The sequence below is a fragment of the Salvelinus fontinalis genome, chromosome 1 (genome assembly GCF_029448725.1).
Source record: "Salvelinus fontinalis isolate EN_2023a chromosome 1, ASM2944872v1, whole genome shotgun sequence".
NCBI lineage: Eukaryota > Metazoa > Chordata > Actinopteri > Salmoniformes > Salmonidae > Salvelinus > Salvelinus fontinalis.
The window spans coordinates 63,547,265-63,691,443 of NC_074665.1; the positions used below are offsets into that span (position 1 = coordinate 63,547,265).

The 144,179-nt window shown below is 42.8% G+C and overlaps 1 protein-coding gene across 1 annotated transcript; it reads left to right on the forward strand.

The window, feature by feature from the left end:
• The first annotated feature begins 37,105 nt into the window (after positions 1–37,105).
• crtac1b (cartilage acidic protein 1b) lies at positions 37,106–98,777 on the forward strand. The gene is made up of 15 exons (XM_055929618.1): positions 37,106–37,254; positions 46,281–46,471; positions 54,630–54,826; positions 55,310–55,446; positions 70,682–70,838; positions 85,304–85,438; positions 85,567–85,712; positions 90,717–90,853; positions 94,059–94,141; positions 94,513–94,613; positions 94,740–94,908; positions 95,464–95,609; positions 96,625–96,667; positions 96,849–96,992; positions 97,331–98,777. The coding sequence occupies exons 2-15, from the start codon at positions 46,284–46,286 to the stop codon at positions 97,456–97,458; spliced, it is 1,911 nt and encodes a 636-aa protein (XP_055785593.1). The 5' UTR covers positions 37,106–37,254; positions 46,281–46,283; the 3' UTR covers positions 97,459–98,777.
• The last annotated feature ends 45,402 nt before the right edge of the window (positions 98,778–144,179 follow it).

Here is a 144,179-nt window from a genome sequence, read left to right on the forward strand (position 1 = left end):
TTTTAGATTTGGTTCATTAAGAAATGCTAGTGGCCATGAAAGTTGGTTTCGGTGTGTGGTTTGATGTGGGTGTTTCTTGTGTGTGTTCGCAGGTGGGAAGAGTTAGACACATTTTTTTGCCAATTAGCTTCAGCTGGCTGGTGTGCAACTGTGGCAAAGTTGTTTTGACTTAGGATAGCCTATCTCCGGGTCTAGTTAAAGACGTCCATAAATGACACATGGTAAATGAGACAATATTTTTATGTTGCACACCTAATTTTCTCATTAAATGCTTTTAATATTTGTTGGCCTATTTGAATTTGTACAATGTATAGTTTGTTTGAAGTTTTTAAGTCATTTACATTTTGTGCTAATGCAATTTGTATATATTGTTACCAATTGTCCCTAACTATCTCCATAGGGATATCCAAAGTCAATTCAAATTGACCACAGCCATTACGACCGGGTCGCGTGCAGCTGCACTGTGCTGCCAGCGCTGGACATGTGGGCAGGATTGAAACAAACCCAACCTTCATTTATGTTGTGATGCAGTCACAACCACAAGTCTCAGAAAATTCTGTTTTGGACAAGACTAACTTTATGCCTGTCTTTAGCCTCTTCTTCCACATGACTGTTAAAATAGATACCTTATCATGCTTCTCTACTTCAATTTCCATACTCAATAATGACCAGTAACATAAAATGTATTATGAAATTATTGAATAAAACATAAATTGCTCTGCAAGCTAGCATGGCAGCAGTAACTCTGCTCTGCTAATCGTCATAATTACATCAACTACAGTAGCCTTTTCTAATTACTGTGACCTAGCGGGTCCAATCCTTTAAACACCAGCTTAAACAAACAGATTTCAGCTGCGTTGGGAAAATAAAAAGTAATTTATGGTTATTGAAGTGAGATCAATTAGATGATTGTGGTGGTGGTGATTTGGTTTGTGTGTGTGTGCGGGCGTGTGTGTAAGCGCATGCATGTGTGTGTGTGTGTGTGTGTGTGTGTGTGTGTGTGTGTGTGTGTGTGTGTGTGTGTGTGTGTGTGTGTGTGTGTGTGTGTGTGTGTGTGTGTGTGTGTGTGTGTGTGTGTGTGTGTGTACAATTTGGAAGTCACTCTGGATAAGAGCGTCTGCTAAATGACTTAAATGTAAATGTAAATGTGTGTGTGTGTGTGTGTGTGTGTGTGTGTGTGTGTGTGTGTGTGTGTGTGTGTGTGTGTGTGTGTGTGTGTGTGTGTGTGTGTGTGTGTGTGTGTGTGTGCATGTGCGTGCGTACAGTAATTAATACAGAGAACTGTAAGAGATGGAACTGGGCTCTCCCTCCCTCCCTCCATCCAGCTCTCCTGTTATTTATCACTCCTGTCATAGTGTTGTTGTGATTATGGATGTCATACAGCCATAAAGCGCCTTTCGATCAATAACCCTGAAATTAAACAAAAAAATGCATTTCCGCAGTGACTGAGCGCCGACCGGCTCCGGCGGCACGGCCACACTCACACACAAACTCCAGAGGGAATTACCTGGTTGGAACATTTCTGATGAGACAGAGATGGAGAGACAGACTGAGGTGGGCTGAGGGATTGGGATGGTGTTCAGGTAATTTGTTGTGATAATTTAATGAAGCCTACCTGTATGACTGTTGGCGTTAGGTTGTGTCCTAAATGGTATCATATTCCCTATATAGTGCACTACTTTTGACCAAGGCCCATTGGGAATACTCCACAGCAGACAGGAATTACCTGGTTGCAACTTGTAACACAGCTGAGCTGATTATCCCGCTGAAGAAAAAGAGATGGAGTGATAGGCTGGGGGACAGAGGTGGGGTGAATGTGGGGAATGTGGTGTGGTAGACACCTACCTAGTCCTGTGTGGCTCAGTTTATAGAGCATGGCACTTGCAAAGCTAGGGTCATAAGTTTGATACTCACTGGGGCCACTCATAAATTCACCTGCTAAATGCATTTACATTTTAGTTATTTAGCAGAAAGGCAAGAGTGTTATTTTTTATTTTTTTATTTAACTGGCATGCATACAATATACATTGGGGGTCTGAAATTATTGACACCCTTGATAAAGATGAGAAAATAATTACTGTATATAGTAAATAATTCAAATACTGAGCTCCAAAAAGTATTATACTTAAACATTTGCTCAGAGCAAGATATTTTGTTTAACAAGTAATAAATGTTTTACTCAAAAATGTAGGGGTCACAATTCATGACACCCCTTTTTCAAAAAAGTTCAATACCTCACCGTGCAAGATAACGGCATTGAGCCTATTTCTAAAATGTTTTATGAGTTGGAGAACACATTGAGAGGGATCTTCTTCCTAGTAGCCTACTTAATCATTGCTGTTTGAACTGTCAGATTGCTCAGTACTTGTGACTATTGCTGTGGACTTAGTTTCAGGCCTATTTGTGTAAACGTCTTGCTAATTCGTAGGTGTGTTGTGTTGCAGGTGGTGTTCTCTTCACCTCTGCCAGGCAATCCACAATTTGTGTTGGGAGGTGTGTCTTTCCCCTCTGCTAGGTAATCAGCAATTACTTTTAGGACTTCAGTCTCCCCTGTTTATTCAGCGGCAGCTGTAAGCGCCAAAATGGAGACTGTAGCCGAAACAAAGACATTCTGCGGAGTTGTTCGAGGAAAACTTCAGACCACTCTCTCACTTGAGTATCTTATCTTCTGATGATCTCATTTTGCTCCTTTGTAGCTTTGTCAAGTAAATGTATTCCTATCCCTGTTTGCTCTTTTCGCTGAAGGTTTAACAGAAGCTCCCCACACCTTTGCTGCAACCGTTCTATTTTAGTGTACCCTGCTCGCACAACCCATGTTGAATTTCTAGTCTCCGGCAGCATTCAGAACTGCCAATCAGTCCTTGCACTTTATGGCCCTGACAGAGACATGGATTACCCCTGTTAACACTGCTACTGCAGCTGCTTTCTCATCATCTGACTATATGTTCTCTCATAATACAAGAGTATCCGGCTGTTGCGGTGGTGGCACAGGGCTACTTATTTCTTCTAAGTGAAGATTTTTCTCTGTTCCCCTTCTTATTTGAATGACACACTGTCACTCATCCACTCAAGCTTAACATTGTTGTTATCTATTGCTCACCAGGTGTCCTTGGAGAGTTTCTCAATGAGCTTGACTCCATGATAAGCTCATTTCCCAGTGATGGTTCACCATTCATTGTACTGGGTGACTTCAACCCCCGGACACCGATTAATTTCTTTCCACCTCTTTCTTTCCACTCCTTTTCTCTTTTGACCTCATCCTTCCCAGTCCCCTCTCACTCACAAGGCAGGTAATATACTTGACCTCGTCTTTACTAGAGGCTGTTCCCCTACTAATCTTACTGCAACTGCCCTTCATGTCTCTGATCACTGCTTTGCTTCTTTTTTCTCCATCTCTCCTCCAAACCTACCCACTCAGCCCCTACCCAGATGGTCATGCACCATCGCAATCTCCGCTCTCTCTCTCACACTACTCTCGCCTCTTTAATCCTATAATCTCTCCCTTTTGCTAAATCCACCTCTCTTCTGTCTCTTGACTCTGCCTCTTCGACACTACTAACCTCCCTTTTCACATCCTTTGACTCTCACTGTCCCCTTTCCTCCAGGACAGCTCGGCCCTCCCCACCCGCTCCATGACTCACTGTGTTGTGTTGTGTTCAGCACTGATTGTTTAGTATAGCATCCATGATTTGTATCATCGATTGTGCGGTCTGTTTTGTTGATATGTTTTTATCGGAAATCACTAGGTGATTTGGTTTTTCTATTTCCGTTGTATGTGAGATGCTACTTGTTTAGATAAACGTCAGCCTCAACTGAGAACGTGTTTGTTTGGTTCTTTTCAAATATAACACTGTAACGATACTCTAAATCCTCCTCCTCCTCAGACGAGGAGAGGAGAGAGGGATCTGAAGACCAATATGCAGCGAGGTATGATGACATGATTTATTGATTTAAACAAGACACGACATAGACAGAAAACGAACTATACTTGAATAACTACAAAACAACAAACGACGTAGACGCACCTGAACATAAGAACTTACGTATAACGAAGAACGCATGAAAACAGGAACAGACTACATAAACCGAACAAACAAAACCGAAACAGTCCCATGTGGCGTAACATCACACAGACACAGGAGACAACCACCCACAAACAAACAGTGTGAAAACACCTACCTTAATATGGCTCTCAATCAGAGGAAATGAAAACCACCTGCCTCTAATTGAGAGCCATATCAGGTCACCCTTAAACCAACATAGAAACAGAAAACATAGACTGCCCACCCAAACTCACGTCCTGACCAGCTAACGCATACACAAACTAACAGAAAACAGGTCAGGAACGTGACATAACCCCCCCCTCAAGGTGCGTACTCCGAACGCACCACCAAAAGTCTAGGGGAGGGTCTGGGTGGGCATCTGACCACGGTGGTGGCTCCGGCTCCGGACGCTGTCCCAATCCCACCATAATAAATCCCCGCTTCTGTGTCTTCCTCAAGGTGGCGACCCTCGCCACCGACCTTGGACTGGGAACCCTAGACATGGGTCCCGCTGGATTTAGGGGCCGCCCCGGACTGAGGGACGGCAGCTCCGGACTGAGGGACAACACCGGGACAAGGGGCAACACCGGGACAAGGGGCAGGTCCCGGCTGATAAACTCTGGCAGATCCTGGCTGGCTGGCTCTGGCGGATCCTGGCTGGACGGCTCTGAAGGCTGGTCCTGGCTGGACGGCTCTGAAGGCTGGTCCTGGCTGGACGGCTCTGAAGGCTGGTCCCGTCTGACGGAAGGCTCTGGCTGATCCGGTCTGGCGGAAGGCTCTGGCGGCTCCGGTCTGGCGGAAGGCTCTGTAGGCTCTTGGCAGACGGGCGGCTCTGTAGGCTCTTGGCAGACGGGCGGCTTTGCAGGCTCATGGCAGACGGGCAGCTTTGCAGGCTCATGGCAGACGGGCAGCTTTGCAGGCTCATGGCAGACGGGCAGTTCAGGCGCCATTTGGCAGACGGGCAGTTCAGGCGCCGCTGGGCAGACGGGCAGTTCAGGCGCCGCTGGGCAGACGGGCAGTTCAGGCGCCGCTGGGCAGACGGGCAGTTCAGGCGCCGCTGGGCAGACGGGCAGTTCAGGCGCCGCTGGGCAGACGGGCACACCTGTAGGGAGGAGACGGAGAGACAGCCTGGTGCGTGGGGCTGCCACAGGACCCACCAGGCTGGAGAGACCTACAGGAGGCTTGATGTTAAAAGGCACCTGAAGGACCGGGCTGTGGAGGAGCACTGGAGCTCTGGTGCGCAGCCTTGGCACCACTCCCCCAGGCTGGCATACTACTACAGCCCTTACCCTCCAGAGTGCAGGCACAGGTTGAACCGGGCTGTGGATGAGCACTGGAGATCTAGTGCCTACTACGCGCACCTCTCCCTTAGGCTCCACTCCCACATTTGCCCGGTACGAGCGGAGCGTAGGCATAGGACGCACTGCACCCTCCCAGCGCCCCGGAGACACAGCACGCAGAGCCGGCGCAGGATACCCTGGACCGAAACTGCGTACCGGAGACCAGACGCGCTGAGCAGGCACAATACGCCCCGGCTGGATGCCCACACTCACTTGACACTTTCGGGGGGCTGCCCTATAGCGCACCAGGCTATGGGCACGCACTGGCGACACCGTGCGCTTAACCGCATAACACGGTGCCTGACCAGTGACGCGTTGCTTATAATAAGCACGAGGAGTGCGCTCAGGTCTGCTACCTGGCTTAGCCACACTCCTCTCTAGCCCCCCCCCAAAAAAATTCTGGGGTTGCCTCTCGTACCTGTCCCGCTGCCGTGCTGCCTCCTCATATCGCCGCCGCTCAGCTTTCGCTTCCTCCAGCTCAGCTTTGGGGCGGCGATACTCCCCAGCCTGTGCCCAGGGTCCTTCTCCATTCCACTCTTCCTCCCAAGTCCACAAGTCCTGGGATTTCTGTGGTTGCTTTCGCTGCCCTTTTCCCCGCTGCTTGGTTCTGGTAATTTGGTGGGTGGTTCTGTAACGATACTCTAAATCCTCCTCCTCCTCAGACGAGGAGAGGAGAGAGGGATCTGAAGACCAATATGCAGCGAGGTATGATGACATGATTTATTGATTTAAACAAGACACGACATAGACAGAAAACGAACTATACTTGAATAACTACAAAACAACAAACGACGTAGACGCACCTGAACATAAGAACTTACGTATAACGAAGAACGCATGAAAACAGGAACAGACTACATAAACCGAACAAACAAAACCGAAACAGTCCCATGTGGCGTAACATCACACAGACACAGGAGACAACCACCCACAAACAAACAGTGTGAAAACACCTACCTTAATATGGCTCTCAATCAGAGGAAATGAAAACCACCTGCCTCTAATTGAGAGCCATATCAGGTCACCCTTAAACCAACATAGAAACAGAAAACATAGACTGCCCACCCAAACTCACGTCCTGACCAGCTAACGCATACACAAACTAACAGAAAACAGGTCAGGAACGTGACAAACACTGCGTACTCACAGAACAGGGCTGGCGGGCAGCTGTGCGGAAATGGAGGAAACCAACATTTCTATCTGGAGACCTTCTCCCATTCATCACTTCCCTCATCAACTCCTCCCTAACTACTGGCTGACCAGTATCCTTTCTTTTTTTTCTTTCCTTAACATTTGAGCGTGCTGTCTATGACCAACTCTCTCATTATCTCTCAGAACAATCTTGTTGACCCTAACCAGTCGGGTTTCAACCAGCTCACTCAACTGAGACCGCTCTCCTCTGTGTCACAGAGGCTTTCAGCTCTGCCAAAGTTGACTCTCTCCTCTGTTCCTCCTAGATCGATCTTCTGCCTTCGACACCATGAATCATTAGATCCTCCTCTCTACCCTCTCAGGGCTGTGTGTCTCAGGCTCTGCACACTTCTGGATTACATCCTACCTGACAGATCACTCCTGCCAGGTGGTATGGAGAGGATGTGTGTCTGCACCAGGTGTTTGGAGCTAATTTCAGTTCAAAAGAATTGGCCCAAAATTAAAAAAATGATGCAAATAAAATATTTTAAGGAAAAGTGAAGTAATGCATGTTGAAACATGTAAAGAAAAAATGATGTAAACTACAAATATTGAATTGTATGAACAATTCAAACATATTGAACATTATTTTCAAAGCATTCAGTTGATGTTTGCATCCAATCTTAGTTTCGTTGGTCAAATAACTCATTTTCACTCTTGGGTCTTGTCCTTGACAATTTCTTTCCACCTTTTTCATGTCATCTTTTCTCTCCACCAAGTTTTGGTACTCTATTGAGGTGGAGGCGGGGTTAGGGGGATCCACGAAGGAGAGCAAAACCAATAGGTTACTTACAAGCGCCATAAAACAACTAACTGGTAAGAAAGGTCATGGCAATCTGCTTCCAGCGAACTACTTCCTGTTTTTAACCGTTGGTCACCTGTACTAGCTTGCAATTTTTCTCTGGTCCTTCTCATACTGGTACAGTGTGTATAAACTGTATACACTGAGTGTACAAAACTGACCAAGTGAGTCCAGGTGTAAGCTATGATCCCTTATTGATGACACCTGTTAAATCCATTTCAATCAGTGGAGATGAAGGGGAGGAGACAGGTTAGAGAAGGATTTTTCAGGCTTGAGACAATTGACACATGGATTGTGTATGTGTGCCATTCAGAGGGTGAATGGGCAAACAAAATATTTAAGTGCCTTTGAACAGGGCATGGTAGTAAGTGCCAGGCACACTGGTTTGTGTCAAGAACTGCAACGCTGCTGAGTTTTTCACACTCAACAGTTTACCATGTGTATCAAGAATTGCCCACCACCCAAAGGACATTGAGCCAGCTTGACATAACTGTGGGAAGCATTGGAGTCAACATGGGCCAGCATCCCTGTGGAAAGCTTTCGACACCTTGTAGAGTCCTTGCCCCCTGACAAAATGAGAATGTTCTGAGGGCAAAAGGAAGGGGGGTGTTGTTGCTTTTGTTTACAGAGACAAGCGTTGCAGCCAGTGGATGAACTATTCCTCTTCCTTACATATCTACCTCTGGGGTTGAAGGACATAGGATCATCATCATGTGGGCCAACTTCCTGTAAACACTGCTCAGAGAAGGGACCATATTGATGTTACAAGAGGAAGTGAAGGCCAACTTGCTGGAGGAATTTAAAAGCTTTCCCCTGACACGCAGGTCATTGTTGACTGCACCGAGTTTGTGTCATACACCATCCTCACTTCTGCTGCAGAATGAGATGTTCTTCAACTACAAATCCCACTGCACAATGAAGGAATTAGTGGGAATAGCTCCTCATGGACCATGACCTTTGTGTCCTCGCTGTACACAGGCTCCATCAGTGATAAAGACATTTCAGTCAGGCATCCAACACCTTCTCACAGAGGACATGGTAGTAATGTTCGACAAGGGGTTCCTCGTCGATGACCTTGTACCAAAGAAGGTTTACCATCCCCCATTTCACTCAAAACAGAGCCAAATGCTAACAGCAGAAATTCATCAGGCACAAGAGACCCCGTGGAGCGTGTGATTCAGAGGGTGAAGGAGAATAAGTTGTTTGACACCAATATTCCCCTAGCTACTGCAGGAAGCATCCACCAGCTTTTCACTGTGGCATGCCTGCTCTTGTCAAGAAATGGGCCAAGGAGGTGTGAGAAGCACACCACGAATGGTGTGAAGATACCGTTTTCTTCAGCGTAGAGGGAGATCTGACTACTCATAATTTATATTGATTCATTTATATGTGATATTTGTATTTACATGCCAATTTGATACTTGAATAATTTGTGATACTGACATTGACATGCTATTTTAAACCTTGATTATCAGTTGATTACCATTTACCAGTTGTGATCAAATATGCCGCCTTAAGTTTTTCTATTTTAAAAGTTTGCTTCCAGTCTCATTAATCATCCTAGAGCAAACCAATCCTGATTAAGAGTATCCTAGCCCAGTATTTTAGTAATTTTATATTTTGTGTTCTCTACACATTGAAGTGACATTTCTATTCTAAACACACACACACACACACACACACACACACACACACACACACACACACACACACACACACACACACACACACACACACACACACACACACACACACACACACACACACACACACACACACACACACACACACATTCATACAGTCAAAAGACTGTATGGGCTCTAGCCAGCCATTCCCATTAGGCCTCTGCACTCCATGACTGTTATACATGGTGGTAACCAGCGGTTTGTCTAGATGTGGAAATCCCTGTAGGTCTCTTCCACCTTCAGCACAGAGAGATCCAGCAACAGTCCAACCATTCCTTTGTAGAGTGTACTTCCATATGAATTATGAGATCTTAAACAATAAAATACAGTAACTTTATAGCTTACCTCACTTTCCTTCTGCCATATGGTTTGGTGTAGGCTTGGATATAAACATCTTGCTGATGGGCCCAGGTTTCACGCCCTGTAAGACAGTGGTTCCCAACTCATGGTCCTCGAGTACTCGCAACAGTACACATTTTTATTGTAGCCCCGGACAAGCACACCTGATTCAACTTGTCAACGAATCATCAGGCCCTCAATGAGTTGAATCAGGAATGGTTGTCCTGGGCTACCACAAAGATGTGTGCTTTTGGGTGTACTCGAGGACTGGAGTCTGGACCCACTGCTGTAAGACAAATACAGAACTATGTTTGCAACCTCTGAGCAGGAGAACCAATCATAGATTAGGAAAGTACTGTTTTTGTAAACACCGAATGTGGACCACTAACAGTAAACACTAATCAATGAATGTGAGTGTTAAGCTCCTGTGGGTAAATCTAGACATTGTAAATGCACCTAAAATGTATTGTTAAAACACTTAGTTGTTCTAGGTTTGTGCCATCGTTGTTTTGCCTCTGTACAGCTCTGAACAGGAGGCACAACTGGCAAACTGAGCTGGCCTTCTGGAAGAGCAGTAAAACTGCATGGTTGCAGAAAGCAGTGCCTGCTACCCAAGCAATTGTGATGGGTGACGATGACAGGGTCAGAATCCCAAAGCACAATCTATTCTAAACAGATCCCAGAACAAAAAAGTATGGGTAGCACTTTGTAATAACTTCACGCAATAAAGCATTTATAATGGATTAGTAAATAATTTATTCACTATTTATTAATCATTACTCTCACATTTGTTAATGTTAGTAATCTAGTTTTTCACACATTTATTAACAACATTTAAAGTGTTTAGCATTTATGAGCGCACCAACTGTTCCGGACGCTCTCCAATGTGAGTAAGACCTTTAAACAGGTCAACATTCACAAGGTCAACTGGCAAATGTATTCACTGACATTTTCAACCTCTCCCTGACCGAGTCTGTAATACCTACATGTTTCAATCAGACCACTATAGTCCCTGTGCCCAAGAAAGCGAAGGTAACCTGTCTAAATGACTACCGCCCCGAAGCACTCATCTCGGTAGCCATGAAGTGCATTGAAAGGCTGGTCATGGCTAACATCAACACCATCATCCGGGAAACACTAGACCCACTCCAATTAGCATACCGTCCCAACAGATCCACAGATGACGCAATCTCAACCGCACTCCACACTGCCCTTTCCCACCTGGACAAAAGGAACAGCTATGTGAGAATGCTGTTCATTGACTACAGCTCAGTGTTCAACATTATAGTGCCACAAAGCTCAACACTAAGCTAAGGACCCTGGGACTAAACACTGCAACTGGATCCTGGACTTCCTGACAGGCCGCCTCCAGGTGGTCAGGGTAGGCAACAACACATCTGCTACTGTGATCCTCAACATCAGGGGTGCGTGCTTAGTCCCAGAGACAACAACCTCTCCCTCAATGTGAGCAAGACAAAGGAGATTATTATGGACTACAGGAATAGGAGGACCGAACACGCCCCCATTCACATCAACGGGGCTGTAGTAGAGCGGTTCAAGAGTTTCAAATTCCTTGGTGTCCACATCACCAAGAAACTATCATTGTCCAAACATACCAAGAAAGTTGTGAAGAGGGCACTACAATGCCTTTTCCCCCTCATGAGACTGAAAAGATTTGGCACGGGTGCCCATATTCTCAAAAATGTCTACAGCTGCACCATCGAGAGCATCCTGACCGGTTGCATCACCGCCTGGTATGGAAACTGCTTGGCATCCCACTGTAAGGCACTACAGAGGGTGGTGCGTACAGCCCAGTACATCACTGGGGCCAAGCTTTCTGCCATCCAAGACTTACAGTGGCAAGAAAAAGTATGTGAACCCTTTGTACTTATCTGGATTTATGCCTAAATTGGTCATACAATTTGATCTGATCTTCATCTAAGTCACAACAATAGACAAACATAGTGTGCTTCAACTAATAACACACAAACAACTATATGTTTTCATGTCTTTATTGAACAAACCGTGTAAACATTCACAATGCAGGGTGGAAAAAGTATGTGAACCTTTGGATTTAATAACTGGTTGACCGTCCTTTGGCATCAAATTAAAATATTGTAATTTGGTCAGATGTGTGACTAAGTTCTAGGTCCACGTGTTAGAAATTGGAATTTCTGGTTTGCGAAATCTGCAACTTCGCAAAATATACTCTCAGCCGAAGTTAAGCACTGCCTTCGCCCAATCCTGGTAAGTCCAAATATTCAGCGGTGAAAACCCAAACACTGGAACTACTGCTGCTAGTTATCTTACACATTCTATTCTGCCGCGACAGATTCTTTGGTTTATGCTGAGAGATTAAGAGCAGTCCGTAGACTGCTTACAACAAATTATTGTAACAAATTATGTTGCTAAACTATCCCATTACTTACAACAAATTATTGTTGAATTATTTGCTTACAACAAATTATTGAAACAAATTATGTTGCTAAACTATCCCATTACGTTTAGAGTTACTACCTTTAGAGGCCCAGTAAAAGTTAAAATAGTCTGCGATTAAAAGACTGAAGCACTGGAAGCATTTAAAGGTTATACATGTAAAGAAATGTACCTGCAAATCGTACAGTGATTTCAGAAAGTATTCACACCCCTTTACTTTTTCCACATTTTGTTGTGTTACAATGTGTGATTAAAATTGATTTAATTGTTATTTTTTGTCAACATTTAAGTCATTTAGCAGACGCTCTTATCCAGAGCGACTTACAAATTGGTGCATTCACCTAATGACATCCAGTGGAACAGCCACTTTACAACAGTGCATCTACATCTTTTAAGGGGGGGGGGGGGGGGGGCAGAAGGATTGCTTTATCCTATCCTAGGTATTCCTTGAAGAGGTGGGGTTTCAGGTGTCTCCGGAAGGTGGTGATTGACTCCGCTGTCCTGGCGTCGTGAGGGAGTTTGTTCCACCATTGGGGTGCCAGAGCAGCGAACAGTTTTGACTGGGCTGAGCGGGAACTGTACTTCCTCAGTGGTAGGGAGGCGAGCAGGCCAGAGGTGGATGAACGCAGTGCCCTTGTTTGGGTGTAGGGCCTGATCAGAGCCTGAAGGTACTGAGGTGCCGTTCCCCTCACAGCTCCGTAGGCAAGCACCATGGTCTTGTAGCGGATGCGAGCTTCAACTGGAAGCCAGTGGAGAGAGCGGAGGAGCGGGGTGACGTGAGAGAACTTGGGAAGGTTGAACACCAGACGGGCTGCGGCGTTCTGGATGAGTTGTAGGGGTTTGATGGCACAGGCAGGGAGCCCAGCCAACAGCGAGTTGCAGTAATCCAGACGGGAGATGACAAGTGCCTGGATTAGGACCTGTGCCGCTTCCTGTGTGAGGCAGGGTCGTACTCTGCGGATGTTGTAGAGCATGAACCTACAGGAACGGGCCACCGCCTTGATGTTAGTTGAGAACGACAGGGTGTTGTCCAGGATCACGCCAAGGTTCTTAGCGCTCTGGGAGGAGGACACAATGGAGTTGTCAACCGTGATGGCGAGATCATGGAACGGGCAGTCCTTCCCCGGGAGGAAGAGCAGCTCCGTCTTGCCGAGGTTCAGCTTGAGGTGGTGATCCGTCATCCACACTGATATGTCTGCCAGACATGCAGAGATGCGATTCGCCACCTGGTCATCAGAAGGGGGAAAGGAGAAGATTAGTTGTGTGTCGTCTGCATAGCAATGATAGGAGAGACCATGTGAGGTTATGACAGAGCCAAGTGACTTGGTGTATAGCGAGAATAGGAGAGGGCCTAGAACAGAGCCCTGGGGGACACCAGTGGTGAGAGCGCGTGGTGAGGAGACAGATTCTCGCCACGCCACCTGGTAGGAGCGACCTGTCAGGTAGGACGCAATCCAAGCGTGGGCCGCGCCGGAGATGCCCAGCTCGGAGAGGGTGGAGAGGAGGATCTGATGGTTCACAGTATCGAAGGCAGCCGATAGGTCTAGAAGGATGAGAGCAGAGGAAAGAGAGTTAGCTTTAGCAGTGCGGAGCGCCTCCGTGATACAGAGAAGAGCAGTCTCAGTTGAGTGACTAGTCTTGAAACCTGACTGATTTGGATCAAGAAGGTCATTCTGAGAGAGATAGCAGGAGAGCTGGCCAAGGACGGCACGTTCAAGAGTTTTGGAGAGAAAAGAAAGAAGGGATACTGGTCTGTAGTTGTTGACATCGGAGGGATCGAGTGTAGGTTTTTTCAGAAGGGGTGCAACTCTCGCTCTCTTGAAGACGGAAGGGACGTAGCCAGCGGTCAGGGATGAGTTGATGAGCGAGGTGAGGTAAGGGAGAAGGTCTCCGGAAATGGTCTGGAGAAGAGAGGAGGGGATAGGGTCAAGCGGGCAGGTTGTTGGGCGGCCGGCCGTCACAAGACGCGAGATTTCATCTGGAGAGAGGGGAGAGAAAGAGGTCAAAGCACAGGGTAGGGCAGTGTGAGCAGAACCAGCGGTGTCGTTTGACTTAGCAAACGAGGATCGGATGTCGTCGACCTTCTTTTCAAAATGGTTGACGAAGTCGTCTGCAGAGAGGGAGGAGGGGGGGGGGAGGGGGAGGAGGATTCAGGAGGGAGGAGAAGGTGGCAAAGAGCTTCCTAGGGTTAGAGGCAGATGCTTGGAATTTAGAGTGGTAGAAAGTGGCTTTAGCAGCAGAGACAGAAGAGGAAAATGTAGAGAGGAGGGAGTGAAAGGATGCCAGGTCCGCAGGGAGGCGAGTTTTCCTCCATTTCCGCTCGGCTGCCCGGAGCCCTGTTCTGTGAGCTCGCAATGAGTCGTCGAGCCACGGAGCGGGAGGGGAGGACCGAGCCGGCCTGGAGGATAGGGGACATAGAGAGTCAAAGGATGCAGAAAGGGAGGAGAGGAGGGTTGAGGAGGCAGAATCAGGAGATAGGTTGGAGAAGGTTTGGGCAGAGGGAAGAGATGATAGGATGGAAGAGGAGAGAGTAGCGGGGGAGAGAGAGCGAAGGTTGGGACGGCGCGATACCATCCGAGTAGGGGCAGTGTGGGAAGTGTTGGACGAGAGCGAGAGGGAAAAGGATACAAGGTAGTGGTCGGAGACTTGGAGGGGAGTTGCAATGAGGTTAGTGGAAGAACAGCATCTAGTAAAGATGAGGTCAAGCGTATTGCCTGCCTTGTGAGTAGGGGGGGAAGGTGAGAGGGTGAGGTCAAAAGAGGAGAGGAGTGGAAAGAAGGAGGCAGAGAGGAATGAGTCAAAGGTAGACATGGGGAGGTTAAAGTCACCCAGAACTGTGAGAGGTGAGCCGTCCTCAGGAAAGGAGCTTATCAAGGCATCAAGCTCATTGATGAACTCTCCAAGGGAACCTGGAGGGCGATAAATGATAAGGATGTTAAGCTTGAAAGGGCTGGTAACTGTGACAGCATGGAATTCAAAGGAGGCGATAGACAGATGGGTAAGGGGAGAAAGAGAGAATGACCACTTGGGAGAGATGAGGATCCCGGTGCCACCACCCCGCTGACCAGAAGCTCTCGGGGTGTGCGAGAACACGTGGGCAGACGAAGAGAGAGCAGTAGGAGTAGCAGTGTTATCTGTGGTGAGCCATGTTTCCGTCAGTGCCAAGAAGTCGAGGGACTGGAGGGACGCATAGGCTGAGATGAGCTCTGCCTTGTTGGCCGCGGATCGGCAGTTCCAGAGGCTACCGGAGACCTGGAACTCCACGTGGGTCGTGCGGGCTGGGACCACCAGGTTAGGGTGGGCGCGGCCACGCGGTGTGAGGCGTTTGTATGGTCTGTGCAGAGAGGAGAGAACAGGGATAGACAGACACATATTTGACAGGCTACAGAAGAGGCTACGCTAAAGCAAAGGAGATTAGAATGACAAGTGGGCTACACGTCTCGAATGTTCAGAAAGTTAAGCTTACGTAGCAAAAAATCAATAAAATTACAAATCTTATTGACTAAAATGATATAGTACTGCTGGCTGGTGAAGTAGCCTGGCTAGCAGTAGCTGCGTTGTTGAAAGTGAAGCTGGCAACGATCTACACAAAACACTTTGTAATGTCAAAATTCTAACATTTGTAAAAAAATATATATATATGAAAAAGGAAACACTAATATATCTTGATTCAACTGTTTGAGTCAACAGCTCTATTCCGTTTATTTTTATCCTAACAAATCTCCCTTGCCGATGAGAAGCATACCCATAACATGATGCAGCCACCACCATGCTTGAAAATACAAAGAGTGGTACTCAGTGATGTGTTGTGTTAGATTTGCCCCAAACATTACATTTTGTATTCAGGACATAAAGTTTTGCTGTTTTACTTTAGTGCCTTATTGCAAACAGAATGCATGTTTTAGAATATGTTTTTACGCTGTATGGGCTTCCTTCTTTTCATGCAATCATTTAGGTTAGTATTACAATGATTTTGATCCATCTTCAGTTTTGTCCTATCAAAGCCATACAATTCTGTAACTGTTTTAAAGTCACTATTTACATCATGGTGAAATCCCTGAGTGGTTTCATTCCTCTCCGGCAACTGACTTAGGAAGAACGCCTGTAATTTGTAGTGACTGGGTGTAATTAATAACTTCACCATAGTCAAAGGTATATCCAATGTCTGCTTTTTTTTAACGATCTACCAATAGGTGCCCTTCATTGCAATGCACTGGAAAACCTCCCTGGTCTTTGGGGTTGAATCTGTGTTTGAAATTCACTGCTCGACTGAGGGACTGTACAGATAATTGTATGTGTGGGGTACAGAGATGAGGTAGTCATTCCAAAATCATGTTAAACACTAGTGATGCACACAAATAAGATGCCGTACTGCAAACCACTGTGGTACTGATCCGTTATTTGCCTGTTTGTAGCCCACCTGTTAGCTTGCATGATTCATGGCATTCTCCTTCAACCTCTCAGCAAGTAGCTGTTTTCACTGACTGGATGTTTTTTGTTTGTCTCACCATTCTCGGTAAAATGCGTACACTGTGCGTGAATAGCCCAGGAGGCTGACCATTTCCTAAATACTGGCACCAGCATGCTTGGCACTGACAGTCATACCACGCTCAAAGTCACTTAGGTCACTCATTTTGCCCGTTCTAATGTTACAGTAACTGAATGCCTCGGTGCCTGTCTGCCTGCTTTATATAGCAAGCCACGGCCATGTGACTCACTGTCTGTAGGAGCGAACCATGTTCGGTAACTGGCCACGGAGTGTACAGTCGTGGCCAAAAGTTTTGAGAATGACACAAATAAAAAAAAATTGCTGCCTCAGTGTCTTTAGATATTTTTGTCAGATGTTACTATGAAATAGGAAAGTATAAAAAGTTTCAAAGACTTGTTGACAATTACATGAAGTTGATGCAAAGAGTCAATATTTGCAGTGTTGACCCTTCTTTTTCAAGACCTCTGCAATCCGCCCTGGCATGCTGTCAATTAACTTCTGGGCCACATCCTGACTGATGGCAGCCCATTCTTGCATAATCAATGCTTGGAGTTTGTCTGAATTTGTGGGTTTTTGTTTGTCCACCCACCTCTTGAGAATTGACCACAAGTTCTCAATGGGATGAAGGTCTGGGGAGTTTCCTGGCCATGGACCCAAAATATCGATGTTTTGTTCTCCGAGCCACTTAGTTATCACGTTTGCCTTATGGCAAGGTGCTCCATCATGTTGGAAAAGGCATTGTTCGTCACCAAACTGTCCCTGGATGGTTGGGAGAAGTTGCTCTCGGAGGATGTGTTGGTACCATTCTTTATTCATGGCAGTGTTCTTAGGCAAAATTGTGAGTGAGCCCACTCCCTTGGCTGAGAAGCAACCCCACACATGAATGGTCTCAGGATGCTTTGCTATTGGCATGACACAGGACTGATGGTAGCGCTCACCGTGTCTTCTCCAGGCAAGCTTTTTTCCGAATGCCCCAAAAAAATCGGAAAGGGAATTCATCAGAGAAAATTACTTTACCCCAGTCCTCAGCAGTCCAATCCCTGTACTTTTTGCAGAGTATCAGACTGTCCCTGATGTTTTTCCTGGAGAGAAGTGGCTTCTTTGCTGCCCTTCTTAACACCAGGCCATCCTCCAAAAGTTTTCGCCTCACTGTGCTTGCAGATGCACTCACACCTGCCTGCTGCTATTCCTTAGCAAGCTCTGTACTGGTGGTGCCCCGATCTCGCAGCTGAATCAACTTTAGGAGATGGTCCTGGCGCTTGCTGGACTTTCTTGGGTGCCTGAAGCCTTGAAGTTCTTGATGATCCGATAAATGGTTGATTTAGGTGCAATCTTACTGGCAGCAATATCCTTGCCTGTGAAGCCATTTTTGTGCAAAGCAATGATGACGTCACGTGTTTCTTTGCAGGTAACCATGAATGACAGAGGAAGAACAATGATTCCAAGCACCACCCTCCCTTTGAAGCTTCCAGTCTGTTATTCAAACTCAATCAGCATGACAGAGTGATCTCCAGCCTTGTCCTCGTCAACACTCATACCTGTGTTAACAAGAGAATCACTGACATGATGTCAGCTGGTCCTTTTGTGGCAGGGCTGAAATGCAGTGGAAATGTTTTTGGGGGATTCAGTTCATTTGCATGGCAAAGAGGGACTTTGCAATTAATTGCAATTCATCTGATCACTCTTCATAACATTCTGGAGTATATGCAAATTGCCATCATGAAAATTAATATTTGTGTCATTCTCAAACTTTTGGCCACGACTGTATTTCCTGTAACATACTTTGTTGTTTCCTTATTCTTTTACCATTGATATGTTCTACGTCAGGGATCATCAACTAGATTCAGCCATGTGATGATTTTTTAAAAATGTTTTTATTTTATTTTACATTTTATCCCCAATTTTCGTGGTATCCAATCGCTAGTAATTACTATCTTGTCTCATCGCTACAACTCCCGTACGGGCTCGGGAGAGACGAAGGTCGAAAGCCATGCGTCCTCCGAAGCACAACCAAACCAAGCCGCAATGCTTCTTTAACACAGCGCACCTCCAACCCGGAAGCCAGCAGCACCAATGTGTCGGAGGAAACACCGTGTACCTGGCCTCCTTGGCTAGCGCGCACTGCGCCCGGCCCGCCACAGGAGTCGCTGGAGCGCGATGAGACAAGGATATCCCTACCGGCCAAACCCTCCCTAACCCGGACGTCGCTATGCCATTTGTGCGTCGCCCCACGGACCTCCCGGTCGCGGCCGGCTGCGACAGAGCCTGGGCGCGAACCCAGAGACTCTGGTGGCGCAGCTAGCACTGCGATGCAGTGCTCTAGACCACTGCGCCACCCGGGGGGCCCCAGCCATGTGATGATTTTTTTGTGAGTGAACGGTCGGGGTTCCGGAACATAATTACAAATCATTTATAACACTGCAATTTGACCGCAAGAAATCCAAACAGATATATTTGACAAAAACATGATAATTTCAAACCTTGCTTACATTTGTATATACAATCACGTGTCTCTCTGTTATGCGTAGGATTATTTTGGAACAGATTTCCTAAATTAAAATAACTGGTGTTTTTACAGTCTTTTATATGAAACAATAAAAATTCAACAAACATTTATTTACAAAATATATTTGCTCAGAAAACTGTGTGTGGGGGGTGGGGGAGCAACTAAAACCACCAGCGCTCTAGTTTATTTTGAGACCTTAAGGTGGTCACACCATGGATCATTTTGCCTTTACTACTGTAGCCCATAGAAATGCATTGATAGTGAGGTCTCTTCAGAATCTCGAAGTCCAGAACAGACTGGGAGGAGCACAGTACTACATAGAGCCATGGCTACATGGAACTCTAATCAACATCAGGTAACTGATGCAAGCAGTAAAATCAGATTTAAAAAACAGATAAAAATACACCTTATAACAGCGTGGACTGTGAAGAGACACACACACAGGCACAGACACACACTTACACATACAAATGATAAACTCGCACTCTACACACACGTACACATGGATTTTGTATTGTAGACACGGGGTAATAGAGTAGTGGCAGACACTTAATGTGTTGTGAAAAGTGTTATGAAATTTAATGTAATGTAATATTTTAATTTGCATATAACTGCCTTAATGTTGCTGGACACCAGGAAGAGAAGCTGCTGCATTGGCAGCAATTAATGGGTATCCTTAATTAATACAAATACAAATTGAAAACACATTCATAGTTGGCAAAAAAAGGTCAAAAAATAAATCATAAAGAATCAGGTTATGAAGTGTCTATCCTATATATAGGAGATATAAGAAGGTTCAGGATTTTGTTGTTGTTGGGGGGACACATATCTAACTCTTTAACAACTTTTAGTTGGCACCAAACTATCTCCATACTTCCATTATGTGTACGGGCTACATTCAGACGAGTTCCGTGACACTTGTGGGGGCAATATGGATAATACCTTTGTCTTCATGCGAGTCTCCCCTTTCCACAGTGGGTTCATATTATACTGAACAAAAATATAAATGCAACATTTAAAGTGTTGGTCCCATGTTTCATGAGTTAAAATAAAAAATCCCAAATGTTGTCCATACGCACAAAATTCTAATTTCTCAATTTTTTTTGCACAAGTTTGTTTACATCCCTGTTAGCGAGCATTTCTCCATTGCCAAGATAATCCACCCACCTGACAGGTGTGGCATACCAAGAAACTGATTGAACAGCATGATCATTACACAGGTGCAAGTTGTGCTGGGGACAATAAAACAGCACTCTAAAATGTGCAGTTTTGTCACACAACACAATGCCACAGATGTCTCCCTGGAAGCTGAAAATGTCCCAGTTCTTCCATGGCCTACATGCTCACCAGATACGTCACCCATTGAGCATGTTTGGGATGCTCTGAATCGATACCGTGTTCCAGTTCCCGGCAATATCCAGTAACCTCTCACAGCCATTGAAGAGAAGTGGGACAACATTCCACAGACCACAATCAACAGCCTGAACAACTCTATGAGAAAGGAGATATGTCACACAGCACTATGATGTCAATTAATAAATGGTAATCAAAATAATAAGAAAGCTCCTATTTGTGCATGTGACTTGATGGTGAGAGCCCAGTAATAGATTAACATGCAATCCCTTTAATTATAGGCTATTGTAACTTGGTGTCTCTAAGATCACGATCACATTTACATTTACATTCATTTACATTACATTTACATTCGTCATTTAGCAGGCTATACATACAATATTCTGCCCATATGAACAAATATATTTTTGGCCCAAAAACATCTGTACATGATTTAAAGCTGTAATATGTAAATTTTTGGGTGACCCGACCAATTTTAGGAACCAGGAAATGGCGGAGTGATTTCTGCATAGTGCATAGTTAATGAAAAGCAGCGAACATACAGTGCATTCGGAAAGTATTCAGACCCCTTAACTTTTTCCACATTTTGTTATGTTACAGCCTTATTCTAAAATGGATTAAATAAATATAAAGTCCTCACCAATCTACACAGAATACCCCATAATAACAAAGCGAAAACAGGATTTTTGAAATTTCTGCAAATGTATTACATATAAAAACATAAAATACCTTATTTACATAAGTGTTCAGGTCCTTTGCTATGAGACGAAGTGATGAATCACGCTTCACTGGTAGTCTGACAGATTCATCTGGGTTTGGAGAATGCCAGGAGAACACTACCTGCCCGAATGCATTGTACAAACTGTAACGTTTGGTGGAGGAGGAATTATTGTCTGGGGCTGTTTTTCTTTGTTCAGGTTAGGCCCCTTAGCTCCAGTGAAGGGAAATCTTAATACTACATCATACAATGACATTCTGGACAATTCTGTGCTTCCAACTTTGTGGCAACAGTTTGGGGAAGGCCCTTTCCTGTTTCAGCATGACACCCGTGGACAAAGCGAGATCCATGCAGAAATGATTTGTCGATTTTGTTGTGGAAGAAAAAAACTGGCCTGCACAGAGCCCTAACCTCAACCCCATCAGACATCTTTGGGATAAATTGGAATGCTGACTGCGAGCCAGGCCTAATTGCCCAACATCAGTGCCCGACTTCACTAATGCTCTTGTGGCTGAATGTAAGCAAGTCCCTGCAGCAATGTTCTAACATCTAGTGGAAAGCCTTCCCAGCAGAGTGGAGGCTGTTATAGCAGCAAATGGGGGACCAACTCCATCTTAATGCCCATGATTTTGGAATGAGATGTATATACTGCATACTGTTTGCAAGATACAAATAGGAGAAGATATGTAACTTCAAAATACAGAAATCATAATATCTATATTTTGAAAGTTAAATATCTTGAAAACTTAAGTGTTGACAAGAAAAACTATTTGGGACTATGTTAACAATGGACTAATGAAACAAATACCAAAATATAGTTTTTGGTGGAGTTTTCCTTTAAATTCAGATGTTTAAGTTCAAGTGTCAAGATTAAATGCTGGAAGTGTTTGGCATAGGGTTACAAAATCTGTATATCCACTGCCTAAAATATTTGGTATGCTGTGCTCCTAATTTTCTTATACTAACTAACACACAGACCTAAATATATTTGGCATTTGGTTTAGTAGGATATAATTATTTCACACTGTCATCAATGTTTTTACTAATATCTCTAATCACATACTTTGGTAGCACTTTACAATAAGTCCACGTAATAAAGCATTTATAATGGATCCGTAAATAGTTTATTCATCATTTATTAATCATTACTCCATAGATAATATGTTTAATATAGGTCCTTATGAACCATTTACTAATCATTAGTTTCTTTTTTTTGGAAGGCCTCATTTAAAGTGTGAGCTATTTATACTTTATAAATACTTAATACATTTTTTGAATGACCAGCAAAATTTCTCACAAAATAATAGACATGCCATTGGTAGACATTCCAGCAGTACTGTCACATTTTTCATAAGGAGTAGACCAAGACGAAGCATGGTATGTTTCCATCCTTTATTTTGGAATAGAAAACTTCAAAGAACAAAACAACAAAACGAACAAACGAAACGTGAAGCTAGAATAATGCTCACAGGCAACTATACATAGACAAGATCTCACAAAGCACAAAGGAGAAATGGCTGCCTAAATATAATCCCCAATCAGAGACAACGATAAACAGCTGCCTCTGATTGGGAATCATACCAGGCCAACATAGATATATAATTAACTAGATGACCCACCTTAGTCACACCCCAACCTAACCAACATAGAGAATAACAGGCTCTCTATGGTCAGGGCGTGACAGGTACCTAATTCTCCTTAACTTCTTGACGCTAGGGGTCAGATTATTTAAATTTTTTAAAATAACGTTCCCAAGGTAAACGGACTATTTCTCAGGTCCAGATCGTAGAATATGCATATAATTTACAGATTAGGATAGAAAACACTCCAAAGTTTCCAAAACCGTCAAAATATTGTCTGTGAGTATAACAAAACTGATTCTGCAGGCGAAAACCTGAGAAAATCTAACCCGGAAGTGATATATATTTTTTCAATCTGTGTTTCCTGGCCAGTCTTTCTTCCATTTAAAACATTTCCATATGTTAGCTTAGTTTCCCAGTTCCATTGAATGTTTAAAATCATAGTGTAAGAACACTTTTAAAGCCTCAAAGGATAAGATGATCCAACTTTCAAAACAAGTCATTTTTAGCTAGCCAAGGCAGTCAACTAGTTGTTTAGCTTTCTAGCACATTCACCCATTTGCTGGTAAACAACTAACAAACAAGTTAATTGGCTATTATATATTCTTGTCAAACTGTCAACAGAGTAGTTAGCAAGAAACAAGACATTGATTTATTTTATTTAACTAGGCAAGTCTGTTAAGAACACATTCTTACTTACAATGATGCCCTAGGAACAACAGATGTTTACCTTGTCAGCTCAGGGATTTGATCTAGCAACCTTTCAGTTACTGGCCCAACACTATAGGCTACCTGCCGCCAACTGGGAAACTAAGCTAACATATGGAATTGTTTTAAGGTGGTCATACCGTGGATGATTTAACTATTTGATAAGGAATTTAAGGACCTCTTTAGGTATAAAAAAATATATACAAAATTATTTGACAAAATATGGAATTTAGCCTTTACTACTGTAGCCCATAGAAACGCATTGATAGTGAGGTCTCTTCACAATCTCAAAGTCCAGAACAGGCTCAATATGCCAAATAATAGTCTAAAAACCACTTGAGGGCAAACAAATAAGATTTGAAGTTTCAGACACATGGCCAGGAATCCAATTTGTATCTGACTACAAACCATCTAAAGTGGTTTGAAATGTGGCTTAAAAAAATCTGCTTCCATGTGCTTCTTGGCTGTTCAGACTGCAGGAAAAATATGAGATTCGAATTGTATATGCAAAAAAAATGGATTTCACTCACTTCAAACTGCCAATGTGTACACGGCTCAATTGAACCGGTGATGGCCCATCAGGTGTTGATTAGGACTCTTAAATTATTCAGATGATTGATTAGAAATTAATCTTTCAGAACCTTCACACCTAGCCTACCGGTCAATCAGCACACAGTTATCTGGACATTTTCCTACCCTTGCAGGTCAGTTACATTCTGTCTTTTTTTAATATCGAAAAAAAAATCAATGTAGCCTATCTACAGTCAGACTGTACATATTGGTGCCAATCACCTGCGGGTGGTTTTATTTGCACCCCCCCATGTTTTCTGATCCAAAATCTGTTAAAACACTTATTTATTTTATTTTATGTTCATTGTTGGACATCAAAGACTGTGAAAACACCATTTATTTTAATATTGGAAATCTATTCCCAAGTATTCCCAGGCATAATAGAGAGAAACGTGATTGTACACAAATGTAAGCAAGGTTTGAAATGATCATGTTTTTGTCAAATATTATATTATAATAAAATTCGTCCCGTGGCTGAATCTAGTTGATGATTGCTGCTCTAGTGGATCGGCTAGAACAAGCCGCTGTGCAGAATCTCTGATAAAGGCAATTCCTATCCAACATATGCTGTTTGATTCTACTTTTCAAGAAAATATAGTATGCCTAGTTGTCCCCCACGATGAAATCGGGGAGGGGACTGCAGGATCGGTCTCCATCCGTCCGTCCATTCGTATGTTAGTCACATGTGATATCTCAGAAAGCACTGGCCCAATTTTGACGAAACTTGGGGGAATGATTAATCTTGCCGTAAAGATCCGGAATTTACAAAATGTCACTGATAGGCCCAAGGTATAGTTATTAACTGAAATGTGTGAGTCACACCAGAGATGAAGAGGCAAAGCAAGAGGCATAACTGGGCCTTCTCCAGCAGGTGGTGTATTTCTTTGGCAAATGACATGGAGTAGGCCTACAGGGGGTGGATTATCTATAGAGACTGGTACCCAGGATAACTGCCTACCATTTTTAACACATTTATTTTCATTGTTAGAGTGGCCACTTGAGTATGTCGACAATATAATGGATAATCTGTGGTCACAAACGATAACTGAAATCTGTACGTCATACGATATCTCAATTGGCCCAAGGGGGCCGATGCATCATTTGTGGGGGACGACATGTTTACTGTTGCCTTGTTTTATTATTAATAAATTGAAAGAAAATAAATTATAACCAGGTCAAAATCACTTTTATGGGTGGCGCAGTGGTCTAGGGCACTGCATCGCAGTGCTAACTGCGCCACCAGAGTCTCTGGGTTCGTGCCCAGGCTCTGTCGCAGCCGGCCGCGACCGGGAGGTCCGTGGGGCGACGCACAATTGGGCTAGCGTCGTCCGGGTTAGGGAGGGTTTGGCCGGTAGGGATTTCCTTGTCTCATCGTGCTCCAGCGACTCCTGTGGCGGGCTGGGCGCAGTGCGCGCTAACCAAGTGGGCCAGGTGCACGGTGTTTCCTCCGACACATTGGTGCAGCTGGCTTCCGGGTTGGAGGCGCGCTGTGTTAAAAGAAGCAGTGTGGCTTGGTTGGGTCGTGCCTCGGAGGACGCATGGCTTTCGACCTTCGTCTCTCCCGAGCCCGTACGGGAGTTGTAGCGATGAGACAAGATAGTAATTACTAGCGATTGGATACCACGAAAATTGGGGAGAAAAGGGGGATAAAAATAAAAAAATATATATATATATATAAAAAAAAAAAAACTTTTATTTCAGTTTCTTTGTTTCTTCTAGGCTATTGAATAGGTCTATGTGAATATTTTGACAATATATTAATACATGTATTTGTAGGGTTACGGATTAGGCTAGTACATTTTTAAGTAATCCACCCAACCCTGTTTTATTCTGTCTACAAGGAAGGCACAAAAGGAGAGCATGCTTCCTGTGACTTGTACAGGCGCATGCAGCTCAGATTATTTGTTTTTATAGACAAAGATATAGCATAGTCTGTTTTCAGACAGGTTTAAACAGCCAGCTGTGTGTGTGGGCGGACGTAAGAGTCGCCTATGAAGGAGTTCACGTTTTCTGCAGCATTCGCTGTAAAATATAATGCTCTGCTGCGGTGCTTCGATCATGTGCATACTTATATTATGGTATATAAGGAATGGTACATTGCAGTCTGTCACGTTCCTGACCGGTTTTCTGTTATTTTGTATGTGTTTGACGGTCAGGGCGTGAGTTTGGGTGGGTAGTCTATGTTATGTGTTTCTATGTTGGTAATAGTGTGACCTGATATGGCTCTCAATTAGAGGCAGGTGGTTTTCATTTCCTCTGATTGAGAGCCATATTAAGGTAGGTGTTTTCACACTGTTTGTTTGTGGGTGGTTGTCTCCTGTGTCAGTCTCTGTGTATGTTATGCCACACGGGACTGTTTCGGTTTCGGTTTGTTTGTTCGTTCGGTTTTTGTGTAGTCTGTTTTTCCTGTTCGTGCGTTCTTCGTTTCATGTAAGTTCTTACGTTCAGGGCAGTCTACGTCGTTTGTTGTTTTTGTATCTATTCAAGTGTTCTTCGTGTTTTCGGTTTTGTTTAATAAATATTATGTCATATAACCACGCTGCGCTTTGGTCGAATCCCTACTCCCACTCTTCGGATGAAGAGGAGGAGGAAATACATTACACAGTCATTTAGCAGACAGTCTCATAAAAGCCTTTTACAGTCCACAAATGTGGCCTTGGCTGAACCAGCATTACACCAAATCACCCAAAATGACGAGTCCAGATTCAAACCCATTACCTCTATATTTCTGTGCCCTTGCCTGGCAGACAGTATAGAAAATCCCACAGTATCTGAGCAGTGTTAGCCTTGTGTATCTCAGCCCTAGAATGGCAGGTGTACATAGTATAGATAACCCCACAGTAACTGAGTGTTACTAGACCGGTGTATCTCTCAGCCCTAGCCGACCCCCGGCTGATGATATTGACAGCTAATGTTAACGCTTCTCGCCTGATAGAGTGGCGGAGACTAGCGTGAGATTGCCAAGATCCGTCAACGTCTGTGAAACGCACACCTCCCTGCATCCCCACCTCAACCCCCCAGCCCCTCCCCCCTCAGCATCCCCCTCAGCCTCCGGCCTCCAGCCTCCACATCTTCCTGCCTTAGTCTTAACATCCGGATTGTGTCACCGTTTGATCTGACCCACGTCCACCACACCTCCCTTCACCGGAGATGGACACATCCCTTCATTTTCTTCTCGTTTCCCATTCTCTCGTATTCAGGATCGATCGACTGTTAATGTGGTAGCGGCACAGAGGGAGGGTGGGAGGGTGGAGGAGGGAGGGTGGCAGGGGGGAGAGGTAGCTACAGCAGCGACAGTAGGGTGACAGCCTGCTCTGTCTTAGGGAAATGGGGATGGGAAGTTCTGTTTGTTTTTGCCAGGGGCGTGAGCATTCTTTGAGAGACATGACGAGTAATTGTCCTGATTTATTGTGTGTTCCCCTCCCTACTTTTAGGTGTGTTTGTGTGTGTGTGTGTGTGTGTGTGTGTGTGTGTGTGTGTGTGTGTGTGTGTGTGTGTATGTGTGTGCGTGTGTGCGTGTGCATGTGCTTGTGAGTGTCTGTAAGTGTGTAGATACGTGTGTGTAGAAGGAAGACTGATCTAAGGTCAGTTTTGCACTTTCCCCCCAAATGATTACAACACTTGAATAGGGAGAATAAACTGATCCTACAGCTGTACCTAAGGCCACTTCTAAGTGCTGTGTGGAAAGGAGCAGTGAAATATGAAATGTAGGCCTTGTGCCTTACACACAAGGGCAATTTTAAATCATTGTTACATAAGCTAATGCAATTAATATTCCCTGTTTTATCTATTCCGGATAATTTCAGGTCAACACATTAACTAAAGACTATCACTTGTAGTTCTCAGGGTTTCCTTATTTCATTTATTTAACATGACACACCACAGTACATCTCAAAGAAAGCTCTCTTAACTTTTCTCTTCTCTAACTAACTGACTGTCAAGAGAACTTTCATTTGTTACAATTCTTCTGAAAAGCACAGACACTGAGCAAAAACAATGGCTAGATTTTCTCATTGATTTGACAAATCCACCGGGAATAGAAATAACTCTGAGAATAAGAATCTGAGCGATCTGATTTGTACTTGATTTAGGCCTTGGGTTGGAGACCGTGTATGTGTTTGTGTGTGTTTGTGTGTGTGTGTGGGCACGCCTATGGGTCCAAATTGGACACGGTGTGTCCTTAAGCATACAATAATACACTGAGCTGTCAATCAAATGTTATAATCAAATGTTCTTCAAACGCAAAAATATATAGGAGCATATCAGGCCAAAAATGTAGGTCAGTCCAGTCCTCATAGCACTGGCAGAAAATTCTAGATGCCATCTCTTGCTATTGTGCCCTTGAGCAAGGCACTTAACATACACAATCTGCTCTAGGGGTGCTGAGCCATGGCTCACCCTGGCTTCGCACCCCTCGAGCTGTTGCTCATGTCTTGTCCTATAGCAGTGTGCATCAGCAAAGTGCTCAATCACTGAACAGACTACATCCTCCATACAATACACTCTCTCTCTCTCTCTCTCTCTCTCTCTCTCTCTCTCTCTCTCTCTCTCTCTCTCTCGCTTTCTCTCTCTTTCCCTTCCTCCCTCTCCTTGCCTTGTTGCATATCTGTCCTCCCTCTCTGTCTCCCTCCCTCCATACTACTGATCATCATTGTGAGTGAGCTCAATCTGAACTATTTATTTGCTTTATTTGCCGGGATCAGCGATAAACAACAAACACTATTAAGACGGTCAATCAATACAGGAACATCAGCGCTCTCCACACAATAGATTTATACTATCTGCCCCAGCTACATAAATCACATATTCATACATTAAATTAAAAACCTGATTGATAGAGGTGCAAGAGAGAGTGTGTACAAAAACGCATGATGTAAAAAATATTAAATATTATTTTGAGGGGACATTTTGTTCAGAGAGACAGAATGGCAAACAAATATTTTTTCTTCGATAGGATATATGTCCTGGTTCTTGTACTTTTCCTTGTTGGTCGGATGTTTAGAAGTTGTTGTCTATATACACTGAGTGTACAAAACGTTAGGAACACCTGCTCTTTCCATGATATAGACTGACCAGGTGAATACAAATGAAAGCTATGATCCCTTATTGATGTCACTTGTTAAATCCACTTCAATCAGTGTAGATGGAGGAAACAGATTAAAGAAGGATTTTTAAGGCATAAGACAATGGAGACATGGATTGTGTATGTGTGCCATTCAATGGGCAAGACAACATTTTTAAGTGCCTTTGAATGGGGCATGTTATAAGGCAGGCCTGGGCAATTATTTTCCATGGAGGGCCACATTAGAATATATTTTTGCCATAGCAGGCCAGAATCATATTACAGGATTGTACATCATGTGTATGACTGTGTTGACAGATATATCTACTGTAAATCACGTCCAGAAATGCTACTTATTTTACTTTTTTAACATGCACAGAAATAAACCACATCCATGTTCTCCTTTTGGTAGGTATTTTCATTATTAAACATGCAATGAACTACACAGAGGGAAAAGTACACTGTGCATTTAGCAACACAGACAGAACTCTTGTTAACGGTTATGCACAAAAACACAAGAGAGAGAGAGCTCAACATTACATGTAAACTACTCAATTCAACATTCTTTAATGAATTCGACCTCAACGAATGGCTTGCTATGTTTAGCAATGTTGTGGGACAGTACACAGCTAGGTCTCGCAATTCTGTTGTTTGCTGAATGCAGTTTTGTGAAAAGTCCTTAGTGCTTATGCAACTGAGAAAGAAACTCTTTTGATGAACTTGCCCTCTGCTCACAAGAAATATTCCTATATGTCTCTGCATGCTTAGTCTGGAAGTGTCGGGACAAGTTGCAGTCTTTCAAGACAGCGAAGCTCTCTTTGCACACTAAGCACACAGCTTTCCCTGATAGTTCAATATAGAAATATGTTAATGTCCACTCTTGCTGGAACACCCTACATTCATTGTCTACTTTCCTTTTCTTTGAAAATCTTTGAAAAAAAATTTTTGCGCAATTTCTAGCTAGCTACTATTTGTAACTGTGACGTGTGTTTCAGCTTGTCAGTCACTGTCTGTCCTTGTGCAGTTGTTATTTATACGTGCCTTCAAAATAAATGTCCCACAAGCAGTGGGAGTTAAATCATTACACAAAGGCGAGAATTCATTGGGCTTTTAATTTGAACAACAAATACGTTTTTCAGAACTTTACTATCGCAAATACTTTATGTGATCTGTATTGGGGCAGTATTGAATCAGGTCGCTGGCCGCATACGGCCCCTTGGCCGGCCATTGCCCAGGCCTGGTGTAATGTGACATCGCACCGGTTTGAGTGTGCCAAGAACGTTTCAAATCACTTAAAATGTTATTTGACACATGCGCCGAATAAAACAGGTGTAGACCTTACCGTGAAATGCTTACTTATAAGCCCTTAACCAACAATGCAGTTTTAAGGAAATACAGAGAAGAAAGTATGAGATAAGAATAAGAAATAATTAAAGAGCAGCAGTAAATAACAAAAGCGGGGCTATATACAGGGGGTACCGGTACAACTCCAGCGCTGCTGTGTTTTTCACACTCAACAGTTTCCTGTGTGTATCAAGAATGGTCCACCACCCAAAGGACATCCAGCCAACATGACACAACTGTGGGAAGCACTGATGTCAACATGGGCCAGCATCCCTGTGGAATGCTTTCGACACCTTGTAGAGTCCATGCCCCTACAAATTGAGGCTGCTCTGAGGGCAAAAGGGGGTGCAACTCAATATTAGGAAGGTGCATCTACACCTACAGTATTCCAAATTGTTGTATTACTTTACTGATAAGAATATAGGCATTGCACAGGAGGAATTTCAAGGATAAAGAGAGAGAGCGAGAGAGAGCGAGAGAGAGAGGTATAAAGGGGTGAAAAGAGAGTGCAGAAAGAGTGTGAGAGAGAAAGAGAGAAATATGGCAGCATCCAGACTGGGCCGGATGGAGGGAAGAAAGGATGGAGGGAGGGAAGAGGTGAATGGAGGGAGAGAGGGTGGGGGAGGGGGGGTCTGCCAAGGACATTTAAGAGAGCTGTCAGAGAAAGGTGATCTACTGAGCTCCCTGTCGGTAGCTAAACCTACACACCAAGCAAGCAGCATGTCTCTGTCCCAAACGGCAGCCTAATACCCTACAGTACGTAGCCTTATGGGTCCTGCACAAAAGTAATAAACTATAAAGGGAATATGCATGGTGTTATTTGGAAGGCAGCCCATGCGTATGAAGCGTGATCTCAGCACTCAGCCCAGGGCTCTAGAACCCTGGTTCACAAACGTGCGAGCATGTAAACACACACGCACACGCACATGCACACATGCATTCCACACAAACACACACGCTCACACACCCACGTACAGTGCCAGTCAAAAGTTTGGACACACCTACTCATTCAACGGTTTTAATACATTTTTACTATTTTCTACATGGTAGAATAATAGTGAATATATCAACAATATGAAATAACACATATGGAATCATGTAGTAACCAAAAAGGTGTTAAACAAATCAAAATATTTTTTATATTTGAGATTCTTCAAAGTAGCCACCATTTGCCTTAATGACAGCTTTACAAACTCTTGGCATTCTCTCAACCAGCTTCACCTGGAATGCTTTTCCAACAGTCCCACATAAGGACTTTCCACATATGCTGAGCACTTGTTGGCTGCTTTTCCTTCATCCTGTGGTCCAACTCATCCCACACTATATCAATTGGGTTGAGGTTGGGGGATTGTGGAGGCCAGGTCATCTGATGCAGCACTGCATCGCTCTCCTTCTTGGTCAAATAGCCCTTACACAGCCTGGAGGTATGTTGGGTCATTGTCCTGTTGAATACCAAATGATAGTCCCACTAAGCGCAAACCAGATGGGTTGGCGTATCGCTGCAGAATGCTGTGGTAGCCATGAAGGTTAAGTGTGCCTTGAATTCTAAATAAATCACTGACAGTGTCATCAGCAAAGCACCCCAACACCATAACACCTCTACCTCCATGCTTCATGGTGGGAACCATTCATGCGGAAATCATCCGTTCACCTACTCTGCGTCTCACAAAGACACTGCAGTTGGAACCAGAAATCTCAAATTTGGACTCATCAGACCAAAGGACAGATTTCCACTGGTCTAATATCCATTGCTCTTGTTTCTTGGCCCAAACAAGTCTCTTCTTATTATTGGTGTCCTATAGTAGTGGTTTCTTTGCAGCAATTTGACCATGAAGGCCTGGTTCATTCAGTTTCTTCAGAACTGTTGATGTTGAGATGTGTCTTTTACTTGAACTCTGTAAAGCATTTATTTGGGTTGCAATTTCTGAGATTGGTAACTCTAATGAACTTATCCTCTGCAGCAGAGGTAACTCTGGGTCTTCCTTTCCTGTGGCGGTCCTCATGAAAGCCAGTTTCATCATAGCTCTTGATGGTTTTTGCGACTGCACTTGAAGAAACTATCAATGTTCTTAAAATGTTCAGAATTGACTGACCTTCATGTCGTAAAGTAATGATAGACTGTCGTTTCTCTTTGCTTATTTGAGCTGTTATTCCCATAATATGGACTTGGTCTTTTACCAAATAGGGCTATCTTCTGTATACCACCACTACCTTAACACAACACAACTGATTGTCTCAATCGCGTTAAGAAGGAAATAAATTCCACAAATGAACTTTTAACAAGGCACACAATCAATTGAAATGCATTCCAGGTGATTACCTCATGAAGCTGGTTGAGAGAATGCCAAGAGTGTGCAAAGCTGTCATCAAGGCAAATGGTGGCTACATTGAAGAATCGCAAATATAAAATATATTTAGATTTCTTTAACAAATGTAAAAATAGTAAAAATAATGAAAAACCCTTGAATGAGTAGCTGTTTCCAAACTTTTGACCGGTACTGTATGCACATACTGATCTAAAAATACATACACACGAGGTGACAATTTAGTTGTCTTGTGGCGCAACAGCGTGGGAATATGTATGAATGTATGCACTCATCCAGAGCAGTTTGCAGGGCAAGAACGTCTTAGAATTCAGCCTGGTGAACTGCACTGTGCTTCCAGTAAATAGTGTGCAGTTAATAGTCAATTGTATGACCATTTATGTCCCTTCCGACCTAGCCATCTAGTGCCTGCACTCTCCATCCCTCCCCAGCCCATAGCAGGCTAGTTAGCCAGCAGAGTGAGAGTCACCGTGCCAGAGGGTTCACTGCATGGGGACCATTACTAAAGCTTAATGATATGAGAAGTGTTCTCCCTTTCACCGCCCTGCACAGAGGAGATTCATCACAGCATGAGCACAGTGTGTGTGTCTAGATGGGGGTTGTGTGTGTGTGTGTCTCTTTGTGTTTGCAGTCATACAGTCGTTGATAACAGAGCTCAGAAGAGATTAATCAAAATGCTGTAGCACTAGACAGCCTACCACTATGAGATGGACATTTCTTCTCACCGTAGTAAAGCTCCTGAAAAAGGACTTCTGCTATTTTAAGATCAGGATAATTCCAACAGGGGAAGGGGCATGCACGGTCTTAGAACGGTGTCTATGAGTGTGGGTGATAGATGCAGGGGTTTATTAGCTGAGTAAGGGGAAGATCGGGAATTGATGGAGAGGAAGTGGAATTTACGACACACACACACACACACGTTTCCCATGACTCAACTCACGCAGGACCCTGATTCTGCGACAGAGTCAGGAAGTCCTACTATCATTGAGCGATAGATTTAGAATGGCGTGTGTGTGGGCAATACATTGTTTCCAGGGTTTTTTCAGTCTGACGTTTGTCACTATGTCTCCCTGAGGAAAAGTCACTCTCTAACTGAAAGACGCCTCAATCACTCAACCATAGATATACAGTACCTTCAGAAAGTATTCATACCCCTTGACTTATTCCACCTTTGTTATAATACAGCCTGAATTAAAAATAATAATAGCAACAACAATTATCACACATATACACACACAATACCCCGTAATGACAAAGGGAAAACATGTTTTTAGATTTTTTTTCAAATATATTTAAAATGAAATACATAAATATATATTTACATAAGTATTCACACCATTTTGCTACGACACTCCAAATTGAGCTCAGGTGTATCTAATTTCCTTTGATCATCCTTGAGATGTCACTACAACATGAATGGAGTCCACCTGTGGCAAATGAAATTGTTTTGTCATGATTTAGAAAGAACCCCACCTGTCTATATAAGTCCCACAGTTGACAGTGCATGTCAGAGCAGAAACTATACTATGAAGTCCAAGGAACTGTCCGTAGATCGCTGAGATAGAATTGTGATGAGTCATATCTGGGGAAGGGTAAAAACTTTTTCTAGAGTGTTGAATGTTTCCAAGAGCACAGTGGTCTCCATCATTAGGAATTGGGAAAAATATGGAACTTCCCAGACTCTGCCTAGAGCTGGCCGCCCGACCAAACTGACCAACCGGGCAAGAAGGACCTTGGTCAGGGAGGTGACCATGAACCTGATGACCACTCTGACAGATCTACAGAGTTCCTTGGCTGAGATGGGAGAACCTGACAGAACAACAACAGTCTCTACAGCACTTCACCAATCTGGGCTTTATGGGTGAGTGGCCAGAGAGAAACCACTCCAGAGAAAAAGGCAATTGACAGCACTCCTGGTGTTTGCAAAAAGACATGTGAAAGACTTTGAGATCATAAAATCATAAGATTTTGTGGTTTGATGAGACAAATGTAACTATTTGGCTTGGATGCAAAGTGCTATGTCTGGAGAAAACCAGGCACAGCTCATCACCAATCTAATACCATCCCCAACAATCCTAGACTGGGGGTGAAGATTTACATTCCAACAGGGCAATGACCCCAAGCATACACCTAAAGCAACACTGGAATGGTTTCAGAACAAGAATGTGAAAGTCCTTGAATGGCCCAGCCAAAGCCCAGACCTGAATCCCATTGAAAATCTGTGGAAACACTTGAAGATTGCTGTTCACTGCCACCCCCCATTTATCAAAATGTGGAATAAGTCAACGTGTATGAGTACTTTCTGAAAGCACTGTATCCCAGTGTCCCACATAAATAACATTGTAACCAGCCACATGGGAATAGCACACAGAGTAAACCTAAACTGCAGGTAAGTTCCAACACATTTTGCTTACATTCTTTAATGTCGGCTTGTACTTCTACCCTACAAGGTATTTTGAACTTTGCTGTGCAGATAAAAACAATATGAATGAACTTCCATCTGGAGATGTTATATTTTTTGCTTACATAATTTTACAGGAATTTCCTGTTTTCAAATGATAAATTAAACTACTTTTAAAAGTCTGTAAGAATAATGTGGAAAGATCAAAATTCTCTATATATCATTTATGTTCCAAATCATTTTGTTTATTTGATGGTTAATTGACAAGACATAGGGATTTACACGGTATGTTAAAGACAATAACAGTACACACACATACACAGACACACACACAGTGTATAACAGTATATTACAGAGGTACACTGCATGACCAAAAGTATTTGGACACCTGCTCGTCAAACGTCTCATTCCAAAATCACGGGAATTAATATGGAGTTGGTCCCCCATTTGCTGCTATAACATCTTCCACTCTTCTGGGAAAGCGTTCCACTAGATGTTGGTGTTGGGGATCTTACACTTGTGTGCGGCTGCTCAGCCATGGAAACCAATTTCATGAAGCTCCTGACGAACAGTTCTTGTGCTGACGTTGCTTCCAGAGGCAGTTTGGAACTCAGTAGTGAGTGTTGCAACTGAGGACAGACGATATTTACGCTTCAGCACTTGGTGGTCCCGTTCTGTGAGATTGTGTGGCCTACCGCTTTGCGGCCGAGCCGTTGATGCTCCTAGACGTTTCCACTTCACAATAACAGCACTTACGGCAGCTCTAGCAGGGTAGAAATTTGACAAACTGACTTGTTGGAAAGTCCCATCCTATGACGGTGTCACGTTGAAAGTCACTGAGCTCTTCAGTAAGGCCATTCTACTGCCAATGTTTGTCTATGGAGATTGCATGGCTGGGTACCCGATTTTATACACCAGTCAGCAATGGGTGTGGCTGAAATAGCCAAATCCACGAATTTGAATGGGTGTCCATATACTTTTGTATACAGTATATAGTGTATATAGGTTTACTAAGTTTATGACCTCAGTAGTTTGTGTGTTTTAAGCATCCCAACCTCACTGGCATTAAATTATGGTGGGAGACGTCCTTGAAGAAGTGAACGTCTCATTTCAGCGGGGAGTGCATACAAACACAAGCGCGCGAACACACACACACACACACACACACACACACACACACACACACACACACACACACACACACACACACACACACACACACACACACACACACACACACACACACACACACACACACACACACACACACACACACACACACACACACACACAGAGAGAGAGACACACACACCACACATCTCATTTCGCTGGGGGTCGCAGGGAGGCTAGGTCATCAGAGCATGACCAGGGAATTATACAACTGGAGACCAGCAGCAACACACACACGTGTGCGTGTTAGTCTGATCAGTGTCTGAGCAGCACCAACTCAATTCCAATCTCCTCACTTAGCTCTCTGTAGATAAATTGTGACTGCAGAGAGAGCAGGATTGCTCAGTGTTATAACACTGTTTGATGTAACATTACTTAGTTCACTGGAGGGTACTGCCATTCTGAAGTACAAGCCTATGCCTTGTGCAAATGTTGTGTTTCTATTATTCTACCCACAGTCTGTGATATGTTCCTTGCAAATTGAGAGCAGAGAGATTCTCTTATCTATAAAAATGACCCTGCGGTAGGATTGCTACTGCATGTAACATATCATAAAATGCTACCATAATTTAAATAGTGGCAAACTAGACAGACCAATAGCACCTGAGCTGCAAAAAGTTAAGCCAATTTTTGAGTGGAATTCATTTTCACATGGATGTGTTTTTTTCTGCGTTTGGATTATTGCCATTACATGTGAGGGGCAGACAACATGCTTTGATTGGTGAAAACGGTTATTCTACAGCCTATATTTGGATATATAAGATGTAAAGAGTATAAAAGTTTCACAGATTCTGTACGCAAGTATGAATCATGATGAGGATGAAATGTAAAGGCATTGAAGCATCCTCTTAGCCGAATAACCATCACATCTCCCAGTCCCCGGTCCCCGCTGCAACTCACTTCATATTTTAATGAGCACCTGAGAAAATATACACTCCACCCGCCCACGTCTCCCTTTCCGCACTATCCATTGGCTGCCTCCTAAAACCTCACGCACGTGTCTGCCGATTGGTTTAAATCTGACACAAATGATATCATAAAGCTTTTATTTTCTAACTAGTGTAAATGGTTGAAGAAGTCTGGTACCCAAGAGACGTGAAGTGGCTTGTCTCTACAGAATTCGCTGACTCGTCCCCTCTTACTCTTTCTGGCGCTGGAGGAATAGTTGCGTCGGTGTGCCCATGTGATTGCGAGTGAGTACCCTGGGTCTTTTGATAGTTCTGCGGCGGTAGGCTACTTAACTGGACGGCGCGCGGATAGGATGCTCTGAGCGCGTCTGTGGAAAGTTTAGCTCGTCATCATTCAACACAGTGATATTATGTTATATTTTATCATACGAGCGCATGGCCAATGATGTGTTGATATGGGTTCTATTCTAAGCTTGTACAATATGTTTGTGGTAGGTAGGTAGGTAGGTAGGCAACTAGACTACAGTATAAAGTTGATACCCAAGTCAAAGGTTTGCGGGATTGGGTAGCCTATATACAATATGCTGTAATGTTCAGTGATGCTGAATAGTCGCTGCAAAACTTTTAATTTGTGTGTTATATATATTTGATATATGATAATAGTTGTTCCAAAGCTATTTGCAAGATAATATATTATGGATTTGAAAGTAATGTCTGTGCAGGCTAAGTCATTTGTATCTAGGCTAGAATGGATTTATTTATTGTAATAATTACATTAATTCATTAATGAATTAATGGTTGATGAAAATAACATATTATAACCCCTATCCTAACCCTCAAGTTAACCCTTACCCTTGTCCTAGCCCAAACCTTAACCTTTACTCTAACCCTCATTCCAAACCTAACCCTAACATTAGCAAACAGTTGCATATCAACAGATGTTATGACCATCTGTAGAGCATCTACAATGGACTATCCAAATAAAGTGTGACTCCTTATTATTATTTATTTTTTTCTGAGCTAATCAGTTATTAATTATTTTTCAGAGCTAATCAGATGTGATTGAATTGCAGTGAAATATTTAAGTACATTCGTAGTTTGTACTGAGTGTCAAGTTGGACCTATTTGAGAGCAGTAAGTGTTGTAATTGGCCATTAGTATGATTGTATAAGTGCCTTGGCTCTGATTTGAAGATGGTGTGTGTTTGTGTGTGTGATGAGGGCTCTTGCTGCTTTTCACTTTTTCGGGAAAATCTCCTGATGAAGTAGCATTCCTCTAAACTGTTGATTGGTCAGAATGATTATGACTAAGCTCAACTCAGTGTGTCTGGAACAGTTTTAATTCACTGATGGTGGTTCTTTCTCTGTGTGTGTGTGCGTGCGTTCCCGATAAGTGTGTGTGTTTGAGGGGTGCAGTGATGGTGTCCTTCACAGAGAGGAGCCTCCATACAGCGTGTTGTGAAAGTGAAGATGCTGGTGCTGCATGGTGCTCTTTGTCGCAGTCTTATCAAGATTTGAGCACGGCGTGAACACTTGCTGATGTTTGCATACTGTACTGTAATGGCCTCTTTATGGCCCCATAAATAAAGTCCAAAACATCTCACCATTTCAAACGACAGTGTTCCAATCTGTCAAATCGTTTTATTTTGTAATTGAGAGTGATATTCTATTGTATTGAAGGAGAGCATTTGGTTATTTTCCATAAAGAAAGCAGGTTTTGGACTATATTTCTGTATTGTTCACTGATGTACGAGTTGTTGGTTGTGTGAGAGTGGGGTTTGATTTAGTTGGCATATCAGTAACTGAGTTTACTCACAGCTCAAATACAACTAGATATATCATATATGACAAACATATTTCACATGAGTCATAGCTACATACTTCTGAACTTCCTAAACTCTTGTAGGGAGGGGTGTGAAGAGCAATGTGATAAGGGACGTCCCAGAGAGTGTAATGTGTTTTACTGCAGTGCGAGGTAGTTGAGAAACAGGCAGGAGCCGCTCAGATCTGTCCTTGAGGTAAAGTAGTACCGTAGAAGCCTAATGTACTAGCAGGGTTCCGTCCTGTCCTCTCTGCTCCTCTCCTGTTGTGAAAGAGCTGGACTGGTGAAAGCAAAAATACTTGGTAGACGTTTTGTTGTCCGATCAGTGCAGAGGAAGGAGAAATGAGAAGAAAGATACTTTTTTAGACTATTGAGATTAACACAGTTCCAACTCTTGGATAAGTGCACATGAAGAAAGGAGGGGAAGAGAGGATGCCACGTTAGACTATTGAGATGCAGCTGCTGTCTCATTGCAGCAGTAGAGCTTGTGTAATACCTCAGTCTTGGTTTGGCACCAAGCTAGCTTAACAAAGGATCTAATAATAAATCAAATCAAATTTTATTGTTCACATACACATGGTTAGCGGATGTCATTGCGAGTGTAGCGAAATGCTTGTGCTTCTAGTTCCGACAGTACAGCAATATCTGACAAGTAATATCTAACAATTCCACAACAAATACCTAATACACACAAATCTAAGTAAAGGAATGGAATACGAATATATAAATATACAAATATATGGATCAGCAATGACAGAGCGGCATAGGCTAAGATGCAATAGATAGTATAGAATACAGTATATACATATGAGATGAGTAATGCAAGATATGTAAACATTATTAAAGTGGAAATATTAAAGTGACTACTGTTCCATTTATTAAAGTGGACAATGATTTCAAGTCTGTATGTAGGCAGCAGCCTCTCTGTGCTAGTGATGGCTGTTTAACAGTCTGATGTCCTTGAGATAGAAGCGGTTTTTCAGTCTTTCGGTCCCAGCTTTGATGCACCTGTATTGACCTCGCCTTCTGGATGGTAGCGGGGTGAACAGGCAGTGGCTCGCGTGGTTTTGTCCTTGATTATCTTTTTGGCCTTCCTGTGACATTGTGTGCTGTAGGTGTCCTGGAGTGCAGGTAGTTTTCCCCCGGTGATGCGTTGTGCAGACCACACCACCCTCTGGAGAGCCCTGTGGTTGTGGGAGGTTCAGTTGCCATACCAGGCGGTGATACAGCTCACAGGATGCTCATAATTGTACATCTGTAAAAGTTTGTGAGGGTTTTAGGTGACAAGCTACATTTCTTCATCCTCCTGAGGTTGAAGAGGCGCTGTTGCGCCTTCTTCGCCACACTGTCTGTGTGGGTGGACCATTTCAGTTTGTCCATTTCAGTTTGTCCCTCACCTCCTCCCTGTAGGCTGTCTCGTCATTGTTGGTAATCAAGCCTGCTACTGTTGTGTCGTCTGCAATCTTGATGATTGAGTTGGAGGCGTGCATGGCCACGCAGTCATGGGTGAACAGGGAGTACAGGAGGGGCCTGAGCACACACCCTTGTGGGGCCCCAGTTTTGAGGTTCAGCTAAGTGGAGATGTTTCCTACTATTCACCACCTGGGGGCGGCCCGTCAGGAAGTTCAGGACCCAATTGCACAGGGCGGGGTTGAGACCTAGGGCCTCAAGTTAATGATGAGCTTGGAGGGTACTAGGGTGTTGAATGCTGAGCTATAGTCAATGAATATCATTCTTACAGAGCTATTCCTCTTGTCCAGATGGGATAGGACAGTGTGCGGTGTGATGGCGATTGCATCATCTGTTGACCTATTTGGGCGGTAAGCAAATTGAAGTGGGTCTAGGGTGACAGTTAAGATGAAGGTGATATGATCCTTGACTAGTCCCTCAAAGCACTTCATGTTGACAGAAGTGAGTGATACGGGGCGATAGTCATTAAGTTCAGTCACCTTTGCATTCTTGGGTACAGGAACAATGGTGGCCATCTTGAAGCATGTGGGGACAGCAGACAGGGATAGGGAGAGATTGAATATGTCTATAAACACACCAGCCAGCGGGTCTGCGCATGCTCTGTGGAACGCGGCTAGGGATCCTTGCGAGGGTTAACGCGTTTAAATGTCTTGCTCAATTCAGCCACGGGGAAGGATAACCCACTGTCCTTGGTGCGTGCCGCATTGGTGGCACTGTATTATCCTCAAAGTGGGCAAAAAAAGGTGTTTTAGTTTGTCTGCTCAGACACGAGACATATATGGCAGGGTCTACAGACGATCTTGGACTTCAAAAAGAAAACCAGCCATGTCACGGACACCACCGGAGGGAAAAACTACACTGTTTGTATTCGGCCATATTCTCAGTCACCTTTCCATGGTTAAATGTGGTGTTTCACACTTTCAGTTTTGCCCAAATGCCACCATCTATCCATGGTTTCTGGTTAGGGTAGGTTTTAATAGTCACAGTGGGTACAACATCCCATATACACTTCCTTAAAAAACTCACTCAACAAATCAGCGCATACGTTGATATTATTCTCTGAGGCCACCCGGAACATATCCCAGTCCGCGTGATCAAAACAATCTTGAAGCGTGGATTCCGATTTGTCAGACCAGCGTTGAATAGTCCTTTGCATGGGTACTTCATGTTTGAGTTTCTGCCTATAGGAAGGGAGGAGCAAAATGGAGTCGTGGTCAGATTTGCCGAAAGGAGGGCGCGGGAGGGAATTGTATGCGTCACGGAAGTTATGGTAACAGTGGTCCTGTGTTTTTCCAGCGTGATTGTTGCAATCAATATGCTGATAGAATTTAGGTGGCCTTGTTCTCAAATATGCTTTGTTAAAATCCCCAGCTACAATAAATGCACCCTCAGTATATATAGTTTCCAGTTTGTATAAAGTCCAGTGAGGTTCCTTGAGGCCCGTCGTGGTATCGTCTTGAGGGGGGATATACACGGCTGTGACAATAATCGATGAGAATTCTCTTGGGAGATAATACGGTCGCATTTGATTGTGAGGAATTCTAGATCAGGTGAACAAAAGGACGTGAGGTCTGGTATGTTGTTACAATTACACCATGAGTCGTTAATCATGAAACACACACCCCAGCCCTTCTTCCTGGAGATGTTTATTCCTGTCAGCGCAACTCACTGAGAATCCAGGTGGCTGTACCGACTCAGACAGCATATCCTGAGAGAGCCATGTTTCTGTGAAACAGAGTATGTTACAATCCCTGATGTCTCTCTGGAAAGCAACCCTTGCCCTGATTTCATCGACCTTGTTATCTAGGGACTGGACATTAGCGAGTAATATACTTGGAAGCGGTGGGTGGTATGCGCGCCGCTGCCTCTCCCTCTTCTACGGCGGCGTGGTATTGGGTAGGCCTCTGGAATCAGTTAAAATGTCCTGGGTGGGAAAGTCGTATTCCTGGTCATTGTGCTGGTAAGTAGACGTCGCTCTGATATCCAGTAATTCTTCCCGGCTGTATGTATTAAAACTTAAGATTTTCTGGGCTAACAATATAAGAAATAATACATAAAAAAACTAAATACTGCAAAGTTTCTTAAGGACTAGAAGCGAGACAGCCCTCTGTCGGTGCCATCTTGCCACGGATCCCCCCGGTACTGCTGCTCATTCCGTTCACCAGCTCCGGAGGTCTACGTCACTGGCCTTCTAGGCGTCACTGAATTGGATTCATTACCACCGTACTGTCTTGTCTCATTACGCACACCTGGTTCCCTGCCTCCTATCATTATACAACGTGACACATCTTTAATCTTTGTAGTAGGGTAGGAGTGTGCAGCGTCGGTAATTATTAATTGATCAATACATGTATTTTGTTAGTTTGTTTCTATTTAAGTGGTATACCCTTAAACTTTCTCACCAACCACTGGCCAACATTGCACCTTTAAAACATAACACATTTTCCTTCATATTTTGTGAAGTTATAGTTTCAGTCAAAGTTCCATTACTCATCTATCCCTTCCTGTCCTCCCCTTTTATAATGTATGTCCTGCCCTCTTATCTATTACAGAGCATTAGCAGGCCTGTAAAACGGCCTGTATTTCCCAGACTCATCAGTCATTATACTCGCTTCTAATGGGTAGAAACGGCCACATCTCTTCCCTTCTCTACCATTCATTAACCCAGAGGCGATGAACGCAAGACTGCCCTTGCTGAACGCTACCCTCTTATCACTGTGCTGCCCACACACACACACACACACACACAAAAGAGGCTGGTGGGAGGAGCTATAGGAGGATGGGCTCATTGTAATGGCTGGAATGGAATGAATGGAACTGTATCAAACATATGGAAAGCTCATGTTTGACTCCGTTCCATTTATTTAATTCCAGCCATTACAATGAGCCCGTCCACTTATAGCCCCTCCTACCAGCCTCCTCTGACACACGGATGTACACATGGACGTGCACACACACACAGACATACACATAGATGCAAGCACAAACTTACACATGCATGCCGCACGCACGCACGCACACACAAACACACACACACACAAACACACACACACAGCTTGCTATTACCCTACCCCGATTACTGGGACAATGATGCCGTTTTATCTCAAATTGAATTGTTGAGGAGGATGTTAAAGAGTCATATATCACCCAGACAGAGGCAAAGCAGAACGGTGTGTGTAAGCACTAAGCAGTGAGTGAATCCACAGCACTAGGGAGCTGAGATGAGAATGGTTCTGTTGTATTACATTAGAACTGAGGGACTGTGATGATGGCTTATGGTGTTTATACAGTCACTTGGTAAATCAAGTTGTCAGCTTTTATAAGGCCATCAGGTTCAGTGTGTGTATGTGTGTGTGTGCTTGACAGTTACAATGGGAATGACCTTCCCCAGCGGTCAAAACTGGTTGCCATTTCCTCATTATGACGTCATGATCAGGTTGTATACTGGTTGTAGAAGACTGTTTTGTTATTGTTTTTTTTAGTGGTCAGAATGATTTTTTTATGAAGACATGACGAGAGCCTTGCAACCAACGGGCATAATGTAGTACTGTGCTACGCATTACAGCCCACAAGAATAAACTAGCCGATCTGTGTCAAGTGATTATGATACCAGGCAGCTGCTTCTAGGTTCTCTACTCCCACCCGCAATGAAATATCGAGCATCAGGAGCATCAAAAACCGTAAGGCTGTAAAAGATATTTGAGTATAAGAATATAGAAGGAGGCCTATATTTCATTCAAAAGTTTCATCTTAAATGGCAAAATAATACTGTATAATATATGCCAATTGAAATAACTTTATTAGCCTAAATGTTATTTTGACAAAAATAAATAAAATGAATCACGAAATTTAGTTCCACATTCCAAATATGGACAGTCCAGAAATATTTTAATCCAGATCTTTATAAGAAATGGCCATACCAGACAATTTAAAAAAAGACAGTGGTATTTAATGGACTGCATGGATTGGAAACTGATCAAATAGTAAGAGTAGGGTAACATAAGTTTTCCATGCATACAAAAATTGCCACAGTAGAGATTATTTCAGTTGTACGGAATGATTGTTAAATAGTCTGGTCAAAATGTAGGACTAAGTTTTTCTGATGATAATACCCACCAGAGGGCGAATATACAGTACCAGTCAAAAAGTTTGGACACACCTACTCATTCAAGGGCTTTTCTTTATTTTCACTATTTTCTACATAGTAGAATAATGAAAATATATTTTAGATTTTAGATTCTTCAAAGTAGCCACCCTTTCCCTTGATGACAGCTTTGCACACTCTTGGCATTCTCTCAACCAGCTTCATGAGGTAGTCACCTGGAATGCATTTCAATTAACAGGTGTGCCATGCTAAAAGTACATTTTGAAAATGTCTTTACTTCTTAATGCATTTGAGCCAATCAGTTGTGTTGTGGCAAGGTAGGATAGGTATACATAAGATAGTCCTATTTGGTAAAAGACCAAGTCCATATTATGGCAAGAACAGCTCAAATAAGCAAAGAGAAATGACAGTCCAGCATTACTTTAAGGCATGAAGGTCAGTCAATTCGGAAAATTTTCAAGACTTTTGAAAATTTCTTTAAGTGCAGTCACAAAAACCATGAAGTGATATGATGAAACTGACTCTCATGAGGACTGCCACAGGAAAAAGACGCAGAGTTACCTCTGTTGCAGAGGATAAGTTCATTAGAGTTACCAGCCTCAGAAATTGCAGCCCAAGTAAATGCTTCACAGAGTTCAAGAAACAGACACATCTCAACATCCACTGTTCAGAGGAGACTGCGTGAATCAGGCCTTCGTGGTCGATTGATTGACTCCGTTTCATTTATTTCATTCCACTACTAAAGGACATCAATAATAAGAAGAGACTTGCTTGGGCCAAGAAACACGAGCAATAGACATTAGACCAGTGGAAATCTGTCCATTGGTCTGATGAGTCCAAATTGGAGTTTTTTAGTGAGACGCGAAGTAGGTGAACGGATGATCTCCGCGTGTGTGGTTCCCAACCCTGATGCATGGAGGAGGAGGTGTGATGGTGTGGGGGTGCTTTGCTGGTGACACTGTCTGTGATTTATTTTGAATTCAAGGCACACTTAATCATCATGGCTACCACAGCATTCTGCAGCGATACGCCATCCAGTTTTTCAACAGGACAATGACCCAAACACACCTCCAGGCTGTGTAAGGACTATTTGACCAAGAAGGAGAGTGATGTTGTGTTGCATCAGATGACCTGGCCTCCACAGTCACCCGACCTCAACCCAATTGAGATGGTTTGGGATGAGTTGGACCACAGAGTGAAGGAAAAGCAGCCAGCAAGTGCTCAGACTGTTGGAAAAGGCACACCTGTTAATTGAAATGCATTCCAGGTGATTTCTTCATGAAGCTGGTTGTGTTATTTCATAGTTTTGATGTCTTCACTATTATTCTACAATGTAGAAAATAATAAAAATAAAGAAAAACCCTTGAATGAGTAGGTGTTTCCAAACTTTTGACTGGTACTGTATATTCAAAGACTTTGGTAGCAAGCAGGACTAAGGTGTCATCGACATCAGCTTTTAGGGTGCGGTTATGAGGTGACCAATAATGGTTGCAAATGAGATCAGCTGTGTTGGTGAATTTAGCACTTATTGATGGTTTAATGCGAGATCAACTGGTGATAATCTGGTGGCCATCGACGGTTACAATATGCCCGACACCTTTTCCATTACATTTTGTTATGAAAAAACAAGTATTTACCTGGTTGTAATAGTGACTATTGGGTTTGGTTCTGGTTATAATCTTCTCAACCAGAAAGACAGTTTTCATCCAGAATATGATGTCAATGTGATGTCATATTTTCACCTCCACTGCCCAACATATCAAGGATATCCAGAAATCCTGCTTAGGAGATTTCCTGAAACGGAAGGGAATATGCAGAAAATGTAGAATTTTTCAACCAGGATTTCCAGAAAACTTTGGAATTTTGGGAAAGATGCTCAAATTTTGCATCCCTAAGGTTGTGATTCTGTCTACAGGTGATGATGTCCCTGTGGGTGTGTATATTCCTCCCTGTCCTCTCTGCGGCCCAACGGTCAGAGCCCATGTTCTCAGCGGTCACAGAGACCATGCTTCCTCCGGACTATGACAACAATCCCACCCAGCTCAACTACGGAGTGGCTGTCACCGACGTAGACAACGATGGAGACCTTGAGATGTTTGTAGCCGGGTGAGTGAGTGACAAGGTCATTATAACTAATCAGAACTAGTCAGAATTGGTCAGAACCAGTCAGAATGTGTCAGATCCAGAATATGTTAGACATAGGAAGCAGTGGATGATCTGGAGATGTTCATAGCCAGGTGAGTAAGTTAGAAGGTCTCAGAACCAGTCAAAAGAACTTAGAAGAACCTGTCAAAACCAGTCAGTGGAATATAATACATTAGATCTAGTAAAAGATAATACAAACAAAAAACATGCTTTTTCCAAAAACATGTTTGTTCCATCATTTTTGAAATGCAAGAGAAAGGCCATAATATAATATTGCAGTTTAGGCGCAATTTAGATTTTGGCCACTAGATGGCATCAGTGTGTGTGCCAAGTTTCAGATTAATCCAGTGGATAATTGCAATACTGCATAGTATTTGTATCAAGTCTGCCCAAATGTGCCGAATTGGTCAATTGATACATGTTCAAGTACATAGCTATAGAGAACATACAACAATGATATGGTAATACAATATTTAACTTTACACATGCCCAGGAATGTCTTACATGATGTATCATTAGCTTGTACACTTTCACACATGTAGATGGCCAGGTGGGGTGGGTGTGGAGCCAGAGACAGCAGGGGTTCAAACTGTAGAACCCAGTTCCTACATTTGAATATAACAATTGATTTTATCAAACAAAACTATGCTACATTTTATCTCTGGGACCCTCAGGATGACAAATCAGAGCAAGATTACTGAATGTAAGTACATTATTTACCTTCAAAGGTGAATGTAGCAAACCAGTTGCCGTGATAAAGGTTTTTTGGTTGTTGTACAATCTCCTCAAACAATAGCATGGCATTTTTTCACTGTAATAGCTACTGTAAATTGGACAGTGCAGTTAGATTAACACAAATGTAAGATTTCTGCCCATATAAGACATGTCTATGTCCAGGAAAGTTTGCTGTTACTTACAACGTAATGCTAATCACATTAGCGCACTTTAGCTCAACAGTCCCGGTATAGGGACACCGATCCCGTAGAGCACAGGTGTCAAACTCATTCCACGGGGGGCCGAGTGTCTGCGGGTTTTCGCTCCTCCCTTATACTTGATTGATGAATTAACATCACTAATTAGTTAGGAACTCCCCACACCTGGTTGTCTAGGGCTTTATTGAAAGGAAAAAACAAAAACCTGCAGACACTAGGCCCTCCGTGGAATGAGTTTGACACCCCTGCCATAGAGGTTTGTGTTTCCAAGTCTATACTGTTGTTGTGTAAACAAATTGCATATGTGCTTTCACTGGACATCTTCATTGGTTTTGAAAACTATTATAAATAAATTAACAGCACAACGCGGAAGCGTCAATTATTGAGAAAGTGGCACGTATTTTTGCTCATTTATAAAAATAAAAAACTGAAATATCACATTTACGTAAGTATTCAGACCCAAAACTCAGTACTTTGTTAAAGCACCTTTGGCTGCGATAACAGCCTTGAGGCTTCTTGGGAATGACACTACAAGCTTGGCACACCTGTATTTGGGGAGTTTCTCCCATTCTTCTCTGCAGATCCTCTCAAGCTCTGTCAGGTTGGAAAGGGAGCGTTGCTGCAAAGCTATATTCAGGTCTATCCAGAGATGTTTGATCCGGTTCAAGTCGGGGCTCTGGCTGGGCCACTCAAGGACATTCAGAAACTTTTCCCGAAGTCACCCTTGCGTGGTTTTGGCTGTGTGCTTAGGGTCGTTGTTCTGTTGGAAGGTGAACCTTCACCCCAGTCTGAGGTCCTGAGCACCCTGGAGCAGGTTTTCATCAAGGATGTCTCTGTACTTTGCTTCGTTCATCTTTGCCTCGCGCCTGGCTAGTCTCCCAGTCCCTGCCATTGAAAAACATCCCCACAACATTATGCTGCCACCACCATGCTTCACCGTAGGGATGGTACCAGGTTTTCTCCAGACGTCATGAGAGTTCCCTTAGTTCAATCTTGGTTTCATCATACCAGAGAATCTTGTTACTTGAGGTCTGAGAGTCTTTAGGTGCCTTTTGACAAACTCCAAGCAGGCTGTCATATGCCTTTTACTGAGGAGTGGCTTCCGTCTGGCCACTCTACCATAAAGGCCTGATTGGTAGAGTGCTGCAGAGATGGTTGTCCTTCTGGAAGCTTCTCCCATATCCACAGAGGAACTCTAGAGCTCTGTCAGAGTGACCATTGGCTTCTTGGTCACCTCCCTGACCAAGGCCCTTCTCCTCCGATTGCTCAGTTTGGCCGGGCGGCCAGCTCTAGGAAAAGTCTTTGTGGTTTCTAACTTCTTCCATTTAAGAATGCCACTGTGCTCGTGGAGACCTTCGATGCTGCAGAAATGTTTTGGTACCCTTCCCTAGATCTGTGCCTCGACACAATCCTGTCTCGGATCTCGGAGCTCTACGGACAATTCCTTTGACCTTATGGCTTGGTTTTTGCTCTAACATGCTCTGTCAACTGTGGGTTCTTATATAGATAGGTGTGTGCCTTTCCAAGTCATGTCCAATCAATTGAATTTACCACAGGTCGACTCCAATCAAGTTGTAGGAACATCTCAAGGACGATCAATGGAAACAGAATGCACCTGAGCTCAATTTTGAGTCTCATAGCAAAGGATCTGAATACATATGTAAATAAGGAATATTCTTTTTTTTATCAATTTGCAACATTTCTAAAAACCTGTTTTCGCTTTGTCTTTATGGGGTATTGTGTGTAGATTGCTGAGGATTTGTTTTTATTTAGTCCATTTTAGAATAAGGCTGTAACATAATGTGGAAAAAGTCAAGGGGTCTGAATACTTTACGAAGGCACTGTATATGACTGGTCAAAACTGTTATAAAACAGCCTATTCAATATACTCTCAATTATGTTTGACCTTGTTACATTTATTCCTGCTTCAAGAAAATCCACAAGGGCATGTTTTATAGAAAATTCACAGGGTGGCCAAAATGACATCAACCTTAATGTAACATTACAGAAACAAACCTAAAACAACCTCTATCCTGTTTAAATTCACTACTGCCTCAAGAAAATCCACCATGACATGCTTCAACAGTAAGTGAAATACAAGGTGGTACTATCACAAATTATGTCTATTACAGATAATTACATAACAAAATGTCTTCTCTATTTTATACAATGTGGAATCCCATTCTGTTTCAAGAGGAAAATTGATTTGTTCTCACAGTAACAGGAGAATCAGGGAGTTTCTAGCAGTGAAACGCTTTCTTCCATTTATGGACCTAAGAGACAATTACAGCGATTCCAAGACAAGATAGTGATCTCTCCAAAAACCCCAACAAGGTGGGAAAAATGGAAAGTGATCTATTGTTTGCTTAACTAAAGTTTAAATAGGTCCTTAGCTCTTGCTCTTATGTTAAGGTATCTTTACTTCACTGAACTAAACATAGATGAAGAGGGGGAAAGGGATCTGTCATTTCTCACCAAGAGGACAAGATTGAGGGTAGGAAGTGTTCTGTCACTCACTTAGCTAAATGTACAAGAAAAGGGGGGAAGAGATCGGTCATTTTCTGAGCTAATGGAAGAGAGAGAAGGGCTGAACAAGGATGACAAAGAAAGTGCTTTACAGGATGAAAGTGTATAAGGGTGTCCTGAGGCTTCGACAAGTGGTGCTCATGGGAATGGATAATGCTCGATGGCGCTACACTGATAGAGGTTTGGCAAGACTGCAGTATACAGGAGAGTGGAGGTAGAGGCAGAGACAGGGATGGTGAAATTAAGCACTGTCATCCCATGATTATGATATAGTTTAGTGAAGTGTGGCATCTAGTTGAAGTTAAGTGATTGGAAGTTCAATAAGAAGTGGCCCTTTATTCTTAAAAACAAGATGTTTTGGCATCAAACCTTTCATCAGAGCAGGCTGGTAACCTTCACATTGTCTGAAGATCCCCTTTTCTTCTCCTTTATTCATTATTCATGACAAATGGCCAGATTTGAACCAGGTGGTAATATTTTCTAAAGGGAACATTGAGGACAAAGATTAAATAATGGTGAGATACATAATTTTTTTTATTGTAAATTAACATAGTTTAATGTTTTAGCTTTTATTTTTTGGTGTTTTAACCTCGCTGAAAAAACCTGGCCCTTTGGAAGTAAATCTGTCGCTCAGACATAAAATACTGGGGCATAGCCTACTGAATACATGTATATCTTTGAGCAGCATTATTATTCCATAGACATATATTTTGACATAGTTCAGTCTCAAACTCTCTCCCCAGAACCAAATCTCACGCGATATTTGGTTCTGGGTTGCCGAGATGGGACACAGTTTAATGTATGTCTATGTTCCATAGAACACATCTGTAGTCAAAGTATGAGACAAGTTTTCAATGAATTCCTGAGGTCAGATAAGGGTATGTGCTATCTGGGACGTCCCTACCCAATTGAGGTTGACATTTTAAAATGGTTAAAGTAAGGGTCATGTTTATGGTTAAATGTAAGGGGAGGGGTTAAATTTAAGGTTTAAGTTTTAGGGTTGGGACGTCCCAAGGATGATGGATAGCACTGATCGTCAGATAAGTGTCCATAAATGAAAGGTTTACTGTTTGACCTCCCATCATCTCTCTGCTCCATCTATGGCCTATAGCATCCAGCCTTTGACATCTACAGCCTATAACAAACAGCCTATACCATCTACGGCATATAACATCCAGCCTATGTGTACCGGTGTGTGTATAGCACTTTGTGACATCTGATGTAAAAAGGGCTTTATAAATAGATTCGATTGATTGAATCTAAGTAACATAAAGAATCCATCGGTTTAACTTTTACTTCATACCCAATCCCGGATCCGGGAGCACCCCCATCAGTAAAAAAGCTGACTAGCATAGCCTAGCATAGCGTCACAAGTAAATACTAGCATCTAAATATCATTAAATCACAAGTCCAAGACACCAGATGAAAGATACACATCTTGTGAATCCAGCCATCATTTCTGATTTTTAAAATGTTTTACAGGGAAGACACAATATGTAAATCTATTAGCTAACCACGATAGCAAAAGACACAACTTTTTTTCCCACCATTTTTTTCCTGCATAGGTAGCTATCAAAATTTCGACCAAATAAAGATATAAATAGCCACTAACCAAGAAACAACTTCATCAGATGACAGTCTGATAACATATTTATTGTATAGCATATGTTTTGTTAGAAAAATGTGCATATTTCAGGTATAAATCATAGTTTACCATTGCAGCCACCATCACAACTCTCACCAAGCAACTAGAATAACTACAGAGACCATTGTGTATTACCTAAATACTCATCATAAAACATTTCTGAAAAATACACAGCGTACAGCAAATGAAAGACAAAGATCTTGTGAATCCAGCCAATATTTCTGATTTTTTTAAGTGTTTTACAGCGAAAACACAATATAGCATTATATTAGCTTACTACAATAGCCAACCACACAACAGCATTGATTCAGGCCAACAATAGCGATAACGAATAAACCAGCAAAATATATTAATTTTTTCACTAACCTTCTCAAACTTCTTCAGATGACAGTCCTATAACATCATATTACACAATACATATAGAGTTTGTTCGAAAATGTGCATATTTAGCGGCACAAATCGTGGTTATACAATGAGAATAGTAGCCAAGCTGCCAACAATATGCCGGGAGAAATCTTGGGAGAGGCACCTAATCTAATCATTAACTAAAGATACATTAGTTCTTAATGCAATCGCTGTGTTAGATTTTTAAAATTAACGTTACTACGACATACAGCGTGCGTTAAAGCGAGACCGCACCGAGATTAATGGCGGAATATGAGTTTAACATTTTTCAACAGAACAACGAATTAACATCATAAATAGTTCTTACTTTTTGATGAACTCCCATCAGAATCTTGGGCAAGTTGTCCTTTTTCCAAAAGAATCGTTGCTCGGTTGTAGATTGTCGTCTTCAACGTTGGAATTAGCAGTAAACATTAGCCATGTGGCAAAGACGTGCCCAACTCACTAAAATGCAGCACTAATAAATATCCGAAAATCGCAATATACTGAGATAAACTGATATAACTCGGTTTAAAATAACAACATTATGATGTCTTTAACACCTATATTGAATAAAAACAGAGCCGGATATATCTAAGGGCTATAACGGGAGCTTTCTAGAACGACATCCAGAGGTCCTTTTTGCGTCATGGTGAAGAGAAGAAAGGACGGACCCCACGTTGCCAGCCCATTTATAAGCTCTCAGATCTGCCTAGCAACACCATTTCAATTCTCACTATTCGCTGACATCCAGGGGAAGGCGTATGCAGTGCATCTCAACCAATAGAAGACAGGCAAATTTATAAAGGGACCTCAGAACAACAGGCAGATTTCAGCATTCTCACATCCTCATAGGAAAATTGCTTTAACTCCAGTTCTGTTTTACTCACAGATATAATTCAAACGGTTTTAGAAACTAGAGAGTGTTTTCTATCCAATAGTAATAATAATATGCATATTGTACGAGCAAGAATTGAGTACGAGGCAGTTGAATTTGGGAATGAAATTATTACAAAGTGCCAACAGCACCCCCTATTGAGAAAAGGTTTTAAGCTAGAGATATCCGTGTTTTTGCATGGGCTAAGTCTCAATTCTTCACATCTGCCTATGTTTCACTGCTGCATCTGCGATGGAAAGTGTCAGAGCTACAGCACTGTTTCAGACCAACAGACATCCGGAAAATCCGTCTTCTCACAAAAACACCTGTAGCATCTGAACGGTTTGGCCTACAAACTAATACCATTCTATAGAAAGGGGAGACTCTCACAAACATGATGGTGTTTTCTGTTTTGATCTACGACCCCCACAAGCCTCACGGGACTCGTCTGAAATCAGTAACGCTAATTTGCCAACTTTTGTCTGTAGTGTCCGAACCGTTTGGGCTACAAACTAATATGACCTCAGGGGAGACTTTCACGAACACAATGGTGTCATGGGCCTATAAAAATAAGGGGTTAAATGTGTCAAAAATTTCCAAAGCTTTCTTATATTTCCTAGAAAGACACGTCAGAAACGTAATATTATAAATAATTGTTTTAATATTTCTGGGGGATACCTAAAATTCAAAATCAAATAGTTAAATGATCCATGGTGTGACCTTCCTAAAACAATTCCATATATCAGCTTAGAACCCCCCCCCAAACGGCATAGACTTTTATGAAATAACATCGAAGGCCTATAACATCCAGCCTTTAACGTCTGCGGCATATAACATCCAGCCTTGAACATCTACGACCTTTAACATCCAGCCTATAACGTCCAGCCTGTAACATCTACAGGCTATAACATCCAGCCTATAACTACTGTAGTAACTACACGGTTTTAGAAACTGACTTTTCTAAGGGAACTCTCATGAACCTTACCTGGGGCTTGAACATTTTTACATTATTCTAAATACCTGAAGGTATGAGACATAAACTGGTGTTTGCTAATACCTAAACTTTAGCTCAGAGGGTTAACACGATCTTGAGGCGATTAAATACAAGAAGGCAATTACTCCCTGATTGCTGATTTTAGGTGCAGCCCAATGGGCGACATTTAACTCTTCTTAAAACCGATACTATTTGCCCTAACAATACCTCACAAATCTTCAAGTGGGATCTCTCAAAACTTCCGATAGAATAATGTCCATGAAAAGGCAACGAATATTTATGCAAATATTAAAGTTAACACTGGAACTCTGTGCCCTGTAACTCTGTTGTTGCTATTGCCTAGCTCAAAGGGTTTACATGATGTGCAGCCTGTAACTCTGTTGTTGCTATTGCCTAGCTCAAAGGGTTTACATGATGTGCAGCCTGTAACTCTGTTGTTGCTATTGCCTAGCTCAAAGGGTTTACATAATGTGCAGCCTGTAACTCTGTTGTTGCTATTGCCTAGCTCAAAGGGTTTACATGATGTGCAGCCTGTAACTCTGTTGTTGCTATTGCCTAGCTCAAAGGGTTTACATGATGTGCAGCCTGTAACTCTGTTGTTGCTATTGCCTAGCTCAAAGGGTTTACATGATGTGCAGCCTGTAACTCTCTCGCTCAAAGGGTTTACATGATGTGCAGCCTGTAACTCTGTTGTTGCTATTGCCTAGCTCAAAGGGTTTACATGATGTGCAGCCTTTAACTCTGTTGTTGGTCTCTTACAGGTACAATGGTCCCAACCTGGTTCTGAAGTACGACAAGCAGAAGAAGAGACTGGTCAACATTGCTGTCGACAACCGTAGCTCCCCTTTCTATGCTCTGAGAGATCGCCAAGGCAATGCCATCGGAGTGACAGCCTGCGACATTGATGGAGACGGAAGAGAAGAGATCTATGTGCTCAATACCAACAATGCCTTCTCAGGTAGACACACACACACACACACACACATATACACACACACACACAGAGAGATGCATGCACACGTTTAAGCATACATACATACACTCGCACATGCACTAAAACGCACACACGATTACACACACACATACACACGGATCACGTCCTCTCATCTCTCTGCAGACACAAACACAGAAGGGAGGATCAATATAGCAGAGATAAACATTTCTAATCACAGACTTCATCAGGTAACAGATAAGGACTTTGTGTCGCTATTAATCTTCTGAGAGTTTATAGGACTGACTGCCAAAACTACAATATCACAGCTTTATCATTTTCTCTTTACTTTATTTACCCCCAAAATGGTTGTATAGGATTCTAGATGTTTTATCTTCATTTAAATCTAAAATATTCTCTGTTCTTTTCTCTTTTCTTCTCCCCTCCCCTCTTCTTTCCTCTCCTCTCCTCTCCTCTCCTCTCCTCTCCTATACTCCTCCTCTCCTGAAGGTCGTGCCACCTACTCTGATAAGCTCTTTAAGTTCCGTAATGGCCGGTTTGAAGATCTGTTAAACGACGACATTAACGAACACCGTGATGTAGCCAACCGCTTGGCTGGACGATCTGTAGCCTGCGTAGACCGAAAGGTACAAGAGCTACACACACACACACACACACACACACACACACACACACACACACACACACACACACACACACACACACACACACACACACACACACACACACACACACACACACGCACACTGACAGACTGGGAAACAGACGCACGCACACGCACAGACTGAGAAACACACTTACACTGCAGAACTCACTATACACAGCTCTCTCTAAACAGATCTGTCTTTCTATGTCAGTTTCTGTCCTTTACACCCCATTACTAACCTCTTATCTCATTTGAGCATATCAACAATAACTCAGGCTTTCTGTTTAGTGTCTCTTCTCCCAGCCCATATTATGATGTGGGTTTTATGTTTGTGTGTCTGTGTGTGTGTGTTTGTGTGACTGTAGGTGCGTAGTCATAATTCATGCTTGCTGTGTTTCCCGCCCTCCTCAGTGTGTGTTATGACAGTTCATTAGAAGAGAGATGTGGTGTTCCGTCTCTTCTTTTTCTCAGTGCACCGCTGTAATTACAAAACAATGGGCTCGTTCATTCTACAGACAGACATACAAGGGGAGAAATTATGTCTACACACATTTATACACACAGACATGCATACACACAAAATACAAAGACACAAACACACACATTTAAACAAACTTGCATGCACACACACACACACACACACACACACACACACACACACACACACACACACACACACACACACACACACACACACACACACACACACACACACACACACACACACACACACACACACACACACACACAGTAAAATAATGTGGCAATGGTTGTCCAGTGTATGGGCCAAATGGAGATAGGCAGAACAGCATATTTCTGTAACCATGACTGCAGTCCTCTCTACCCCACCCCAGGTTGAGGGATAAAGCTGTTACCCAGTGAGGTACAGTACGGACGGTATTAGAATCGATTTTCTGACTGCAGTCTCATCTGACTGGGCATGGGAGAGGAGCCAAGCCCATAGGAAAGAGATCTCCTTTTAATATGACAATACCTTTAGAATGGTCCAAATTCTTAGTCTCCTTGAGTGTGTGGTCTCCTTGAGTGTGTGTATTGTGTGTGTGTACTGTGTGTGTGTTTGCGCACGGGCATGTTCCTGCGTGTGTGTGTGTGTGTTAATTTCATGAGATGGATGAGAGAATAAAGCATTTTCCTTTAGCTGTAAAAATCTACCTCTCCTATATTTTCTGAGAGGACCTTCTTATTCTCCCATCCACAGTTGGAGTTAAGTTTACAGCAGTCATTGATGAGCAGGGTGTGATCCCGCCTCGTGTAATGGAGATTTCTCATCATTGTACTGTAATATGATATATAATATATAAATTATAGCCCCATTGGGCAGCATCACAAGGTTATAAAAGCCACTGGTTTGACCAGTTTGAGCAGTTTCTCACAGCAGGAAAATATTCCTGCATTATAATTAATGTACATTTTTGTGTCACGTTCCTGACCTTTGTTTTGTCTTTGTTTAGTTGGTCAGGACGTGAGCTGGGTGGGCATTCTATGTTATGTGTTTCTATGTTGGGTTCATTTTCAATTAGCCTGATATGGTTCTCAATCAGGGGCAGGTGTTTTACGTTTCCTCGGATTGAGAACCATATTAAGGTAGGCTGTTCTCACTGTTTGTTGGTGGGTGATTGTTCCTGTGTCAGTGTTTGTGCCACACGGGACTGTTTCGTTCGTTCGTTCGTTAGTGTGTTCCTTCCTGTTCTTGTTTTATGTTCTCAAGTACAGGTCTGTTCACGTTATTTTGTATTTTGTTCTTCGTGTTCTTCGTGTTCGTCTTTCACAAATAAATATACTATGGATACATACCACGCTGCATATTGGTCCGATCCTTGCTCATCCTCAGACGAGGAGGAGGACGAGCGTTACATTTTGTAAGGGTTGATACATTTTTTGTTAGGGCAAATCAAGTCTGACATTTTTTTTGGTGTAAATTACAAACTTTAGAAGCCTTTTTAAACCTTGAATACACTACATGTTTGCATTTCCTGCTGCACAGGAAAATTCCATTCGACAACACAGATCAAATTAAGATATAGCACATTTGTATTTGTGCTAGGAAATTCAACTGATCAATCAACTTCAATTTTGTATCACTCACGTCCCTAACACACTTTATAGTGAAAGACAGTGTGAAAAAAGGGGGAAAAGACAGAGAAAAATCTTAAGGCCTAAGATGTGAACCACTCTGTCTTGTTCCCCCTTTCAAGGGACCACCAAATCAGTCAAAACCTCTTGAAGACCACAATTCCCAGAGTCGCAGAGATTTTTTAACATAAAATATGTTGCCAGTCAAATGTACAGTATGTATGCATATGTATATAGAGTACCAGTCAAAAGTTTGGAAACACCTAGTCATTCAAGCGTTTTTCTTTTCTTTTACTATTTTCTATATTGTAGAATAATAGTGAAGGCATGAAACTATGAAATAACACATATGGAATCATGTAGTAACTAATAAAGTGTTAAATAAATCAACATATATTTTAGATTCTTCAAGGTAGCCACTCTTTGCCTTGACAGCTTTGCACACTCTTGGCATTCTCTCAACCAGCTTCACCTGGAATGCTTTTCCAACAGTCTTGAAGGTGTTTCCACATATGCTGACCACTTGTTGGCTGCTTTTCCTACACTCTGCGGTCCAACTCATCCCAAACCATCTCAATTGGATTGAGGTCGGGTGATTGTGGAGGCTAGGTCATCTGATGCAATACTCCATCACTCTTCTTGGTTAAATAGCCCTTACACAGCCAGGAGGTGTGTTTTGGGTCATTGTCCTGTTGAAAAACAAATGATAGTCCCACAAAGCGCAAACCAGATGGGATGGCGAATCGCTGCAGAATGCTGTGGTAGCCATGCTGGTTAATTGTGCCTTGAATTCTAAATAAAACCCAGACAGTGTCACCAGCAAAGCACACCCACACCATCACAACTCCTCCTCCATGCTTCTTGGTGGGAACCACACATGTGGAGATCATCCGTTCACCTACTCTGCGTCTCACAAAGACACGGCGGCTGGAACCAAAAATCTCACATTTGGACTCACATCACAAAAAGGCCACTGAAAGTGTGGGGGAAAAGAGAAAAAAAGGTAGAAAAACGAATGTGTCTGGTGTTATTTACTTCTAAATAGACTTCTATCACTCACTCAGAGATATAATTACTCATCTAGACCACTGCATCTTTCTTAGTCTCCAGCGTGTGTGTGTATTTCGCATACGTGCCTCCGTATATGTGTGTGTGTGCATGCCTCCATATGTGTGTTTTTTAGTCTCCTTGGGAGGGAAGTGCCATCATTTGTCTTTTCCAAACTGATGAAGGGAAGCTATTGATTTGAGACATGCGAAAGTGATAGATGACACTGAAACAGGACCACTTTCAGACAAAGACTAGTGACCGAAAGTGAGCTTTGGGGTAAAGAGCTATCTGGAAACGATTTACACTTTTAGCTCCAATTGTGAATATTTGGTCCTAACCGAATGTCAAAGTTGATTTGTTGACTGTAATAGCCTCCCTAACCTAAGTCAAACAACGTCACAATGCGAAAGGCCTTCAAAACACGCACACACACATGCCCACACAGCCATTCATGCATGCATGCATGCATGCACACACACACAACCACACACAATATGTATAGTCTCCTGATCTGTAATAACTGGTTACAGAAATGAGCGTGAGTGAAGCATCATTACTGAAAACCACTGACTTTTAACACCAGTAACCAATTTTCAATGGCCTTGGAGCCTGCAGCACTAAATCATACTTGTGTGTGTGTGTTTGTTTCTATTACCTGAGATGGATGTGCTGAGAGAGTGAGCTGTGACGATCTGATGCTGATGGTGACATTTACGTTCCTTAACAGTCATTTTCCTTTTAGTCCCACAGTGGAAATTAGATTAGATTGGATTTAGTCACATGCACAGGGTCACAGATGTAGTTGCAGTGTACAGTGAAATTGTTAAGCTCCGAGCTGATTGTCTGGGGGTAGAAGCTATTGCCCAGTCTCTTAGTTTTAGCCATGATGCTCCTGTACTGCGTGCGTCAAAGTGATGGATGCGAGGAGAACAGGCCGTGGCTCAGGTGGCTGATGTCCCTGATGATCTTCTTGACCTTCCTGTGACATTTGGTGTTGTAGGTGTCTTGGAGGGCAGGCAGTGTGCACCCAATGCTGCGTTTGGCTGAGCATACCACCCTCTGTAGTGCCTAGCGGTCTGCGGCGGTGGAGATTCCATACCAGGCTGTGATGCAGTCCGACAGTATTCTCTCGATGGTGCTCCTGTAGAACACTATGAGCACCCTCTGGGACAGGCACATTTCAGCCGAATTTCTTCAGCCTCCTGAGGTTGAAGAGTCGCTGTCGTGCTTTCTTCACCATGGTGTCTGTGTCGTTTGACAATTTCAGCTCCTCCGAGATGTGTACGCAGTGGAACTTAAAGTTTTTGACTGTCTCCACGGCGGCCGCTTTGATGAGGATGGGGGCGTGCCCAGCCTGGTTCCTCCTAAAGTTGACAATCAGCTTCTTTGTTTTGCTGATGTTGAGGGAGAGGTTGTTAACCTGGCAACACACCATCAGAGGGCCTATCTCCTCCCTGTAGGCCATCTTGTCGTTGTTGGTAATCAGGCCTACTACTGTCGTGTTGTCAGCGAACTTGATGATGGAGTTGGTACTGTGTAAGGCCACCATCGTGGGTATACAGGGAGTACAGGAGGGGACTGAGGATGCATCCTTGTGGGACCAGCTCTAGTCGATGAACAGCATCCTCACATACCGTATGAATTCCTCTTCTCCAGGTGGGTGAGGGCAGTGTGTGAAGTGCAATGACGATTGTCTCGTCCGTGGATCTGTCGGGTGGTAGGTGAATTGGAGACGGTCGAGTGTGTTGGAGATTGAGGAGGTGATATGGTCTTTGACTAGCCTCTCGGAGCACTTCATGATGATGGAAGTGAGTGCTACAAGTCGGTAGTAATTCAGTTCTGTTACTTTCCCTTTCTTGGGCATGGGATGTTAATTGACATCTTGAAGCAGGTGGGGATAATGACCTGCACTACAGAGAGATTTAAAATGTCGAAAACACAACAGTTGGCTGGTCTGCACATGAGGGTGCGGCTAGGGATGCCGTCTGGGTCGGCAGCCTTGTGAGGGTTAACACGCTTGAATGACTTACATGCGTCCTCCGTTGTCCTCAGGGGCTCTCCTCGGCAGTTCAGAGTCGTTATGCTCGAAGCGTGAGAAAAGGTGTTTATCTCATCCGTTAGGGCGGCGTTGGTGTCCGCGACATGACTGTCTTTCTTTTTGTAGTCTGTGATCAGCAGTCTCAACGTCAACAGTGAAGAGGCGACTCCGGGATGCTGGCCTTCTAGGCAGAGTTTCTCTGTCCAGTGTCTGTTCTTTTGCCCATCTTAATCTTTTCTTTTTATTGGCCAGTCTGAGATATGGCTTTTTCTTTGCAACTCTGCCTAGAAGGCCAGCATCCCGGAGTCGCCTCTTCACTGTTGACGTTGAGTCTGGTGTTTTGCGGGTACTATTTAATGAGGCTGACAGTTGAGGACTTGTGAGGCGTCTGTTTCTAACACTAGACACTCTAATGTACTTGTCCTCTTGCTCAGTTGTGCACCGTGGCCTCCTACTCCTCTTTCTATTCTGGTTAGAGCCAGTTTGCGCTATTCTATGAAGGTAGTAGTACACAGCGTTGTATGAGAACTTCAGTTTCTTGGCAATTCCTTGCATGGAATAGCCTTCATTTCTCAGAACAAGAATAGACTGACGAGTTTCAGAAGAAAGTCCCTTGTTTTTTGACATTTTGAGCCTGTAATCTAACCCACAAATGCTGATGCACCAGATACTCAACTAGTCTAAAGAAGGCCAGTTTTATTGCTTCTTTAATCAGCACAACCGTTTCCATCTGTACTAATGTAATTGAAAAAGGGTTTTCTAATGATCAATTAGCCTTTTAAAATGATAAACTTGGATTAGCTAACACAACGTGCCATTGGAACACAGGAGTGATTGTTGCTGATAATGGGCCACTGTACGCCTATGTAGATATTCCATTAAAAATCAGTTGTTTCCAGCAACAATAGTCATTTACAACAATAACAATGTCTACACTGTATTTCTGATCAATATCATGCTATTTTAATGGACCAAAAATGTGCCTTTCTTTCAAAAACAAGGACATTTAAGTGGCCCCTAACTTTTGAACAGTAGTGTATATCTATGCAGGGATGTTTAACTTACAATTTCAATCTAATAGTATATTAGTAAATGACTGACCCGGTCTCTCCAGATCTCGTAACAGTACTATTTCTAGGGTCAATTTTAGATCAATGTTATGCATTTTCAACCATTCCTGAAACATGGAGACCAGAAACAGGCTACCTGAGGGCAATACCAAAATAAATGGAAAATTGATTCTGTATCCTCACAACAAAATCTGCAGAGTTTCGATGATTTTATGCCCCAAATATTCAAAATTTTGTTGGTGGTAAGAATTCTAATTCATCATTTTAGCTGAAAAGCACAAAGTAATGAATCTTGCTTCGTTTTATATATCAGCTCGTATCTTGGAATCGGTTCATCAAAAATCTCTTCCCATCTATTTTGCAATCTGTATGGCACAGTTGTCAACATACTGGTATACTTTCCTATTTATGCTATTTTTATTCCTCCGCCAGTTTTAATCCATTATATTGGGCAGACAGACCCGTTCCTTACCTCCTCCCGCTACCACCTGCCTTCTCCATTTTTGGGGTAATGCTGTAATCAATTGGTTGTATTCTTGGATTGAGCAGACTTTCCTGTACAATTCTGATAACTCCACGAAAGACAAAATTCTACCATTGCAATTTACAATATAATTTATGAACAAAATACCCTTTTCAAACATCTTCACATAAATACAGGTATTTTATCAACCAGCACATTTGAGTTCAGCCATAATATTTGTTGTAATATTAGTTCTATCTTTTCAGGGGGATGAAATTGAAATTGTAGCCAGCTCTTCAATGCTTGTTTGAGAGAAAGAGATACTTTGAAATAAGTATCCTTTTCAATTAATCAAAAATGAGACATGTAAATCTGCACAAAGGCAAAAGGAAATTTTTAAATAATGGATGAGCTTTTCTTAGTAATCTACTTGAGAACCATTTAGGGTTCAAGTAAAACTTTTGAGTAAGTGAAGCTTTAATAGAGAGGTTTAGTGCTTTTATATTTAATAATCTCAACCCACCCAGTTCATATTCATTATATAGATAGGCATGCTTTATTTTCTCTGGTTTAGCTTCCCAGATAAAGCAAAATATTTTTTGCTCATATGATTTGAAAAATGAATAATCAGGAGTAGGCATCGCCATAAGTATGTGAGTAAACTGAGATATGACTAAGAAGTTAATCAGGGAAAATGTTCCATAAATAGACAGGCATTTACCTCTCCATGGTTGCAGGATCTGGTCTATTTTTACAAGTTTTCTATTGAAATTCATTGTGGAGAGTTTATTTATATATTTTGTGATATGAATAGGTAAACTGCAGTGTAATGTAAAAGTTGTATTTTTTAAAGATCCAATACATAATATTGTACACTTATCATAATTAGGTTTTAGTCCAGAGAGTCCAGAGAGTCCAGAAAAGTTAGCTAGATCTTCATTGAGACATTGCATGGATCTAGCTTGCGGACTTAATTTAAAACTTGAGTCATCGACATACATGGACACCTTTGTTTTTAAGCCTTAGATTTCTAATCCTCTAAAATGTTGTTATTGGATCTGATTTTAATAGCTAGCAGTTCGATGGCCATAACGAATAGATATGGTGACAGTGGACACCCTTGTTTAACTCCTCTTGACAATTCAAAACTCTCTGAGAAGTAGCTGTTATTTACGATTTTACACCTGGGGTTGCTATACATTTATTTTACCCATTTTATAAGAGAATCACCGAAATTGAAAATAAATTGTAAATAAAATCCAGTTTTACTTTATAAAATGCCTTTTCAAAATCTGCTGTAAATCTCAGACCTGGCTTCTTAGATGTTTCATGATGTTCTGTTATTTCTAGTAGTTGTCGTATATTATCTCCAATGTATCGCCCATGTAATACACCTGTCGGATCAGGATGAACAATACCTGGTAAAACCCTTTTTATTCTGAGTGCTACGCTAGTATTTTTGCATCACAACATTGAAATGTAAGGCACCTCCAGTTTTTTAGATAGAATGGATCTTTATATTTGCCATCTGGGTCTTGTGTTAATAATAGTGAAATCAGACCTTCCTGCTGAGTACCTGACAGACCATGTCTATAGGAGTAGTTAAAACAATCTAACAATGGCACTTTTAGCATATCAAAAAAGGCTTGATTAGACCTCTACCGGTATGCAATCAAGCCCTGGAGTTTTTCCAGACTGAAAGGATTCAATAGCCTCAAAGTTGTTCCTCTGTAATTTGGCCTTCACACTGATCTTACTGTACATTTGTTAATTTTTCAATTTTTTGTTTTATTTAGAAATAATTCTTTACTGTAATGTTCATTCAGTGGGAGAGGATGAGACGGAGAAGAGAACATCTGCTTAAAATATTTAGCTTCCTCTTTTAAAATATAATTAGGAGAATCATAGATGACTCCGTCTTCAGTAACGAGTTTCTGCAAATTATTTTTTTAGCGTTCATGTGTTGGAGATTCAGGATGAATTATGTAAATGTTTCTTCATATTCCAGCCATGTTGCATTATTTTTGTAATAGATTTCATTTGATCGTTCTTGAATAAGTTCCTCAAGTTCTTTTTGTTTTTCCTCTAACTTATTTTGTATCTCTGTAGTATTGTTTTTATTGCTATCTACCTGTACTATTAGTTCATGTATTTCCCTTGTTAGTCTTGTTTCTTTAGCCAGAAACTGCTTTTATATTATTGATGATCATTGAATTGAATGACCTCTGAAGGTACATTTTAAAGGTATCCCAAACAATAAGTGGATTTGCTGTTCTTATATTATACTTTAAAAATTCAGTTATAAATTATTTTGTCTTAGTTAAACATAAGTTGTCCTCCAGTAAACTTTGATTAAATTTCCAATATCCCTGTCCACGTGGAAATTCTATAAGGGTTATGTGAAGGCCAATTAGATGATGATCCGATCGCATTCTGTCTCCTATTAAAACTTTTGTCACCTTTGATGCAAGAGAGAAAGAGTCAAGAAAGTAGTCATGACAGCTAGCTTGATTAAGTCTCCTCCATGTATATCTCACTAGGTCTGGGTTTTTTAGTCTACAGATATCCACTATTTCTAATGTGTCATAATTTTTGTGATTTCCTTAATGGCACGGTGAAGATAGTTTGTAGAGTGATTTCATTTACAGTCCATTTGTCACGCCCTGACCGTAGAGATCCTTTTATGTCTCTATTTTGGTTGGTCAGGGCATGAGTTTGGGTGGGCATTCTATGTCTGGTGTTCTATGTTGTCCTTGTTTTGTATTTCTATGTATTTGGCCTGGTATGGTTCTCAATCAGAGGCAGCTGTCTATCGTTGTCTCTGATTGAGAATCATACTTAGGTAGCCTGTTCCCACCTATGTTTGTGGGTGGTTGTTTCCTGTTTAGTGTTTGTTTCACCTTTCAGGACTGTTCGTTTGTCGTGTTTGTTGTTTTGTCTAGTGTTTCATATTTTAATTAAATAGTATGAACACTTACCACGCTGCACCTTGGTCCTCTTCTCCTTCTCCCGACGACGTGCGTTATAGAACCACCCATCAACAACGGCCCAAGCAGCGTGGTAAAAAGGAGGAATGGACATGGGAGGACATTCTGTACGGGAAGAGATCTTACACATGGGAGGAGATTCTGGCTGGAAGGGATCGCCTTCCATGGGAACAGGTGACGGCAGCCAGGAGAGCGGAGGCAGCAGGAGAAAGGAACCGGCGGTATGAGGGAACATGGTTGGCAAGGAAACCCGAGAGGCAGCCCCAGAATTATTTTGGGGGGGCACACGGGGAGATTGGCGGAGTCAGGTAGGAGACCTGAGCTAACTCCCCGCGCTTACCGTGGCGAGCGTCGTACTGGTCAGGCACCGTGCTATGCGGTGGAGCGCACGGTGTCTCCAGTACGTGCTCATAGCCCGGTACGTTACATCGCAGCTCCTCGCATCTGCCGGGCGAGAGTGGGCATCGAGCCAGGAAGGAGTGTGCCAGCCCTGCTCTCCAGGTCTCTAGTGCGTCTCTTCGGCCCGGGTTATCCTGCGCCAGCTCTGCACACTGTGTCTCCAGTACGTCTGCACAGCCCAGTGCGTCCTGTGCCTGCGCCCCGCACGTGCAGGGCCAAAGTCACCATACAGCCAGGACGGGTTGTGCAGGCTCTTTGCTCGAGACCTCCAGTGTGCCTCCACGGCCCAGTGTACGGCCCAGTGGCAAGAAGCCTCCAGTGATGATCCATGGCACGAAGCCTCCAGTAATAATCCATGGCACGAAGCCTCCAGTGATGATCCATGGCATGAAGCCTCCAGTGATAATCCATGGCACGAAGCCTCCAGGGATGATACATGGCACGAAGCCTCCAGTGATAATCCATGGCAAGAAGCCTCCAGTGATGATCCATGGCAAGAAGCCTCCAGTGATGATCCATGGCACGAAGCCTCCAGTGATGATCCATGGCACGAAGCCTCCAGTGATAATCCATGGCACGAAGCCTCCAGTGATGATCCATGGCACGAAGCCTCCAGTGATAATCCATGGCACGAAGTCTCCAGTGAGGATCCATGGCAAGAAGTTTCCAGTGATGATCCATGGCACGAAGCCTCCAGTGATGATCCATGGCAAGAAGCCTCCAGTGATGATCCATGGCACGAAGCCTCCTGTGATGATCCATGGCACGAAGCCTCCAGTGATGATCCATGGCACGAAGCCTCCTGTGATGATCCATGGCACGAAGCCTCCAGTGATGATCCATGGCCAGAAGCCTCCAGTGATGATCCATGGCAAGAAGCCTCCAGTGATGATCCATGGCATGAAGCCTCCAGTGAGGATCCATGGCTCGAAGCCTCTAGTGAGGATCCATGGCACGAAACCTCCAGTGAGGAGTTATGGCACGAGGCCTCCAACGAAGGACTCTAGTCCGGAGCCTCCAGCGACGCCCTCTAGTCCGGAGCCTCCAGCGACGCCCTCTAGTCCGGAGCCTCCAGCGTCACCCTCTAGTCCGGAGCCTCCAGCGTCGCCCTCTAGTCCAGAGCCTCCAGCGACGCCCTCTAGTCCAGAGCCTCCAGCGACGCCCTCTAGTCCGGAGCCTCCAGCGATGCCCTCTAGTACGGAGCCTCCAGCAACGCCCGCTAGTCCGGAGCCTCCAGCGACGGGCCTCAGTCCGGAGCAGCCAGAGTCCCCCTCCTGTCCGGAGCAGCAAGAGTCCCCCTCCTGTCCGGAGCAGCCAGAGTCCCCCTCCTGTCCGGAGCAGCCAGAGTCCCCCTCCTGTCCGGAGCAGCCAGAGTCCCCCTCCTGTCCGGGGCCCGCTGCGAGGGTCCCTGGTCCGGGGTCGGCGGTAAGGGTCCCTGCTCCAGAGGCACCACTTAAGTGGGCCAAGACTAAGGTCTTGGCCCACCCCGCACCAGAGCCGCCACCTCCCCTATAGGTTCAGGTCTCCTTCTCCCGACGACGTGCGTTACACCATTGAGGTATTTAACACTGTGTTATAGTCTCCTACCAGAATGATTTGATCATTTGTTGGCTGTAAGTTCAATAAATAGGTATAAATATTTTCAAACAAGTATGGATCATCCTGATTTGGACTAATGAGCCAAATGTCTTTTTCGTCCACTTTCATATTCATAAAGATCCACCTTCCTTGCATATTATTCCTAACTAGTTGCACATTCAGATCGACATTTTTGTAAATTAATATCATCACACCTTTTGAGTTACTGTGTCCATGAAAGAAAATTATTTCAACACCCCATTCCTTTTTTCCACGCAACTTCATCTAAGGATGTAGAGTGAGTTTCCTGTAAACAGTATATGTTATATTCCTTTTCTTTTAGCCACATAAAGACTGATCTTTTTTTTAATTATCTGCTAAACCGTTAGAATTATAACTGGCTATACTTATTTCACCCCTTACCATAACTAGATACTATTCTCAGTCTAAATTGACCATAATTAGTGCTTGTAAAGTTACTGCTATCAGAGGTATTATGACGGTCAAAACTAGAGCTTTCAAATGTCTGATATTTAGACCAGAGAATCTTGTTTCTCATGGTCTTAGAGTCTTTAGGTGCCTTTAGGTGCCTTTTGGCAAATTCCACCTGGGCTGTCTCATGCATTTTACTGAGGAGTGGCTTCCGTCTGGCCACTCTACCATAAAGGCCTTTTTGGTGGAGTGCTGCAGAGATGGTTGTCCTTCTGGAAGGTTCTATCATCTCCACAGAGGAATTCTGGAGCTCTGTCAGAGTGACCATTTGGTTCTGAGTCACCTCCCTGACCAAGGCCACTCTCCCCCGATTTCTCAGTTTGGCCGGCGGCCAGCTCTAGGAAGAGTCTTGGTGGTTCCAAACTTATTCCATTTAAGAATGATGGAGTCTACTGTGTTCTTGGGGACCTTCAATGCTGTAGATTTTTTTTGGTACCCTTTCCAGATCTGTGCCTTGACACAATCATGTCTCAGAGTTCTACGGACAATTCCTTCGACCTCATGGCTTGGTTTTTGCTCTGACACTGTCAACTAGGGGACCTTATTTAGACAGGTGTGCCTTTTCATATCATGTTCAATCAATTGAAATTACCACAGGTAGACTCCAATCAAGTTGTAGAAACATCTAAAGGATGATTAGTGGAAACAGGATGCACCTGAGCTAAATTTTGAGTATCATTGCAAGGGCTCTGAATACTTACCGTTGAAGTCGGAAGTTTACGTACACTTACGTTGGAGTCATTAAAACTTGTTTTTCAACCACTCCACAAATTTCTTGTTAACAAACTATAGTTTTGGCAAGTCGGTTAGGACATCAACAAGTACTTTTTCCGACAATTATTTACAGACAGATTATTTCTGTTATAATTCACTGTATCACAATTCCAGTGGGTCAGAAGTTTACATACACTAAATTGACACTAAATTGACTTTAAACAGCTTGGATAATTCCATAAAATAATGTCATAGCTTTAGAAGCTTCTGATAGGCTAATTGACATCATTTGAGTCAATTTGAGGTGTACCTGTGGATGTATTTCAAGTTCTACCTTCAAACTCAGTGCCTCTTTGCTTGACCAAAGGGGAAAGTTAAAAAAAATCAGCCAAGACCTCAGAAAAGAAATGTGGCTCTCCACAAGTCTGGTTCATCCTTGGGAGCAATTTCCAAACACCTGAAGGTACTACATTCATCTGTTCAAACAATAGTATGCAAGTATAAACACCATGGGACCACGCAGCCGTCATACCGCTTAGGAAGGAGACGTGTTCTGTTTCCTGGAGATGAACGTACTTTGGTGCAAAAAGTGCAAATTAATCCCAGAACAAGGACCTTGTGAAGATGCTGGGGGAAACCAGTACAAAAGTATCTATATCCACAGTAAAACAAGTCCTATATCGACATAACCTGAAAGGCCGCTCAGCAAGGAAGAAGCCACTGCTCCAAAACCGCCATAAAAAAGTCAGACTACAGTTTGCAACTGCACATGGGGACAAAGATTATACTTTTTGGAGGAATGTCCTCTGGTTTGATGAAACAAAAATAGAACTGTTTGGCCATTATGACCATCGTTATGTTTGGAGGAAAAAGGGGGAGGCTTGCAAGCCGAAGAACACCGCCCCAACCGTGAAGCACGGGGGTGGCAGCATCATGTTGTGGGGGTGCTTTGCTGCAAGAGGGACTTGTGCACTTCACAAAATTTTATGTTTATATATTGAAGCAACATCTCAAGACATCAGTCAGGAAGTTAAAGCTTGGTTGCAAATGGGTCTTCCAAATGGACAATGACCCCAAGCATACTTCCAAAGTTGTGGAAAAATGGCATAAACAGTCAATGTATTGGAGTGGCCATCACAAAGCCCTGACCATCACAACGCTTGTGGAAGGCTACCTGAAACATTTGACCCAAGTTAAACAATCTAAAAGCAATGCTACCAAATACCAATTGAGTGTATGTAAACTACTGGCCCACGGGGAATGTGATGAAAGAAATAAAAGCTGAAATAAATAATTCTCTCTACTATTATTCTGACATTTCACATTCTTAAAATAAAGTGGTGATCCTAACTGACCTAATACAGGGAATTTTTACTAGAATTAAATGTCAGGAATGTGAACAACGGAGTTTAAATTCATTTAGTTAAGGTGTATGTAAACTTCCGACTTCAACTGAATATATTCTTAATTTCTTAATTTTTACTTTTTGGATTACGTGCGCTTTGTTTTGTTTTCTAGGTATTATTACTGCGCTGTTCGATCTATAAACAGAAATATTACGCTGCACCTGCCGTAACATCTGCAAATCTGTGTACGCGACCAATAAACTTTGATTTGATGTGTGTTGTGTTGTGTGTGTGCGTGTGTGTGTAAGGGCCAGTGGGTAAGTTAGCTCATTGTAATGGTAGTGTGTAATCTATTAGTGTGGTTCCGTCTGTGCCTTTGTGTCTGCAGGGACCCTCACTGATAATGGAGTGTGAAATTAACCTCCAAAGGGATGAAGAGAAAGATGGAAGGCGGAGAGTGAGAGAAGGAGGGAGGAGAGAGAGGAGGGAATGAGATGGAGGGCTGGAGAGAAGAGAGGGAAGGAAAGAAAGATGGAGTAAGAAGACAGAAAGAGGGAGAGAGAAAGATTATAGGATGAAAGAAAGAGAGAGAAGGGAGACGTGTAGAGAGTGGAAGAGAAAATTGTATGTATGTGGGGAACTGAGTAGGGAATTAGGGAACAAGGATAAGGGTTGAGTTAGATGAGTGAAAGATAAGGGTCTAGAGTTCCAACCTTTTTGTGCAGTCAGTGGTTCCAACTTTTCATGTCTCTCCTTCCTTATGGAACTGGGTGTGATGCCATGGACAATGTTTGTTCACATTGCTTACTAAAGTCTCTTATCCAAATAATGTCTTCTCCTTTCATATGGTACATATCGTTATGCCATCTAATAACTGTTACAAACTTCACCTATGTTCTTCTCTTCATACATGGTTGTTTTAATAACCAAATTTACCAGCGGTAACTTAAATCTAACTCAAAGTCCATGTCTTCTTGTCTCTAGGGTACAGGTCGTTATGCCATCTACATAGCTAACTATGCCAGTGGTAACGTGGCTCCCCATGCCCTGATAGAAATGGATGAAGCTGCCAGTGACCTCTCCCGAGGCATCATCGCCCTGTCCAACGTCGCAGAGCAGGCTGGAGTCAACAAGTTCACAGGTAGATCTGTGTGTGTGTGCTTGTGTACTTATGCAGAGTTAGAGAGAGAGTAAAAGTGAGAGTACTAGAATGAGAGCGAGAAAGACAATTTGAGAAACACGGAGGAGTGATAGAGGGAAAGGGAGGAGGAGACCATAATCCATTGCGTGCCTACTTGTCCGGTCTGTTTCTTTTACACCTAAGTAAAATACAGAAGAATGCGCTATCGAGAAAGACAGAGCAGTTGCTTTGCGAGGTCTCTCTACCTGAAAATACATGATCTAAGTGATTGATAGCTGGTATTCAGCAGTCATAAAAACATTTTTTTTAAACATTTTATTTAACCAAAAGTAGGCCTTATTTACTTTGCAGAAATACTAAAATTGTGATTTTGTAAGACAGCATAGGCAGCAGCTCTATAGAGATGAGAATGAAGTAATAAAGTAATCAAATGAAACAAATGTAATGCAACAACTGAAATCAAAGTAAAGTATTGTGATGATTAATAAGGGATACATAGTATTGGGCCGTCACTACCATCAAGGGACATGTATTCATTGTTTTATTCTGTGTTACAGGATTCAACCCACATAATGCATACTGCATTTTCATGTTTCAAAAAATAATCAAACAGTGATTTTTTAAATAATCAAATCGAAACCGAACCGACCTCAAAAATAACTAATTGCTTAACACTAGTTTAGAATAGTTCAAACATTTGCTAATAAAAATGTATGCCTATTCCTGCACACTAAGAGTTATTTGGGAAAGGTGATGGTTTTATGGGGAACCATAGTGAATCGAAGAACCCTTCAGTGGTTCAATCGAATATTTAGGGGCGTGGTTTGCTCACAGCTCTTATTGTGCAACTGTGAGTGAGAGTCATTCCAGTTGATCTAATCTGTTGTGTTATGCCATTTAATAGAGTCACGTATGGTCTTGTGTCAATTGAGAACGGTCGACTAAGTCAGTGGTTAACAATTCTCTCCTCAGGGACCCCCAGCTGTTCCAAAGCTAGCACACCTGATTCAACTTGTCAATTAACACAATAATAACGCCTATGGAATTTTTACAATATAAAATACAGAACCCTGTATTGTTCTTCAAAAGGATCTACAAACAACCTTTGAGATTGAGAAAGTTTCTATATAGCCCCCAAAAGGGTTGTAACCATAGCGGAACCCTTTTCTGGTGCTATTATAGAACCTTTTTTTAAATGATCCTTAAGTTACCTTAGGAAAGGGTTATTTATAGCACCATACAGGTTCCATTTAGAACCTTATTAGCATGGTTCTTTATAAAACCTTTAAAAAAGGTTATATGTAGCACCAACAAGGGATCCGCTATGGTTGCAACCCAGCCAGATGAGGACTGGCCACCCCTCAGAGCCTGGTTCCTCTCTAGGTTTCTTCCTTGGTTCTTGCCTTTCTGAGTTTTTCCTAGCCACCGTGCTTCTACATCTGCATTGCTTGCTGTTTGGGGTTTTAGGCTGAGTTTCTGTATAGCGCTTTGTGACATCGGCTGACACTTGCTAGCCGCGAGCCTAATAGATTTAATAGGCGCTCACGTTGCCCCTAGTGGACGGTATTGAAGCATCCCCCGACATCCTGCAGTGGATCTGGTGTGACCTGGCTGGTGTGTGTGTGTGTGTGTGTGTGTGTGTGTGTGTGTGTGTGTGTGTGTGTGTGTGTGTGTGTGTGTGTGTGTGTGTGTGTGTGTGTGTGTGTGTGTGTGTGTGTGTGTGACTAGCCATGTTCTTTGTCCCGAGCCTGATTTACAGAGCGACCAAGTCCCACTGAAATATAGACATTTTTACTACAGACACACCTCTAATAGAGAGAGGAAGAAAGAGAGAGAGAGCGAGAGAGAGCGAGAGAGAGCGAGAGAGAGCGAGAGAGAGAGAGCGAGAGAGCGAGAGAGAGAGAGAGAGAGAGAGAGAGAGAGAGAGAGAGGAGAGAGAGAGAGAGAGAGAGAGAGAGAGAGAGAGAGGAGAGAGAGGAGGAGAGAGAGAGAGGAGAGAGAGAGAGAGAGAGAGAGAGAGAGAGAGAGAGAGAGAGAGAGAGAGAGAGAGAGAGAGAGAGAGAGAGAGAGAGAGAGAGAGAGAGAGAGAGAGAGAGAGAGAGAGAAAGATACAGGGGGACGGAGAGAGAGAGAGAGAGAGAGAGAGAGAGAGAGAGAGAGAGAGAGAGATACGGGGGACGGAGAGAGAGAGAGAGAGAGAGAGAGAGAGAGAGAGAGAGAGAGAGAGAGAGAGAGAGAGAGAGAGAGAGAGAGAGAGAGAGAGAGAGAGAGGAGAGAGAGAGAGAGAGAGAGAGAGAGAGAGAGAGGAGAGAGAGAGAGAGAGGAGAGGAGAGAGAGAGAGAGAGAGAGAGAGGGGAGAAATACAGGGGGACGGGGAGAGAGAGAGAGAGAGAGAGAGAGAGATAGGGGAGAAATACAGGGGGACGGGGAGAGAGAGAGAGAGAGAGAGAGAGATAGGGGAGAAATACAGGGGGACGGGGAGAGAGAGAGAGAGATGGTGGGGAGAGGAAAGAGACAGGAAGAGAAAGGCGAGAGAGAGAGAGAAAAGGGGTGGACAAATTAAGAGAAGAGAGACAGAAAAAGACAGCTCTATACACACTGGTCCGGTAAGCAGTTTTCTAAATGATTTCATGAGAGCAGTAGAATGAAAGACAATTTGAGAAAAACAGAGGAGTGATAGAGGGATAGGAAGAGAAAGAAACGAGACATAAATGTGATATAAGAGAGGAGAGATAGAGAGAGACAGAGACTGCCTTGTCAGCTGTTTACTCCAGTCAAAGTCATGAAGTGAGGGAGTGTACAGTAGGAGAGGAGAAGAGAAGGGCGACACGCACATACATCACCCGGGACTGGCTCAATGACATTACTCACTGCTTAGTAGAGCTGTGTTCGTGCGTTTGTGTGACAGGGAGTAGAACGGACAAACCCTGAATCCCAAATGTACTCATTGTCCCCCTTAGGTCTAGATCTAAGAAGATTGGATAAGTGTAAGCAATATCATTGGTAGCTCCATATATTCCTCTGATAGGCAAGATATACCTATCCAATCCTCTTAGATCTACACAATTGGGGCTAGGGGTTGATTTGGTCTAGGTAAGCAGCTAAATTGCTAAACCAGGTTTTGTGGTCCTGGGATTGCACACAGGTATGGTGACCACTGCTGTAGGAAGGCATCCAAACCACTAGGGGGCAGAGTGTTCAGAGTGGGTAGATTAACAGTCTACCATCACGGTTTCATAGTGATCTAGATGCCTTCATTCTACGCTCATCAATCACACTGGAGGAGGGACAGACAGTGAGGTTGTATTTTTTATCGTAACATCGTCCTGGGGGGGGGGGGGGTAGTTCATATTTTATGACCTAAAGGAGACAGTTGTGTTGTCAGAACTGATAGAGAGAGATAGTCGATCAACAGATAAAAATCTGATACCAGGGTGACTCTGCAGATTGTAAGACTGAGTCCCGACTCGCCCACTCCCCCTGGCCCCTCGCTCTTCTTCCTTCAATCTGTGTTGTCCTGATATAGGGGGGACAGATATTATACAGGGAGTATTTTGGATGTGCAAGATTAAAAGCAAAGTGATTTGAGCAATTAATACAAAAGGGCTTTTGGCTTCAATAAATGAATTGTATGGTACAGGGTGTGCACGTGTTTGTATCTGTGTTAACAAGATCTCACGGTTTTATCAATTTGACTTCAGATTCTAACGTTTATCCACGTTTTTACTAACGTCAAATTTAGAAGTATCTCCAAATGTCAAATTCGACCCATTTCAGGAAATTAGGCTTATGTCGCGGGTCTCTACTTTACAGCAGAGCCGTTTGAATGTAATTTTATTTTAAATCGAAATGCGTTTTTTTGGCAGAAATGCCTTCTCGAACATATACACTTTTATGTGCCTTAATAACACACTTGTATTCCATCTGTAAATACAATTGTTAAATAACGAGCCTAGTTGGTTTAGCCACAAAGTCAGAAACCTTCCCGTTATTTATGATTGACTGAGATAATGAGTGGGCTGGACAGGCCGAGAGATGAGTTTGGATTGGTCTGCCATATAGCACGCTTCTGTATATTTGAGCTGGTCAGTATAGCTAAGTAATCCTGTCTAAGGCGGCTTTACATTTTTTTTTATTGCGTCGTAAAACTGCATAACTTTTGGTCTCCACCTTCTTGTGGACCGAGTTTTGAAATCAGTGGAATTAGAGTATGATAGCTAAGGAGATGGAGAAAACACCTGTCTCCAGATTACATCTTCAAACTAAGGGCAGCCATAGCATCCGACAGGAGACGCGTCCATCCATGATGTATACGGGTAGATAGTCTAGCTAGCTACATTTTCAGATATTACACGTTTCTAATTTTGACAGAAAGTGGTTTCATTTCAAGTTAAAGTGTACTGTTAGCTAGCTAGCTAATGTTAGCTGGCTGGCTCGCTAGCTAATGTTACGTGTATTCTTGGCTAGTTATAGCCTAATGTTAGCTAGCTAACATTGAACCTGGTTGCAGATTCATGCAGGGTAGTAACGTCATGAGTTGGGATTATGGTTCATTGTTTAGCTAGCTAGCTACATGTTTTAACAAAAGACTCCACTATGCAAGTAACCATTTCGGGTGTGTTCGTAAATTCAATATGGCCATCTACTCCGATTTCAGGGCACTCTCGTCTGAGTGTGCCAGAGTGCAGAATATCTGATGAATTTATGAATGCTCAACACCCGTTGAATATGGCCAGTGTCAGTAAACATCGACAAAAAAGCGTAATTCAATTGTTGCCAGCAGGACAGTTACAGTCACCAACGCTCTGGATAATATGAAAACACCCTAACCAGCTCTGCTAGGGCGAGTAAAATGGGTGGGGGCTAAAACTTAAGAGGGTGTAAACGATGCTGAATGGGTGTGGACAAAAAGAGCTCTTCAGTACGTACCAAAACATTCAAAGGCCTCTCCAGTAGGTTCCAAAACATTGCCCATTGTTCCTCAAATGCAGTGTATGATATACCATTTTGTAGCTCTGTGTCTCTGCTTTTATCCATTGTAAATAAAAATGTACTTGTTTTTTACACCATGGGTTGCTCCTCCTACTCCGCATCATTCTGTTTCTCCAAACGCTACATTTCAAATTTAAGGATTAAGGTTTTGAAAAGGGTTAAAACATTAAGTTTAGGAATTCATTCTGAATGGATAAGGGTTACGTTTTGAGATAAGGTTAAAAAAACTACAAAAAATGAGTGTCTACCATTGGGATTGAATTTACTACTTTCGGATCAAGAGATTACGCCTATCTGCCACCGCTGTCCACAACACCTTAGCAAAACCCAAGCCTACTTGATGTTAATAGTGCTCACTGTTGCCCCTAGTGGCCGGTTTTGTGAAGTCATTTCCGAATGTCCTCTGGACATGGACAGGCGTTACATTTCTAAGTCAATCTTGAGTGATCTGGCTGATCTGTGGGTACTGTATGTGTGAGCGTGCGTTTTTGCATGCATGTATCTTTGTGTGTGTGTGTGCGTGTGCGTGCATGTTCATGTGGTCATGCTCCCTGTGATGTGTTGGCAGTTGGTGTGCTTTCTCTCTGTGAGGTCTGTGTCAGCAGAATGCCCTATGCCCCGTTCAGGGGAAATGGCCTGGAAAGACTGTAATGATCTCTCTGATCGCTTTTCTGATGGAGCCTGCTCTCGCCTTCTTTCCTCTCTCACTCACTCTCACTCTCTAGCTCCATCTCTCTCACTGTCTCTCCTTTCTGTTCTCTTTTGATGTCTCCCTGTCCCGCGCTATCCCCCAGGGGTTGTAACCAAAATTTGTGCCTTCAGAAAGTTTTCACACCCCTTGACTTTTTCCACATTTAGTTGTGTCACAAAGTTGGATTAACATTTATTTAATTGTCATTTTTTGTCAACGATCTGCACAAAATATTCTAATGTCAAAGTGGAAGAAAAATTCTAACATTTAAAAAAAATATATGACAATTAAACACTTGATATTGAACCATCTGAGTCAATACATCTTAGAATCACAGTTGGCAGCGATTACAGCTGTGAATTGTTATGGGTAAATCTCTAAGAGGTTTCCACACCTGGATTGTACAACATTTGCCCATTATTCTATTCAAAATTCTTCGAGCGCTGTCAAATTTGTTGTTGATCATTGCTGGACAACCATTTTCAGGTCTTGCCATAGATTTTCAAGCAGATTTAAGTCAAGAACAGGAACATTCACTGTCTTCTTGGTAAGCAGCTCCAGTGTTTGGCCTTGTGTTTTAGGTTATTGTCCTGCTGAAAGGTGAATTAATTTCCCAGTGTCTGCTGGAAGTAAGACTGAACCACATTTTCCTCTAGGATTTTGCCTGTGCTTAGCTCCATTGCATTCATTTTTTATCTTGAAACACTCTCCAGTCCTTACCGATTACAAGCATACCCATAACATGATGTAGCCACCACTATGCTTGAAAATATGGAGAATGTTACTCAGTAATGTGTTGTATTGGATTTGCCCCAAACATAACACTTTGTATTCAGGATTAAAAGTGAATTGCTTAGCCATATTTTTTGCACTATTACTTTAGTCAAAACATTTTTACGTTAAATGACTCCACCAATCAGTGCAGCTAGAGCAGCTTGCTATGGAGCGAGTAAGCGCTTTAATCTGTATAGTAAAGTTGTTAAGAGCAAATTGTATTTTGCTGTAATGCACTGTTAAAAAGGGTTTTGTAACACTTAAACTAGTGGCAACTGAGCTGCCACCATTGTTAGGGAGACAAAACCTTAACTTTGCTGGAGTTTACACCAATCAGGCCCCTGAGGACTTTAATTGCCCAGGCCTGGTATATGGGGTTATGAGACAGATTTAAGGTGTACTGAAACCAGTGGCAATTTTAGTATGTAAATCTTGGTTGGGAAAACTTAATTTTTTTAGGCGGGGGATTACATGCCAGCAAAGCCACAACACTAAACAATACATGAATTGCACTATAACGGTGACAAACGGTGCCCGCAAACTGTTAGGGTCTACATAAAGCTGTCCCAACAGCAGAGCTGTCTTTTCAGCACCATTGAGTGAATCCTTACCACCACTACACCTGGCTATCAGTGGAGCCTTGTCTGGCAGCGACACAGTTAATTCAGCCTCATTCACTACCGTTTTTAAAAACATATCTGATATGGCTGACTCACTTAAACAAATGTGGTTTTTACTGACAATTGAGATGTACAAAATATGGCATAAGGGAACGATGAGCGGATAAGATGTAATCCATCATTTTGATTAAGACATTAATGAGCGAGCTAAGACGAACGTAGTCAATAAGACGGATGTAGTCAAAACTATTTGTTCAGCACTTCTAAAATGTACAACGACAGAATTCAGAACATGGGCCATTTTTACAGTAATCTCCCAGTACACCAAGTCAGAGCCGTCGGATAAATAAAGGGGGAATATTAGCAGACAATGAAAGCTCTTATTGCTCTTACAATATTCGATGATAACATTTCTCTAAAACAGGTTATAGGCTACATGTGCACCACCAAGTCAGAACAGTAGGCTACGTTATGAGGGCTAAAGGGACCAAGTTATTAGGATGTGGCACATGGGCTACTAACAGCTTACTACACAGCATACATTTAGTATTACTTTCTAAGCTACAGTATACATATCTCCATGGCATTTTACATAATTTATTCAGCAGCATACAAGACATTTTTGTAGTCACCATTGTGCTGTGCTCACTTGAACAGGAAGGTGGCGCACGGTCCTTCTTGTGGGCAAAATTTGTCATGAAACTTTGTCATCAAAGTCTTGTCATTCTCTGGATTTATGGTGCTTTCAAGACAACTGGGAACTCTGAAAAAAAACAAGGTTGAATCATGACGTCAGTGACCTTCAGGTCGGAGCTCGGAGCTCTTCCTCAGTCGTTCCTCAGAGTTCCCAGTTGTCTTGAACTCACTGAAGTCTGAGATTTTCCAGTTCCTAGGAATGACAACATGGCCAATTTATGCAACTTTTTCTGGCCCATGGTGTTGCGTGTGAATTTTTATCCTTTTAAGCTTGGAAAAGAGACCCTTAAAACCAGACTTGGACCACACACCCTCCCCACTGAATAGCAGGGTAAGCAAAACAGTGATTCCTTTGCAACACTTGCAGTTAGCCACTGATTCATTTCAAAATAGTAATTGTTGAATTTGCGATTTCCAACTTGTTGTGTAATGTTTATGGCAAATGGCCGATGAGCACCGATACGTTTTAGCTATAATTTCTCTTCATATGACAAGGATTGAAAAGGATTTGCAAGTAGATTGTCCGCTTGTCTAGCTTGCTAACTAAGATTTTGAAAGTATGATGTTGAAATGATCAGTCCAATCAAAGCTACGGTAGATATAACAGAATTTAACATACAGTTGAAGTTTACATACACTTAGGTTGGAGTCATTAAAACTTGTTTTTCAACCACTCCACAAATTTCTTGTTAACAAACTATAGTTTTGGCAAGTCTGTTTGGACATCTACTTTGTGCATGACATAAGTCATTTTTTCAACAATTGTTTACAGAAAGATTATTTCACTTATAATTCACTGTATCAGTGCCTCTTTGCTTGACATCCTGGGAAAATCAAAAGAAATCAGCCAAGACATCCACAAGTCTGGTTCATCCTTGGGAGCAATTTCCAAACGCCTGAAGGTACCACATTTACAAACAATTGTACACAAGTATAAACACCATGGGACCACGCAGCTATCATACCGCTCAGGAAGGAGACGCGTTCTGTATCCTAGAGATGAACGTACTTTGGTGCAAAAGTGAAAATCAATCCCAGAACAACAGCAAAGGACCTTGTGAAGATGCTGGAGGAAACAGGTACAACAGTATCTATATCCACAGTAAAACAAGTCCCATATTGACATAACCTGAAAGGCCGCTCAGCAAGGAAGAAGCCACTGCTCCAAAACCGCCATAAAAAAGCCAGACTACGGTTTCCACATGGGGACAAAGAGCGTACTTTTTGGAGAAATGTCCTCTGGTTTGATGAAACAAAAATAGAACTGTTTGGCCATAATGACCATCGTTATGTTTGGAGTAAAATGGGGGAGGCTTGCAAGCCGAAGAACACCATCCCAACCGTGAAGCACGGGGGTGGCAGCATCATGTTGTGGGGGTGCTTTGCTGCAGGAGATGGCCTCATGAGAAAGGAAAATTATGTGGATATATTGAAGCAACATCTCACGACAACAGTCAGGAAGTTAAAGCTTGGTCACAAATGGGTCTTCCAAATGTACAATGACCCCAAGCTTGCTTCCAAAGTTGTGGCAAAATGGCTTAAGGACAACAAAATCAAGGTATTGGAGTGGCCATCACAAAGCCCTGACATCAATCCTATAAAAAATGTGTGGTCAGAACTGAAAAAGCGTGTGAGAGCAAGGAGGCCTACAAATCTGACTCAGTTACACCAGCTCTGTCAGGAGGAATGGGCCAAAAGTCACCCAACCTATTGTGGGAAGCTTGTGGAAGGCTCCCGAAACGTTTGACCCAAGTAAACATTTGAAAGGCAATGCACCAAATACTTGTAACGCTCGTCGGAAGGATGAGACCCAGGTGCAGCGTGGTACGTGTTCATGCCTCTTTATTAAATCCGAACACCAAACAAATCAACAAAAGAACAACGAACGTCACGTTTCGTAGGCTACGTAGAGCTAACAAAAAACAACATCCCACAACCTAAGGTGGCAAAACAGGCTGCCTAAAGTATGATCCCCAATCAGAGACAACAATAGACAGCTGTCCCTGATTGAGAACCATACCCAGCCAAAACATAGAAACACAAAACCTAGAAATAAAGAACATAGAATGCCAACCCAAATCACACCTTGACCAAACCAAATAGAGACATAAAAAGGCTCTCTAAGGTCAGGGCGTGACAATACTAATTGAGTGTATGTAAACTTCTGACCCACTGGGAATGTGATGAAAGAAATAAAAGCTCAAATAAATAATTCTCTCTACTATTATTCTGACATTTCACATTCCTAAAATAAAGTGGTGATCCTAACTGACCTAAGACAGGGGATTTTTACTATTATTAAATGTCAGGAATTGTGAAAAACTGAGTTTAAATGTATTTGGCTAAGGTGTACGTGAACTTACGACTTCAACTGGAATTGTATTTGTGGCCAATGACCTTGAGCCTTCTTGGATGGACACTTCTAATATACATTTATGGCAGCACCTAAGGGGGCTTGAACTTTCTTATTTATTTTTTACTTTTATCCCCTTTCATCCCCAATTTCATGGTATCCAATTGGTAGTTACAGTCTTGTTTCATCGCTGCAACTCCCATACAGACTCAGGAGAGGCGAAGGTCGAGAGCCGTGCGTCCTCCGAAACACAACCCAGGCAAGCGCACTGCTTCTTGACACAATGCCTGCTTAACCCAGAAGCACCAATGTGTCAGAGGAAACATCGTACACCTGGCGACCGTGTCAGAGTGCAATGTGCGTAACCAGTCACAGGAGTTGCTAGAGTGCGATGGAACAAGAACCTTCCTGCCGACCAAACCTTCCCTTAACCTGGACGATGCTAGTCCAATTGTACACCGCCCCATGGGTTTCCCGGTCGCAGCCGGCTGCAACAGAGCCTGGACTCGAACCAGGATCTCTAGTGGCACAGCACCACTGCACTTCTCGGGAGGCCAGGGCTTGAACTTTCTAGCTCTCCCTGTAGATGTTGCTGTGATGTAGTGTCCCTATGAGTGGCAGAACATTGAGCCAATCACAGCGCAACTAGATAAGATTACCAACCCCTACGCTCTGTATTTTCCGCTGGCTGCCCCTCTATCACAGAAAGCACTGAGCTTGGCGGAAACACCTGCATTTTGGAGCTGCCTTCCTCAAGAAAGCAATAAAAGAGACCATGATTGTATTAACAAAATATATATTTACATTGTTTGCCAAAATAACATGCAAAACAGGCAACAACATTTATTTTTGGTTTTATACATTTTTTTGCTAAACAGGTGGGGCTATAAACCCCTGCCCTGAATGAGGGGTCGCCACTGACAGAAACATTCATCCTAAGGTGTTCTGAAACAGGACATGGTGTGTCGTAACACCACATAGCCAAAAGTTGTGAAACACCTTGCCAGAGACTGGGAGAAGTAACCCGGAAAAGGTTAAAAACACTATTATGGTGTTTCGAGTCCTGTTTCATGCATAATTAGATCCCTTGTCTTTTGGTTTTGTTTCTCTCTAAAGCTCTCTCTAAAGCTCCTAAACAATATTATGATGTTTCGAATCCTGTCTAGTGCAGAATTAGATCCTATCTTCTGGAGTTTCCAAATACTGTATATGGGTGTCCCACCTCTTTTTGTATTTTCCCTGCTCCTATATGGTGTGCTGATAAACTCCTCATAGATAATTCCAAAAGGTAAAATGTACTGTATTATGCTCAAACAAAGGATATGAGAAAATATTGTTTTGTGAAAATACGTTTGTCAAGACATGATTTTGAAGCTTCAAATGCTTTATCTTTTTTCTTTGCAAATTATCAAATGACAAAACATGAACAGGTCTTTAACATTTTTTATATTGATAAAGTAAGACAGTTCAAAGATCTGTAAGTTATTTATCATATTCATATTCTTCAAAATCAAGGGAAATATGGTATTATACAGTATTTGACATGAATAGAAATAAAATACTGTCAATGACTGCTAGAAGTTAGAAGTAGCACTAATACAAAACTTGTACAAAACTTCAGCTCAGGGCTCAATGCGATCCACCAGTCATCCATTATGCTAATGTCTCTGAACTGAGTCTTTATATTCAGATGATGGTACATGGAAGGTTGTTCAGATGGCTTGAGTCACAGTACAATTACGTTAGATGATATGATTGGCAGTTGACAGGTCAGTTGGCATTAGTCTGTGATCCTTGTCTATATTGGCTTTGGTTAGGATTGGCCAGCCTGTGGTAAATGTAGTATGTATGTTTTTCTGCATGGAAACTGAGAAATAGCAAATAATAACAAGCAATAATGATAGTACATGAATGCGTATTTCAGTTATTAACTGCTTTAATATTTCTTAAATTGCAACATGAATATACAATTATTAAACATCAATAGCAATATGCAAAATGCATATATACCTGAATGAAGCTATGCAAATATAGAAACAAGATAACAATATGAATGTCAAAAGTTGGATGCAATAACATGCTTTCTCCGGTGAGATACATTCAGGCTCTTGCGAATTGAAGGAAAATTATGAAACACGGAGACGAAAGACAAATCATTTTTTCTTTTTTCTTGGTAAATTTTTTGGTTGAAGGCTGGCTTCCCTTGGCATCTGTGAGTACATGCCACTAATAATTACTGCCATTGTCTAACATAGAAAAAGTGTTAACTTCCCAGTGTATTCTTTAAAATGTTGATTAAAATATTGTCTGAAAATGATCAATCAATATTTACACTATAAACCATTGACATTTCAAAACCATTTGATTGAATGAAAGACACACTCTGTCAAAACATTATTTTTTGTGTTTGGATGCAGCCTTTTTCATGGACTGAAACACCAACAATGGGTTTCACGAGGTGCTCTTAAAAACACCAATATTCAGATTGAAGAACCACTTTAGGTGTTTCAGAGTACTTCCATTCTGTTTTTAGTACCCGCAAAACATCAGTCTCAACATCAACAGTGAAGAGGCAACTCCGGGATGCTGGCCTTCTAGGCAGAAATTCAAAGAAAAAGCCATATCTCAGACTGACCAATAAAAATAAAAGATTAAGATGGGCAAAAGAACACAGACACTGGACAGAGGAACTCTGCCTAGAAGGCCAGCATCCCGGAGTCGCCTCTTCACTGTTGACGTTGAGACTGGTGTTCTGCAGGTACTATTTAATGATGCTGCCAGTTGAGGACTTGTGAGGCCTCTGTTTCTCAAACTAGACACTAATGTACTTGTCCTCTTGCTCAGTTGTACACCAGGGCCTCCCACATCTTCTAAGCTGACCCCCTTATTATGCAACTTTTATACTGAGGCACGCATGCAGGGGTCTCTACATTTTTAGAGGAGGAAGGACCGGTGTGGTCCCTAATGGAAAAGCACTCGTTTCAAACATCATCCCCAGTCTCCTTAGTCTGTGCACCCCTACCATTGAGCATTCAATACCACTCAAACAACCCTACTGTGAAAAGTTCCCTCAGGATATGGTCTCAGTTTAGGATCCACTTTGGACATAGACAAGCTATCTCATCCATGCCTTTTATTTCCAACCCACTCTTCACACCTTCATAGCTATGGTTTCAGAAAGGATGGAAGAGTGTAAAATACCTTTTCCATGAGCGTATATTTACCTCCTTTGAACATCTAGTTAGAGAGCACAGTATACCTCAGACACACTTCTTCAGGTACCTGCAGATTCGTAACTTTACAAGAAAGATTTCCCCCTCATTCCCATCTCTCTCACCCACCAGCTGGCTCAATGAATGTCTGAACCTGGATCCCTATGTAAAGGGAAACATTTCGAAGTGTCACGTGTGCTCCCTTTCCGGTCTCTAGGTCACCAGCATGCTCGTTATGGTGCACACATGTCACCATCGTTACGCACACCTGCATCAGACTCGCCTGGACTCCATCACTTCCATGATTACCTTCCCTATACTGTATATGTCATTCCCTTTGGTTCCTTCCCCAGGTGTTATTGTTATTGTTTCTGTTCCTGGGTCATGGCTGTGCGTTGTTTGTGTTACGTGTTTATTCCATTTGTTTATTAAAACACTCACTCCCTGAACTTGCTTCCCAACTCTCAGCGCACATTGCTAAGCTATATGACAATATTCAGAATATTGCATGCCCCACTCTTGACCATGTAAAGCGTTCATGGGAGGAAGAGTTTGATTTCCGATATGGCCTGGCATTCTGCAATTGACAGGATGTACTCATCCTCTATCTGCATTAGACATGGGTTATTACAGTTTCAAGTATTTCATCGTCTACACTTTTGCAGGAGTAGACTTGCCAGATTGTTTCCAGAAATGGACCCAACCTGCTCTAGATGCCATCAGGCACCCGCCACGCTGTATCACACATACTGGTCATGCCCGGCACTAGTTCCATTCTGGTCCTCTATATTTGAGACTTTCTCATATACAGTATATGCAATAAGGAAATTGCCCCAGATCCCTCTGTTGCTATTTTCGGGGTAGCCCCCGAAGGGCTTACTCTTTGTAACACCCAAGTAGACGCCATAGCCTTCTGGCCCGCCAACTCTTTCTTTTGATGTGGAAGTCATATATTGTTTAACAGCTATTGCATAGGATAGTATCAATGTAACTTGTTGCTGTATTTATGTTGTGACTGTCCATTATGTTCTATCTACTTTTAAAAATCAATAAAACCAATTTCTCCTCTCTTTCTCTCCCGAGGTGTGAGAGTCAGATTGTGAGATGTGTTCTGTCTCTCTCTCCAGGTGGCCGTGGTGTGGTTGTAGGTCCCATTGTTAGCCAGTACTTGTCTGACGTGTTTTGTGATAACGAGTACGGACCTAACTTCCTGTTTGTAAACAATGGAGATGGAACCTTCACTGACATGGCTCAGCAGGCAGGTGAGAGGAAGATGGAGAGACAGCTAATTGAACAGGTTTATCTATGTATTTTGATTGCCACACCATATATTACTGTGGTGTTTTTCATTTTAAAAGTGAACATGTGAGTTCCCTCCTCTGTGTACCAGGTGTGGAAGACCCCATGCAGCACGGTAGAGGGGTGACTTTGGCTGACTTCAACAGAGACGGAAAGATGGACATTGTCTATGGAAACTGGAACGGGCCACATCGACTCTACCTACAGCTGGGCAACAACCGCAAGCACAGGTTCAAGGTATGGAACACAGGTTTAAACACAGATTCCACGTACGGTACTGTGGTTCAAGCACATGTTCAAGGTTTGGTAGACAGGTACAAACACAACTTCAGCACAGGTTCAAGTTACAGAAAGTAGGCTCACACACAGCTTCAAGGTACGGTAACAAAGGTTCAAGCACAGTAATCAACTAGCATCCCACCGTTTCTTCTATTGAGCAGTACATTGATCTTAGCTAACCTTCAGCTACTGTGCTTAATGATTCTAGAGGGTACAGCAGATCCTTCCTCTGACACACACACACGCACGCTGCTGCTGCTGCTGCTGCTGCTCTGTCTCCTCTGAAAAGAATCAATGGCTACTTTCCTGCTAGAACAAAGCCCAGCTATTTAGATCCTGAATGCCATTATTATCAATGTATTTTTATGGTCTTAAATACTTTCGGCTGATGATTTACCAATTACTTCTAACTGTAGTTAAAAGTAAAATAGCTAATTCAATTTGTTTCCAGTGTATGCGTGTGTGTGTTTTGTGTGTGTGTTGTCAGGGATTAAGCTGTCCCAGTGAGGCCTTACCCCATAAACCTTGGCTGGGCTGATGTTTCTGTTAATCCAATGAGTCCCAATATCGCACCGGCATGATTTATACTGATCAAAAATAAAAACGCAACAAGCAACAATTTTACTGAGTTACAGTTCATATAAGGAAATCAGTCAATTGAAATAAATAAATTAGGCCCTAATCTATGGATTTCACATCACTGGGCAGGTGAGCAGCCATTGGTGGGCCTGGGAGGGCATAGGCCCACCCACAGGGGAGCCAGGCCCAGCCAATCAGAGTTTTTCCCCACAAAAGGGCTTTATTACATACAGAAATACTCATCAGTTTCATCATCTCTCCGGGTGGCTGGTCTCAGGTGATCCCACAGGTGAATAAGCCGGATGTGGAGTGCCTGGGCTGGTGTGGTTACATGTGGTCTGCGGTTGTGAGGCCGGTTGGACGTACTGCCAAATTCTCTAAAATGATGTTGGATGCGGCTTATGTAGAGAAATGAACATTCAATTCCCTGGCAACAGCTCTGGTAGTCACCCCTGAAGTCAGCATGCCAATTGCATGCTCTTTCAAAACTTGAGACATCTGTGGCATTGTGTTGTGACGAAACTGCACATTTTAGAGTGGCCGTGTATTGTCCCAGCACAGAGTGCATCTGTGTAATGATCATGCTGTTTAATCAGCTTCTTGATATGTGTCACGTATACTCCCTCTCTGGCCTCTAGGTCATCAGACTGCTGATTAGCCCGCACACCTGTCACCATCATCTTGCGCACCTGCGCCTCATGACACTTACCTGGACTCCATCACCTCTTTGATTATCTTCCCTATATCTGTCACTCCTCTTGGTTCTTTCCTCTGGTGTCATTGTCTCTGTTTTCATGTCGGTGCATTGTTTGTGGTTTGTGTTCATTGTTTCTTTTATTTATTAAAATACTCACTCCCTGAACATGCCGACTCTCAGCGCACTTGTTACAGAATAACACCTCACCTAAGGGAAGCATCAGGGAGTGTTATTTTATTTCTTATGTCAGAGTAATGACGCCAGGTCCGGGAACTGCTACAGGCTCATGCCTCGACCAGATCGCTAGGCTTCCCTGCCTCAGCTGGCTCGTCGGGCTCTCATGCCTCAGCCGGATCGCCAGGTTCCCCTGCCTCAGCCGTCTCGTCTGGCTTTCATGCCTCAGCCGGATCGCCAGACTCCCCTGCCTCAGCCGGGGAGTTGGGCTTTCATGCCTCCACCGGATCGCCAGGCTCCCCTGCTTCCACCGGCTCATCAGGTTCTCATGCCTCAGGCGGATCGCCAGGCTACCCTACCTCGACTGATCTGTCAGGTTCTCGTGCCCCAGCTGATTCGACAGGTTCTCGTGCCTCTGCTGACGTTACAAGTTCTCGCACATCAGCAGGGGTGATCGGTCCGCTCCTGATCCCCGGGTTCGTCCCCTTTGACGGCGTCCTGCGGCTGGAACTGCGCGTCAGAGAGGGGGTATTGTCACGTATACTCCCTCTCCGGCCTCTCGGTTATCAAGCTGCTGATTATCCCGCACACCTGTCACAATTGTCTTGCGCACCTGCGCCTCATGACACTCACCTAGACTCCATCACCTCCTTGATTACCTTCCCTATATCTGTCACTCCCCTTGGTTCTTTCCTCAGGTGTTATTGACTTTGTTTTCTTGTCGGTGCGTTGTTTGTTTCGTGTTCATTGTTTCTTTTATTTATTAAAACACTCACTCCCTGAATTTGCTTTCCGACTCTCAGCGCACTCGTTACAATATGCCACACCTGTCAGGTGGATGGACTATCTTGGCCAAGGAGAAACGTTCCTTAACCAGGATTTAAACAAATTTGTGCACAACATATAAAACATATATTTATATAAAATATATAAATGAAAAGCTGAGACTTCCACAAACAAAGACCATAGGAAATCCCAGGACATAATGACTATAATACCAGAATCTGCTCACATAGTTGCTGTCACAACCTCAAAACTCACACACACACACACACACACACACACACACACACACACACACACACACACACACACACACACACACACACACACACACACACACACACACACACACACACACACACACACACACACACAGTATCTGGGTTGAGCTTTGGCATTGGTAATTAAGGTGTTGTCAAAGGTGTGTACGGGAGGAGATGTCAGGTGCAGGAGAGCAGAGTGTAGTGAACAGGCGCACTTTAATTCCGTTCCAAAATACACAGCACATAAAAACAATAACGTGCCAAAAACACGGAACATGACAAAAGTAAAGCGCCCAACAATAATCCACAATACCAAACAAACAATTACACACAAAGACATGATGGGAAACAGAGGGCTAAATACATGTAGAATGATTAGGTAATGAAAACCAGGTGTGTATGGGACAAGACAAAACAAATGGATATATGAAAAATGGAGCGGCGATGGCTAGAAAGCCAGTGGCGTCAATCGCCGAATGCCGCCCGAACAAGGAGAGAAGCCGACTTCGGCGGAAGTCGTGACAGGTGTTTGTCACTCCAGTAATCTGCTGAATAAGGAGCTGAAGCAGCAGCTTGGCTGGACAGTGGATGGACAGGGGGAAGAGGGGAAAGTGCCGATTAGGACTGTTTTAACTCTATGGCTGCAGCGACCACACACACACACACACACACACACTTGCACACTCACACATGCACGCAAAAACACAGGCACACACACTCATCTTAGCAGTATGTCTCCCAGCTCCACCATCCGTAACTAAGCATAAATCTCAGAAGACATGATGTGAGCTAATGGGGCATCTTGATATGAAATATGTCAGCAGGGATTCAGTGAAAATCACTATCATGTTGATTTGACTTGAACAAATCTGAGATTTGACTAAGTAGTTGGTCCTCTTCCCTAGTCTGGCTAACAACTAACTCTCCAAGTCCTGCTGGCTTCAGTCGTCGGATGGCTCATTGATGTTGTCGCCACAATGGGTCGATAATGAAGGGGGCTGTATTTTTTACTGGTTGGCTCTCCTCTTTCTATTTCGCTCAAATACCCACATACTATGCACAGCCCTTCCATTACAACGGTTGGATTTTCAAATCCCAACAAGTTGAGGTCTCAACCCCAGAGGAAAAAAAACATTTGAGAGAACCAATCAAGGCCTCCTTTCTAGATCAGTGTGTCACAACTCTCCCTGCACTGTGAGTCACGTGGGCCGCATCAGCCACGCTACTTCTTCCCAGTATAGAGCACCTCACTCCATCTCCTTTGCCCCTCTCTTTATCTCCCCTTCCCTATCTCACCCTTTTTGAATTTCCCTTTCCTCTCTTCTCTCGTCAACTTCTCTCTCTCTCCCCTCTCCCTTTTTCTTTGGCCTTTCCATCCTCTCATTCACCTTAACAACAGAAGATCACTTTCTGCCCCTTTCTACTCGTCCCTCGTTCCCTTTCCTTCTCTCCCTCTTTCTCTCTCCTCGCTCTTCCTCCCCTCACCTCCCTCCTTCATGCTCTCACTTGGCCATCCCCTCTCCTTCACCTAAACAGTAGAAGGTCACTCCCCTCCCTCCCCGCTTTCCTCATCCCCTCTCCTCTCCGCCCTCCCCTTAGGCTTTATGATCCATATAATTAACACAGGGAGTAAACACTGTAAGGAGAGGTGAGAGGGAGGAGATAGAGGAGGAAGAGGAGAGGAACATATACACTACAAGACCAAAAGAATGTGGACACCTGCTCGTCGAACATCTCATTCCAAAATCATGGGCATTAATATGGAGTTGGTCCCCCCTTTGCTGCTACAACAGCCTCCACTCCACGAGCCCAGTACTAAATCACCTGACTCAGCTAACCAACAAATCAAGACTCCCCTCCCCCCAGTGTTGTAGAACAGTACAATAGTTTTGGCTTGAGGCTCCCAAATACTTTGACAGTTGACAGTTGACACTATGCCTGGTCCTGGATAGGATGTGCAGGTTTTTGTTACAGCCCAGCTTTACACCAGCTTACTCAGCAGACCGACTACACATGACTCACTTTGCTTATCCATACTCAGTGTGTCCAGCAGTCACATTTCATTGCATTTGACCACAATTGCACATGTATTACCCTTTTAAGAAACATGAAAAATGCTTGCAGACAGGACGGAGTGACCCACTATTTGGGTTTGGTTGAGAGTTTTCCCACTCGACAGATGGTACATTTACAGAAATACTATTTTATGAACAGGAATATCCCCCAGTGTGTATGTAATATCAACACGAAACATTGCCTAAACCCCATGAGGTCGCCATAGTGTAATGTTAGCTACCTGGAGTGAGTGAACATATTGAGTATCCCCATAATGTTACATTGGTCTCCTGGTGTTCCTGTTGTGTGTGGAGGTGTGTGTGCTTGCATGCAAACGCGTGCCGTGCATGCATATATACGTTCGTGCCTGTGTTCCTGTGTCTGTGTTAACATATTTTCTCCCTCTCCCAGGACATAGCATCTCAGAAGTTCTCCATGCCGTCTCCGGTGCGTACGGTCATCGCTGCAGACTTCGACAACGACAACGAACTAGAGGTGTTCTTTAATAACATTGCTTACAGAGGGTCGTCATCCAACAGACTGTTCAGGTACACACACACACGCGCGCACACACACAGACACATGCACGGAGACGCACACACATACACACTCACACACATGCAATATATCAGTTGAATCACCAGTTCCAAAAAGCAATTAAACTAATTTAATTTCCATGTAAATTTGAGCCTCAAATCTTAGCTAACATTTGTTAATGTCAGATCTCTAATTCCTCTATTATTTTGGACTTAAAGCATTTCTGTAGTCAGGAAGTAGTCATAATGACTGAATATTCCCAGACGTGTGACTATTGGTGGAGTGTGTGTTTGTGTATGTTTGTGTGCTCATGTGTGTGTCCCCTTTGTAGTTATGCAGGATATCTGTGGTTTGAAATGGTGATCGATCCAACATCCAATGCCCGAGGCTCCACTTGTACCATATTAAAACCTGAGTTGAAGTTTCAATCATGAAACACAATCCACCAAATTAACAGTTATGTATTGTCTGGCAATGAAATACCCAGCTTGCACTATTGTCCTCATTGTCCTCATTGAAGCTAATTGATTGAATCAATCAAAGTTGTGCTGGGTTTGAGTGCGCTGAAAACCTCTGCCTTATGTTCTAAGTTGACAATGTTCTGAAGTTTAATAAAGTTGATAGAAAAACACATTTGTAACCCAATCTCAATATGGAACATTTTGTTAAGTGAGGCGCTGTTCAAACTATGAGATGTTACGAGGGAAATGACAGTGATTAGTACCGGATGTGTAAATGATTGAACTTGTCCATGCCAGGATAATCAGGACAAAATAGCTGCTGTGCTTCATAACATCCAACATTACAAATGTGTAGTGGATTTGAAACTCGTCCAAAGTGTGTTGGCTGGAGTAAATCAGTGACATCACTGAGATCTAAAAGGCAACTGTCATTCACAGAGAGTGATAGGCTAGTCCAGGGTTCTCCAACTGGCGGCCCGCGTGCCGAATTTGGCCTGCGTGTGGTTTTATTTGCCCACCCAAAGTTTTCTGAGAAAAACATATATATATTTTGAAACTGTATGTCAATGTGGGACATTAAAGACTGTAAAAACACTAGGAAATCAGCTCCAAGTGATTTACATTTTGTAAATATGTTCCTAAGTATTCCCACCATAATAGAGAGACATATGATCGTATACAAATGCAAGCAAGGTTTGAAATGATTGTTTTAGTCAAATTATGTATTATATACACTGCTCAAAAAAATAAAGGGAACACTAAAATAACACATCCTAGATCTGAATGAATTAAATATTCTTATTAAATACTTTTTTCTTTACATAGTTGAATGTGCTGACAACAAAATCACACAAAAATTATTCATGGAAATCGAATTTATCAACCCATGGAGGTCTGGATTTGGAGTCACACTCAAAATTAAAGTGGAAAACCACACTACAGGCTGATCCAACTTTGATGTAATGTCCTTAAAACAAGTCAAAATGAGGCTCAGTAGTGTGTGTGGCCTCCACGTGCCTGTATGACCTCCCTACAACGCCTGGGCATGCTCCTGATGAGGTGGCGGATGGTCTCCTGAGGGATCTCCTCCCAGACCTGGACTAAAGCATCCGCCAACTCCTGGACAGTCTGTGGTGCAACGTGGCGTTGGTGGATGGAGTGAGACATGATGTCCCAGATGTGCTCAATTGGATTCAGATCTGGGGAACGGGCGGGCCAGTCCATAGCATCAATGCCTTCCTCTTGCAGGAACTGCTGACACACTCCAGCCACATGAGGTCTAGCATTGTCTTGCATTAGGAGAAACCCAGGGCCAACCGCACCAGCATATGGTCTCACAAGGGGTCTGAGGATCTCATCTCGGTACCTAATGGCAGTCAGGCTACCTCTGGCGAGCACATGGAGGGCTGTGCGGCCCCACAAAGAAATGCCACCCCACACCATGACTGACCCACCGCCAAACCGGTCATGCTGGAGGATGTTGCAGGCAGCAGAACGTTCTCCACGGCATCTCCAGACTCTGTCACATCTGTCACATGTGCTCAGTGTGAACCTGCTTTCATCTGTGAAGAGCACAGGGCGCCAGTGGCGAATTTGCCAATCTTGGTGTTCTCTGGCAAATGCCAAAAGTCCTGCACGGTGTTGGGCTGTAAGCACAACCCCCACCTGTGGACGTCGGGCCCTCATACCACCCTCATGGAGTCTGTTTCTGACCGTTTGAGCAGACACATGCACTTTTGTGGCCTGCTGGAGGTAATTTTGCAGGGCTCTGGCAGTGCTCCTCCTGCTCCTTCTTGCACAAAGGCGGAGGTAGCGGTCCTGCTGCTGGGTTGTCGCCCTCCTACGGCCTCCTCCACGTTTCCTGATGTACTGCCCTGTCTCCTGGTAGCGCCTCCATGCTCTGGACACTACGCTGACAGACACAGCAAACCTTCTTGCCACAGCTCGCATTGATGTGCCATCCTGGATGAGCTGCACTACCTGAGCCACTTGTGTGGGTTGTAGACTCCGTCTCATGCTACCACTAGAGTGAAAGCACCGCCAGCATTCAAAAGTGACCAAAACATCAGCCAGGAAGCATAGGAACTGAGAAGTGGTCTGTGGTCACCACCTGCAGAACCACTCCTTTATTGGGGGTGTCTTGCTAATTGCCTATAATTTCCACCTGTTGTCTATTCCATTTGCACAACAGCATGTGAAATTTATTGTCAATCAGTGTTGCTTCCTAAGTGGACAGTTTGATTTCACAGAAGTGTGATTGACTTGGAGTTACATTGTGTTTAAGTTCCCTTTATTTTTTTGAGCAGTGTATATATTTTTTTATTGATGGACATAAAAGTATGTAAAAATACCAGGAAATCAGCTCCAAGTGATTTTAATTTTGGAAATATGTTCCCACGTATTTCCATGCATAATAGACAAGTGATCGTATATAAATGTAAGCAAGGTTTGAAATATTATACCTGTTTGGGCTTCTTGTGGTCAATTTGCAATCAACAAATTATTTGGCATTCTGTTCCGACCCCCCAACTATGCACGCAAGAACAAATTGGCCCAAGGCTGAATCAAGTTGATGATCCCTGGACTAGTCTCTTGCTTTTTTGACTAAGGCGGTTGGCTTTGAGGGGCATTTGTTGCTGTGCAGAATGTTGTGAGTTTAAGTCCCACTTGGGGAACAACAGAATGCACCCTGAGTGATGGTAGCTGGGCCTGGGTTATTATGGGGAGTTTAACAGATATCTGGTTGCTATGGCAGGGTAACTAGGAGAGAACATGGGGACCCCCAGATTGAGGAGCTGAATGTGGGGGAGGCAGCCGAGCCAGAAGGACGAGGAACAGGTGAGGGTTGGGGATCAGGGGAGTGTACAGGTGTATGTGTATGGGGGGGTAAAAATACCTATTAGGCTTACACTGTGATGAACTGTTTATCATGAACCAATTCTACTGTGTAACACACATCGATAAAATAGTGTAATTCCTACTTCCTCCAAGGGATGGTGCTAGATGTCTGTGGTTTGAGATTGTAAACTTGACTAATCAGCTCTGGCAGCTCTGATTCTTGCTCCTTATCAGCCTCTTTTCTCAATGTGTGTACTCTTATTATTCTTATTGTGTTGTATGTTCGTGTCCTCTCAGTGACCTGTGTCCGCTGTTAGTTCGATGTGTGTGTTCTAAGTGTTTGCATGTGTGTATGTGTTGTCGTCAATCAGGGGCGGCAGTAACAGACTTTGATGGAGACGGTCGTCTGGACCTGCTGGTATCTCATGGAGAGAGTGCTGCACAGCCTCTCTCTATCTACAGAGTCAACCAGGTACCACTGTGTGTGTGTTCTGACCGCGTGTTCTCGTTGTGTGTTCTCTCGCCATATTTTCTACTTCAAGATGTTGTATCCCACACACATCTCCTTTAATCTGCCCCCCCCTTCTCTTTCTCTCAGGGCTCCACTAACTCGTGGCTGCGTGTTATCCCTCGTACCCAGTACGGGGCGTATGCCCGGGGGGCTAAAGTAGTGGTCTACACCAAGAGAAGTGGTCCACACACACGCATCATCGACGGGGGCTCCGGATACCTCTGTGAGATGGAGCCCGTAGCACACTTTGGGCTCGGTAGGTCTGACACATACAGATGTACGCTCATGCACACACACATGCAGGTACATATAGATGTACGCTCATACACACACACATGCACGTAGGAAACAAACACACGCAGCGTGCACACAGACTGAGTGTGTGTGTGGAAAGCATTGCCAGATCCATGTGGAAAGCATTGCCTTAATAACCCTTCTGATTGGAGGCCTGTGGGAGAGATGGAGAGAAAGAGAGAAAGGGGAGGAGGTGAGGGGGAAGGAGGTGGAAGGGAGAGGGAAAGGCGGGTGCAGGTGCAGCAGCTGGAAGGCCTGAATAGAAACCCCTCTCCAGCCCCTCATCCCCATAGTTCAGCGAAGACAGTTAACTTCTGCCGGTTCAGACTAGCACTAGTGTAGTGTGTGTGTGTGTGTGTGAGTGTGTGTGTGTGTGTGTGTATTGACATGATATAGAAACATTAAAGGAACATTCTGGGGATTTTACGGGAACATTATGTAAACATTCTGACAATGTTATGGAACATTATGAGGATGTTTTGGTGATGTTACCTGTCTCTCTTACCTGTCTCTCCAGGTAAAGACATAGCCACTAATGTTGAGGTGTACTGGCCAGATGGGAAGTCAATAGCCAGGCCTCTGGAACCAAGTGAGATCAACTCTGTCCTGGAGATCGCCTATCCCAGAGAGGAGGAGGAGGGCACACCTGAAATAGAGATAGAGGTAAGGACTGTCTTTTTATCTCACTCTTTCCTTCTCTCTTTCTCTCTCTCTCTCTCTTTCATTGTTTCTTTCTCCCTCTCACTGCCCTCCCCCTCTCTCTCAATTCAATTCAAGGGGCTTTTTTGGTATGGGAAACATATGCTAACATTGCTAAAGCAAGTAAAGTAGATAATATACAAAAGTGAAATAAACAATACAATTAACCATAAACATTTCACTCACTAATTTCACTCACATTAATTCAGATGTTAGAGATGGATGTCCTTTTTGTAATATAAGAGAAACCATTTTTCACTGTTTTATGGAGTGTGAGAGGATAAAACCTTTATTGGAAATACTGGAATCATTGTTTAGAGCTGTAGGTGAGATTTTTAATAACATTGTTTTTATTTTGGGGTTTCAATATAGTAAGCAACAGAAAAGAAAATGTCAAATGTTAAATTTTATTTTGGGACAAGCTAAGATGTCAATTTTTTTGAGTAGGAAACATAAAATAGACACGGGATATGAGAAGGATATAAGATGTGTTTTTAAAGGATTAGTGAAAGCAAGAATAAAAGTGGATTTTGAGTTCTTCTCAGCTGTAAAAGATCTCCCATTGTTTGAGGAGAAGTGGGCATATGAAGGAGCGCTTTGTTTTGTAGAGGAGGGGAAATTATTTTTTGTTGAGGAAATAAGTTGAATGTATATGTTCTTTTGTATTTTTATTTTATTTATTTTGTGTAGGAATTACATTCATTGTTTCATTTCTGAAAAGGCAGTGTGTCATTATTTATGTTAACAATTGAGTAGAAAATAAAGGTTTTATAAAAACTAAAAAAAAAACTCTCTCTCTCTCTCTCTCTCTCTCTCTCTCTCTCTCTCTCTCTCTCTCTCTCTCTCTCTCTCTCTCTGGTTGTTAATAATTTTTATACAGTGACTGTATTCTGTACTTATCATAAGATCTTGTGTTATAAGATGATACAGTTTCTCGTTTTCAACGAGACAGTATTGAAGGTGTATCCCTTTCTTACAGTGTGGCCAAGGGTTTGCTATGAATGAGAATGGCCGGTGCACAGGTAGGTTGAGCCCCACTATATGTCTTTAACAATCCCTGTCCTGTTTGCCAATGTGCTATCCTGCATCTCTTTCCCTGCAATAAACGTCTTCTCCCGCTACCTTCCTTCTCTCTCCCTCTCCTCCCACTCTCCTCCCTTCCCCCTTTACACGTCCCATTCTTTCCCTCCTCCCTCCCTCCAGATAAGGATGAGTGCACCCAGTTCCCCTCTGTGTGCCCCACTGACCGTCCTGTATGCACTAACACCTATGGCAGCTACAAGTGTCGTGCCAATAAGAGGTGCAACCAGGGCTTTGAACCCAACGATGATGGATCGGCCTGCGTGGGTGAGTGTGCTTACCCTGGTCCTAGATATGTTTGTGCTGTCTTGCCATCTCTTTTAAATGCCATGCTATGTTTGACCATAAAAAGTGTCTACACAGCACTAACAGATCTGGGACCAGGCTAGAATGGGCTACGATATACAATAGATATAGCTGCCCAAGCGAAATAGGTTTTTCGATGCTACAGTCCTTCCACCGAGTGATCGTAACATTCTCCAAACTACTTTTCTCCTCTCTGCATCCCTGTACCTGCATGACTTACTGTTTGCACTGGCTTTGCACTGTGAGTTAATCTATGGCTGTTATTAATCTTTCTCTGTCTTCTTTGTGCCTCTCTGCAGCTCAGGTAGCTTACTTTGGGGGGACACGCTCCTCGGGGGTCCGAAGATGGGCCGGCTTCTCTCTCTGGCTTCTTTCTCTCTCTCTGCTGCCTCTCTTCTCCTCCCGTCTGCTGACCGGACCATTGTAGCTGCTACACACTTCCTCTCCACTTCCCTCTGGAACCTTCGCTCTCCTCCCTCTATCCCTCTCTCTGGGGGAGTGTACAGTGACTCTCGAAAACAAACTGAACATGAAAGTCTCTTCTCTATCTTCATTCCTCTGGAAAATTAACTGCTCATGGAAGCATCTACCATCTTTTCACTCGTCCTGAAACAAACTGATCATAGAACTCACTCCCTCTCTTCACTCTCAAAACGAGCTCTCCATGAACATTTCTTATTCTCTTCACTCCTCTCATACATAACAAATCATGGACTTCTCTTCCTCCTTTCTTCACTTGTTCATGGACTTTTCATGGACTTCTGTTTGTCAACACTTAGCTCCCAGCCCCCTCTGAACTTTAGAATTACACACACACACACACTGGGAGCATGCTGCTGTGAGTTAAGGAGTTAACAACGAACTGCAGAGTCCTTCACACCACCTCATCAGTTGGACTAGACCTGGACTTCAGTGTGTCTGCGTCTATATATCGCACACTATTCCCTCTAGAATGCACCGGTACATATCTGGGTCATGTTCAAAAGGGCACACCATAGAAAAACGTTTCCATATATTAATACCTCCCCATTTCACTCTGTTCCAAAACGTTTATTTCGTGCCTACTGAACATAATATATGCCATTTAGCAGACACTTTTATTCAAAGCGACTTAGTCATGCATGCATACATTTTACATATGGGTGGTCCCAGGAATCAAACCCACTACCCTGGTGTTACAAGCGCCATGCTTTACCGACTGAGCTACAGAGGACCCTGCTTTGGGTTTCCCATGATGGAAGAAAGGTAATGTCTGCTTAATTTGATGATCTTCATCATGTTTTTTACATTAGCATTGGATGATTCTTGATAGATGCTTTTCATGGAAACATATTACATAACAAATACATATCTAAAGACATATCACACAGTCATACCCAAGCCTTCAATGCCAAACAGTGATCTTCAATCCTGCTTCTAGGGTTCCGCAAGACTTTTCTTCCGTCCCAGCACATACATACCTGATTCAAACTCAGCTGATCAGATGAATCTGAAATGTTAACGTTGTGCTGGAACAAAATCCTGCGCAACATATAGATCCCCAGGACCAGCACTGAAGAACACTGATGTATAATGATGCTCCCGGTACCTCAAACCAGGCTTTCCACCAAATGTTGCATTGCCTCCTTACTGTAAATAAATGATGATGATGATGTATAAATTATGTTGTTCAACCTGTTTTCAAGTTAATTGCATTGCTTATCGTGTCTCCAATGTCAAATAAAAGTGTCATTATTATATAAAAGAGCCATGTGCAATGTGATTTAAAAAGTAAAATCCATCTCATTATAGGATGAATCCTAACCTGGGATTCCTGCATGTACTGTCACTCACACTTTCAATATGAATCACAGATGTCAATCAGAGATGTGTATATTTAGTACTGATGAAACTCAAGTTAGGTTCTGACACTCTGTTCCCGATGTTAGCCTTTTAATGTATAGCCATGAGAGACAATACACAAGCTGTACAAAAAGGAAACAGTCACATTGTGTGACTAAGGTTGGGATTCAGTCTGATTGCGGGTTCAAATCAAGAGAAATTGTATTTGTCTCATGCGCCGAATACAACAGGTATAGATAGGCCTTACCGTGAAATTATTACTTACAAGTCCTTAACCAGCAATGCCGTTCAAGAAATAGAGTAAATATTTGCTAAATAAACTAAAGTAAAATAAAAAGTAACACAATAAGATGACATAACAATAACGAGACTATGTACAGGGGGTACCGGTACCGAGTCAATGTGCGGGGATACATGTTAGTCGAGGTAATTTGTACATGTAGGTAGGGGTAAAATGACTATGCATAGATAATAAACAGTATTTGGTTTTAAATATACGTAAGCATCAAAAGTACATGTCATTTCAAAAATATACTTAAGTATCAAAAGTAAAAGTATGAATCTTTTCAAATTCCTTATATTAAGCAAACCATGGTGGCACAATTTCATATTTTTTTAATTTATGGATAACCAGGGGCACACTCCAACAGACATCATTTACAAATGAAGCATTTGTGTTTAGTGAGTCCGCCAGATCAGAGGCAGTAGAGATGACCAGGGATGTTCTCTTGATAAGTGTGTTGATAAAACACACCAACAATAGCCTAAAAATGTATTGTATATTTCTTCTTAGTGAGACAATGTAATGGGATAAGACAGTCTGGAATTTCAATAAACAAAGGGAATCAGTGAGGGATATTTAAAAATGTTCAAAACCGGAATCTCACTGGATATCTGCTGGACCCATAATGATACTGTCACAATTCCCATGTCCTGTGTTCTATGGAATGATGGTATGAACAGATCATAATCTATGGAATGAGAGGATTATTTGGTTTCAGGATCATCTCAGGTGAAGTTCTCTTATCTTTTACAGAAGAAACTTAGCCAAAGCAGCAGCATACACAGTTAGACAATGACCAGCATAAAACATCCAATCACCTTTTCGGCTAGATCAGGGATGGGCACTTATCTGGAAAACCAGGTGTATGACCTCCCTGACCAATCAGTGACATTAATGTACCAATGAAGTGCCAGGGAGAGGATAAAAACAGGAAGCCACTAGACCTGAGTGGCCCATTCCTGGTCAATGATGCAAGAAGGTACTATCTGACTCAACCAACTGCAAACTGTAAACAGGATCTTTGGTTAGTGCATGAACCAATAAACGGTTCAGTGGAAAAAATAGGGTGATTCACACATACCTGCTCAAGAAACAGAGATGATGTGATAGAATGGAAAATTGCCATTGTCAACACAGTTTAGGTGTTACAAATTCACTTAATAAGGTTCATTCTAGGTGAAGTCATCTGTCCTCGTGGCTGCTAGGGGGAACTTCCTAGACTAGAAGCAGTGGCCCTTTGGACACTACATCTACTTTACCTCTACCATTTGTACCTCGGTTTTGCCTTTACCTTTTGGTCAAGCTTCATTCAGCCTCTCAGTATGGGGGGACCTGGAGAGAAAGATGTCATATGCTAACCTGCAGACAGCGCTAGGGAGAGTAAGTGTCACATCACAGTCTACATTCACCTTTCACCTTTACCTTTAGCTTCTGGTCAACCTTGGTTCAGCCTCACAGTAACATGAAGAGATGGATGGGAAATGCTGACCTATAAAGGGGAACAGTACCGCTATCTCACTGTGTCCTGTAGACAGAGCCAGTGAGCGTTTGGTGATGTCATGTCCATGTCCCTCTGTTCAACTGAACCAACAGCTGCGTTTCTACTGACTGTGTGTGTTTGTTTGTGTGTCATCTTGTTTTTTAAATTAACGGATAGCCATGGGCACTCTCCAACACTCAGACATCATTTACAAACGAAGCATTCGTGTTTCGTGAGTCCGCCAGATCAGAGGCATTAGGGATGACCAGGGATGTTCTCTTGATAAGTGTGTTGATGAACCATTTTCTGTCCTGCTAAGCATTTAAAATATAACAAGTACTTTAGGGTGTAAGGGAATGTATATGAAGTACAAAGTACATTATTTTCCTTAGGAATGCAATGAAGTAAAAGTAAAAGTTGTCAAAAATATAAATAGTAAAGTAAAGTACATATACCCCCCAAAAAACAACTTATGTAGTACTTTAAAGTATTTTTTTCTTAAATACACCACTGTGTGTGTGTGTGTGTGTGTGTGTGTGTGTGTGTGTGTGTGTGTGTGTGTGTGTGTGTGTGTGTGTGTGTGTGTGTGTGTGTGTGTGTGTGCGCATTTGTCAGTGTGTTTGCAGTCACTTGTGCATATGTGCATGAGAGTTTTGGATGGGGTTAAAACATCAAGTTTAGGCACTCATTACGAATGGTTAAGATAAGTGTTAAGGTTTGGGATATCATTAAAACAAAAATAAAATAAACTGGGATCGAGCACACAACCTGATCCAGGGTCATTGGATTACGCCCATCCACGTCCCCCGTCCACAATACTTGAGCAAACTTTATGGTAATACTGCTCACTGTTGCCCCAATGGCTGGTTTTGAAGGGATTTCTCGACGTCCTCAAGACATTGATAGACGTCCAATTTTGAAGTCACTCTTGAGCGATCTGCCTAGATGGTGTGCCGCATGTGTGTGTTTGTTATGTTTGAATGCAACATTAGATTTCTAAGGCTGCGCTAGACTTTCGAAGAGCTTCGGGGGAGAGAAGGGGAGGAATTAAAGGGATTAGAGAGGAGAGAGATGGGTAAGAGAGCAAGCGGGTTTACCCTCCTCTGCGCTTGGGCCAAATGAACTGGAACACAGGGCTTGCGCTATTGACTCCCCTGTTTATCCAGGTGCCACTCTCTCTATCTCTCCCTCCTCCTCCTCTCTCCCTCTCACTCACTCTCTCTCTCAATTCAATTCAAGGGCTTTATTGGCATGGGAAACATATGTTAACATTGCCAAAGCAAGTGAAGTAAATCATATACAAAAGTGAAATAAACAATACAAATTAACAGTAAACATTACACTCACAGAAGTTCCAAAAGAATAAAGACATTTCAAATGTCATATTGTGTCTATATACAGTGTTGTAACGATGTGCAAATAGTTAACCTGTTGAGGATGGGGGCGCTGTTGAGGCTATTTATGCTAATCGGGTCATTTTTGAAACGGCTTCCCACAAAATCCTTGATCGTACAATATGCATATTATTATTATTATTGGATAGAAAACAGTCTATAGTTTCTATAGGAGTTGAAATTTTGTCTCTAAGTGGAACAGAGCCCATTCTACAGCAATTTCCCTGACATGGAGTCAGATTTCAGAAATGTTGGCCACTGTTCTGGAGTCAGTTAAAAGGGCACTGTTATTGCTATGACTATACGGACACTGCTTACGTCTTCCCCTGGATGCCTTTACGTGATGACGATTTCAATGGGGTCGATTGCGCGTTCACAGGCACTATAAATTAAAAAACCCTGTAGCTAGCAAGTCTTTTCTTGGTGCGTAACGCGCGTGGAGGACACCGACCCGCTCCTGTTCCAAGCGTTAGTTTAGCCTGTTATATTTCTCCGGTCATCTTTTTACTCGTTATGGGAGTTAAAAACATCATAAGGTAGTTAATTTAAAGCGTTTTATAGCAATTTATATCCGTTTAGTGCGATTTTGGGACATTTATTTTTGAAACACTGTGAATAGCTGGGCACGCTTTTCAGTTCATCCCGAACGCAGTTGGCATTTCCACATGGCAAGAGGACAGCTTTCCACCAAAAGACCATTACTCCCAAGAAAGGATCCTTTGCCCAAGATACTGATGGAAGAACAGCTCAAAGTAGGACATTTTTATTATGATAAATCGTGTTTCTGTCGAAAAATGTTAGTGGCTTAGGACGCCATGTTTTTTGACGTAGCTTCGCTTGGCGCAAACTGTATTGAAAAGTAAGGATAAATTAAAAAATGTAATTCCGCAATTGTATTAAGAATTAAATTGTCTATCAATCCCTGTCCACCCTATATTTTTTAGTCACGTTTATGAGTATTTATGTATAAGAGTAGATCACTGTCTAAGTGGCGCAAGGACATTTTCTGACCAGCTGAGCTACATTTCACATTGTCTAACCATGATTTTGGTGGCTAAATATAAACATTTTCGATCAAACTCTATATGGATTGTGTAATATGATGTTACAGGAGTGTCATCTGAAGAATTCTGAGAAGGTTAGTGAAAAAATTAATATATTTTTGGCGATGTTGACTTTTATCGCTCACTTTGGCTAGAATCAATGCTGGGCTGCTATGTGCTATGTGCTATGCTAATATAACGATTTATTGTGTTTTCGCTGTAAGACACTTAGAAAATCTGAAATATTGTCTGTATTCACAGGATCTGTGTCTTTCGATTCGTGTATGCTGTGTATTTTTACGAAATGTTTGATGATTAGTAAGTAGGTAAACACGTTGCTCAATGTAGTTTTTCTAGTCCATTTGTGACGGTGGGTGCAATTGTAACCTATGCCATCTACCTGAAATATCCACTTTTTTCTAACAAAACCTATCCCATACCATAAATATGTTATCAGACTGTCATCTGATGAGTTTTTTTCTTGGTTAGGGGCTATAAATATCTTAGTTTAGCCGAATTGGTGATAGCTACTGGTGTTGGTGGACAAATAAAAGATGGTGGATTATGCTAATGTGTTTTTAGGTAATAGATGTACATCTTTACATATTGTGTCTTCCCTGTAAAACATTTTAAAAATCGGACATGTTGACTGGATTCACAAGATCTGTGTCTTTCATTAGCTGTATTGGACTTTAATGTGTGAAAGTTAAATATTTTAAAAAAATCTTTTTTTTGAATTTCGCGGCACTGGTTTTTCAGTGGGGGGGGGGGGGGGGGGGGGGGTGTGCCGCTAGCGGCACGCTCATCCTAGACAGGTTAAAGTACAAAATGGAAAATAAATAAACATGAATACTGTATGTGTTGTATTTACAATGGTGTTTGTTTTTCACTGGTTTCCCTTTTCCTGTGGCAACAGGTCACACATATTGCTGCTGTGATGGGTGGTATTTCACCCAGTAGATATGGGAGTTGATCAAAATTGGGTTTGTTTTCGAATTCTTTGTGGATCTGTGTAATCTGAGGGAAATATGTGTTTCTAATATGGTCATACATTTGATAGGTTAGGATGTGCAGTGTTGTGAAATGAAGTGTTTCCACCTCATTTTGTGGGCAGTGTGCACATAGCCTGTCTTCTCTTGAGAGCCAGGTCTGCCTACAGCGGCCTTTCTCAATAGCAAGTGTCGTGACGCTGGTATCATTAATGTGACGACTGCTATTCATCGAATAATTAACCAGGTTTATAATTACGTGATTAAATTAATCAGGAAACCATTAACTCAGTAGCCTGGGGCACCATGGGAAAAGTTTGTTTAATTAGTTACCATTTCCCAAATTAACTCAAAGAATATCAAAATATCGATTTCATAGCAGTCACTAATTAATACATTTCCTGATCAGTCTCATTCTGAACATCGGATAATTCGTAAATTTGCACAAACCCGGGTCTCACTAAATAATTCCGACCACACCAATTGAGTTGATTATTTATTTACTAACAAGATAAATGATAATATAAGATACACAGACAATCTAGGTTATTGGTTTGAACTTCATAAAATGGTAACAGGTCCCTAGCGGACCAACACAATATGACATGTGTTACACAAGATGGAGATTTAACCTTTTTACACGTACCAACACATGGGTGTGATCATTCTACAGTGGTCCCTGTAGCATACGATCAAACCGGTGTGATTAGAACGCTTATTGAGAACACTTATTTAGAACGGCCAGTTTCGATTGATGTAACAATCAGCATTTGAGCTGGCCACATTGTTTTTTCAGAAACCATTTACACAAACACAGTCCTTACAAAGTTATGTCCAGAATGTGAGCAGTTTATTTTTGGATGCAATGTTCAGACATTCACAGAAGTATCTATAGCATAACACAATCATCCAAACTGGAAAAATGTAGGGTGCATTTGTCCTAGCCCAAACTGAGGAAAGATTGACGCAACACAAGCGGTCATATTTGTATAACTCTCGGCTGACAGAAACTACAATATGAATTAGCTAATAACAATTGCTATTTAGAATTAATCACATCACGGTTGAGCTCACAATTGATCTAAATAATTGAGTAAAACACTCAGGGAGGTGACCAAGAACCCAATAGTCACTCTGACAGAGCTCCAGAGATCCTCTGAGGAGATGGGAGAACCTTCCAGAAGGACAACCATCTCTGCAGCACACCACCAATCAGGCCTTAATGGTAGAGTGGCCAGACGGAAGCCACTCCTCAGTAAAAGCCACATGACAGCCCGCTTGGAGTTTGCTAAAAGGCACCTAAAGGACACCAGATTCTCTGGTCTGATGAAACTCCTTGGCTTGAATGCCAAGCGACACGTCTGGAGGAAACCTGCCACCATCCCTATGGTGAAGCATGATGGTGACAGGATCATGCTGTGGGGATGTTTTTCAGTGGCAGGGACTGTGAGACTAGTCAGGATTGAGGCAAAGATGAACGGAGAGAGATCATTGATGAAAACTTGCTCCATAGCGCTTCGGGGCAAGTATTTGAATGTCCTTGAGCGGCCCAGCCAGAGCCCGTACTTGAACCCAATTGAACATCTCTAGAGAGACCTGAAAATAGCTGTACCTAGTTCTCTCTCTCTCTCTATAAAACACTCTCTAGTAATCGAAAGTAATCCGACGATGGATAGTTTCTGCGCGCTGCCATGATTTTTTTCTCACAGCTAGTAAGCTAAGCTGTAACATTAGCAATGTCTTTCAAAAGGAGACAACTCACAAATATTCTGGAGATTTTTTTACAATTCTGAAAATAAGTTAGAGTATGAAAGTCAGGAATCAGATTCTGACAGTGACAGTGACGAGCTGCCCCCCAACCTTGTAGCCATTGAGAACCCTGAATCTGAGGACCCCTTGTCCACTCATAAAGTCCCAAGTCCCTTTGAAGATGCTGGTGGTGATGGAGGCAGACCGACAGTAGATGAAGTACAGGAGTTCTGTGGTAGCTGGAAGGCCGCCAGCCATTTCACCCCTCCTGGCCCTGCTGTTTGCTTTGATGAGTCCCAGTCTGGAGTGCAACGCCCCTTGCCATTTCCATCTGAGACAGAGTGCTTCAAGTTGTTTCTGACAGAGGAGCTGGTGGGAGACATAGTAGAGACCAATCGCTATGCCTTGAAGCTACAGGAGAAGAGAGAGCCAGGAGTGGGGGGGACAACCACAATTAGTGAAATGTATACCTTCCTGGTGACAGTCCTTATAGGGAGTTCTACTTTACTATCCCCAGAGAATACTGGAGCACAGATCCTATGTTTGTAATTCCCTTCTTTGCCACCCTCTTTTCCCAAGACCGCTTCCTAGTTCTGCTGCGATGTCTGCATTTCATCAACAATGCTACTGCCAACCTAAATGACCCGTTATACAAACTAAGAAATGTTCTTACCAGCCTGACATCAGCATTTGATCGGGTCTTTGTGCCATACAAGGATCTATGCATTGATGAGTCCCTGATGTTATGGAAAGTTAGGCTGGTGTTCCGTCAATATATTCCCTCCAAAAGGCACAGGTTTGGGGTCAAGTTCTTTGTCATGTGTGAGAGTGGAGGTGGAGTTCAAGGAGAACGGTCAACAGTTGGCAGTAAAGTGGTATGACAAACGATACGTCCATGTCCTCTCCACTGTCCATACAGCAACCATGTCGGCCACAGGGAAGGTGGACCACCTGACGGGAGCGAGAAAGAAAAAACAGACTGTGTGGTTGACTATAACCTCAAAATGGGGGCAGTTGATAAGGCGGGCATGATAAACAGCTTTGTGGAATGCACTCGGAAAACAACCAAGTGGTTTAAGAAGATATTTTTACATCTGATCAACACTGCTGCCTTCAATGGCCACATAGTTCACTGCCAACTAACAGGTGAGATGATTACTGAACAAGGTATTTTTTATAATTGGACGTACAGTTCACATACAAATCACATACAGTTCCATTATGCAATTATAGTGACAATATCTCACCCACCTACCCACTGTCTCATCATCCTCTACCTTCCCTCATCCTCCCCACTCCCTCATAGGTAAAGTAATTACCTACCAAAAGTACAGAGAAAACCTCATGAGAGAGTTGCTGGAGGAGCACCACACCCCTCGGCGCCCATCCACTGGGGATCACCCTGATGCGGACAATCCCCTATGCCTCACTGCACGGCACTTTCCCTCTAAAATCCCTCAAACTGCTGCTCAAGGTAGTCACACACGGAGACACTGCAAAGTGTGCCTGTCTGGCACCGGGAAAAGTAAGCAGAGGAAGTTGACAAAATACATGTGTTTAGCTTGTGATAGACCTCGATGTATTTCACCATGCTTTGGGAAGTATCATATGCTCAAGCACTATTGAGCACATCTGCAGCAATTAATGACTGACTGACTTGACATGTGACCTGCCATGATACTATTCCTTTAGAGGTGGGGGTGGAAATGCAGTTGTTGTTCAGTCTCTGCATGAACATGAAATATGTTTGTTTTTTCTCAAGTAAAACACGTTTTTATTGATGTTGTTGAACCAACCACCACCAATACTGCAATAAAATAGATGGCTATTACATATTGGCCTATGTGTTTTCTTGCTGTGTTTTCATCCAGTAAAACTGTGAAGGAGTGTACGCTAGCATACAAAGCTGGCCTCAGTCTTCAGCTCCAAAGATGTCCAGCTCCAGTTCCAGTTATGATATTTGCAAGTACTGTTTGTGGATTCTGAAAGTACAGAATAAAGAGGAATTATTAGTAATTAGAATACAATAACAGGAGTGGCTTCCGTCTGGCCACTCTACCATTAAGACCTGATTGGTGGAGTGCTGCAGAGATGGTTGTCCTTCTGGAAGGTTCTCCCATCTCCTCAGAGGAACTCTGGAGCTCTGTCAGAGTGACTATTGGGTTCTTGGTCACCTCCCAGACCAAGGCCCTTTCCCCCCGATTGCTCAGTTTGGCCGGGTGACCAGCTCTAGAAAGAGTCTTGGTGGTTCCAAACTTCTTTCATTTAAGAATGATGGTGGCCACCGTGTTCTTGGGGACCTTCAATGCTGCAGACATTTTTTGCTACCCTTCCCCAGATCTGTGCCTCGACACAATCCTGTCTCGGAGCTCTACGGACAATTCCTTCAACCTCATGGCTTGGTTTTTGCTCTGACATGCACTGTCAACTGTGGGACCCTATATAGACAGGTGTGTCCCTTTCCAAATCATGTCCAATTAATTGAATTTACCACAGGTGGACTCCAACAAAGTTGTAGAAACCAGTAACCAAAAGGTTGCTTGATCGAATCCCCAAGCCGACAAAGTAAAAATGTATTGTTCCACTCTTGATTAACCCTAATTGCTCCAGGGTCACCTTCAATAATGGTTGATCCCCTGCTGTGAACCCACTCTCCGAGGGTGCCTCAGAGGGAGTGGAATATACACAACATTTTTTTTTTTTTACACCTGTACAGGTTGCCCACTTGTACATCACAGGAGGCTGCTGAGGGGAGAACAGCTCATAATAATGTCCAAAACGGAGTGAATGGAACAGCATCAGACACATGGAAACCATGTCTTTGATGTATTTGATGCCGTTCCACCTATTCCACTCCAGTCATTACCACCAGCCCGTTCTCCCCAATAACATACAGTTGTACATACAGCGAAAAAATATAAGTACCCCGTAATGAAAGACAGGTCCACATTCCAGAACACAAAGAAAAATAAAATATTGTTGACTACGAAAAGCAGAACCCCCCCAAGGGAGGCTCCTGACGACCCTACGGCACCAGAGGGTGGAGCAGGCAGGCGGGGGAGCAGAAACGGACGCCTACCTCGGGGGCGAGGGTCCGGCAGGCTGGTTCGACGAGGTCATGGACTGACCCGACGTTCTGCGTCAAGGCTGATGTCCAGTGGGTCTGCTTGGGGGTTGACCCTGTGGTCGCGGAGTGGGACGATCCGGACGGTTATGGTGAAATGACTGAATCATCGCTGGGTCGAGGATGTCTTGGTCAGGGACCCAGGACCGGTCTTCAGGCCCATAACCTTCCCAGTCCACTAAGTAGTGAATGCGACCTCTCAGTCGTTTGGAATCAAGGATGGCCCGTCTAGTGTAGACAGGTTCCCCTCCAACGTCCAACGGTGGGGGCACACTGCGGGTAGAGACTGGAGAATGAAGAGGACTGTAGGTGACCGGTTTTAACAGAGACACATGGAAGGACGAGGATCTTTATTACTGATGGGGTAACTGGAGGAGGTGCGTGACAGGGTTGATGCGATGGGTTATCTTGAAGGGACCAATGAAGCGGGACAGAACTTTTTGCAGGGGAGGCGGAGCCAGAGGTCTCTGGTAAAGAGCCACACACGCTGTCCGGGGTGAAAGAGTGGCGTAGGTCGGTGGCGTCTGTCGGAAAAGCGTTTCTGGGTATTAGAGGCTTCCTGCAGATGCCGGTGAGCGGTCTCCCATACCCCCTCACTATGCCGAAACCAGTCGTAATCAGCTGACCAAGTATCAGGCTCCACCTCCCAGGGAAACATGGGGGGTTGGTAACCAAGGACACACTGACACGGAGTAAGGCGAAGGAATGAGTGCATGAGTGAGTTCTGAGCATATTTGGCCCAGGCCATATATCATCTCCAGTCGTGTGGAGAGGCAGAAGATTGTTGGTGGCGGTACTTCCCTATTTCTTGGTTCAAGCGTTCCGTCTGCCCATTGGTCTGGGGGTGGTACCCGGAGCAGGGGTACCACGAAATTATTTTCGAACAAGTTTTTTATTTTCTAATAACAGTTTGAATTGAGCTGTGTTCCTCCTCATTCATTCACATAAAAGTAGTAATTTTTACTTTTGCGGACCAATTCATTTTTTAAAACATTTTTGTGCAGTTCAAGTCTGCAGACATTTGCGCATCTCCAGTCAGAACAGGATCTGCACACATGTGTTCACATTTTCCATCTGTTGCCCGCATCGCAGTCGTTGTTGTTTTCATCACTCATAATAACTTTGGAAATGTGTGTGTTTCTATCAAAGTAAGTACCTTATTACGTTATAATAGTTTCTGCATGTTGTGTTATGTCATTTCTACTGTAGCATAATATTTTAGTGTATATTCCTTATAATCGCGGACACGCAAGGTAACGTTACTCATTTCACAACCTTTATGGTGTTATACTTAATGCTTAGGTATCTAGCTACATTCTTCTATTAGCTCTGTAAAACAATGCTAATTGCGTCAGAAGTATTAGCATGTGTTGTATTTTGAAGCTACCCTGGCCTTATGACTCCCAAGTGGCGCAGCTGTCTAAGGCACAGCGTCTCAGTGCTACAGACACCTAGGCTCAAATCCAGATTGAGTTTCTATCAAAGTAAGTGCCTTATTATGTTATAATAGTTTATGTATGTTGTGTTATACCGTTTCTACTGTAGCTCACTGTATGGAGCATAATATATTTGTGTATATTCCTTTTAACCGCGGACATGCGAGGCAACGTTACTCATTTCTTAACATTTATGGTGTTATATTCAATAATACTTATGTAGCTAGCTACATTATTCTATTAGCTCTGTAAAACAATGCTAATTGCGTTAGAAGTATTGGCTTGTTGTAATTTGAAGCTACCCTGGAAAAATATCTTCTTCTACCACTTGGTCGTTTTCTGAGTGCATTCCACAAAGCTGTTTATCATGTCCGCCTTATCCACTGCCCCCATGTTGAGGTTATAGTCAAGCACGCAGTCTGGTTTGAATTTTCTCTCTCCCATCAGGTGGTCCACCTGACCTGTGGCTGACATGGTTGCTGTATGGACAGTGGAGAGGACATGGATGTCTCGTTTGTCATGCCACTTTACTGCCAACTGTTGACATTTCTTATTTTGTATAATGGGTCATTTAAGATGGCAGTAGCATTGTTGATGAAATGCAGTCATCGCAGCAGAAGTAGGAAGCGGTCTTGGGAAAAGAGGGTGGCAAAGAAGGGAGTTACAAACATAGGATCTGTGCTCCAGTATTCTCTTAGGGAGTTCTTCTTAACTATCCCCATGAGGACTGTCACCAGGAAGGTATACATTTCACTAATTGAGGTTGTCCCCCCCACTCCTGGCTCTCTCTTCTCCTGTAGCTCCAAGGCATAGCAATTGGTCTCTACTATGTCTCCCACCAGCTCCTCTGTCAGAAACAACTTGAAGCACTCTGCCTCAGATGGAAATGGTAAGGGGCGTTGCACTCCAGACTGGGACTCATCAAGGCAAACAGCAGGGCCAGGAGGGGTGAAATGGCTGGCGGCCTTCCAGCTACCACAGAACTCCTGTACTTCATCCACTGTCGGTCTGCCTCCATCACCACCAGCATCTTCAAAGGGACTTGAAACTTCATCAGTGGACAAGGGGTCCTCAGATTCAGGGTTCTCAATGGCTGGGGGGCAGCTCCTCACTGTCACTGTCAGAATCTGATTCCTGACTTTCATAATCAGAATCAGTGTCAGAAATGTAAAAAAAATCAAGAATTTCCACGTTTGTGAGGTGTCTCCTTTTTGAAAGAGATTGCTAATGCTACAGCTTAGCTCACTAGCTACATACATAAACAACAACACTGAATGGCTCAGAGTTGGAGAGAGAGGTTATGTGATTGATTGCCGGCACGCGCCATTTGTATCAATAAATCACTATCAGAAAAAGTTTTGTTTGGTAATTATTGATATATTAACTGTTTCATTCACATGTTTTCAAGTAACGGTGATAAATCATGTATTCCGATTCTTGCATAGATTGTAATGGGCACATATAATGTGTGTAAAATACTTTTTGGAAGGTTCCGATTATGATGAGCTAAGCTAATTCCAGCTGTGTGTGTGGAGCCATGTTTGTTGAGATACAATGCATTCTGGGTTTCACGTAATCGTCTGTCTGACCAAAGATGCTAAAATGAGGTGAGTAAGGGTTCACTCCTTTTTTGAGAACTTCAGGAAGTGAATGGCGGGATGTGAACGATGGTAGACGGCACACCCCTTCAAAATGCATACTATAAAACAGACCAAACTCATCTTGTCTTTTATTATCTGTGGAAAAAAAGCATGGCGGCACGCTGAAACTAATCGTCGGATTACTTTAGATTTCTAGAAAGTGTTTTACTCAATTATTTCGATCAAAGGTGAGCTCACCCGTGATGTGATTAATTATAAATAGTAATTGCTATTAGCTAATTCATATTGTAGTTTGTCAGCCGCGAGTTACACAAATATGACCGCTTGTGTTGCGTCAATCTTTCCTCAGTTAGTGCTAGGACAAATGCACCCTACATTTTTCCAGTTTGGATGATTGTGTTATGCTATAGATACTTCTGTGAATATCTGAACATTGCATCCAAAAATAAACTGCTCAAATTCTGGACATAACTTTGTAAGGACTGTGTTTGTGTAAATAGTTTCTGAAAAAAGCTTGGCCAGCACAATGCTGATTGTTGTGTCTTTCGAAACTTGCCGTTCTAAATAAGTATTCTAATCACACGGGTGTGATTGTACGCTTCAGGGACCACTGTAGAATGATCACACCCGTGTGATGGTACGTGTGAAAGGGTTAATACCTTCACCATGCTCAGAGGGATATTCAAGGTCTGCTTTGTACCCATCTACCAATAGGTGCCCTTCTTCTCTCTGGTCTTTGTGGATGAATCTGTGTTTGAAATCCACTGTTCAACTGAGGGACCTTACAGATAATTAACTGTATGTGTGGGGAACAGAGATGAGGTAGTCATAAAAAAATCATGGTAAACACTATTACTGCACACAGAGTCCATGCAACTTATTATGTGACTTGTTAAGCAAATGTATACTCCTGAACGTATGTTAGGCTTGTCATAAGAAAGGGGTTGAATACTTATTGACTTAAGACATTTCAGCTTTTCATTTTTATTAATTTGTAAATATTTCTAAAAACATCATTCCACTTTGATATGATGGGGTATTGTGTGCAGGCCAGAGACACAAAATCTCAATTGAATCCATTTTAAATTCAGGCTGTAACCCAAGAAAATGTGGAAAAAGTTAAGGTATGTGAATACTTTCTGAAGGCACTGTATGTCCGATTTCAGTATGTGTGTATGCATGCCTGTGTGTTTCACTTGTGTGTGTGTGTATTTCTTTTCATGCGTGTGTGACCAGGAAAAGGTTATATTATGGTTACTGCAGGTGTTACTCTATGATCTGAGCCAATGACTGTGAAGACATTACTTAACTTTGCCGACCCTCCGCTCTCTCACAAATATGAATGAATAAGGTACATTCAACTTGCAGGCTGTCTGGGCAACTCTGAAAACAGACTGGCACAAGGTGGAAACTTATGGTATGAGTCCCAAATATTCATATAATGCAGTACTTTTAACCTGAGCCCTATAGGCCGGAGCCTATGGTCAAAAGTAGTGCACTGTAGAGGGAAGGGTACCCTTTGGGACGCAGGCATGAACTTGATGCAGAATGACAGTCTCTGCCACTCAACCACACAGCTCAATATGTCATCAACAGTAGGTGTTGTAATGGAAATAACCAGTTAAATCTTCTTGTTATGTATTTAATTATTTGTTGCACAGCTACAAGGGGGTTTAGGCAGTGTGGTTGTTGGGGTCATAGTTGAGACTATTAAGGAATCCTAGATTAGCACTCCTACTCTGAGACGCTTTATGAATATAGGCCCTGATATACATTTCAGTGTTAACAAATTCTAAATCAATGTCTAACTGTAGCCTAAGCGTAGAGATGTGATTTTTCTGAGTATTTTGGTACTCAAAGCTTTAGTGGTATATATTTTGAGTGGAATATCTTTCATTCTTTTTAGATGGTCTCTTAACTAGAACTAGGGCAACTTCCCCATAATTCCTATTTCGAGAAGTCCTAAACCTCATGGCACAACACGTCTCCCCTATGTGAACTAAATAACTTCTATTAACAGTAGACTGTATTTAAACTGATGCACAGTGGGGTCTGAAATTATTGACACACTTGATAAATATTAGCAGAAACGACTGTATTAAGTAAATAATTCAAATACTGAGCTAAATTGTACGTAATTTTTTTTTTTGTAGTATAAAGTAATATAATATAAAGAAAAATTGCCATACAATTTAGCTCAGTTTAGCAATGTTTGCTCATCTTTATCAAGGGTGCCAATAATTTCGGACCCCACTGTATATCCAAGATATCATTGACTGAGCTGGGAGGATGGGTTGATGTGGAGGAGAGCTTTGAAGACTTGTCTCTATTCTACATCCAATAACAAACACACAGGGCCACACACTAAGAGAGGGAGACACAGAGGGAGAGAGAACAGCGAGAGAGAGAGAGTGAGAGTAAGCTAGCGAGAGAGAGAAACACTCACACACACAGAGTTGGCCTTCCCGTAAACCCATTGCCAGACATGCTGTCTGTCTGCAGCAGTGTGTGTCCCAGCTTGCATTAACAAACCAGCTCCTCTGATGTTCACTAGACGCACTGACAGGTCTGATCACTATCTGATTTAGCACAGTGGGTTACTTACCACAACTTGTACATTTGAAAGATGAACCAGGGGTTGGAACCAATATTATTTTTTAATTGTTTCGTTCTGAACAGAACCATAACTTTTTTCGTTCCATTCCAATGTTCTGACCAGAAAAATAAAGTTCTGAACCGGTTTGAACCCCTAAAAAGTTACAATTTATATCTTTCTTTTCTGTTCCCTTTTTAACCTTTGAAATGTAAATTTAGCTCGACATCAAATTACTTCACCAATGGATGAGCAGCTTGCTATGGAGCGGTCAAGTTATATACATGCATTGGACAGACAAGTGTAGTGTAGGGTGCGACATGCGAATGAAATTTTGTGGCTGAGGAGAGAGCTGGGCATGAAGCGCTAGGCATCTTGTTGTAATGACATGCATTATCCGAATTAGGCCCACATAATTATACTTATGGAGGAGTGGCTTCTATGAAGGAACTTTGAATGTCTTTGAACTTCAGAGAGTTGGCTTAACTGACGTTGGACCAGGGCTAGCCCTTGATCATGACTCTCAGTTCCATTACATTACACCCAATGCCATCTAGTTTTCAAGAGCTAGACCAGAGCTTGCTATCAAGCTAGCTAGCTAACAAGCTTGTGTGTGCAGATCGGCACCAGAATTAAAATGAAAACATGTTTTACCTTTTTGTACTTATTAAATACAATGTGAAACGTGATAACTATGGTATCCTTAACTAGCATTGAAAAGGTTAATCCACTGTTCTCTAATAAAAAATATCTTCCTAATTTCTGAATCACGCCTGCAATGTCTGTAGCTACAGTAGACTATGCATGCTTCGGGGGGAGGGGGATGGGCAGGTAGTCTACATACAGACTGGCAAAGATTTTCAGCTGGCAGGTAGGCAGATGCTGAAAAAAGTTTCCGGGTGACAGTGAGGGCTTTGCATAGGCACTTTGTTGCGTTTTTTTGTGGGACTGTAAAAAAAAATCCCGGAATGTAAAATAATATTATTAACCGGTTCGCATGGTTTTAAAATAACGGTTGTGTTCCGGAACACTATAGATCACTTTCGTTCTCACTTCTGGTTCTGTTCCTCAATTTTTCTTTGTTCTTTTCCGGTTTTCGGTTCTGTTCCCTGAACCAGTTCCGACCCCTGAGACAAACTGACTTATTTTGATGTCACCTGTTGTTTATATGACTAAATATGCCCATTCATCACAGAATCCATAAAGTGTGTCCCAAAGAGCACCTAACTCCCTACAGTACATAGATTTATAAAAACAGGACTTTATGGTGCCATTTGAGATGCACAGTATATCTCTGTCATATTCTTATTCCAAGTGTTTAAACTATCTCTACTTGGTTAGATTTAGTGAATCTGCAAATTCCCATGCTCCGATGCCAATACATTTTGTTGTTATTCGGCATTCCTAAATCCGCTGGGTTATCATTAGCTTCTAACCCAGACACAACAACAACACTGTCAATCTCAGTAAGGTTAGACACACCATAGCCAAAGACAACAGACATTGGGCAGCACAGAAGGCTGTGGAAGGGGAATAGGGATTTAGGAGAAACGTTCCAAGACCAGGCTCAAGGACAATAAATAAAATGTGGTCAAAACATTCACTGACTGAGAAGGATGGTAGTTTCCATCGTTCTCTCCCCTTTCTCTCACAAATAACACCTTTTTCACTCAACCTCTCTCCTCCCTTCCTCTCGCTCTCCCTTCTTCAAAGTCGCTCTTAGCAATGTGGTTGCCTGCTCCTGCACATGGAATGTTATGAGTGATAAATATTCCAAACAAATGTTGAGAATCAGAAAGAATATTCCTAATGTTCTGACCGTCCAACAGATCAGACCTGTTCTGTGAGGTCTGCATGGGGGCCAAACTCTCTCTGCGTGTGTTGTGTGAGACATTGTGTGTGCGTGTGTTGTGGGCGTGCGTGTGTCATGACGGTTCAGTGGTTGTTACTGTAGGGTATTGTCCTGTCAAAGGCAGGTTCTCTGGGTTTGTAAAGAGCAGATGCCAGCTGGCATGATGGAACACTGCTGTACTGTGACTTGGTTAGTATTGAGTCTCTGTGTGTGTGTGTGTGTGTGTGTGTGTGTGTGTGTGTGTGTGTGTGTGTGTGTGTGTGTGTGTGTGTGTGTGTGTGTGTGTGTGTGTGTGTGTGTGTGTGTGTGTGTGTGTGTGTGTGTGTGTGTGTGTGTGTGTGTGTGTGTGTGTGTGTGTGTGTTTGTGACTTAGTTACCTTCTCTTGATCTGAGGAAGAACGGTAGCCTTGTGCAGCCTCTGAGCTGAACGTGCAGCCTCTGAGCTGCTAGCTATACTTTCTGCAGTTACTTATGTTCTATATTCTTATAACTGTGACATCTTGTGAGTTATCACATGTCTAAGGGTGCCTTAAAACACCTCTGTCTGTTCAAAGACTCTCAGCCTATACATTTTGTCTTGTCAACTCTTATAATATGGTCTTTTTTGGGGCTTTTGAGTTGAGAAGACCACACTAACACAAACAGGTCTGGGACCAGTGGGGATCAGGCTATACTACAGATAGTAGTACATGATGGCAGATAGGAGACTGTTGCACTGATACTGAGCTCAGGAGTCAAGCTGCTCACAGGGAGATATCCCTCCTTAGCTGGAATAACAACACACAGGTTTATGAGTCAGTAAAGCAGAAAACAGCATGTCAGAGAGCACAAACACACACACAACACACATAAACACTCACACAAACACACGTACACACACACTGAAGTTATGCGGTGTGTGTCTCAGTATTCCTTTAGACAGATGTTTAGGTGAGCTCAGCCAAATACTAATAAAGTACACTCTGTTCAGGGATAGAAATATAACTTTTTAATAGAAACAGAACTTTTTGAAAACAATTGTTATGGTCAGTTATTTAAAGAACTGGGTGACTAGAGCCAAGCAGTTCATTCGAAAAATAGGAAGACAGAGCGTGAGGGAGGTAAAGTAAGAGAGGCAGAAAGGGAGAGCAGGACGGAAAGAAAGAGGCTGAGCAGAGGGAGAAAGAGGAAGAAAGGTAGACGGAGAGAGACCTTTTAGTCAGGGAACAAACCCCATCTGTGAAGGAGCAAGGGCTTAGAAAACTGTAAGCACAACAGCAAAACTGACCTTTTAAAGAGGGACAGAGAGAACAGGAGGAAGAGAGAGGGAGAAATGGAAGGGTTTGAGAGGTGGCCAAGAAAGATGGAAGGAGAAAGAAAGAGAGTGGCCTGTGAACATAAAAGCTGACCTTTTTTCACAGGTGTAGTGCTGTTAGCTTACTCTTCTATCTTCTTTGAACTCATCCTCTGTTTCTTTGAACTCATTCACTGTTTCTTTGAACTCATCCAATGTTTCTTTAAGCCGGTGGATTTAAAAAAGCTACTGTATCTTTCATATCTTTATCTCTCAATATTAGCTGGCCTTGACAGATCTGTGCTGCACATACACCCCTCTGAAGGCTTAGACTATCACCTGAGTGATGCTGTTATTACACAATAAGATGAAAGTGAGACAAAATTAAGTTTGAAGTGCGTGTGTGAGAGTGTGAGAGTGAGTGAGTGAGGGAGTGAGTGAGTGAGTGAGTGAGTGAGTGAGTGAAACTGTACATATGTATGTGTACAGCCAAAACACTGGCTCAGAAACATGACGTGAGCAATACAGTGAGCAAAAGTATTGGGACACTGACACATTTAGTTGTTGTTTTGGCTCTGTTCAATGTAGCAATGACTATGAGGTTAAAGTGCAGACTGTCAGCTTTAATTTTGGGGTATTTTAATCCATATACGGTGAACAGTTTAGGAATTACAGAACTTTTTGTACATACTGTAGTCCGCCCATTTTAGAGGACATAAAGTATTGGGACAAATTCACTTATACTGTATGCGTATTAAAATAGTAAAAAGTTTAGTATTTGGTCCCATATTCATAGCACGCAATGACTACATCAAGATTGTGACTCAACAAAAAATGTTGTATGCATTTGCGGTTTGTTTTGGTTGTGTTTCAGAATATTCTGTGCCCAATAGAAACGAATGGATACGAACATGGTTACAGATATCCCTGAATGTATCATGAATAATGATGAGTGAGAAAATTACAGAGGCATAAATACCATACCCCCCCAAAAATGCTAACCTCCTCTTTTATTGTAATGGTGAGAGGTTTGCATATTTTGGGGGTACGATAATTGTGCATCTGTAACTTTCTCACTTATCATTATTCATGATTCATTCAAGATTATCCATAATCATGGTAGCATCCACATTACAGTGGAAATGTTTAGAAACACATTCTATTCTGAAACCAAAAGGACAACAAACATTATTTACAATTAATTTCTATTGGGCACAAAATAATCTGAAACCCAACCAAAACAAACAGCAAATATATCAAACAAATTTGAAGAATCACAATCTATAGTCATTGCATGCTATGAATATGGGACAAATACTTCACTTTTTACTATTTTAATACACATACAGTATAAGGGAATTTGTCTCAATAGTTTGGTCCCCTATGTACAAAAAGTGGTGTAATTTCTCAACGGTTCACCATATATGGATAAAAATTAAAGCTGACAATCTTTACTTTAACCTCATAGTCATTGTATCATTTCAAATCCAAAGTGCTGGAGTACATAGCCTAAACAACAAATCATTTGTCACTGTCCCAATAGTTCTGGAACGGGGGACATGTCACATCTCGTCACGTCTGTAGGATGACTCCTGTCGTGATTTGGCCTCAGATTGGAGCTGCTTTGACCGTGATCTTCCTAGTAGTGGCATGGGTGTGTCAAATCCAATCAAATGTTATTTGTTACATGCTTACTTACAAGCCCTTCCCAAGAATGCAGAGAGAACAATTAAAAACGTATAGAAAAATAATAACGTGAGGAAAAAATACACAATGCGCAACAATATCTTGGCTATGTACACGGGGTACCAGTACCGAGTTGATGTGCAGGGGTACGAGGTAATTGAGGTAGATATTTAGATATACTTTAGGTAGGGGTAATGGGACTGTGCAGCAGGATAAATAATAAACAGTAGCATTATGTGAAGAGTGCAAAAGGGTCAATGCAGATAGTCCAGGTAGATATTTGGTTAACTATTTAGCAGTCTTATGGCTTGGGAGTAGCCCTGTTGGTACACACATGGTGCATCGGTACTGCTTGCCGAGCTCCCTGCCATCCAGGTGGAGTCTTTGACACATTTTAGGGCCTTCCTCTGACATCGCCTGGTATAGAGGTCCTGGATGACAGGAAGCTCAGCCCCAATGAAGCACTAGGCCGTACGCAGTACCCTCTGCAGCCTCTTGCGGTCAGATGCCAAGCAGCTGCCATGATGCAGCCAGTCAAGATGCTCTCAATGGTGCAGCTGTAGAACTTTGAGGATCTGAGGGCCCATGACAAATTTTTTCAGCCTCCTCAGGGGGAAGAGGCGTTGTCGTGCCTTCTTCAAGACTGTGTTGGTTTGTGTGGACCATGTTAATTCCTTAGTGATGTGGACACCGATGAACCTGAAGCTCTCGACCTGCTCCACTACAGCCCCCTCGATATGGATTGGGGCATGCTCGGCCCTCCGGTTTTTGTAGTCCACAATCAGCTCCTTTGTCTTGCTGATGTTGAGGGAGAGGTTGTTGTCCTGGCACCACACCGCCAGGTTACTGACCTCCTCCCTATAGGTGGTCTCATTGTCATCGGTGATCAGGCCTACCACCGCTGAGTCGTCAGCAAACTTAATGAGGGTGTTGGAGTCGTGCACGGCCATTTAGTTGTGGGTGAACAGGGAAGGGCCCCCGTGTTGAGGGTCAGCATGGCGGACATATTGTTTCCTACCCAGGATCCAGTTGCAGAGGGAGGTGTTCAGTCACAGGGTCCTGAGCTTACTGATGAGTTTGGAGGTCACTATGGTGTTGAACGTTGCGCTGTAGTCAATGAACAGCATTCTCACATAGGTGATCCTCTTGTCCAGATGAGTGAGGGCAGTGTCTAGTGCAATAGAGATTGCGTCATCTGTGGATCTGTTGGGGCGGTGTGTGAATTGGAGTGGGTCCAGGGTGTCTGGGTCGATGGTGTTGATGTGAGCCACGACCAGCCTTTCAAAGCATTTCATGGCTACAGATGTGAGTGCTACTGGGCAACAGTCCTTTAGACAGGTTACCTTGACGTTCTTGGGCACAGGAACTATGGTGGTCTGATTGACAAAAAATGTCAGTGAAGACACTTGCCAGCTGGTATGTGTGTGTGTGTGTGTGTGTGTAACAAGGCAGTTTAGGGCTCTCCCACGCAAGGTAATGGTCCAGATATCCTGTCCTGTCCCAAAGCCTGATCCACCACTATCTATCTATCTGTCGGCACCATCTTACAAAGTCATCATAAAATATGAGCAGTTGAGTGCTGAGCAGTTACCCTAGTTGAACTCTGGAAAGACAGCAAGAAGATAAAAATCAACAAATGAAAGCAAGTAGTTACTGTAGGTACAAGGTAACGGAAACAGGATAACGACCCTGTCAATGACCACCGTTGTTTTATCATTCGATTTATACAAATAAAGTTTGGGAGTAGTAAAGGGGAAAGCGTTTACTTTCATTTGACAAGGGAGAAATGTGAGATATGGAGAGGGAGAAAGAGACAGAGGGGATAAGGAGAACATTGAGGGGAAGAAAAAGATACAGACGGAGGTTTGAGAGAGAGAGAAAGAGAAAGAGGGAATGGAGAAAAAGAGTTAGAGAGGAAGAGAGAAAGAAATAAAGGAAAGACAAGGAGAGAAATGTTGAAAATAAAGAGATGTTGAGAGGGAGATAAATATCAAGAGAAAAAAGAGAGGTTAAGAGGGAGATAAATAGAGGGAAATAAGAAAAGAGACATCTCAGCTCTTACCTCAGATGAACTGGTGTCCATAGTGTTTACTGGGACTGAGGGACAACATGGACTCTGTTGCTAAACAACTGAAGGTTGAGGCTATTCCCATGGACCAAGCATAGCTAGGACACACACACACACAAAGACCAGCACACAAACATGTGCACACGCACACACAACGGCACACACACAAACACACACACAGCCTGCCACAATAAATCAATCTTTGAAGTAATATATATTTTTTTTATCTTCCAGTTACTGTTCAAACTTTCAAGGCTCACATCAATAATAATAATCTTGGTGAAAATTAAATACATAACTGACTGATAAATACTAAATAGGATTATGCAAATACATAAATAGGATACTCTAAATACATAAACAGTATTAAGTTAAGTTCCAAGATCCTCATTTTCTCATTGCAGCAGACGTGAGTCGTGTTAACTCTTTGGAGATCCCTGTTGTAGACTACCTTAAACAAGGAAGAAATTATTTCAGCACTCAGACTCAACAGCCTTAGCCTGGGCCGTATTCATGAGAGCAAAATAGTTTGGAACGGAAAATGAAAAGTGTTTCTAGGGTAGTCCCTCCCTGTTTCAGTCTCTTTTCTTCCGTTTGGTGCCTAAGGAACACAAGCCAGAGTACCTGACTGTATCTTTATTTAACACCATGCTACGCTGTTGCATTGCCAACAACAATAAGACAATGACAAGATGACTGAAGCAGAAACAGAACTCAGCTTACTCAACATTACAAAACATCTGGTTCATTGGGGCAAGCAATGGAAAACATTTTAAAAAATTTGCAACGAAAAATGTGTTTCTTATTCTACACGTCAAAGTAGTTCCTCATTTTTTTTGTCTGCTTTCTCCTGTTTCGGGCCTAATGAATACAACCTTACTTTATAGGAAGATCGGATTATCACTCACTTTCACAGGTTTACATATCAGAACATACAGTTGAAGTCAGAAGTTTACATACGCCTTAGCCAAATACATTTAAAATCTGTTTAGCACAATTCATGACATTTAATCCTAGTAAACATTCCCTGTCTTAGGTCAGTTAGGATCACCACCTCATTTTCAGAATGTCAAATGCCAAAATAATAGTAAAGTGAATGATTTATTTCAGCTTTTATTTCTTTCATCACATTCCCAGTGGTTCAGAAGTTTACATACACTCAATTGGTATTTGGTAGCATTGCCTTTAAATTGTTTAACTTGGGTCAAACGTGTCGGGTTGCCTTCCACAAGCTTTCCACAATAAGTTGGGTGAATTTTGGCCCATTCCTCCTGACAGAGATGGTGTAACTGAGTCAGGAATGTATGCCTTCTTGCTCGCACACGCTTTTTCAGTTCTGCCCACAAATGTTCTATGGGATTGAGGTCAGGGATTTGTGATGGCCACTAAAATACCTTGACTTTGTTGTCCTTAAGCCATTTTGCCACAACTTTGGAAGTATGCTTAGGGTCATTGTACATTTGGAAGACCCATTTGCAACCAAGCTTTAACATCCTGACTGATGTCTTGAGATGTTGCTTCAATATATCCACATCATTTTCCTGCCTCATGATGCCATCTATTTTGTGAAGTGCACCAGTCCCTCCTGCAGCAAAGCACCCCCACAACATGATGCTGCCACCCCAGTGCTTCACAGTTGGGATGGTGTTCTTTGGCATGCAAGCATCTCCCTTTTTCCTCCAAACATAATGATGGTCATTATGGCCAAATAGTTATATTTTTGTTTCATCAGACCAGAGGACATTTCTCAAAAAAATATGATCTTTGTCCCCATGTGCAGTTGCAAACCGTAGTCTGGCTTTTTTATGGCGGTTTTGGAGCAGTGGCTTCTTCCTTGCTGAGCGGCCTTTCAGGTTATGTCAATATAGGACTCGTTTTACTGTGAATATAGATACATTTGTACCTGTTTCCTACATTCATCTCTAGGAGACAGAACGCGTCTCCTTCTTGAGCGGTATGACGGTCCAATGGTCCAATGGTGTTTATACTTGCGAACTATTGGTTTTACAGATGAACGTGGTACCTTCAGGCGTTTGGAAATTGCTCCCAAGGATGAACCATACTTGTGGAGGTCTACAAACCTTTTCTGAGGTTTTGGCTGATTTATTTTAATTTTCCCAGGATGTCAAGCAAAGAGGAAATGAGTTTGAATGTAGGCCTTGAAATACATCCATAGGTACACCTCCAATTGACTCAAATTATGTACATTACCCTATCAGAAGCTTCTAAAGCCATGACACCATTTTCTGGAATTTTCCAAGCTGTTTAAAGGCACAGTCAACTTAGTGTATGTAAACTTCTGACTCACTAGAATTGTGATACAACTTAAATATGTGATATAATCTGTCTGTAAACAATTGTTGGAAACATTACTTGTGTCATGCACAAAGTAGATGTCCTAACCGACTTGCCAAAACTATAGTTGGTAACAAGAAATTTGTGGAGTGGTTGAAAAATGAGTTTTAATGACTCCAACCTAAGTGTATGTAAACTTCCGACTTCAACTGTACATACAGTACCAGTCAAAAGTTTGGACACACCTAGTCATTCAAGGAAAAACATTTTTTTTAAACTATTTTCTACATTGTAGAATAAAATAGTGAAGACATCAAAACGTTGAAAGAACACATATGGAATCATGTAGTAACCAAAAAATTGTTTAACAAATCAAAATATATTTTAGATTCTTCAAAGTAGCCACCCTTTGCCTTGATGACAGCTTTGCACACTCTTGGCATTCTCTCAACCAGCTTCACCTGGAATGCTTTCTCAACAGTCTTGAAGGAGTTCCCGCATATGCTGAGCACTTGTTGTATGCTTTTCCTTCACTCTGCGGTCCAACTCATCCCAAACCATCTCAATTGGGTTGAGGTCGGGTGATTGTGGAGGCAAGGTCATCTGATGCAGCACTGCATCAATCTCCTTCTTGGTCAAATAGCCCTTACACAGCCTGGAGGTGTGTTGGGTCATTGTCATTATTGAAAAACAAATGACAGTCCCACTAAGTGCAAACCAGATGGGATGGCTTATCGCTGCAGATTGCTGTGGTAGCCATGCTGGTTAAGTGTGCTTTGAATTCTAAATAAGTCACAGACAGTGTCACCAGCAATGCACCCCCACACCATCACACCTACTCCTCCATGCTTCACGGTGGGAACCATACATGCGGAGATCATCCGTTCACGTACTCTGCATCTCACAAAGACATGGCAGTTGGAACCAAACATTTCAAATTTGGAGTCATTAGACCAAGGGACAGATTTCCACCTGTCTAATGTCCATTAATCTTGTTTCTTGTCCCAAGCAAGTCTCTATTTCTAATTGATATCCGTTAGTAGTGCTTTCTTTGCAGCAATTCGACCATGAAGGCCTGATTCATGTAGTCTCCTCTGAACAGTTGATGTTGAGATGTGTCTGTTACTTGAACTCAGTGAAACATTTATTTGGGCAGCAATTTCTGAGGCTGGTAACTCTAATGAACTTATCCTATGCAGCAGAGGTAACTCTGGGTCTTCCTTTCCTGTGGCAGTCCTCATGAGAAACAGTTTTATCATAGCGCTTGATGGGTTTTACGACTGCACTTGAAGAAACTTTAAAAGTTGTTAAAATTTTCCATATTGACTGACCTTCATCTCTTAAAGTAATGGACTGTCATTTCTCTTTGCCTATTTGAGGTGTTCTTGCCATAATATGGACTTGGTCTTTTACCAAATAGGGCTATCTTCTGTATACCACCACTACCTTAACACAACACACTGATTGCCTCAAATGCATTAAGAAGGAAAGAAATATCACAAATTAACTTTTAACAAGGCACACCTGTTATTTGAAATGCATTCCAGGTGACTACCTCATGAAGCTTGTTGAGAGAATGCCAAGAGTGTGCAAAGCTGTCATTCAGGCAAGGGGTGGCTACATTGAAGCTTCTGAAATATAAAATATATTTTGATTTGTTTAAACTTCTTATGGCTGCAATCCCGTTAACGGGATCGATATGACAACAGCCAGTGAAAGTGCAGGGTGTCAAATTCAAACAACAGAAATCTCATAATTAAAATTCCTCAAACATACATGTGTCTCATACCATTTTAAAGGTAATCTTGTTGTTAATCCCACCAAAGTGTCAGATTTCAAATAGTATTTTCAGCGAAAGCACTACAAACGATAATGTTAAGTCACCACCAACTCACAAAAAAAATCTGCCATTTTTACAGCCAAAGAGGAGTAAAAAAAAGCACAAATAGAGATAAATTGAATCACTAACCTTTGATGATCTTCATCAGATGACACTCATAGGACTTCATGTTACACAATACATATATATCTTGTTCGATTCAGTTCATATTTATATCCAAAAACCTCAGTTTACAAGGGCGCCATGTTCAGAAATGCCTCCAAAATATCCTGAGAAATTGCAGAGCCACGTCAAATAACAGAAATACTCGTCATAAACTTTGATGAAAGATACATGTTTTACATAGAATTAAAGATACACTTGTTCTTAATGCAACCGCTGTGTCAGATTTCAAAAACCTTACGGCAAAACACAATATTCAATAACCTGAAAACAGCGTTCAGCCACAAAAGCAAGCCATACAGTTACCCGCCCAAATTGTGCAGTCAACAAAACTCATAAAAAGCATTATAAATCTTCACTTACCTTTGCTGATCTTCATCGGAATGCACTCCCAGGACTCCCACTTCCACAAGAAATGTTCTTTTTTTTCAGTAATGTCCATCATTTATGTCCAAATAGCTATTTTTGTAGCGTGTTTGGTAAACACATCCAACGTCAGGGAAGCGCGTTCACTAAAACCTGACAACATGTCCAAAAGGTCCGTAACAGTCCGTAGAAACATATCAAACGATGTATTGAATCAATCTTTAGAATGTTTTTAACATAAATCTTGAATAACGTCCCAACCGGAGAATTACATTGACTTCAGATGAGCGATGGAACAGAGCTCCCTCTCATGTGAACGCGCACGGTGAAAGCATGGTCAGGTCATGGCAGACCTGACTAATTCCACTCTCATTCGGCCCCCCTTCACAGTAGAGTCTTCAGACAAGGTTCTACAGACTGTTGATATCTAGTGGAAGCCGTAGGAAGTGCAAACTCATCCATATCTCGCTGTGATTTCAATGGGATCTTGGTTGAAAATCGACCAGCCTCAGAATTTTCACTTCCTGTTTGGATTTTTTCTCAACTTTCTGCATGCCATATGAGGTCTGTTATACTCACAGACATAATTCAAACAGTTTTAGAAACTTCAGAGTGTTCTCTATCCAATACTAATAATACTATGCATATATTAGCAACTATGACTGAGGAGCAGGCCGTTTACTCTGGGCACCTCTGTGCACCTTTCATCCAAGCTACTCAATACTGCCCCTGCATCCATAAGAAGTTTTTAACACTATTTTGGTTACTACACGATTCCATATGTGTTATTTCATAGTTTTGATGTCTTCACTATTATTCTACTGTGTAGGAAATGGTAAAAATAAAGAAAAACCCTTGAATGAGTCGGTGTGTCCAAGCTTTTGACTGGTACTGTATATGACATTTTAACATCTACAATACATCCTAACTTGGTCATCACCACATTTTTGTTGGGTTTCAGTTAGCAAGCTTACAGCGGCCTATAAGCAGTCTGACATTTGCAAATTCAGTGTCCCATCAGATTTACAAAAAGCCAATAACATAACAACTGTTGGGGCTCTATTCAATATGTATCGCCGAGTGTTACAGGTTGCGCGCTAGAAATGTCAAGGTAATTTCAGATTGAGCCAACATATGCAGCGTTTACGCAGGCTCTGCTGACACGAGAACATTGGCTTTAAATTTCAATCACGCTTTAACGCTGAACGCAATACGGATTGAATAGAGAGCCCTTGGTTAGTTTTCTGTCTTCCCTTCCATCTCCACAGTACAGAAACGTTCTGCACGAGTACATCCTCTTCTCTCAATATATACAGTTTTACGTCTTTACGTCTCTCAGTATGCTACATTCCCATTGCTGGCTGAATAAAAATGCTACACAAAATATAACATGCTGTCAGTCAATACAGTATGTATGCACATCTTCTCTTTTATATATTTGGCACCTTCCACTCCTCCTCCCCTGAGTATCCTTCTCATCATCATCATCATCATCATCATCATCATCATCATCATCATCATCATCATCATCATCATCATCATCAAAGATTTACACAAAAACAAGACTTGGTCACTCGATGACGGCACTTTTACAGAGTAGATACTAAATGGCCATGGTAGAAAAGAAAATGGCAACATCATTCAAATGAATGGGCAAATGTTGTTGAATAGTGGTAAAGCACCATATATCTTTGCCTTTTTCTAGCATGGCCAGATAGTGACAATAGAGTCTACACAAACAAAAGTTCAAAGGTTATTTAGATGTCCACTGATTGGTTCATATACATTTCCATAGAGACCACCGGTTGGCTCGTTGGCAGTGTTAGTCTTTGTGTTGGTCAGTCAGCCCCAGGTTGGGTAACCAATTCACAGGGATGAAACATGAAGGCATTAAAAGCATAGGAGGCTGGTCAGAGAGTAGATTTAGAAAGTATCGAAGCAAAGGAGGCTGCACAACAAGCATGGCCAAACTGATATGAGTGGAGATTTAGAGGGTGTGCTCTGGAGGGTTGCTTGGTGGGTGATCTGATGTAAGTGCAGATTAAGAAGAGGCATGTCTGATTGTTGGGGGATTTGGCTGGAGGTTGCTCTTAGGCACAGCACTAGAATCAGATTATGCTCCCTAGATCCTAACCGTGACCACCAGTAGTAAATCACAAACCTGACCTTAGATCTGTGTCTTAGGGTAACTTGGTGGTAGCACTTCCTCAGTCCACACACTAGAGGGTGATATAACTGTGCATCACATAAAAAGGGAAAATGAAAAATAATAGTGAAATGGGTGGATGACAATGTGAGACAGAAACTGAGACCACCTGTGTTTCCATGGAGACTTCTTTCGGAGACATTATTTTTAATACTATTCCTGTCAGCAGTGTTCCAGAGATTCAAAATTGCAATGTGTGTGAGTATGTGTGTGTTTGATAGCGAGAGATAACGAGTGAGTAAGAGAAGAGAGAGAGAGAGAGAGAGGGAGAGCAACTACATTGTGTGCAGGGTCAATGGACTCAGCCACTTGCTTTGATGTCCCATTGTGTGGTTTGATAACACAGAAGTTATACCCATGGCAATATTGCATTATGTTATTTTATCCATATCTATGGTTGACTGTGATAGCCAAGAGTCCACAGAGGAAAACCCAGTCAGACCCAGCTGGCATAGAGAAATGTAATCAGTCTCCACTTTACTCCTATTCAACTGATCTCTCTCTCTCCCATAGAGAGGCAGTCAGTTATGTCCATTGTGAGAAGGGCTCAATTATCCCTCTCTCTTTGTGTGTATGTGTGTGTGTGTGTGTGTTTGTCTGTGTGTGTGTTTGAGAGAAAGTGTGTGTCCGCATGTATGAGTGAATGTGAGAGTGCGTGCGTGGGGAGAATCCTCCAACATACACACTAGGGGCCATCATTTTAGCACCCAATCATATACGGAGAGACCAGAGAACCAGAGAGCAGTCGTTATCCAGCTGTAGTGTTAAAACTACACTGAGTCAATCCTCTGTGAACCACATCTGTCTAAATAAACTTTATACAGGCCTCGTTTGGAGTGACGAACAATCTACAATTATCCAGGCAGTTTAGCAGTGCTACAGGCCATTGCAGGGACTAGCATGGCTTTATTAAAGGGATGGAGGTTTGCTTGTGATTCCAATGAGCTGAGACCACAGAGAACACTGCATGGCTGAGTGTGTGGAACAGAGGGAGAGAGAGAGAGTACAATGCATTCGGAAAGTATACTTTTTCAGCCTCATTCTAAAATGGATTAAATAGTTATATTTTTTTATACACAAACCCCATAATGATAAAGCGAAAAAATAAGTTTTTATACATTCTTGCAAATGTATAAAAAAGTAAAAACTGAAATATCACATTTACATAAGTATTCAGACTCTTTATTCAGTACTTTGTTGAAGCATCTTTGGCAGCGATTACAGCCTTGAGTCTTACATTTACATTTTAGTCATTTAGCAGACGCTCTTATCCAGAGCAACTTACAGTAGAGTGCATACATTTTATTACATTTTACATACTGAGACAAGGATATCCCTAGCGGCCAAACCCTCCCTAACCCGGACAACGCTATGCCAATTGTGTGTCGCCCCACGGACCTCCCGGTTGCGGCCGGCTGCGACAGAGCCTGGGCGCGAACCCAGAGACTCTGGTGGCGCAGCTAGCACTGCGATGCAGTGCCCTAGACCACTGCGCCACCCGGGAGGCATACCCGTCTTCTTGGGTATGACGCTACAAGCTTGGCACACCTGTATTTGGGGAGTTTATCCCATTCTTCTCTGCAGAGCCTCTCAAGCTCTGTCAGGTTGGACGGGGAGCATTGCTGCACAGCTATTTTCAGGTCTCTTCAGAAATGTTCGATTGGGTTCAAGTCCGGGCTCTGGCTGGGCCACTCTAGGACGTTCAGAGACTTGCCCCGAAGCCCCTGCTGCGTTGTCTTGGCTGCTTAGGGTCGTTGTCATGTTGATAGGTGAACCTTCGCGCCCAGTCTGAGGTCAACGATCTCTGTGTTCTTTGCTCCGTTCATCATGCCCTTGCTCCTGACAAGTCTCTCATTTCCTGCCGCTGAAAAACATCCCAACAACATGATGCTGCCACCACCATGCTTCACCGTAGGGATGGTGCCAGGTTTCCTCCAGACGTGACGCTTGGCATACAGGCCAAAGGGTTCAATCTTGGTTTCATCAGACCAGATAATCTTGTTTCTCAATTTCCGAGAGTCTTTAGGTGTATTTTGCCAAATTCCAAGCGGGCTGTCATGTGCTTTTTACTGAGGAGTGGGTGGAGTGCTGCAGAGATGGTTGTCCTTCTGGAAGATTCTCCCATCTCCACAGAGGAATCTGGAGTTCTGTCAGAGTGACCATAGGGTTCTTGGTCACCGCCCTTCTCCCCCGATTGCACAGTTTGGCAGGGCGGCCAGCTCTGGGAAGAGTCTTGGTGGTTTAAAACTTCTTCCATTTAAGAATGATGGAGGCCACTGTGTTCTTGGGGACCTTCAATGCTGCAGACATTTTTTGGTACCATTTTGCAGATCTGTGCCTCGACACAATCCTGTCTCGGAGCTCTACGGACAATTCCTTCAACCTCATGGCTTGGTTTTTGCTCTGACATGCACTGTCAACTGTGGGACATTATATAGACAGATGTGTGCCTTTCCAAATCATGTCCAATCAATTGAATTTACCACAGGTGGACTCCAATAAAGTTGTAGAAACATCTCAAGGATGATCAATGGAAACAGGATGCACCCAAGCTCAATTTCGAGTCTCATAGCTAAGGGTCTGAATAACTATGTCAATAAGGTATTACAGTTGATAATTTTTAATACATTTGCTAACATTTATAAAAAACTGTTTTTGCTTTGTCATTATGTGGTATTGTGTGTAGATTGATGAGGGAAAAAAATATTTAATACATTTTAGAATAAGGCTGTAATGTAACACAATGTGGAAAAAGTCAAGAGTTCTGAATACTTTCCTAATGCACTGTATGTGCCTGTGTGTGTGTGACCTGAGACCACATGGACATGTGGCTGCCAGGATATTGTTTGCAGGAACGCAAGGCCAGTGGCCACAGGTGTGTGTGTGTGTGTTTGCGCATTTGCCTGTGTGTGCATGTGTGTGTGTGTGAGGGTATGTTTGCATATGCGCCTGTGTGTATGAGTCTGTGTGTTTTGCACATGCGTCTGCGTGTGTGAGTGTAACCTCCAGTTGCGATGTGGATCATCAGCACCCAATGCTCTGAATGAGCATTGATAAATAATCCAAGGTGTTTCAGTTTGAAGTCCCAGACAGATACATGTAATATTACCAATAATAACTAGCAGTCCTTCACAAACACACTGAAAGCTGAAGCAGTAGGTCCAAATAGAACAGGGCAGGACAAGTCAACATTCACAATGCACTGACCTCGTTCTCGCACTGCCTGAAATGAAGTGTTTTTTTCCAGAAGATTACCAGTAAGTTGCCAGCATTCAACGTGATAGTTATACTACCGCTGTAGTTCTAATGTTGCTTCAAAATAGTCAATTCTAGTGATAACAATTGTTTTTTGCTGCTCATGATTGAATGTTGAACACAACTGAGGATGACAGTGATGTATTGGCTATGGCATAATGATCATAATTAAACTCATGGAAACACAGGGAATGGTGAAAAGTAGAATGATAATGGGTAAAGGAGTAGATGGTTGGGAAAGTGTGCAGAAATATGAGTGTAAGCATACGGTCAGATACTCAAAGATGTGTGTTTATAGTGTTTGACACACCAAGTAGTGTGTGTGCCTGCTTGAACATTATATCATTGCATGTGTCAGCTCCTGGCCTCATGGTACTTCAGTTTCCTGTTGAAAGTAGCCTACATACCCTGGCCTTTCTCTCTCTCCTTCCTGACTCCATAGATAGTATATACATTCAATATCTATTTCCTGTATCACATATACATCTATACTTAGAACAATAGATGGTATGTTGATTACATACACATCTATACTCATAACTAGAGATAGTATATTGATTACATATACATCTATATTCAGAAGCGTGTGCTCTCATGTTTCAGCATGCGGATGTTGATGAGGGATCCGCTGCCTCTGTGGTGGTGGTGGTGGTCGTGTTGTTGGTACCCATATCCCTGGTGCTGTTCCTCCAGTCACCGCTGGCTGATTCCAGACGACACATTGCTGCTGGGGCTAGAGCCGCTCGAACCGCGGTCTTCAAACACACTCACCTCGATCTGGAGGGCACAGGGGTTAAGGAGTGGGAGGGAAGGGAGTAATATATGTACACAGATATGGGATAAGGGGTATACTCTAGGCCAGGGGTAGGCAACTAGATTCAGCCACGGGACAATTGTCACGTTCCTGACCTATTTATGTTAGTTTTTGTGTGTTAGTTGGTCAGGACGTGAGGTTGGGTGGGCATTCTATGTTATCTGTTTCTATGTTGGTTTCGGTTTGCCTGATATGGCTCTTGATTAGAGGCAGGTGGTTTGCGTTTGCCTCTAATTAAGAGTCATATTTAGGTAGGGCATTCTCACTGTTTGTTTGTGGGTGATTGTCTCCTGTGTCAGTATGTTTGTTCGTACCACACTGGACTGTAGCGTTTGTTTGTTTCGTTTTCGTTTCGATGTCGTCTGTTTCCTGTACGTAAGTTTATGTTTAGTTATGTAAGTTTATGTTCAGGTTTTGTCAACGTCGTTTTGTTATTTTGTAGTTTGAAAGTGTTTTGTTTCGTTTCGTGTTTGCCATCATATTGTATAATAAAGATGGCTTATTTCCCAAAGCCTGCGTTTTGGTCTGAGGATCCTTCTCTCCTCACCTCATCCGAGGATGAGGAGAGCGTCACCCGTTTACAGAATCACCCACCAACACGCTAAGACCAAGCGGCAAGGGAAAACGAAACGGAGTAAGGGACAGGAGAGAAAGGAGCAATGGACATGGGACGATGTTTTGGATGGAAAGGGTTGCTACACTTGGGAGGAGATCCTGGCTGGGAGGGATCGCCTCCCATGGGAACAGGTGGAGGCATTGAGGAGAGCAGAGGCTACCTGGGAGAGGAACCGGAGCTATGAGGGAACGCGTCTGGCACGGAAGCCGAAAAAGCCCGTAAGTAATTCCCAAAAATTTCTTGGGGGGGGGCTAGGAGATAGTGGGCCAAGGGCAGGTAGGAGACCTGCGCCCACTTCCCAGGCTTACCGTGGAGAGCGGGAGTACGGGCAGGCGCCGTGTTACGCAGTAGAGCGCACGGTGTCTCCTGTACGAGTGCATAGCCCGGTGCGGGTTATTCCACCTCCCCGCACTGGGAGGGCTAGATTGGGTATTGAGCTAGGTGTCATGAGGCCGGCTCAACGCGTCTGGTCTCCAGTGCGTCTCCTCGGGCCGGCATACATGGCACCGGCCTTACGCATGGTTTCTCCGGTTCGCCTACATAGGCCGGTGCGGGTTATTCCACCTCCCCGCACTGGTCGGGCAACCGGGAGCATTCAACCAGGTAAGGTTGGGCAAGCTCAATGCTCAAGAGTGCCAGTACGCCTCCACGGTCCGGTATTTCCGGCACCACCTCCCCGCCCCAGCCTAGTACCTACAGTGTATACACTACGCACTAGGCTACCAGTGCGTATCCTGAGCCCTGTTCCTCCTCCACGCACTCTCCCTGTAGTGCGTGTATCTAGCCCGGTGCCTCCAGTTCCGGGTCCACGCACTAAGCTACCTGTGCGTCTCCAGAGCCCTGAACCCACTGTATCTTCTCCCCCTACTAATCCTGATGTGCTTGTCCTCAGCCCGGTGTCACCAGTGCCTGTACCACGCATCAGGGATAGAGTAGGCTTTGAGAATACAGTGTGCCCTGTCCCTGCTCCCCGCACTAGTAGGAAGGTGCTTGTCATTAGCACGGTGCCTCCAGTTCCGGCACCACGCACCAGGTCTACAGTGCGCCATATCCGGCCAGAGCCATCCGTCTCCCCAGCGCCATCTGAGCCATCCGTCTCCCCAGCGCCATCTGAGCCATCCGTCTCCCCAGCGCCATCTGAGCCATCCGTCTCCCCAGCGCCATCTGAGCCATCCGTCTCCCCAGCGCCATCTGAGCCATCCGTCTCCCCAGCGCCGTCTGAGCCATCCGTCTGCCAGGAGCCTGCAAAGCCGCCCGTCTGCCATGAGCCTGCAAAGCCGCCCGTCTGCCATGAGCCTACAGAGCCGTCAGCCAGACAGGAGCCGCTAGAGCCGTCAGCCAGACAGGAGCCGCTAGAGCCGTCAGCCAGACAGGATCTGCCAGAGCCGCCAACCAGACAGGATCTGCCAGAGCCGCCAACCAGACAGGATCTGCCAGAGCCGCCAACCAGACAGGATCTGCCAGAGCCGCCAACCAGACAGGATCTGCCAGAGCCGCCAACCAGACAGGATCTGCCAGAGCCGCCAGCGAGCCATGAGCAGCCAGAGCCGTCAGAGCGCCATGAGCAGCCAGAGCCGTCAGAGCGCCATGAGCAGCCAGAGCCGTCAGAGCGCCATGAGCAGCCAGAGCCGTCAGAGCGCCATGAGCAGCCAGAGCCGTCAGAGCGCCATGAGCGTCGAGAGCCGTCAGCCTGCCATGAGCGTCGAGAGCCGTCAGCCTGCCATGAGCGTCGAGAGCCGTCAGCCTGCCATGAGCGTCGAGAGCCGTCAGCCTGCCATGAGCGTCGAGAGCCGTCAGCCAGCCATGAGCATCGAGAGTCGTCAGTCAGCCATGAGCTGCCCTTCAGCCTGAAAAGGCTAGATACCCAGAACTGCCCATCAGTCCAGAGCTGTCTCTCTGTCCGGAGCTGCCTTTCAGTCCGGAGTTGCCCCTCTATCCTGATCTCCCTCTCTATCTTTATCTACCTCTATAGTCTTATCTATCCCTCTGTCTTGGTTTATCTCTCTGTCCCGGTATTGTCATTATTAGATATGTTATTAGGAGGATTTTGTGGGGGAAGTAAGAGGGTGGACATTCTTGAAGGGAGGGGGCTAGGATGGATTATGGTGGGGTGGGAACCGCGCCCGGAGCCTGAGCCACCACCGTGGTTAGATGCCCACCCAGACCCTCCCCTAGACTTTGTGCTGGTGCGTCCGGAGTTCGCACCTTGTGGGGGGGGTACTGTCACGTTCCTGACCTATTTATGTTAGTTTTTGTGTGTTAGTTGGTCAGGACGTGAGGTTGGGTGGGCATTCTATGTTATCTGTTTCTATGTTGGTTTCGGTTTGCCTGGTATGGCTCTTGATTAGAGGCAGGTGGTTTGCGTTTGCCTCTAATTAAGAGTCATATTTAGGTAGGGCATTCTCACTGTTTGTTTGTGGGTGATTGTCTCCTGTGTCAGTATGTTTGTTCGTACCACACTGGACTGTAGCGTTTGTTTGTTTCGTTTTCGTTTCGATGTCGTCTGTTTCCTGTACGTAAGTTTATGTTTAGTTATGTAAGTTTATGTTCAGGTTTCGTCAACGTCGTTTTGTTATTTTGTAGTTTGAAAGTGTTTTGTTTCGTTTCGTGTTTGCCATCATATTGTATAATAAAGATGGCTTATTTCCCAAAGCCTGCGTTTTGGTCTGAGGATCCTTCTCTCCTCACCTCATCCGAGGATGAGGAGAGCGTCACCCGTTACAACAATATTTTTCTGAGCGAATGGTCGGGGAGACGGAAAATCATTCTAATAATTTGTACACTGCAAATTTACCAAAAAACTAAGCCAAATAATAGATTGTATTTTAAAATAACAATAATTTCATACCTTGATTACATTGAGACACGATCACATATGTCTCTTTTTTGTGTGGGAATGCTTGGGAACAGATTTCCTAAATTAAACACATTTTTGCTGTATTCCTGGTGATTTTAGTCATCATTAAAAAAAAATCATATGTTTATTTAAAAAAAACCTGTAGGCTGCCACTCAAAATAAAAAAAAACAGTAAGAAATAAATATAGAGTTTAAGTAATAATAAATTCAGTATAAACAGGAAAAGAAAACTTTAAAAAATTGGGCCTCCACCCTCAAACTCCCATTCCATTCCCCCAATCCCAATTACAGTGCCTTTAGAAAGTATTCATCCTTTTAAAGAAATGGTAAGCCATTTTGAATGTTGTACTGCTTTTGCCTCCAGTATTTATGCTGCAATAGTTTGTGTCGGGGTGCTAGGGTCAGTCTACTATGTCTGGAGTATTTTTCCTGTGTTATCCGTTGTCCTGTGTGAATTTAAGTATGCTCCCTTTAATTCTCTCTCTCCCGGAGGACCTGAGCACTGGGACCATGCCTCAGGACTACCTGGCCTGATGACTCCTTGCTGTCCCCAGTCCACCTGGTCGTGCTGCTGCTCCAGTTTCAACTGTTCTGTCTGCCTGCCTATGGAACACTGACCTGTCTCTAACTCTGAATGCTCGGCTATGAAAAGCCAACTGACATTTACTCCTGAGGTGCTGACCTGTTGCACACTCTACAACTGTGATTATTATTATTTGACCCTGCTGGTCATCTATGAACGTTTGAACATCTTGGCCATGTCCTGTTATAATCTCAACCCGGTGTAACGGATGTGAAATGGCTAGCTAGTTAGCGGGTACGCGCTAGTAGCATTTCAATCAGTTACGTCACTTGCTCTGAGACTTAAGTAGTGTTGCCCCTTGCTCTGCAAGGGCCGCGGCCTTTGTGGAGCGTTGGGTAACGATGCTTCGTGGGCGACCGTTGTTGATGTGTGCAGAGGGTCCCTGGTTCGCGCCCGTGTCGGGGCGAGGGGACGGTTTAAAGTTATACTGTTACACCGGCACAGCCAGAAGAGGCCTGGTTCCTCTCTAGGTTTCTTCCTAGGTTCTTGCCTTTCTAGGGAGTTTTTCCTTGCCATCGTGCTTCTACATCTGCATTGCTTGCTGTTTGGGGTTTTAGGCTGGGCTAGTGTATAGCACTTTGTGACATCGGCTGATGTAAAAAGGGCTTTATATATACATTTGATTGGTTGATTGATTTTTGTGCATCACTGAGTGATATTCTATTGATTCCTTGGGTAATTTTGTGTTTTTATGTGTATCTGAGTTATTGGTGTTCAAGCAGGCAGAAATCCGGTCGGTATTACGTAGCTCCGTGATACGATATTACGTAGCACAGTGATAAAGACGCCTCACTACACTGGAAGTTAATAGGAATACAACTTTTAGATCATGAACCGTCTTTCATACAGATTTCAATACTCGGGAGGATGTCTTTTCTCAAATGACCCATTGATCATATTTTTGCAATATTCCTATCTCAAGAAACTTGTAATTTAACGAAGGGACTAGAACATTTTTCCTATGAGTCTGCCTTTTTAGTCCAGGGTGCATTGCATGTTGGAGTTGTCAGAGATATTACAGAAAGGAGATAGGAATCCAATGAATTAAGGAACGTATACACCCCATCCAGCAGACTGTCGACCAATTGCCTTCACGTTGTCATGCTGCGTCATGCAGTTGCAAAGCTAATCACCACGCAATCCCTTCTCAAAGTCAGTGTATACTGTATGTCGAGAAACATGCTTATTTTCCTCTAAAGTACGTAATGTCACGATTCCAAAGCTATATGATACTTCAGATAGCAAATTAATTATCGCACATCTCAGATTTTTTTTTATATTGTACTTCGTGTTGATGAAATTTGTGCTAATGTTTGGTCTAGCGCCCAATACACTCCCATTTACTCCTTGAAGGATAGAGCTCCATGTCCCAGAATCACAAGGAACGCACTGTGCGTCCCATTGATGTACTGTACCATGGGCAACGTTTCCCATCTCTTCAAAAGTATATTTGCCATTGCGAATGTTAGACTCCACTCTGTGAGTCACATCGATCTGCAGGTTGAACATGGTGAGATTGTAGACTCCTAAATTGATAATGCAGTTTGTTTAGGCAATTTTACAGCTAACTAGCTACGTTACATGCTACATGTCTTTTGAATTATTGTGTGTAGCTATGTTTGCTATCTATCTATCTAGCTAGCTAGCCAGTCAGCCCATAGAGACCATTGAATTGTGGATTTTGTAGTCGACATGTGCTGAAACAGATTTCCACAGCGATTTTCCATGTTGCTACCAACCTTATTATAAGGCCAAAATGAAACATTTGTTCACAAAAAAGTTAGTGTAATTTAGCACTGTAAATTAAGGGAATTAATGGTTTTGGGTGGATGTTCCCTTGAATTTATTATACATTTCATTGTGTTACAGCCTGATTTTAAAATTTATTCAATTGATGTTTTTCTCACCCATCTACACACAATACCCCATAATAACAAAGTAAAAACATGTTTTTAGAAAATGTTGCACATTTTTTGAAAATTAAATACAGAACTATATAATTCATATAAGTATTCACACCCCTGAAACAATACATGTTAGAATCACCTTTGGCAGCGATTACAGATGTGTGTTTGCAAACCTTGATTGTACAATATTTGCACATAATTATTTAAAACATTCTTCAAGCTTTGCCAATTTGGTTGTTGATCATTGGTACACAGCCAGTTTCAAGTCTTGCTATAGACTTTCAAGCCTATTTAAGTCAAAACTGTAACTAAACCACTCAGGAACATTCAATGTCTTCTTGGTAAGCAACTCCATATTTGGTGTGGTGTTTTAGGTTATTGTCCTGCTGAAAGGTGAATTTCTAGGATTTTGCCTGTGCTTAGCTCTATTCTTTTTATCCCCCCAAAATTCCCTAGTCCTTGCCAATGACAAGCATACCCATAACATGATGCAACCACCACCATGCTTGAAAATATGAAGAGTGGTAATCAGTGTTGGATTTGCCCCAAACAAAACACTTTGTTTTCAGAACATAAAGTTAATTTCTTCAGCACATTTTATGCAGTTTTACTTTAGTGCCTTATTGCAAACAGGATGCATGTTTTGGAATATTGTTATTATGTACAGGCTTCCTTCTATTCACTTTCTCATTTAGGTTAGTATTGCGGAGTAACTACAATGTTATTGATCAATCCTCAGTTTTCTCCTATCACAGCCATTAAACTCTGTAACTGTTTAAAAGTCACCATTGGCCTCATGGTGAAATCCCTGAGCGGTTTCCTTCCTCTCTGGCAACTGAGTTAGGAAGGACATCTGTATCTTTGTAATGACTGGGTGTATTGATACACCATCCAAAGTGTAATTTATAACTTCACAATACTCAAAGGGATATTCAATGTCTGCTTTTTTTACCCATCTACCAATAGATGCAATTCTTTGCGAGGTATTGGAAAACCTCCCTTGTCTTTGTGGGGTACAGAGATGAAGTAGTCATTCAAAAATCATGTTACACACTATTATTGCACATAGAGTGAGGCCATGTAACTTATTGTGTGACTTGTTAAGAACATTTTTACTTCTGAACCTATTTAGGCTTGCCATAACAAAGGGGTTGAATACTTATTGACTCAAGACATTTTAGCTTTTCCTTTTTAAATAATTTGTAAACATTTCTAAAAACATAATTCCACTTTGAAATTATGGGGTAGTATGTATAGGCCAGTGACACAACATCTAAAAAAACATATTCAGGCTGTAACAACAGAATGTGGAAAAATTCAAAGGGTGTAAATACTTTCTGAAGACACTAACTGCAGGGCACTCCCACATCATATGAAGGAATGTGCCTACCTGATTTAGGGGACACAGACAACAGTTGCAGCCAATTTCATAGTAAAACATTTCCTTGGTATTTTACCGAACAAAAATATAAACGCAACATGATTACATATACAGTGTTGGTCCCATGTTTCATGAGCTGAAATAAAAGATCCCAGAAATTGTTCATATGCACAAAACGCTTATTTTGTTCTAATTTTGTGCACATATTTGTTTACATCCCTGTTACGGAGAATTTCTCCTTTGAGAAGATAATCCATCCACCTGACAGGTGTGGCATATCAAGAATCTGATTAAACAGCATGATCATTACACAGATGCCCCTTGTGCTGGGGACAATAAAAAGCCACTCTAAAATGTGCAGTTTTGTCACACAACACAATGCCACAGATATCTCAAGTTTTGAAGGAGCTGTTTGCTTTGCTAGTTAGAGCCTAATGTTAGCTAGCTAACATTGAACCTGGTTGGTTAGCTCCCAGCAGATTCATGCAGGGTAGTAACAACATGATTTGGCACCAATTTCATTGTTTTTTAACTAGCTAACGTTAGCTGGCTGACTCGTTAGCTAACGTTACGTGAAGTGTGTGATCTTACAGGTTGTTTACCTAGCTAGTTTTGTTGTTTACCTTGCTAGCTAGTTAGCTACATGTCTTAAGCTAAAGTGTACAACACCCGTTGAATATGGCCGGTGTCAGTAAACGTCGGCAAAAAAGCGTAATGAAATTGTTGCCAGCAGAGCTGGTTAGGCTGTTTCATGTTATCCAGAGGTAAACAAATCATTGGCCAGAGCGTCAAGTGTGCGCTCTGAACACTCGGAGAGCGAAACAAGATGGGTGGGGCTAAAGCTTAAGAGGGTGTGAACGATGCTGAATGGGTGTAGCCAAAGAGCTCTTCACTAGATACCAAATCATTCAAAGGCCATTTTTTCAAAAGTGAGTTTACAAGTTTATCAATTTCAAAGCAGAATTACTTTCCCATTGTTCCTCAAAAAAGTGTATGATATAGCATTTTGTAGTCTCTACTTTTATCCAATGTAAAAAACACAATTTGAAATGTTGCTACATAAGACCAAATCCATGTGGTGAGTTACATATGAACTGTAACTAAGTAAAATCTTTGAAATTGTTGCATATTGCATTTATATTTTTGTTCAGTATAAATACAGTCTGTGAACAAACTTAAAATGTATAAGGTTCTGGTTCGGATTACGGGATGCCAAAGTCATTTTTTAAATATTATTTTACAGTTAAAGGGTGGTTCAGATTCAATTAGATCTGTGAACCATACTTTTTTAATGGCTAGCTCAGAATATGAGCTTTCCAAAAGTTGTTTATATATCATAGAGATCAGTCCTTTCAAGAGCTGCCATGGGAAATTACAAAATTAGTCATGCTATTCCTTGTTTTACAGCTGAAATAATAGTATCTTGTTATATGCTAGTGTCTTTCTAACCTGATACAAACTTTGTAGGACTTAGTCATAAGACTGGGCGTATAGGTAAGGTCAGTTTTGGTGCGACCGCAGCATGTGACATCCCGTGGGTTTACTATCTACAGAAAGTCACATGTATGGAACTTGCAGAAAGGAGAACATGATAGTGTTTGTTGTTGTGAATGCAGATAGACGGTTCAGCCCTCGGGCTATCAACCTTGTGCTATCTTAAATCTGCACAGACAACTCATTTCCTTTTACACACTATCTGCTGACTGCCACGTCAACAAAAAGGATGTGCTTCTCTATAAAAGCTGAGAACCGACACTGTTCGTTGGGCCTTAACTGCACAACAGTTTTAGTTAATTGTTCCATTTTTGCAAATCTTCTAATAAAGTGTTGTTTGAAAGAATCTGCAGTCTCTCTTCCCTTTGATTAGAATTTCTACGACAGAGCCCAGATAGTTTATTTATAAATCCCATAATTGGAAAGAAAAATGTTGCCTGGTAATGTGTCTGTATCTTTCAAATCTAGCAATGTTCTCAAACCATTACTGTACATGATATCGGCAAGTGTACATTTCCCACAGTTTGCTGATGGCACAACAGTGGCAGGCCTGATCACCGACAACGATGAGACAGCCTATAGGGAGGAGGTCAGAGACCTGGCAGTGTGGTGCCAGGATAACAAGACAAGGAGCTGATCGTTGACTGCAGGAAAAGGCGGGCCAAACATGCCCAGTTGGACCATTGGGAGGATGCAAAAGGCTGCCCTCCAGATCGCAAGGCATTATTGAGAAATATTAGAGTATTACATTTCCATGATCATTGCAGAATAAATTCCTTATCTTTTCTGACTTTGATGGTTTTATAGACCACTCACAAAATAACCTATAGGCCTAAAACAAGATTGTATAGGCTACCATTCATCGGATCTTTCATTTAACTGGACCCAAGTCACAGTAGTAAATAGATAAACTACTGTAGATTCAAGGAAAAAAGTGAATGCAAAACATTATTGCATTCAAGCGATCTTTTTACAGGTCCACAACTATTTGCAATTGATTTTGTCTTGCAGAAACGGTCAGATACAGCAAATGTCACTTTAAAAAAAAAACATTCTGCCGCCACAGATATTTTATAAAGTTCGCCATTGCTATTTCCTTTAGATACTGTCTTGGCCTAATTCCAATACTTCCAAAGTATACAGCAAATAAGGGCATTATTTGTCACCATAAAAGGTGAATTATGGCCGTTATTCAAGCGGAATTATAATGTTCGTTCGCACACTCACTTTAAAAAAAAAAATTTTTACCCCCTTTTCTCCCCAATTTTCGTGGTATCCAATCGCTAGTAATTACTATCTTGTCTCATCGCTCCAACTCCCGTACGGGCTCGGGAGAGACAAAGGTCGAAAGCCATGCATCCTCCGAAGCACAACCCAACCAAGTCGCACTGCTTCTTAACACAGCGCGCCTCCAACCCGGAAGCCAGCCGCACCAATGTGTCGGAGGAAACACTGTGCACCTGGCCCCCTTGGTTAGCACGCACTGCGCCCGGCCCGTGAGTTGCTGGAGCACGATGAGACAAGGATATCCCTACTGGCCAAACCCTCCCTAACCCGGATGATGCTAGGCCAATTGTGCGTCGCCCCACGGACCTCCCAGTCGCAGCCGGCGACAGAGCCTGGGCACGAACCCAGAGACTCTGGTGGCGCATCTAGCGCTGCGATGCAGTGCCCTAGACCACTGCGCCACCCGGGAGGCCCTCACACTCACTTTTTTACGACAGGTCTTGATTTATAACGGGTGCGTGCACCAAGTTTATAAAACTCAATATTTTTGTGTGTGCGCAGTCTTTTCAGAAATGAGGCACACAGATATTTACAGTAGTGTTACATTTATGCAATGGTTATAAATGAGGCCCCAGAGGAGAGAGCAGGGCCAGGGGGGAGAAAAGGAGGAAGAAAACAAGGTCTTCATAAAACTAAAACTATCTTTAGTGGGCTACAACCACACTGAAGTCGCCCTAACCCTCTAAACTGTTACTCTAGGAGGCTTTGCCTAGTCACTTTAATCATCAGCAGTCAACTTTAGGGAAATCTATGTCTTGAAAGACACCTAGCCCTAACCCCTATAATCAAATCGCTAACTTTTGGTAAGAAGACCTGCCGTAACAATAGATCAATGTATTGCTCAAAAAGGATACGACTCTCATGCCTCTCTCTACAGGATCAGTCAGTAGCAGACCTCTGGGAGCGTAGATCTTCTCATTCTGTTCCTGGATATACCCTGAGATCTTCTTCAATACCTGACAGAGTGAGAGGAGAGAGAAAGAGGCAGAGGGAGAAGAGGGAGATAGAGGTGAGAGAGAGGAGAGAAGGATGAGGGAGAGATGGAGAGGATGTTGCTTAGAATAAAATATGTATGTAAGGTGAAATGAGGACAAGGCTATAAATCCTTGCCCCTTTCTTTTACATTTGCACCCCTCTTTACCCTCCCCCTCATGTGCCCCACAGAGTGGAATAAATTATGGATGGAAGAAATTACTTTGCACAAATTTTTTCTGTCTATGTCTGCCTGTCTTTCTGTCTACAGCTGCTTGTTTCTATCCAGTCTAAAGCCCTAACATAAGCAAAACCCAGTGTATTTCTATTATGCTCTAAGGACACTACGTTATTCTAACACACACTTCAAAAGAACTCATGTTGTGTGAGACCCAATGAATTAGATAAACCTGAATTGATGACTCAGAGTTTTTCCCCGTTTGAACTTTTCTAAACTTTTCTCTCTTTTTCATTTAAAAGCTTTGGTCCATAATTTGGAGACTTTGGTTGGTAATTGTTGAGATGCCTTTTTTCAGTGTAATTCCCATTTTTGGATGAACTGTCTGCAGTTTTTGGTTGAACTTCCTGGGCCCTGCGTCCAAAGCGTGTACTTGTTCATCAGCTGCCTCATGCTACAGAAATAGGAGATAAGCTCCTGCTCCTGCTCCTGCCAAGGCTTGTGCAAGGCTAGTTACAGGGT

Bases quoted from the DNA above. Each gene is read 5' to 3' on its own strand.
- crtac1b (XM_055929618.1), top strand. From the start codon at position 46,284: ATGATGTCCCTGTGGGTGTGTATATTCCTCCCTGTCCTCTCTGCGGCC. The intron at 55,447-70,681 runs GTACAAGAGCTA...TCTTGTCTCTAG, and splicing joins TAGCCTGCGTAGACCGAAAG to GGTACAGGTCGTTATGCCAT. The intron at 70,839-85,303 runs GTAGATCTGTGT...CTCTCTCTCCAG, and splicing joins TGGAGTCAACAAGTTCACAG to GTGGCCGTGGTGTGGTTGTA.